Genomic DNA, 144179 nt, shown 5'->3' with positions numbered 1-144179 from the left:
GTGAATAACCCTTTGATTTTGGGATTTGATGACCTGCGGTTTCAAGACCTACGAGAAACCACCCTTGAAACCACCCCCTGAATAAGCTTCTGGTTAGAGAGGTTTTATGTGCGGTTTCATGTTCTGAGAAAAACCACACATAAAACCGCACCTGGCAGAGACTTTCCTGAGCCCCTGGTTAGCTAGGTTTTACATGCGGTTTTAGGTATTGGGCATAAAACCACCCATAACACCGCCCTGCCTTTGAGACCTTATACTTGAAAGGTTTATGGGATACCTTTTTGGGGGTCCTCCCCTTTACATATGTAACCCTTTCCTCACTCTTCCTTTAGGTTAAAATTTCCATCTTGTGGCATATTACTTATTCGCGACGACAACTTGTAACATCGGGGTGTAATATATTGGGAGTGGATTTGATTATTGTTTGACTTGTTATTATTAAAAGTACATGTACCATGTTAGTAGTATATTTTATTAAGCATGCTTGTGCATTTTTGCATACTTTTAAATATTGATTGATATAATAATATTGTGGTTGTTTTCTATCTTTTCTTGGGTTATGGTGTCGGTGAATGCCGGTGCCAGAACCCCGGATATATAAATGAAATACCTTTATTGAATGTCATATTGAACTATATGTGTCGTGCCATCCTGGTACACGGGTGCTAGATGGTATGGGACGTCGATGCACCCGGATTACCTCTCGGGACAATAGGACTTGCATGTAGTATACTTACAACTAGGACTTTGTACCCTTATGCTACGACCCTTGCCAACAAGGGTTTAGGTGTTGGATAACCAGAGCCCGGATTCTATGTTGTGAGAGAGAGCCAGTCATGGTAGTCATGGTTATCGAGGTCTGCCACTAGATGGTCTTGGAGGCTTTGACCGGCGTAGGCTCCCTAGTGACAATTGAGGATTTATTGTGGCGATAATTGAAGTGACCCACAGTGTTTTCCGAGTTGTCACAGTAGCATATACCTCTGACTTAGTTGTGTGTTAGGTGGAAAATTAATTAACATATGCATGCATCATGGACTATGTGACTTGCGTGTTTGTGCATCCCCATCCCCTCACTGGCTCAGTGGAGCTAACCCCCTCGTGTACACACTTTTTAGATTATGATGCAGATGGCGGGTATCTCGCGAGACTCGAGGTCCAATCCTCGGGTTATGATGACATTGGTACGAAGAAGCTGGAAGCTGTGTTAGAGGAACATGATGACGGGTGTCCTTATGATGATTGCGTCTACGGGCCGTGAGGATATTTAGGACTTGATTCCCTATTTGATTATTTTGGGGCTTAAAGTCCATTTATAAACATTTACTGTTATACCCTTTTGATACTTATTAGATGGTCATGGAAAATGTATTTAATTACAGTACTTTATCATTAGCCTTGAACATCTTATAACTATTTGATTTTATACGCTTCCGCAAAACTACTGATCTTTAGAATGTAATATTCCCTTTCCGTATTCTAATATTATATTACTTTAATATTAGTTATGACTGTGCGTTGGGACACTGTGTTAGTGATCCGGGCAGCTTAGTAGGATGACACGCTTCGTCTTAGTCATCCTTTATGACGTATTGTATTTCTTGTTTGGAATAGGGGCGTGACAGTGTGGTATCAGAGCGTGATGCTCTGCACCAGCCACAGTCTCGTGGACTCATGATTTATTCTACACAATTAGGGACTAATTTAAAAGCTTTCAACAAGAATAATTGGAATGTGTGTGAAACCTAGGGAGAAGACCAGTTCAGGGTGAAAGCAGATGACAATAGTGAATAATAGGGACAACAACAGTAGAAGGAAAAGACTTATATATATATATTCTTTAAGTGTAGCTATTGGTTACATTGTTCACAAACCCAAAAGGAAATTACAAAACTTCAGCTGAATTACCAACTACAAGTTCTTACAATTGGAAATAGCTAAAAAGTACTGAATAGTAAAGCTATATGACTGAAAGTTAAAGAGTTAGAACATGCTAGGAATGGGCAGGAAGTCTATAACTCCATCTCATCACCACTGCCAGACTCGTCATCGGTCTCTTCATCGTGAAGGTAGGAGTACAAGTCATGCATCTGTCTCTCGAGGTTTTCGATGCAGTTGTCTGACACATTGAGTCGAGCATTCACATCTGCGAAGCCCTGGGCCATGTTGGTACTCATCTGAGCTATGGCTGCAAGGATCCTATCTGTGTCTGACCCTCCAGGAGTAGTACCAGATGATGAAGCAATGTGCTCGGCCGGCTGGGGAGGAGGCTCCGGTACATGTGGCCCCGGCATGTAACCCTCTGCTAGGGGAATGGGTTCCCCGTCACTGTATGTGTTACTTAAGATTCGCATCCTAGCAATTGCATTCCGATCAAGTGGTGGGTCTTTAGTTATCTCCTGATCCTCACCACTCAAGTCAATCCCGAAGTGTTGGAAAATAGTAGTAAGCAGCCTTCCGTAGGGTAAGTCCAAATTCTTTTTAGGATTCTGCCCTACGTGAACCATGGTATGCATGATAATGTAGGGTAGGCAGAGTGGAGTACCCTTGTATAAATGATAGGCTACGTACCCTACAAAGACTGAGGGCATAGTGCGATGTCCTGCAATGGGTACAATGTTGTGCTGCACTATCTGACTCAACACCCTTGGAGACTTTCCAAATGAAGTCTCTGGCACGTTCGATTCAAATGCTCCATAGGTAAGTACCTTGTACAACTCCATGAACGCTTCTCGCTTAATGAAAGAGTTGGGGTTCCTTCCTGGTGAACTGTAGGTCTTTGCTCCCCATACAGCCACATTGAGGATGCCCGCTAGTTGTGCGGCAATAAAGTGTATGCGGACCCCCTTGACATTTGACATGACCTGAAAGTTTTGTGTGCCCGGGTTCTCGATGTCCCAGTTTACATAAAAATGGTGAATGAGTTTTGGGTAGAATGGTTCTGGGAGATTGAGGATGTTGGTCCACCCTAAAGCCTCAAATCTTTGCTCCACTTTAAAAGCTTTGAGGTCATCCACCACTACATCTCGACCTTCGACTATCTTCTTGACACTGAAATAGTCTTGGTAGAGTTGTTGGTCATCCTTTGAAACCATAATGGATCAAGGACCATCGGTGCAGCCACTGGTGCAGCCTCTGGTACATCCTGTTCAACTCGAGCCCGTCTTGTTCTTGGAGCCATTAGGTAGTTTTAACCTGCAACCAAGAGCCAAAATATGACAAATCAATATCTTGAATGCGAAGGTGAAGTAAGATAATCAATAAATATATATATATATATATATATATATATATATATATATATATATATATATATATATATATATATATTTATGAGGTTGAAGCCTAGCCATCGTTTTCCCTTTTCAAGGCAATTCAAGTCACAACAGGATTTTAGGCTAGAAAATTCTGTTTTTTTTTTTACAAAAATGGTAATGATAATGATCAAAGGTATTGGGGAAAAAGGAAATACATGGTCACCACGTGAATGCAATCTTAGATGAGAAAATATATATATATATATTCATGGCCATATTATGCTTAGAAAGTATTGGATATGCCAAACAGTAAATTCAAGCAATAATTGGATTTTTGATAATGAAATAGGCTATGAAGATCAAAGAGAAATTTTTCCAGATTGGGATTGGGAGTTGGAATCATGGGAAACCAAATAGAGATGTTGAGACAACCCAAAATAGAGCAAACAAAGGCCAACATACCAAAACCGATTTGAGCATGGCCAGAAGAGAGCAAGAAATTCGGTTAGGGTTTAGGTTTTTCCAAATCTAACCCAAATCCTTGGATTAGAAGCCTAAGTCCTGTGCAAGACCTTGTAGAGGTTGCATAGGGTGAGAAATTGGTTAGGTTTAGGCTACAAATAGCCCATTTAGCAAAAAGGGAACAAAAGCCCCAATATTCCAAAGCCAGAAATCGTGTTTGGGGTTTCCTATAAGAGAGAAATCGATGGGAGGGAAGAGAACCTTACTTGAGCACGATTGATGTTGTTGAAGAGTGAAGGGGAGTGCCAAAATCCACCAAGAGAGCAAGGAAGACGTAGGTGCGGTCACGCCGAAGGTTCTCCAGAGCCTAAGAACCACGGTTGAGAGAGGGAAGATGAGTTTTAAAAAAATCGTGGGTTTTAATTTTAAAGAAAAGGAGTCGACGGTTTTACCTGCGGTTTCACATTTGGGTAAAAACCATGCATAAAACCGCCCAACCCAGAAAGGGTTTTTGACCCTGTTTGGTTCAACCGACCTATTTTTGGGTGTTTATTACCTTTATTATTGTTTCCCTCACCCCTCTTGTGACCTATTTTGCCCTTGTAATTTGAACTTGTGATTGGCTTGCTTTTGCTCAATTATATTTGTGCATATAATTTTGGTGGTTGACTTTAATCAGGTGTCAATCATGGTTAATACCTGGTCATCTAGGAACCGTTCCCCTCCTGAGGTCGGGGAAGCTTCGAACATAGCCTTACCGGTAGCACCGCCAATCAATAACAGTTCGGACATTGCCGCGTTGTTGAGCAATATGTTGTAATCCATGCAATGTGAGCATAGAGAGGCGCAGCAAGAGCAGCACCAATTTATGAAAAATATGACTACTCAATTCCAAGACTTTGTCAGGGAAAGGCAGCCAGTGCCCCCTCCCATACAAGTCAATCCTCCCCCACCTGCCCCTGTGGGTACTGCCATACCTAGTGTTCCTCTGGCTCCTACTGTTGCCAAAATTCCTTTGACACAAGAGGTGCCAGCACCCACTCTACCTCCCACTCATGGGATTCCTCCAGTCCAAGTGGTACCACCGGCTTGGTCAGATGCCTCCAAGCTGTCGAAAAGGTTTTAGAAACACCGACCACCGACCTTCTACAGGATGGCTCATGATTCCTTATTCCCGGCAACGTTTGTAAGGGACCTTGAAAAGATCTTCTAAGTGTTACAGTGCAACGACACGGACAAGATCCGGTGTGCAACATACCAACTTCGGGGTGATGCCGATGCTTGGTGGCTCTCCTCTAAGGACAATTTCTGGGCAACTCATCCAGATGCGACCTGGGTTCAATTCAAGAAAGTCTTCTTCAAAAACTTCTTCCCTCAGAACTTCCGTGATAAGAAGGAGTCTGAGTTCATGAACTTCTTTCAAGGATCTAAATCGGTCCTTGAGTACCAGCAAGCTTTTGAAGAGCTATTTTACTTTGCCCTGATACACATGAAGCCCAAGGATGTGAAGCCTAGAAAGTTTAAGAAAGGGCTTAGGCCTGGTATTAGTACTTCTGTGGTGCTTCACAAGTACCCCACTTATGTTGAGATGGTCCAGGCCACCAAGGTGATTGAGGACCAACAGAAGGAGAACTACAGGGCAATTCAGGCCGATAAAAGGCCTATGACCTCTTATAAGCCTAGGGGATCTACAAAGTTCCAGAAGAGAGGATTCTACACTACCACTTCCCTAGTCCAATCTCCTAAGCCAGATGCTGTACAAGCACCCAAGACTACATCAACTCCTCCCTATGGACCCCAGACTTTCATATGCTTCAATTGCAAGGAAGCCGGGCATATAGTCAAGGACTATCCTCATCCTCGGATGATAGGTCCTCCGGGTACGACTACACAAAAGGCACCCCAAGCCAAGCGGTTGTGCGTTTTCTTCTTCCTATTCCGGCCAACAAATTTCAAGGTCGGGTGTATTCTGTGACCAATGAAGAGGCCCAGGCTGACCCCAGTGTTATTGTAGGTAATGCACTCAACTCTTATGATGTGCAACCTTTAGCTTTTGTTTCTATGATTTTTGGTTGTCTGTTGTTTGTCAGGTGTGATTCTTGTTTGCTCTCAGCCTGCCTATGCCTTGTTTGATTTGGGGGCATCGCATTTTTTTGTGTCCCCTTGTTTTGCCAAGAAGATACCTGTTGAACTAAAGCAGATGGCCCAGAAATTGATAGTCAGTACACCCATGGGTAGCAAGGTTGAACTTGACTCGATTTATGATCCTTGCCCTATATGTGTGTGTGGTCATGAACTAGAAGCAAGCTTAGTACTGCTGGACATGAAAGACTTCGACATGATCTTGGGTATGGATTGGCTATCGACTCATAGGGCCAGTCTAATATGTTCAGAGAGGAAGGTCTTGTTCAAACCAGCGGAAGGTGAAGAGTTTATGTTTATGGGTACTAGGCGGGAGAGACCCAAGAAAGCTATCATCTCTGCTCTCCAAGTACAGAAGCTAATGCCAGAAGGATGTCAGTGTTACCTGGCCTTTGTGGTAGACATTGAAGCTAAGGTTAGGCCTTTGGAAGAGCTGAGTGTGGTGAAAGATTTTCCAGATGTCTTTTCGGAAGATCTGACGCGGTTGCCACCAAATCGTGAGACAGAGTTCATGATAGATCTAATTCCCGGTGCAGCCCCAGTATCCAAGGCTCCTTACAGGATGGCCCCAGCTGAGTTGAAGGAGCTACAAGAACAGCTAAAGGACCTATTAAAGAAAGGCTTCATTAGACCCAGTGTATCTCCCTGGGGAGCTCCTGTGTTCTTTGTGAAGAAGAAGGACGGCAGTATGCGTATGTGCATCGACTACCGTGAGCTCAACAAACTGACAATCAAGAACCGGTATCCTTTGCCTAGGATCGACGACTTATTCGATCAACTACAAGATGCTAAAGTGTTCTTGAAGATTGACCTCCGATCGGGGTACCATCAGCTGAAGATCAAAGATAGTGATATCCGCATACAACATTTCAATCTAGCTATGGTCATTATGAGTTCTTGGTCATGTCCTTCGGGCTGACCAATGCCCCGGCCGCCTTCATGGAGTTGATGAACCAGGTGTTCCACGATGTTCTAAACAAGTATGTCATTGTCTTCATTGATGACATCTTGGTCTATTCCAAGAGCGAGGAGGAACATGCAAACCATCTCTACCTGGTGCTGCAACGCCTGAGAGAGAAGCAATTATACGCCAAATTCAGTAAGTATAAGTTTTGGCTACAACATGTGGCATTTCTGGGACACTTGGTTTCTGGCAAGGGTATTGAGGTTGACCCTGGCAAGGTGAAGTCGGTGGTTGACTGGGTGACACCTAAGAATGTGGAAGACATCCGTAGTTTTCTAGGTCTAGCCAGCTATTACAGGAGGTTCATCAAGAACTTCTCAAGGATCTCCGCTCCTATGACACAACTGACCCGAAAGGGAGTGAAGTTTGAATGGTCTGATAGCTGTGAGAAGAGCTTCCAGGAGCTCAAGCAGAGGCTGGTTTCCGTTCCAGTACTTACCATTCCTAATGGTACTGGAGGGATGGTAGTCTATAGTGATGCATCTAAAATGGGTTTGGGTTGTGTTCTGATGCAAGATGGGAAGGTCGTGGCTTATGCTTCTCAACAACTGAATGACTATGAGAAGAATTACCCGACCCATGATTTGGAGCTTGCAACTGTGGTTTTCACTCTAAAAATCTAGAGACATTACTTGTACGACGAGAAGAGCGAGATCTATAGTAATCACAAGAGCCTCAAATACTTCTTTACACAAAAGGAACTCAATATGAGGCAACAACGGTGGTTGGAGTTGTTGAAGGATTATGACTGTACCATCCATTACCACCCCGACAAAGCAAATGTGGTAGCAGATGCACTGAGCCAAAAATCTCAGACCTTATCACTGGCATCACTAGCAGTCAGCGAGGAACTAGTTGAGGAAGCTAGAAGAATGGACTTGGAACTACTGGTTGATGGTGTTACCTTATCCCTATCAACTTTATCAGTACAGTCAACACTGGTAGGTCGAATCCAGTCAGCCCAGGCTTCTGATGAAGAGTTTCAAAAGATTATTGAGGCTATCAAAGAGGACACGCAGTGAGAACTAGACTTCACTTTGACAGAGGGTGGTGACCTCATGTTTAGGCATCGGCTATGTGTTCCTAGTGATCCTCAGTTGAGGAAGGAAGTGTTATCTGAAGCCCATGACTCTCCTTATTCGATTCATCTAGGTAGTATGAAGATGTATAGAGACTTGAAGGAATATTACTGGTGGAGCGGAATGAAGAGAGATGTGGCTGAGATTATGGTAAAATGTCTCACATGTCAGCAGGTGAAGGCGGATAGACAGCGACCTCATGGCCTATTACAGTCATTGCCTATTTCGAAATGGATGTGGGAGCATGTCACTATGGACTTCGTCACTAGGCTACCCCGCACACCTCGAGGTATCGATACCATATGGGTTGTCGTTGACAGATTGACGAAGATGGCTCACTTCATCCCCATGAAGATCACCTATTTGATGGACAAGCTGGCTCACTTGTACATTGATAATGTAGTTCATCTACACGGAGTTCCAGTTAGCATCATCTCTGATCGGGATCCCCGATTCACATCTAAGTTCTGGGGTGGTTTTCAGAAGGTAATGGGTACACTGTTAAGTTTCAGTACAACTTTCCACCCTCAGACAGACGGACAGTCAGAGAGGACTATTCAGACCTTGGAAGATATGCTCCGAGCTTGTGCCATTGACATGCAAGGCAGCTGGGACGAGCACATCTCACTCGTTGAGTTTGCTTACAATAACAGTTACCAGGCTACTATTGGTATGGCACCATTCAAAGTTCAGTATGGAAAGAAGTGTCGGACGCCTTTATATTGGGACAAGGTGGGTGAACGACATATTCTTGGTCCCGAATTGATTCATGCGACATGCGAGAAAGTGGATTTGATTCGTGAGCGGATCAAAGTAGCTCAGTCCAAGCAGAAAGGTTATGCGGACCTAAGGCAGAAATACCTTGAGTTCACTGTCAGCGATAAAGTGTTTCTTAAGGTATCGCCCACCAAAGGGGTGATGCGTGTCAGTAAGAAGGGCAAGTTGAGTCCAAGGTTTATAGGGCCTTCCGAGATCCTTGCATGGATTGGACCAGTGGCGTATCAGTTGGCACTCCCTCCATCCTTGGAAGGTGTGCATGACGTCTTCCACGTGTCCATGTTGCGAAAGTACGTTCATGACCCAAGCCATGTTCTGTCACACTAACCGCCATAGCTCGCAGCCCACATGTCCTACAAAGAGCAGCCTGAAAAAATTCTAGACAGCAAAGTTGTTCATCTTCGCAATCGGCCTATCCACTATGTGAAGGTGAAGTGGTGCAATCATCTTGAAGACGAAGCATCTTGGGAAGTAGAGGTAGAGATGAGAGCGAAATACCCTTTCCTTGCTTTTTTACAAGGTACGAAAAATTTCGAGGACGAAATTTCTTATATGGTGGGGGGGATGTTATACCCGCACTCGGGAATATAATTAATTATTATTTCTTCCTCGTGACGTGTAGATACCGCGGGCATGTATGCTAGTGACCTGTTCTCCATGATGGTCAAACCCAGCTACAAAATCATTGACCATGGCACGGGTTTGCCTATGGAGGAAAGATTCCTCAATCGGTAGTGGGGGAAGTTTATCGATGGCAACTTTGTCGACTATCCTTTGAGTACCAGCCTGAGAAGCGAAGAGTTTAGGAGAGAGCATCCTGGACCGTCGCCTCAGTTGGACACATCGTTCAGTGATGAGCTTGGCATTGCTGTGGCGAAGTTATTCAGGGTCATGGGTGACAAACCATGACGAGGGAGAAGTAAGTTATAGTCCTTAATTTTATATAATTGCCCTTCCATTAGATGTACTCGAAGTACGGGTCAAGATTTGGACCGCCCAGGCTATAATATATTATGTTGGGAATATTTTGTTTGTGGGTCCCACCTACCTTAGGAAGCATGTGAAGGACTTGTGGTCCCATATCATGTGGACCCCATTCCTTATAATAGACCTTCTCTTCTATTTAGAACCGATGGGTCGACCCATTTAGCCCCCCAGACCCATTTGACTTATTGAACCTAAAAATGGGTTTTTATCCTATTGGTACCCAACCAAACGGGCCCTACAGCCTCACTTGCCTTAATTAGAGCTAAGGGCATTTATTTCTCATTACTACTCTCATCTAACCTAGAACGTGGAGGAGAGAAAAAGGAAGGAGAAAAAGAGGAAGAAGTGTGGAAGGGCTTGATTGGAGGCTTGAAGATCTCACTTCTTGGAGCCCTCAATGTGGAGCACCACTTCCTTGGGGTAGGTAAGCCATTAAAGCCTTCTCCCTTTTTCTATTTTGGGTTTGGGGTTTGGGAAATGGGAGAGACGCGATCTAGGGTTCATCTTGGAACCCAAAGATCGATTGGAACTTTTGGCTTTGGTTATTGTGGAGTTATTTCACTCCAAGGCTAGCCCTAAAGCTCACAATCCCATTCCAATTGAAAGACTTAGGGTTTCTACCCTATTAGGCCCTAAATTAGGTCATCTTTGTTTTCCCCTCTTGAATCCTTGGGCTTGGGATACATGGACCTAATGAGGTCTTAGGACCCTAATGGGCCAAGGAGGAAGCTCCCTTGGTGTTCCCTTGCCTTCAAACTACTTGGAAATGGAAATCTTGGTAAATAACCCTTTGATTTTGGGATTTGGTGACTTGCGATTTCAAGGCCTACGAGAAACCACCCTTGAAACCACCCCCTGAATAAGTCCTTGATTAGAGAGATTTTATGTGCAGTTTCATGCTCTGAGAAAAATCACACATAAAACCACACCTGGCAGAGACTTTCCTGAGCCCCTGGTTAGCTAGGTTTTACATGTGATTTTAGGTATTAGGCATAAAACTACCCATAAAACCGCCTTGCCTTTGAGACCTTATACTTGAAAGGTTTATGGGATACCTTTTTGGGGGTCCTCCTCTTTACATATTTAACCCTTTCCTCACTCTTCCTTTAGGTTAAAATTTCCATCTTGTCGCATATTACTTATTCGCGACGACAACTTGTAACATCGGAGTGTAATATATTGGGAGTGGATTTGATTATTATTTGACTTTTTATTATTAAAAGTACATGTACCATGTTAGTAGTATATTTTATTAAGCATGCTTGTGCATTTTTGCATACTTTTAAATATTGATTGATATAATAATATTGTGGTTGCTTTCTATCTTTTCTTGGGTTACGGTGTCGGTGAATGCCGGTGCCAGAATCCTGGATATATAAATAAAATACCTTTATTGAATGTCATATTGAACTGTATGTGTCGTGCCATCCTAGTACACGGGTGCTAGATGGTATGGGATGTTGATGCACCCAGATTACCTCTCGGAACGATAGGACTTGCATGTAGTATACTTATAGCTAGGACTTTGTACCCTTATGCTACGACCCTTGCCAACAGGGGTTTAGGTGTTGGATAACCAGAGCCCGGATTCTATGGTGTGAGAGAGAGCCAGTCATGGTAGTCATGGTTATCGAGGTCTGCCACTAGATGGTCTTGGAGGCTTTGACCGGCGTAGGCTCCCTAGTGACAATTGAGGATTTATTGTGACGATAATTGAAGTGACTCACAGTGTTTTCCGAGTTGTTACAATAGCATATACCTCTGACTTAGTTGTGTGTTAGGTGGAAAATTAATTAACATATACATGCATCATGGACTATGTGACTTGCATGTTTGTGCATCTCCATCCCCTCATGACTCAGTGGAGCTAACCCCCTCGTGTACACACTTTTTAGATTATGATGCAGATGGTGGGTATCTCGCGGGACTCGAGGTCCAATCCTCGGGTTATGATGACATTGGTACGGGGGAGCCAGAATCTGTGTTAGAGGAACATGGCGACGGGTGTCCTTGTGATGATTGCACCTACGGGCCGTGAGGATATTTTGGACTTGATCCCCTTTTTGATTATTTTGGGGCTTAAGGCCTATATATAAACATTTATTGTTATACCCTTTTGATAGTTATTAGGTGGTCATGGGAAATGTATTTAATTACAGTACTTTATCATTAACCTTGAACATCTTGTAACTATTTGATTTTATACGCTTCAGCAAAACTACTGATCTTTGGAATGTAATATTCCCTTTCCGTATTCTAATATTATATTGCTTCAATATTGGTTATGACTGTACGTTGGGTCACTGTGTCAGCGATCCAGGCTGCTTAGTAGGATTACACGCGTCGTCTTAGTCACCCCTTATGACGTATTGTATTCCTTGTCTGGAATAGGGGAGTGACAAAATCAATAAATGTACATGTATTCTAATTGAGATGGAATTTTCAACAAGAGACACTAATACTCTAGTTAATTTGAGAATCAAAGTATAATTAAGTACTTTAAATCAAGGATTGTATCACATAAATATTACATTAAACTATCTACAATACCATGCATGCAAGTCAGTTGCATGCTTTTTTGAGCACTAACCCAACATCCATTATTTGAAGTTCAATATTCATCAAGAAAAATGAATTGAAATTGTGTTCCAAATCAAATGATTGTTAATTAACTTAATTTTTTCTTCTTTTTGTGTTTATATTGCCTTTTTTTTTTATTGTATTTTTTAAATCAAACGTTTAAAAATCAATCTGTCCGTTTTCATTTTTTTGTCGTTTTCAAAATGTTTGACCCTTTTTTTTACCATTCCGTTTAAGTTTTAAGTCGTTTCAAACACGTTCGTATCGAATGTCATTTTTTTTTTTGTTCTCGTTTTAACTAACAAAGGTCTTGATTGACGACTTTGATTGGAATATTCCAGCATCAACAGTAACTAAAATTTTAAAAAAAAAAATCAGAAATTAAATTAAAAATAGGTTTGGTTATGACTTCTTGATCAATTTACAATCTATTTTTGTTTCTATTTAAGTTTATATATTAAAGAAACAGAATTATGCTTCTCTTATGAAATAGAAACACATTTCTGTTCCATAATTTATGTTTATGTTCTCAAATTTTGTTTTTGTTCCTATATTTCTGTTTCTGACTTATTTATGTCATATTTCTATTTCTATTTATGACAAGAATAGATTAGATGCTTGTGTTCCTATTTATGATTATGGATCTGTTTATGCCTATTTCAAAATCTATTTATGTCTATATTTTGATTTGTTTCTATGTCTATTATTTTCATTATTCTAGAGAGTTGTTTATGGCAGAAATAGATAGAAATAGGTGTTGTTTATGTATGTATGCATAATTTTGGAATACTTATGATGTATAAACGATAATTTATGTTAAATTTAAATTGATAGTGTCATCTTTGAATTATAAATGGGTCGAGGACATTAATGATCATGCAATTGGGAGAATGAAAGTATCCCTGCAGGTACACAATCTTCCTGATTGTATGGATTGTATTTTTGGATCTAGGCATAAATGTGTTACACATTCAATTTAAATGAAGTCCTTTAATGGGTTTAGGGCATTAACGATCATACAATTGAGTTGAATGGGAGTATCCACAGGTACACATTTTGTGTTGTTGGCCCTAGATATAATTGTATCACATATTCAATTTAATTGAAAGTCTAAGTTAAATCAAATTGTGATTAAATAACATAATAGGAGTTTATGATATTAAGGGATCATACAATTGAATTGAGTAGGAGTATCCACAGGTACACACACTTTTCTTAGTTGGATTGATTGTATTTGTTGGCCCTAGACATAATTATATGACACTTAAATTTTAAATTTTATATGATAGAGTTTAGGGCATTAATGATCACATGATTATGTTGGATGAGAGTATACGCAAGTACACATTCTTCTTGGTTGTGTGGATTGTATTTTTGGTCCTACACATAACTATATCACACGTATAATATAAATTTTAAACTTTAGAGTCTTATGATAATCATTATGTAATAGTTGGGAAAGAATGGAAATATCCGCAGGTATACATTCTTGATTGACTGTTGTTGCATCAAGAAGACGAGGTATAGGATCTTCTTGGATTAAGCCTGCACAAGAAGCAGTTTGCATAAGAGTGGTCGACATATTCTAGCTGTGGACACTCTGATACTTAAGTCAGTGCTCTTTCTAGCAACAAATAATAGAATTGAATGTAATTAGATGTCCCAGTCGTGTGTGTTACCTAGGTACTTCTAGATTGTGTTAGAGTGAATCAAGGCGGTGAAGGAGAGTCCCAGCTGGTGGGGAGTCTTAGGTGTAGTTCATGGATGCATAGAGCCGTTATCAGGCCATTTGGATAAGGGTCCCGTTTATTACGTTATCTTAAGCAAAGTTGTCGGTGCACGTTTAGGAGTCGTTAGGACGATTTTTCCTGGGATATGCGGGAGCGACTATGGGGTTGGTCATGTTTGTGGTCGGCTCAAACCATACCATTCTATCCAGACCGAATACTAGGGCTAAGGTTGTACTCGATATAGACATGGCTGGATCCTCTTGGTTGGTCTTATACCGAACCAACCCTGGGCACTATTCTGCTTACCGGCCCATAATGCTCGATCTTTCCTCGTTCTCGAGGTTGAGCCATTCTGCGGGGCTCGGCCTTCTTCTCTTTGGATCATTTCGAACTCGGCCTAGCATTTGCCTAGTGCTCAGACTCGATTCCTCATATACACTCGGAATGCCACGTGGTAGCCTTTGATTGGTCTGCCGATTTATGACTTATCAACTGTATTGATCTATATGTGATAGTCTAACGATCAAGTAGGATGAGAATATCCATAGGTATACGTCTTACTTGATCATTATGATGACTTGAATGTTTTGCCCTAATGTTGTCTTCCAACTTATGTTAAGTGAACCACTAGCATGTTACCATCTCGATCTCGCAAGATAGATTGTAATAATACAATAGGTTGCTTTTATGAAATTTAATATTCTATTGTTGTTGAAAATCAAATCACTATATTTAATAAACATGAATTATTATTTAGTAGGCTCATCTTTAGCAACATAAAACTTGACATGAAAATAAATGAGTTATTTCTTGCTCATATTATTGTTAACTCATTTCCTCAGAAATTTGGACAATTTGAGATCCCCTATAACATAAACAAATAAAAGTGGAACCTGAATAAATTTCTTGGAATATGTTTAAGAGGAATTGAGATTGAGGTAAGATGAAAGATACATGATTCAGTTTGTGTCACAGTAGAATAAACAAAAGAGAAAAGTTTGGGTGGACAAGAAAAGGAACACCTATGAAAATAGTGAATTCCCAACAAAAGACAATACATATGACAAAGGAAGTGCTTCTTCTATAAGAAGCAGGAATACTTCTTGGAAGACTGTCACTAAAAAATGAATTGGTTAGAAAAGAAGGGTAATAATTCTATCTTATATGTTTTCAAACCAATTCAATTGATGCCTCATATAATGAAAGGAAACAATAAGTGTTAGATCATGCATAAACCATGGAAATCAGACTAACAACAATTAGTATGTAAGTACATCAACCCATGAGTAGCACAACAATACAGTACTTAAGGGCCAAGAAAAGTCTTCTGTAGAATGTACCTTTAGGGTGGGGGAAGCCTTGAAGCTTAGATTTCAGTGGTATAATAAAACTATTGATTGTTATATAGGATTACAAAGATTCTCTCTGCAAGAAGCAAATTTCTAGGGGTAAAATCAAGATATGTTGTGATTCTTTAATATTCTTATTGGATGAATTGTCATTACTCAATAACTACAGACATGCTTTTATCAGAAAGAAAATAATCATTCTAAAACAGCAAGAATCTCCTCAATTCTAGTGTAGTTAGAATATTAACACCATGGTTTTTGTGTCATGAATTATAATAGAGTGGTAAATCATAACTACTCAATTCTGGTCAAGGTTGACCCATATGATCAGATACCCATTTAGGATTATAACTCAGCTTAACAATTCAATTCTTATTGATGGATCAAATCCACATCTGGGTTTAAAATTCAATCTCATTTTGCTTGAATTAATCACCTATTTACTCAACTAATCCCTCATTAATTCCTCAAACTAAGTTGCAAAGAGGTGTAATCTTATACTGACCCATATGCATATCACTGATATATACAAGATTACATGACAAAGAAGGGGAAGGAGAGAAGCACTACACAACCCAAGTCATGCCCAAATCACCAATCATCTATTCAAGGGAGTCATAACTCATAAGGTCACAAATGTATATCATTACATGCCATAAACACTTTGTGCCATTGGATTAGAACAAAAAAGCTTATCTCTATCTCTTATCTTAAATAGCATTTCAAGTGCTTAAAATATAAATAATAGGTTCATTTTCTAATGAGGCTTTAATTGTGAAATCCTTTTTATACATTCTATTTTTAAATTGGATGGAAAACCTGTCTGTTTTTTATATCCTCAAGATTGTTTAATTGACTAATGGGTCATGTTGTAGAGTTAAATTCATTTGATAGTTCATTTGATCAGTTAGAACCTTCATTAATTTAATATAATGAAGCACATTTAATTCAGTCATCTCTTCCTAGCTTCAACCTCTTATGAATACCGATGAGGGATGGGCAGAGGCTATCCCAAATAACCTCTATTTCTCAATTTGATGTTGTGGAAGGAGATTGTCTTGGTCCTCCATCCTCATTATTATGAACAAGATACTTTCTAGATGGGCTTGCCCCTTGCTTTTGATCATTATTACATGATTATTCTTATAAAAAAACTAACTTGTGACAATTTATTATTTCTCTTGTCATGAAAAAGTGAAACAGGATATTCTCAACATAGGATTTTTCAAAAGACAAAGAATGAACTTACCTCTTATAGATTCTTGACAAAAAAATTACAGCTCATGAATTGTTAGTTTACAGATTTTCTATGATGTGTGGTGGCTTGATGACTAATGTCGTCTAAGGTAGTTTGGTCATGTGCAATGGAGACATGGGATGCTCAGGAAGGAGGAATGATCTGATTCTGATTGAAGGAACTAAAAGAGCTAAGGGCAGGCCTAAAATAAATAGGTGAGATTGTGAAGAATGACATGCATAGTCTAAGTCTTGTGCCAAGTATAACCTTAGATAGAGCCTATTGGAGGGCAAAGATCCACGTTGTCGACATCATGTAACTAAGATTTTCCAGATTTCCTAAGCTATCCTCTTTCTATTAAACTTGGAGGAATTAACATAAACCTTTCCTCATATTACAGGATCTACTTTCACACTGTCTAAAATACAACAAATAGAATAATAAAGGAGATGAGATTGATCCACATACCTTTTCTCTCGTTTGATGTAGATCTACGAAGCTTTAACCAACTGAGCTACTTCAGATTCTCCCTTAGCCCTAAGCCTTCTGTCGTCTCCTTCCAAGTATTTTTTCTTCTGTAACTCTCATGAGTCAAATTACAAGATTACAATGGACAACGACAGGGATCCAGAGTTACTATAAATAAACCCCAGACCTAATCCATCCCCACAATGGACGATCTGTATTAAATTTCTTTTAAGTGATTAATATGGACCCAATAAATCAAACCATAATAATTGTGCCCAAAACCTAACAGTCTCCCAATTGGACCAAATTATTATAACTATCTCTTTATTGGTATATGCTATAATAAATCCCCATATTGTTCCATCACTTATAACATCTTTGATTATGACTAATAAACTGGTCACATTAAATATCAGCAGAAAATATGCCTCAATAAATGGTATACCATTATTTGCCTATCACGGATGCAACCAACTCATTAATACAAATCACCTTGGGATATAGGCAAGCTAATGAACACAATTTATGATCACATGCAGTGTTCTTTCCTTGCAGGTCCATTTCTGATTGGAGATCAGACTATCTTGAAAATCTCATAGATAATGAACTTTGATATTAATCATTACTTTGGCAAACCGTCCATAACTTTGGTAAACTGTCCATGATTTTGGTAAACCACCCATGACTTTGGTTAATACCAAACTTTGACATACCGCCCATGGCTAACCACCATAAACTTTGGCATGAATATTGCTTATAAACTTTGGTTAAATACCGCCATAAACCAAGACATGTCAAATAAATAATCAACTCATAATCATCAATAATAAATGAAGCAATACATAATGATTATGAAAACTGCTCGACATAACAGTCTCACATAAATCACCAAGAAAAAGTAAACAATAGTACAATAAAATAAATAAATCGTTCCCACTGAACAAGAGTAATAATCATAAGGTACTCCTACTAAAAGGATACATGGGTACAAAACTCCCACTAAACAACCACGTCAAAAGAGTCCAAAACACCCATACAGGACACATGTCCCCTGAAGACTCCCACAGCAAGAGCACCAGTGAGCGGATCAGCCACCAACCTTTCCATCAAAATATTCTCAACCTCAACCTTCTTGCTGCTAACCTTCTCCTTGACAAGAAGATATTTGATTTCTTGTTGTTCGTTGAAAAAGAAAACCACCGAGATGTTATCATACAACAATCTCAAAGACCTGGAGATCGAATTAACGATCCTCAACTCAGAAATGAAATTCCTTAATCACACAGCTTGCTTTGTTACTTTAAAAAGCGCCACAAACTCAGTCTACATGGTGGATGGAGCAAAGATAGATTACTTGACATTTCCAAGAAATAGTTCCACCACCCAACAAAATATACCTAGAAGTTAAGGGTGTTAAAACCAAACCGAAACTGTTAACTGAAACCGAATCGAACCATTTAAACCTAAAGTGACATGCCGTTTAGTTAAATCATCCAGTTATGGTTTTAGAAATGACACCATTTATTTAATCGGTTCGGTTCAGTTTAGACTGATTAATCCAATGGTTTCAAACTGTGTAATCCAATTAAAATCGATTATATCCAAACCGTCTTACCGTTTAAAAACCTCAGTTTCAGGAGAGATATTGATTCATACTGTTATATGTGCTTTTGGGTCTCTGTATTTTGAAGCTCTAACCATGGCTTCCGTTGTTCCTATTACATTCTTAATTTTTATATTCGTCTTCCTTAATGGTTATGTTCACTGCCAAAGGCCCCCATTTTCTATTAAAATGCAGCAGGTAACTAGTTTAAATTAAACTTAGTAAATGGTTTATGAAACCATCTAGAAACTGTCTAACCGAAACCGTGTAAAATCGTTTAATAACCATTTAACCAAAACTGTTCAAAAACTGTTTAATCGAAACCGTTTACCAAATGGTCCAAGTTTTGATTATGAAACCGTTTAGTTAAACGGTGTGGTTACGGTTTCTACCCTCAAGCAGTCAAAATCGAACTAAATCAAACTGTTTAACACCCTTACTAGAAGTGGATTTCCTACCATCAGTATTATCACTGAAGTAGAAACAGAATAGCCAACCACCTCAAGCTTCTCACTCTTGCTAAATATCAGCTTGAAGTCTTTGGTTCTCTGCAAGTAACGTATGACCTTCTTGGCAGCAGTCCAGCGTGCCAATCCAGCATCCGCTTGCAAACTCCCAAGTACACTGACTGTGGGTGCAAAGCTGTGCATACATCAAACTCTCAACTGTAGAAGCATAAGATTTGTCCTTCATAGAGTTCTTCTTAAGATCGTTCATCGGACATTGTTCTCTATTCAATCTATCCCCTTTACGGATGGGTACATCACTCCTAGAACACTGAGACATGTGGAATCTCTTCAAAACTCTATCAATATATGCACGCCAGGATGGACCAAGAAGCCTTTGTCGTTTATCATGGCCAATCTCGATACCAAATACATAAACACTTTCACCCATGTATTTTATCTCAAAGTTTTCTAAGAGAAAGCTCTTGGTCTTCACGAGCAATGCCATGTCATTACTTGCCAATAGGGTGATATCAACATACAACACTAGGAAGATAAACCTGCTCCCACTGACCTTCAAAAGGTGCAATTGCCTATGACAATCTCAACAAAAGTGAAGGATAACAATACCTGATCAAACTTTAAATACCATTGCCTGAAAGCTTGTTTCAACCCATAGAGAGATTTCTTCAATCTACACACCATGTGTTCCTTCCCCTCTTCTTCAAAACCTTCTGACTATCTCATATAGACTTTTTTTTCAATCATCTAATGCAATTCAAGGTCAACACAATGACCATGAAAATCCTGAATGAATCCTTTGAAGAACTTGGATAAAAATTTTCTTGTAGTCAATGCATTCTCTATGAGTGAAACCTTTCGCTACTAGTCTAGCCTTATAGCATTCTACCTTCCCTTGAGAGTCCGTCTTGACCTTGAAGATCTATTTTGATGCAACAGTTTTGCATTCCTAAGGAATTTTCAACCAACTTCCAAACACCATTGCTTTGCATGTATAATAATTTTTCCTTCATGACTTCAAGCCATTACCAGACTACCTATGGTTGGTTGTCTGAAGAAAGGTGACTGGGTCTTCCTCCTGTCCAATATCAAACTCGCACTCATTCAGATAACTGACTTAACCAGAATACAAAGTAGACTTGCGAGCTCTGGTAGATCTCCTCAATGGCTTAGTATCAGCAGCGGAATTAACCTAAACAAGTGCCACAGCCTCTGTATCTATAACAGTCTCCTTGGTCGGTAAAATAAGATCTGCATGAATGGTGTCATCAAAAGATACCTCAGGTGGTGTACCAACAAGCAAAATAGAGTCAATGGTTCTAAGATATAGAAGTTCTCGGTCTCTCCAGATGCTCCCACAAAACTCCCAACATACTCCTCATCAAAGCGTAGATTGCAAGGTACAAACATCTCTATCACCTTCAAAGTCAGCATCAGAGTTTTCAATGACCTTAAGCTTTTTCGCTTGAAAATGCAATTTTAAGTATTTAGTTTCTTTGATGTACTTCATAGTCCTCTTTACCGCTTCCCAATGAACAGATCCAAGATTACACTGGTATCTACTTACCAAATCAACTAGATAAGCCAAAAAACACAATCAATCACAACCGTTTAAGTTGGTCGGTAGTTTGCCAGTAGAGTGCGTACCGAGAAAGCTTAGGGCTAAGGGAGAATCTAAAGTAGCTTAGTTGGTTAAAGCTTCGTGGATCTACATCAAACGAGAGGAAAAGGTATGCAGATCAATCTCATCTCCTTTATTATTCCATTGGTCGTATTCTAGATAATGTGAAAGTAGATCCTATAATATGAGGAAAGGTTTATGTTAATTCCTCCAAGTCTAACAGTGATATTAGAGCTAGGTCTTCACATGCTAGGATCAACAATAGAATAAGCTTGAGATTCGATTTTAGGAAAACTCCTTGTTTTATTCAAGTTTTGATCGCATGCTTTCTTCTTTTATTCAAAGAATGAAATACCTCTACCTAATGTAAACTGAATTAATTTAAATTGGTTGGCCGAAGAGTTTTTGAAAATTAAAAAAAAAAAAAAAAAAAAGAAGAGGCAACCAAGGATACTGTTGCAGGATTGTTTTGATTTTTGGTCGACTGGAGAAGAGCATTCAATATATTAATAAACAGAGTTTATTAATGCTACATTTCCAAAATCAGGCACTACCATAATGCTTTTTCAAGTATCCAACACGTCCTATCAGTTTTTTGTCTTCTTTCTTTTTAATAATAACATAAGACCAAAAGGCTCTCAAATAAAAGAGGAAAGGACGTTTATGTCCCTTTCTTCAACCTCAACACATGACGAAATACAAACCTGCAAGGGTTTTTGCCTGCTTAAATCGCTGTTGTCAAGGGCTGAACCATGCGGCCACCGGTCATCATACCACCGACGAACGACGACAATTTTAGGGCCAGTCAATATCGCAGGTAATATGAACGCAAAATCCGATTTCATAAAATCTGATTTCAACCTTAAAACTCCAAAACAGTCATTAATAACAGATAAGAAGAGTGCTGCTAGAGACGGTTCGCATTTTCTGGGCATTGGGCAGCTGGCAGGAGTCTTCGGAGTTCGGCGGTCTTTCATCGGGTGATAGCATGTCCGACGGTGGCCTGGTACACGTCACCGCAGTTGCCGTTGGTTGCGGCTCGTTCCCTGCAAAAATGGTGAAAAGAAGAAACAATAGCATCGTTAAAGTGGGAAAGTGATTAGTGATAATGGGATGACGTGTTATGTTTTCTTTTCATTTTGAATCAATGGCATTATTGTAATTTTAATGTTTAGTTGAGGGTTTTTATTTTGAGATGTAAAGTAAGATTAAAGGAGTTATGTCGGTTTTGAGCGACCCAAAGATAAACCCAAATAATCCGAATCAAGTCGGTTCAATTGAACCAAATTGAATCAGGTCGGACAAACAAGTATAATTCAATTCAGCTATCGACCCAGTTGACCACCCTGATTCACAACGATGCCGAACTGAACCAAACTGGTTCAAGTAGTCGAGTTAACCAAAATACCCAACCCATGAAACGGATTTTTGACCCATCGGGTCATTCAGTGACCCGTCGAAATCAGTTGTTGGCGCCAGCATCTCCGGCCGTTGACCAACGATGGTCAAGTTAAAACAAATATATATATATATACAAAAATAGTTTGGAAAACATAATTATTTCCAAACACAGTTTGAACAAACAGAATTATTTCCAGAAACAGTTTGCAAAACAGAATTATTTCCAGAAACAGTTTGCAAAAACAGAATTATTTTCAGAAACAGTTTGCAAAACGTAATTAATTTCAGAAACAGTTTGGACACAGAATAAAGTCTAGAAACAGTTTGGAAACAAAATCATTGATACTGTTCTGGAACATAAATGATAATATCAAGCGTCATCTTTTAGGGACGCGTGAGAGGATTTTTTGAGATGCGGTTTTTTCTAGAATTTCTGGTTTTGCGTGTTCTATAATATGATACATGATTTGGCTAATTTTGGTTTAAAATAGATCATGGTTTTGATGATTATGTGTCATTTCTGCTGCTTTAATTGCTTATTAGGATTGTTTTGAATATTAATGAGCATGGAATAATTAGCTAGGCTGATATAACACGTAGTATAAAATACATAATTGAATGTATGCATGATTGATTATAAATCTTCCTTATAATGAATGTAAATTCCCCAATTTTGTTGCAATTTGTAAGGTTATACTGTATTATAGTAGAATGGGATTGAACCCACCAAAGTAGTAAGGTCCAATTAGACTATAACACATATAATCCAAGGATTAGAATATGGACAGCACAGTGGATGATTGATCACCCAAAGGTAATATCATCAAAGTTCAAATGGAATGCATATACAGTAGAAAAAACCCTAATCTTGAAGTGATTAGTCACCCAAAGGTGGTGGTCTCTTTTAAGGTTAGAGTTGTCTCGCGGTACCTGCACAATGGATGGTTGATCACCCAAAGGTGATGTCATCAAAGTAAATTGAATGGATACAAAATAGGGAAAACCTTAATTTTGAATTGACTAGTCACCCAGAGGTGGTGGTCTCTTTGAAGGTTAGAGTGGTCCTATAGTATTTTTTAAAGTAGGTGATTGATCATCCAAAGGTGATGCCATCAAAGTTTTGAGAGGACCATAACATTACATGACTAATAGGTTGGGGATGTGAACATGGTTGTAACTCTTGTTTGTTAGCTAGTTTATTTTGCTGTAACTAACATGGATTTTGACATTGGTTAAATGTCTCAGTTATGATTTTATGGTTAAAGAATTAGTGGTTATTTAAATAATTCAATCAGACAAGATGTTGTCCAGTACCGATATTTTAGATTTCCCTAAGCTTTCTTATGTCTATGAACTTAGATCTGTCTTAGGGAACCTAAAACTGTAGCCTTGATCCTTTAAGTACCTCTACCGAGAAGTCAAAGCATACTTCCTGGGCAACATCTAATAGCAAGGCATAGGCAATTATCAAGAGTGCACTACCATAGACAATTAAAGACAGTATAGAAATACCACCTACTACCAAAGAGTATCTAGAGGCTATTAGAGCTAAGTTAGATTTTTCTAAGAAAGCACAATCAGGAGAGCTCATGAGCACTCCTCAAAGTTTGATGGGAATGGTAGTGTTAGGAAGCACATTACTGGCATGATATCACTGGGAAACAAGATTTGAGGGCTAGATATTAAATCTGATAATGACTTCCTTGTTACTCTAGCATTAAACTCACTCCCAGAAGTCTTCAAGCCACTCTAGGTCACCTATATTGCATTAAAAGAGAAGTAGAACCTAGATGAGCTGATAACAGTAGTAACTTAAGAAGAGAAACTTTTATCCAATTTCTTCATGGGTTATGAACGTTGGTGTGAAACGCCAACAGTTTAGTGAGAAGTCTCATGTGCTGTGGCACATGCGGCTAGGTCACATTTCTAGAAAGATAATGGACAGACTAGTAGCAGAATGTGTATTAGATATCATTAATTTTGAGAATATGAGCACGTGTGTTGACTACATCAAGAGGAAGATGAAAGTGGTGATGCATGCTAGTCAACAACTTGGGCCTTTTACTGGATTCTTACAAGCACATGGGATAGCTTCATAGAATTCCATACCTAGGACACCACAACATAATGGAGTTGTTTTGTGAAACTATAGAGTCAATCCCATGACCTCTTGGGGGCATGCCTTCTATTGGCAAACTACCGACCAATTAAGCTACTTTAGATTCTCCCTTAGCCCTATGCCTTCTACCGTCTCCTCCCAAGCATTTTTCCCTTTGTAACTCTTGTGAGTCAATTTACAATATTATAATGGGCAACGGCAGAGACCCAAGGTTACTGTAAATAAACCTCAAACCTAATCCATTCCCCACAATGGACGATCTGTATTAAATCCCCTTTAAGTGATTAATATGGACCCAATAAATCAAGCCATAATAATTGGGCCCCAAACCCAACACTTTCTTCTTACTTCTATTTTCTATTTCTCACTTTTTTGATCTCATTTTTTCATTTTTATTCTTCATTCCTCTTACTTTCCTTTCCCTTTGTTAAGATCTCAATTCTTCCTACTTTGTTTTGAAAGGATCCATTTAGCCAACCTCATTTAATTGGGATAATACTGAGTTATTGTAAAATCCCAGTAAAAACTAGGAATTACTTTCCTTAATTTTTTTTTTTAATAACCAAAATTCTTGTGGGACTCTTCTAACTTGCCACAAATTCCTAAAGAAATTTGAAATCACATTTTTCTAGCAACAACAGTATGAAAAGGTGTGCCATTGAATGCACCAATAACGAGTAATATACTACAGATTAGAAGAGTTAAAAGACGATTGGGTAGACCAAAAATGAATTGAGAAAAAGTAATGGAAAAAGCATATGAATAGCTTTGGGTTGATAAGTACCAGAGCTCTAAGCTGAGTTGAATAGCAAAACAGAATCCATATTACTAACTCCATTTCCATTTGGTCAGAAAAAGGCTAGTTGAGTTGGTAGGGTGTAAAACTGTAAATGCCATGTTGGGGAGCCTGCAAAGAGTGAAGTACTACTTATTGGCTGATATTTTCTTAGTTATCAAAATTTGAAGCAATCCCTAGCAAAGTGCAGCGAATACAGTGTGTTTATGTTTTTTTGTGATATTTCATCCCAACTTTGTTAATTCAGTATCCATCATGCAACGAGTCCGGATCCTCTGGACATATGATGGACTTATGTTTAAGAGTATGACAATTGTATCAATGAAAACCTACTTTGACTGAAAAAATTATTTTATAGAAAAAAAAACGTTAACTGGTGTTGTGCCTGGGCGTGTACCTATGTCCAGAACAGTCCAACATGGAAAGACTAGCGTATCCCCCCAGAAAGGCCAAAAGGAACAGGGGTGTGCCAGTCTTTTTGCACTGGTCTGTGTTTAGGAACAGATACATGCCCAGGCACAACACCGGTTAGCGTTCTTTCTCCCTTTATTTTATTACTTTGTTTTGTCAAGTCAGCATTAAACCCATCACTGTACATCTTCCTCTTCCAGTCCTCTGCTTCAAAATGAAAGAAGAGTTTCGTTTTGTCTCTATCACTCTTGCTTCTTCTTCCTCCGCGTTGCTCGTCCCCTCGAAAACCTCAACCCCAAACCCATTTTAGTCTCAAATCTCAATCTCAATCTCCTCTTCATCCGAAGGATCTCTCAATCTATCTTGATGTTCTTCACATCAGAAAATCTTATAAATTTACTTAATTTTTTATTATTAAGTATTCGGATTTTTTTTCGGACGGATTTTAATCGGAGTATTCGGATTATTTTCCGGATATCTCTAAACGAATACGGATGCCCCTAAACGAATACGGATGCGAATTCGGATTCGGATTTCGGTTATCCATTTACATCCCTACGAATAGGTGGGTATAGAACCTCTGAAGAACTACTGGAGGTGATAACCTGGGCTCAACTTGGCATCCATGAGAAGCATGTTAGTCACGATTGTGGTATCATCCTTTAGTGCAATTATAGACAACTTAAAAACTACCTTTTAGAATCACATCACTTGGCACAATCTAGTTTGTTAGATTGAAATCTTTTAACTTAGTTTTTTTTTTATTTAAGAGAATCTTAGTTGACACCCTATTGCATGGAGCATAATTGCACAACATAAAAAGAGAAAAAAATTGAAGAGAGAGAAAGAGGATCTTCTTCCCTAAGCAAGGTTTTGACCATTGAAAGTGGTGCAATAAATGGAAATCATGACCTTATGTTGCATTCCGTTGAAGGAGCACACCATTTGTGTGTTCTAAGTAACTTATAAACCCTATTATATCATTATCTTAAGTGTTAATTAAGATCCTCACTATTTTAAATTTTTATAATAAATATTGTAACGTTGCGCTTCCGCCACTACCTTCATGAACATTCGTCGAGACTCGAGAGGAACATGCTAATTTTTTTTTTTTTTATGAAAAAAAAAGAAATTTATTAGATATCAAAACTATTTACAAAATTAGCTTTTGAGAGATTAATACCTTTTCCAACAATGGCTTTAAGAGCTAGATTTCTTAATAGCTCAGACACATGTTCGGTAGTACATAATGTAAATCGACCCTTATCATTAGCTCACTTCTTGAGATGCCAAGGACTCTGAAGACTACATTTCAGTCCTATTAAAATGTAGTCATTAATTTCACATAATTTAGATTATAAAAACAATGACCGAAAAACCAAAGGGAGAAGTTTGAGCTCAAGTTGGATGCTTAGCTCGGACCAACAGCAGTAATGACTTACTCCTCCGTCCCTCGGGACCAACAAGGGGTAGTACAGAAATATTCACCTGTTGTCCATTGACTACATCTTTTGGCCTGATCTCAAGCCCTGACTCACCCTCTATGGACGAACCTTGCGGAGGAACCCTTAGGAAGTTCCTTTCACAAGCATGCTGTATGAACCCCATGGCCATAAATATGCATGGTCTGCAGAGTGGTCCCCATCCAAACTTCAGTGTGTATGCCAAGGAAAATTCTATTGTAGGCCCATCAACTCCTTTGTTCTCTCCATCACACTGCCAAGGTAACAAACAACATTCCATCAGAGCTTGCTTTTACTAAAAGAAGACTGATAACAAGTTCTGGCCAGGCACTTATCAAGGTGCAACTAAAGAGCCAACATCACGTTCACGTACGCATACGAGAATGGCTCACAGTCGTTCAGATGGAATCCACTCTGTGGGACCTACATGGAGTGGATTCCATCTGAACGGTTGTGAGTTGTTCTCGTACGTTCACGTATGTGAACGTGAGCCCAACTCCAACTAATCTCAATATTGATAACAGAAAGTTTACTTCTCTTGCTGACCAGGAGAGACATTTCCTTATATTAATAAAAGGATACATCATTAACTATCAAAACAAAAACAAAAAAAAGGGGACAAGTCAAACTTTAAATGCCATTACCTGTTCAGTAACATGGATTTCAGAGAGAGACTTCTGAACAAGAAAAAATTGGCAAGATATGACCTAAAAATTTTTATTTTTTTTAAAGGAGGGCAATACCTCTTGAGAAGATATTATCATGGAATAACTAAAAAATAAGAGTATGACTTGCAAACCAAAACCATATACTGAAAGCAAGTTGAACCAGTAAACCGGAACCGATAAACCATTTAATAATCGGTTTGGTTCTGGTTTAAAAAAGTGAAACAGTTTATTTAACGGGGTGGTTCAGTTTTGAACAGGTTAAAACCGATTAGAACTGGTACACTATTGAACTGATTATAGTAAACCAACTAAAAAAACACCTACCATTCTATATATGCTCTAGTGTTTTATAATGTATTTGCACCATGTAAATTAATTTAAACTGTTTTTATTTCTTAAGTCACAGTTTGAGCCTAGATGTCGTGGTACAAGCCCAACAGCATCAGATTTCTTTATTGGGCTTAAAAAATATCTCCTTTCCCAATTGGGCCTAGAACTGTTAACTTGCACTGATAACAAAACTGCTAACTGGAACTGATAAGTGAATACTTGAACTGGCAACAAAACTGAAACTGGTAAAAAAACCGTTTACCCAGAACTGTTTATTAACTGGTTTCAAATCATTTAATAAACAGTTCGGTTCTGGTTTCGACCCTTCATACCTTGAACTGAACTGAAATCGAGCTGATTAACCAGAACCGGACCAATTAACACCGTTACTCAAAAAGATATAAAAGGTATGGTCTATTTTTCAGAAGCAATATTAAATCATTTATAGAATACTAACTGATGCACACTTCAAATTTCTTATCAGTTGTGCTTAGATAGGGTGTATTAGTGCACTCACCATGAGGCCCTTTTTTTTTGTGAATGAATTCATATAAAAATTGAATTGTTTCCAATTTGGAATATATATTCAGAAAATGAATATGACCTTGCAAACACAAATATGAGAAAAATAAATGATGCAGCTAAAAGTATCAAAATACCTCTTTGGAAGGGATGGCATTAGCTCTTCAACAACCTGAACAAAAATTGGGCAATCCATACCTTCCTTCAAGGAATCCAGCTTGGTGGCTGTACATGAAGACAAGAAATGTTGATAATTATATTATACATACAACAGGAACGAAGTACCCCTTCACATTGACACCTGCTAAATAATGACTTTTTTTTTTTTTCAAAAACATAGTTATAAAATTTGGTCAAACTGGATAGTTGATTCTATTCAAAGACTCCCCAAAACTGGATGAGGGTCAAAACTGCATATAAGTGGCAATTATTCATGGTTTTCCTTTATACTAGGGGAGAATCAGTATCAGAATTTCATTGAATGGATACTGAATCAGTATAAAATGATGACCATTAATTGGCTTTGGATGATTACTTTTGATTCTAAGGTTGGTGAGTGAGATGAGGAAGCTACCATCAAGCTCGCTAGTATCTGGCAATGGCTACTCCATATCAAATTTCTTGGAAGTATGCCCTGCAATTTCTTTTTCTCTCTGTTCGCTAAAAAGCATTTTTAATGAGGAATTGAATAGAAGTGCAGGGTAGACTACTTATTTTGGTCAATTGAAATGAATCAGTCGTTCCTGAAAAGAAGCATCACTCTGAATAGTTTTCTCACGTTCCTGTGTGCTTGGTAGGGGAAATTATGCAAAGCTTATACTGGCACTCTATATTAGATTCAACAACCATATTTCAATTACTATAGGTGTAAATGAATGGCTCTTAGGTGAAGGAATCCTTCACATTATACAGTAAACATAGCCAGTCTATGACTCAATCAAGGTTCTTCAGGTTGGCCTCCAATTTGATCTGAGATGGCCAAAGTTCATACAATTCAAGCAATTCATAGTCTCAGAGTCCAACATGGCATCAAAGATGACTCCAAATATTGATCTCAGACACATTGATATTATCCACAACATGCTTCCTCAATAATTCTTTTGAGTTCAATAAAGGTTTTATTCAATACCTTGAGAATGATCTGGATTCAAACCTTCTCTCTTCAGATACGCTCTCATTCTCCAATCCAATTCTTTGCCTTCTATCTGCATAAACTTTTCAAATAGGTGACCAATAAGTTGATGGGAAACCTTACTTGTCTCATCACAGTTTTCTTGGATAACAAGGTATTGGTTTCCACTGTTCTTTTGCATCTCATGGAGAAAGCTCGACTCTTGGCTAGAAAATAAAGAACCAGAGCCATGTTGATCCCCTGGATCAAGGTCAGTAAACTGCTTATGTCTAGATCCCTTGATAAAATTATCATTTAACTTTCCATTGGATGCTGAGGAGTGGGAAATACTACTTTCGATAGTTTTGTTACGTAAGGTGGAATCAGCCGATATTGATTCCCCGATACTCTCCACTTGGTCAATTGAACAATTTGAACAGGAACGACTAGCATGCATTTTATTGACTTCCGGCTGCATCTCCTTGTCATCATAACCATTATCATCATTTTCTTCTAAATCCTCCATATAAGCATCAACAAATTCTTGATCGAACTGGTGGTCAGGATGCAAATCCCACACGATCTGTCTCATCTGGCTGCTCACAGTCAGTACACATTCTATCTCTTTATCTTTTGCTTCCTTTGAGAAACACGTAGGCAGTGTAAGTTGATTACTTTGATAACCCCTGTTGATGATAGCAAGAGTTCTTTTCAATAGCTTGGGGATGGTATCCATCTCACTGCAATCAAATAGATACTCAGTTAATAGCCTCCTAATAGCTGTCCGTGAACGCCGATTCTGGAATTCTATTTCTGGGTCCAGCAAAAGTTGCAACTCTTGCAGGTTTGATGGCTTAACCTTATTGAGGAGCCAAATCGCATTTAGAATCTCACTTTGCAAGGCTTCTATCTCTGGTGAGAAACGGTAAAACTCAGTCAAGGGGAAATTATGATCCCTAGTTGTGAGCTTGAATGATAAGTCTGCAATCGCCATTGCTTTAGCTATTGACTGCGGCAGTTCGTCCCCTTCACCAAGTTCAGAAAGCATTATGTTACATGTGTTCCTCACTTGTTCAATCAAACGATCACGATTCCATCCAGATTTGGAAGGCCTTAATTGAGGGACTTCAATTTGGACACCTCTAAGCCTCCTATGCATTGCAGTCAAAGTCTGAAGTGGCATGTCTCCGAAGCCGTCTAGTACCTTGATAGCAGCAGCACGGCGATATTGGGACATTATACCCACATGTGTCATTGAATTCTCTCGGAAATTATGTGGATCCTTGAGAAGTTGAGACAGCTGCTTCAATAGAATCCTCCTATTATCATTATGGTTTTGGTCCCTGAATGTCCTCCGAAAATATTCTTTAATTTCCTCCCTCACCCTCCAAAAAGTTTTCTCAAATTTAAAAGTGGTTCCTGTAAGCATATTACTCAGACGGTAAAGCCCATTGTAGTTCATCTCATCAAGCTTGGAAAAAAGAACCTTCACAATGTCAGCAGCTTCTGTACTTGGGTCAAAGGATTCTGGGAAATTCGGAGCTACATGATACCCTCTTTCATCTCTAAATGCTTCAAAGCCTTTCTCAACACAGATCTTTAAAGCATGAGAGGAAACCTGAAAAAGCAGAAATTTAATTAATTTCAAGTGCAGAGAAAAGGTTAAACATTAAAATAGTTCCCATGCTGGGTTAGGGAGTCAGACTAATTGATTAAGGACCACATCTCAAAAGTATCAGATAAAACAGAACTCAGGTTTACATCAAAATCAGGTTCAGCCAGAAAATCTGGCTTGACCAAATGCTAAAACAGGCTTTGAAATTAATCTTGTTTTTCTATTTTATTTTTAGGTAAGTTCCCTTCACAGGGTTGACACTGGAAAGACACCTATCTGACAGTGACATAGTCCGCTTTTTAATATTAAAGGTTGTAGAGATAATTGAATTAGGGTAAGACTCTGTTGATCCTTAGATCACACAGGCCTTGTATTTATATTAAGTAGAGAATGAAAAGGATCCAAGTACAAATAGGAATCAACCTCAGTCCTAATCATATTAGGGATTCCTAGTACAACTAGGAATACCAAACTAGGATTCGGTTGAGGGAGATAAACAATAACAAAGGAGAAAAATAAAAGGGAATAAAGAGGAAACATCCTAATCTAACTAGGGGTACTTCCCCATCGGTTAGGAAGCAGTCCTAATTCTATTAGGACTGCTTACCCCAATCGATATGGGGATAAGTAACCTATTTCAACACTCCCCTCAAGTTGGAGCATATATATCATGCATGCCCAACTTGACTAATATAGGATGAAACAATTTGCTACTCAGTGCCTTAGTGAACACATCAGCTAGTTGATCAATAGACTTCACAAAGGGAACACAAATGAGGCCAGCTTCAAGCTTCTCCTTGATGAAATGTCGGTCAACCTCCACGTGTTTAGTACGATCATGCTGAACAGGGTTATGAGCAATGCTAATGGCTGCTTTATTGTCACAATAAAGCATCATAGGAAGATGGACAGATAATACCAATATCCCGCAATAATCCTCTAAGCCACGAAGTTCACAAATGCCTTGTGCCATCACACGAACTCGGATCAGCACTAGACCTTGCCACAACATTTTGCTTTTTGCTACGCCATGTGACAAGGTTCCCACCCACAAAGGAACAAGAGCGAGATAGATTTCGTCGGGGAACCAGCCCAATCGGCATCGATAGGCTTCAATCTTCAAGTGACCATTGAAAGATAGAAGAATTCCCTTTCCTGGAGCCGACTTCAAATACCTCAAAATACGACGGACCGCATCCGGATGAGAGGAATAGGGATCATGCATGAACTGACTCACCAAACTTACAAAGAATCGCAATGTCAAGACGTGTGTGAGAAAGGTAGATTAGTTTGCCCACTAAACACCGATAAGCACCCTTGTCAACAGGTTCACCCTCTTTCTCCCTAAGTTTTGTAGTAGCTTCCATAGGAGTATCCGAAGGATGACAACCAAGCAGCCCTGTCTCGCAATAGATCAAGGACATATTTCCTTTGGGAAAGAAAGATGCCCTTTGAAGATCGAGCAACTTCTATCCCTAGAAAATATTTTAGGGAACCAAGATCTTTGACCTCAAACTCACGGCCAAGAAGAATTTTCAAATCCCCGATTGAGCATCATCATTACCAGTGACCACAATATCATCCACATAGACTATGAGAAGAGTAACCTGTTACCAAGTCGTCCGATGAACAACGTGTGATCGCATTGCTTTGCTTGTAACTGCTTGAGATCATAGCCTTTGAAATCGCCAAACCAAGCCCTAGGTGACTACTTTAAACCATAAAGGGCACGCTTCAATTTACAAACCTTGCCCTTAGTCCTCATTAGAGAATCCTGGTGGAATGTCCATGTATACCTCCTCCTCAAGCTCTCCATGGAGGAAGGCATTTTTGACATCTAATTGCTAAGATCCCACCCAAGATTTGCGGCCGACAGGATAATAGCACCCTGACGGTGTTGAACTTTGCCACAGTGCAAAGGTCTCTTGATAATCAACTCCATAAGTCCGAGTAAACCCTTTGCAACCGGGCGTGCCTTATATCGATCAACGAACCATCACCCTTCTGCTTTAACTACAAAGACCCATTTACATCCAATTGGTTTTTTCCTGGAGGAAGATTCACAAGTTCCCATGTATTATTTTTATTCGTGCTCCCATTTCTTCCAACATCGTGCCTTCCACTTTCCATCTCAGAAGCTTCACGCCAATTTTTAGGAATCGAAAGAAGAGAGAGAAGATACAAAGGCACGAAAAGAAGGAGAAAGAGAACTATAAGAGACAACCCGAGATATAGGATGTAAAGTACAAGTCCTAGTACCTTTGCGATGAGCAATAGGTAGGTCGGAGGAGGAGGGATTACCAAGAGATGGAGGATTTGGATCCGGGCCGCAATTGAATGGGTATTGGTGCTAAAGTGGATCGCATCTCGCCTCTATTGGTTCTTCCCCTTGTGTAGGTGAGTATGTTGGAGTTGTCAATTCTCTTCGAAATTCACCAATAGTTCTCAGACCGAGTCAGCTCCCCTGAATAGGAACATTAACATCACTATTTTCTATGGTCTCCCCTCGTAAAGGATTCCCGGTGAGGTGAGGGAGGAACAATCGGAGAGAAGGTGGGGCAATGTCCAAAGGTATCGGGAGCCATGGGAGGTCAGGCAGCGATCAAAGGAAGTCAAGGCAGCAATCGTGGGAGGTTGGGCAGGACGTGGGAGGGAGAGGCAGCAGCCAAAGGGGGCTGGGCAGCAACTAGAGGAACCTCCGGTGGAGGAATCTCAAAAGCCACATCTTCACTTGTACTCTCCCCAAGAGGTGGTGAAGAATAATAAGAAAGCGTCTCATGAAAAACCACATCCATACTAACCAAGGTACGGCGGGAAGGGGGATGGTAACACTTATAACCTTTCGGGTGGGAGAATAACCCAAGAAAATACAACGGAGCCCCTAGGCTCAAGTTTGCCAGGGGAGCTAGTATTCCTAGCATAGCACACACCAAGACTTTGGGAGGCACAATAAAGGAGGAATGGCCCAATAAAATATCGAGGAGTATGCGGGAACCAAGAACCCGAGAAGGTAACCTATTGATAAGATAGGCGCGTGAGAGGATTGTATCCCCCAATATTGAGAGGGAACATTCCTCACAAACATCAAAGCCCTGGCCATTTCCGGGAGGTGACGATTTTTCTTTCTCGCCACGCCATTCGGGTAGGAGTATCAACACACTAGTCCGGTGAATAATGCTATGGTCACCAAATACTTCGAAATTGGGACTCAGTATACTCGGTTCCATTATCACTTCTCAATATTTGGAGAGTAGCCTGGCTGAGTTTGTATCATTTTATGAAAATGTTGAAAACAGGAGAAAACCTGATTTTTAGTGTGCAAAAGATAAACCCAAGTGTTCCTAGAATGGCAATCAATGAAAGACACAAACCAACGATGACGAAAATAGATGGTTTACGACTAGGGCCCCAAACATCGAGTGTACCAAATTAAAACAAGTAGAACTTCTTTTATTTGAAATAGGATAATTTGAACGTGTCTGTTTGGCCGAACACAGCCTCACAAAAAAGTCATCCTTAGTACTTAGGGTGACCAAACTAGGAAATAAATGAGCTAAAATGCCTAAAGGGGGTGACCTAACCGAGAGTGCCACTGTAGAGTTCGAAGAGACCAAGGAGTTCGATGCGGCGGAGATGGTAGTGGTGATGGAGAGAAGCGACCGTCATCAAGCGATCTGCCACCATGCACTTTACCCAATCCAATCGTCTTCCCGAGTCCAGATCTTGAAATACACAATGAGAAGGAAAAAAAGTGACTTTACGATTAAGATCACGAGTTATACTACTAATGGAAAGGAGGTTAGTAATAAAATTAGGTATGTGCAAAACAAAAATCAAGGGAAGAGAAGAAGTGCATTGTATGATTCTGCCCGGATATGGAGGAAAGGGAACCATCACCACTTTACCTTATCTTTCGAAGTGGGAGAATATCCATTAAAGCAGTTAGAGGAGGGGAGGGTGCAACATGGCAGCCCTACGGTTTTCCTCGTGAGGACACCAGGGCATAAGATTGTTCAAGTGTGGGAAAGGTTTATGGCCCAACACTTGAACACGAATCTGATCATATTCCACATTTAAGCCAGCCAAGAAGTCATAGACCCTAATCTTGTCCACATGCTTTTATAGAAGCAATGTCATCAATCGTAGTAGGGTGAAAATCGTAGAAGTGGTCCAACTGTACCACAAATCAAGCGGAGAGTAGCATAGTATTTCAAAATGAAAGGTCTCCCCTGAGTAGTGTGGAAGTACCTTTTGTCGAAGTTCATAAACTTTGGGCATCATTACCAAGCCCCGTAGGTTTCCTACAAGCAGCCCAAATCTGGCTCGGCAAGCAGATTCTTAAGAAGAAAATTATGTTGTAGTTCCTGGTCATAGAGCCTATGAGGTATGACATGAGAACACCATTGTTGGCAAGCCACTTAGTCCGAAAGCAGGGCCTTTATCATCGGGCTTTACACTAGTGCCATCAATATGGTCCGTGAGACCACGGCCAGCAATGGCAAAGGAGGCTGATCTCGGACCATGAAGGTAATTAGAGCCATCCAGTTTGATAGGGTTAGGTGAAAAACTCGTGATAATCTATCTTGTGGTTGCTATCATGATCCGAGGTAGGCTGTAGAGTTGGTAGAGTCACCCATACCCGGCAGCAGAGAATGCCAAAAATATCTTCAAGTGATATCCCAAATATGAGAACCAGCAGCCAATAAGAACCCTATATCGATATGGTCGGGGTTTTGAAAAAACCCTGAATTTGATGAAATCGATGAAGGATCCAAGGGCTGAAAAAACCTGCAGTGAATGGACTTGGTGCCGAGGATAAGGAGCACTTAAGAATGGGAGAAAAATCTTCTTGAAATCAGATTCCAAAAAACTGCGGTAGCTCTAAATCCGATAGAGGTAGGGTTTTAAAAACCCTAATTTTGCTAATATCGATCTCAAGGAGGTCCTCTTCAATAAAACTGAACTGTGGGAGCCCAAATTGCTGTCGAGTGGGTCCAAATAGGTGGAGAAGAAGCCTTCAAAAATCAGATACAGTAGTGAGCTCAAACTCCTAGATCGACAATTGTCGGGGTTTGGAAAAAACCCGATTTGGTAAATATCGATCTCAAGGAGGTCTTGAAACTATGATCAGATCTGAGATAGGAACATGAAGCAATAATAAGATATTCCTGCTGCAGTTTCTGGTCTTCAAAAAAAAGGAGATGATGCCTTGTATTAGAAGTAGAAGCAATCCTCAAAGAACTGAAGCTCCAATTTGCGCAAAGTGAAGTGCTGGTTCCTATCGAGCAGAATTATGTAGTAGCATCCATGAGGTAATGGGGGCAGCAACTGGATCGAAAGATCACCTCATCAGTGCTGCCCTATGTGACAATAGAGAACAAGGGAGAAGAGAAAGGAGAGACCGAGAGAGAAAGAGAGAGAAAAAAGAAAAAACTGAAATATCGGGAGATGGTCCCTAATTCGAGATTAGCTCGATACCATGTAGAGATAATTGAATTAGGGTAAGACTCTGTTGATCCTTAGATCACACAGCCTTGTATTTATATTAAGTAGAATGATAAGGATCCAAGTACAAATAGGAATCAACCTCACCCTAATCATATTAGGGATTCCTAGTACAACTAGGAATACCAAACTAGGATTCGCCGAGGGAGATAAACAATAAAAAGGAGAAAAATAAAAGAGAAAAATAAAAGGGAATAAAGAGAAAACATCCTAATCTAACTACGGGTACTTCCCTAACGGTTAGGAAGCAGTCCTAATTCTATTAGGACTGCTTACCCCAATCGGATAGGGGATAAGTAACCTATTTCAACAAAGGTTTTAGAGATTTTTTTCAGACCCATCCTCCAGAGTGTCAAAAAAGAGAGATGCTAAAGCAGAAATTATAAGATGGTCTAACTACCAATCCAAAAATTCTCCTTTTAGAACCTGTTAAAGTGTCTATATACAATGTATGCGTCTAGATACATTGTGCACGTATTACTCATAGTTGAGAAGAAGAGATTAGGGAGAATAGACCGGCTTGTTAGAAGAGACAGAGGCCCTTTATTATTTATAGATGGTATATCTGGTATTATTAGCTAGGGTTGAGTCACAATACGGTCAGCATCCTTAGCCTCTACATACATTGAACCTAGACATGTAACCCGTATCCTTAACTCCCCATCAAGTTGGTGCATAGATATCTTTCATGCCCAACTTGGATACAACAAGATGGAATGGCTTAGATGTCAGTCCTTTAGTAAATACATCAGTAAGTTGGTCCTCTGACATGACGAAAGAAATGCAGATCAAGCCTTCTTCAAGTTTTTCTTTGATGAGGTGTCTGTCAATTTCAATATGCTTGGTCCTATCGTGCTGAACTGGATTTTGGGCTATACTGATTGCAGTCTTATTGTCACAATAAAGACGCACAGGTTCCTCATGAGTTACTCCTAAATCAGGGACTAATACTTTGAGCCAGATGAGTTCAGACACCTTGTGCCATTGCTCTGTATTCGGCTTTTGCACTTGATCTGGACACTACAGATTGTTTCTTACTTCACCATGTAACCAAATTATCTTAAGGAATGTGCAATATCCTAAGTTTGAACGATAATCATCAACAGAGCCTGCCCAATCAGCATCAGTAAAGGATTCCAACTTTAGATTACTATTGTTGGAGAATAGGATGCCTTTTCCTAGAGCTGATTTTAAGTACCTCAAAATCCAATATACTGCCTCAAGATGAGCTGTCTTTGGGTCATGTTAGAACCGTAGGGGTATTTTGGACCCTTTTCTTGTGTTTTTTATGTTTCTATTATGTGGGCTTTAGTCCCACATTACTTATTTGTACTTCTATCCTCTATTCTCAATGATATAAATAAAGAGCTTGGGGTGATCATTAATCATCCAAGCCTTACTCTAATTCTAAATCTGTTAACATGGTATCAGGGCAGGTTTTGAATTAGGGTCCTCTACCTTCAATTTTCAGCTCCTCTCTCTCTCTCTCTCTCTCTCGATCTCCTCTTCTCTTCTCTCTTTTCTTCTTTTGTTTTCTATTCTTCAATAGGACAGCACTAATGAGGTGATCCATAGATCCAGCTGCTGCCCTTTCTCACCTCATTCCATGGTTAAATAAGTTTCGATATCAACAACACCTTGGCTGCGATATTTGAAGCTTCCCATATTTGATTGATTCCACCTCAATTGTAAGGAACCAATCTCCCTTATTGAAGATCAAGAACTGCAGCAGGTTCCTTTGTTGAAGTTTTCAGATCTGCCTTGAAGACCCCTTAGATCGATTTCTCCAAAAACAGGGTTTTTTTTCAAAACCCTGACAAATATCAATCTAGGGGCTGCTGTCCTATGTTGGGGCTGATATTTGGAGGGGTGCTCAGTCTCTTCTAGACCCACACTCGAGCCAAGAATTCAGCTCAATCCAGTGCTTTTTTTGCAGGTTTCTCTCCCTACATCGATCTCAACAAAATCAGAGTTTTTTTCAAAACCCTGAAAAAATCGATCTCAAGGTTTTAAGCCTCTGTTGGTGCTGATTTTTTTAAGGCTGTTTCTCCACTTATAAAGACATATCTGCCCTCTTTTGGAGCATCCTTTTGGTAGGTGATAACATTCGACTTGTCAATTCTCTTCTGAAATTCACTGATGGTCTTCTGGATTGGAGTCAACTCCCTCTAACTAGGAACATGACCATCATTATTTTCTACAAGGTCCCCTTGTAAAGGAATCCCTGTGGAAGAAGGGGCAGCAGCCAAAATAGGCTCCAAAGTAGGCTGGACAGCAGCCATAGGCTCCAAAGTAGGAGGAGCCTCAAGGGGAGGAAGCACAAACACATCTTCACTAGAACCAGAATTCTCCCCCTGAAGATGTGGAGATGGATAATAGGAAAGACGTTCGTGAAAAACAACATCCATACTGACTAGAGTACAACGGGAAGGGGGATGGTAATGCAAAGTTGATCTCGAACCAAGGCGAATCCAGTGAGAGATCAATTGCAGCCAGGATCTATTAATGGTGTGCAACAGCAGCAAATCTGAACCTTGTTTTTTTTACTTGATTCTGATCTTCAAGAGATCCTCACAGGCTCACAACACTTGTAATATGTTGAGATGGGCTACTTTACCCGATAGGGGTAATTTAGTCCTTATTGTTTTAGTTATTTTATATTTTACTTTTTACTTCTTTTCTGTTTTTTCCCTTCTATCCGATCTCTATTTGGGATTCCTAATTGTAGTGGGAATTCCTAATAGGAATAGGACTAGGGGGGCATTCATACTTTGATTGTAATTTGAGATTATTATAAATAAGGGGCTGGATGATCGATTTAGGTCATTCAAGCATTCAATTCCTAAGGCTGTTAACATGGTATCAGAGCCAACTTTGATCTAAGAGCAGCCTTTCTCAGTTTTTTCTGGTTTTCTGGTTTTTTGTTTCTATTTCTTCCCCCTCTCGGTTTCTGTTTTTTTCTTCTCCACCACTCTCGGCTTCTTTCTCTCCATCAGGGTAGCAACTATGAGGTGATCTAATGCAGATTTAGCTGCTGCCCTCAATGTCACCTCATTGAAGATCGAAGAACAGTTGGTGTAACCTAAATCTGCAGGTAGGTTTCCTCCATCCTTGGAGATCGAGCTATCCCTTCAACTGAAGTTTGATTTCTACTTTTGTGGAGATTGGTTCCTGCTCTTATTAGTCTACACCCTTCCCTGTTTGAAGACTGCAGCTCTGGATCAAAACCAATTCTGATTCAACCCTGCGATTTCTCTGCAATCAAGTTTTTTTCCTAAATTTTGACAAATGTAGGGCTTTTTATTGGCTCATCAGAAGGAGCTAATTTTTGGAGGATATCTTCCCTACTATTAGAGGGAAACTCGACCTAAGTTTCAGCCCATTCTAACGGTTGAAAATTCTGCAATCTCAAAACCCATCCTTTACACTCGATTCAGTTTTTTTGAAGATCTGAGTTTTTCCTGCCTGGCTGAATTATGGGTGACTCAGAGATGACTACTGCTACTTCTGGAGGAGATGGTCATACTAGGAATGACTTTCTTCCCTATGCTGCTGCCATTAAACTTGATAGTACGAATTATTTAATTTGGGCCAGATCATTATCCTTGAACGTAGCTGGTAGAGGACTCACTGGCCATCTTACTAGCACCACCAAACAGCCTACTGAAGATGGTGCTACCCACTAAATGGGCTGCCAATGATGCTCTGGTAGTGTCATTTGTTTTGAATTCTATGACCACTGATCTTTCCAGTCAATATCTCCTCCTTGACACTACTACTCAGATATGGACTGTTGTTAAGGGAACTTATGGTCGATCAAGAAGTGGTGCACAGGTTTATGAAATCAAAAAAATACTCCAAAATACTACTCAGAAAGAGATGTCAGTCACTAAATACTACGCTGCCCTCAAGTGTTTATGGCAGCAATTGGATCATTATGCTCGGTTTCAACCTACTACTACTGCTGACATTACTGCCTATCATTCTTATGCTGATCAGTTTCGGGTCTATGATTTCCTGGCTGGCCTCAATGATGATTATGACCCTATTCGGGTACAAGTCCTTGGTCGGGTTCCTTTTCCCACTTTAGAGGAGACTTTTTCTTATGTTCACAGTGAAGAGACACGAAGGGCTGCCATGATGATTACTCCCAAAGTTGAGAGATCAGCCTTACAGACTGTTGGCTCCACTCCTGTTACTTCTTCTGACAGTGTTGCTGCTACTACTACTACCAAAAAGTCTGTGAAGTGTGAGCATTGTCACAAACCATATCACACTAAGGCTCAGTGTTGGAAATTACATGGGAAGCCTGCTGATTTTAAGGCCAAACGTGGTCGTGCTAAGTCTAAAAACAAAGCCAATCACACTGAAAGTGTAGCTCCAACTCCCACTGCTGACATTGGTTTCTCCTAGGAAGAACTCCAGGCTCTACGTCGTATGTTGAACACATCCGCTGCCTCTACTACGTCTGCTGCCAATTCAGGTTCCTTCTTTGCCCATACAGGTATTTCCTTTGCTGGTCATTGTGCATTAGTAGTTTCCACTCCATAGATCATAGACTCCGGTGCTACTGATCACATGATAGGTTCTTCTAGCCTTTTTAATACATATTCTCTTACTTCTGGTAAGAATAAAGTCAAAATTGTTGATGGGTCCCTCTCCTCCATCTCAGGGAAAGGATCCATTGGTTGTTCTCCTTCCCTTACACTGTCGTCTGTGTTGCATATTCCAAAATTTACAACTAACCTTCTTTCCATTAGCAGTATCACCAAATCCCTAAATTGTAAAGTGACATTTTCTCCCACTCACTGTGTTTTTTAGGAACTAGACTCGGGGAGACAATTGGATCGGGTAAAATGCATGGCAGATTGTACCTGCTTGATGGAGATCCTACACCTACCCAAGCTTTACCTTCTGCATCTTTCTCTTCTGAATTACACAAATGGCACTCTAGGCTAGGCCATCCCCCTTTAGGTACTTTATCAACTTTATTTCCAGCATTAGTTAAAGACTTGTACTAAGGAAGAGTTCTTTTGTGAGCCTTGTGTCTTAGCTAAACAGACACGTTCAAATTATCCTATTTCTAATAAAAGATCATCTTCCGTATTTCATGTTGTTCATACTGATGTGTGGGGTCCTAGTAGGAAAGCCTCCCTTTCTGGACATCGGTGGCATGTCACTTTTATTGACTGCTATTCTAGGTTCACTTGGGTCTACCTTATGCACACAAAAAATGAAGTTTTTTCATGTTTTCAGCACTTTCATCAGTTGGTTAAGACCCAATTTAATGCCACTCTTCAAATCTTGAGGAGTGACAATGGGACAGAGTATATGGAAGGTCAGTTCCAAAAATACCTTGCTGCCCATGGAATCCTCCATTAGACCAACTATGTCGATACTCCAGCCCAAAATGGTGTGGCTGAGAGAAAAAACCGCCACCTCTTGGAGGTGGCTAAAGCTCTTTTGTTTGCTCGCAATGTCCCTTCCCTTTATTGCGGGGATGCTGTCCTTACTGCAGCCTTCTTAATTCTAAAGCCCCTATTGAGCTATTACTTGGCTCTTCTTCCTTTATAGTCCCATCTAAGGTATTTGGCTGCGTTTGTTATGCCAGGGATACAAGGTCCCTGGTAAACTTGAACCCCGTAGTCTCCGCTGCATTTTCTTGGGTTACTCGCTATACGTAAGGGTACAAATGTTATAACCCTCCATCCCGGACTTTTATCAGCATGGATGTTGCCTTTCATGAAAGTGATCCATATTATGTGTCCCCACCTCTTCGGGGAGTGTTAGTGAAGATGTGCGACTATGACTCTCCACCTCCACTTCACCTTACCACGAGTCGAACCGTTGCCTGCCCTAGTACTCCCCGAGTCAAGGAGAGGTTCCTAAACAAGGGAGACTATCTCTATTAGGGGGAACAATCTACCCGTCCACTCCTATCCGAGAGGACTATTAGTGAATTTCAGCGGAGGATTGATGACAGATCTTGTGAAGACCTATGCAAGAAAACATAAGCAGGTTCAATCAATGCTGTTCTCCAGTACCCATCCAATTGCCAAACCCGGATCCAGAACCTGCCTCTCCATCTGGTAATGTTCCTTCTCCTGAATTACCTATTGCTCTTCGCAAAGGTGTCAGGACTTGCACTCAGTATCCTATATCTCATGTTGTTTCTTATGATTCCCTTTCCCCATCCTTTCGTGATTTTGTTTCCTCTCTTTCTTCTGTTTGTATTCCTAACAATTGGCAGGAAACTCTATCAGATGGAAAGTGGAAGGCAGCTATGATGGAAGAAATGGAAGCTTTAAAGAAAAATAACACATGGGAGCTTGTGGTTCTTCCACCTGGGAAGAAAACTGTTGGATGTAAATGAGTGTTTGTGGTGAAACAAAAGGTGGATGGCACTGTGGATAGGTATAAGGCACGACTCGTGGCCAAGGGGTTCACTCAGACATACGGCATTGATTACCAGGAAACTTTTGCACCTGTTGCAAAGTTAAATACTGTTCGTGTATTATTATCTTGTGCAGTCAACCTTGGATGGGATTTGCAGCAGCTAGATGTAAAAAATGCCTTCCTAAATGGAGCACTGGAGGAGGAGGTGTATATGGACATTCCACCAGGGTTCTCTTGCGACAGAAACCAAGGAAAAGTGTGTAGGCTGAAGCGTGCACTATATGGGCTGAAGCAATCACCGCGAGCATGGTTTAGCCGGTTCCACAAGGCCATGATTTCTGTGGGCTATAAGCAGAGTAATGCTGATCACACACTCTTTTTAAAGAGAGTTGGTGAAAAACTCACTGTTCTTATAGTCTACGTTGATGACATAGTGGTTGCTGGCAATGATGGTGATGAGATCAAACGGTTGAAGACCTTCCTTGGACAAGAATTTGAGATTAAAGATCTAGGGAAACTACGGTATTTTCCTAGGATTGAAGTGGCCAGATCTGCTAAAGGCATTTTTCTCTCCCAAAGGAAGTATGTCCTAGACTTATTGGCTGAAATCGGGTTGTTAGGTTGCCATCCTTCAGACACTCCTATGGATCCTACTGTTCGACTCAAGGAAAAAGAGGGTGAGCCTGTTGATAAAGGCCGGTACCAAAGACTTGTAGGGAAGCTGATTTATCTCTCACACACTCGTCCTGACATTGCTATCACTATGAGTATTGTGAGCCAGTTTATGCATGATCCCTACTCTTCTCATATGGAGGCTGTATTCGTATCTTGCACTATTTGAAGTCAGCTCCTGGAAAAGGAATTCTTTTGTCTGCACATGGTCACCTACGGATAGAAGCATACACTGATGCGGGTTGGGCTGGTTTTTGCGGATCGCAAGTCTATTTCTGGGTATTGTTCCTTTGTAGGTGGAAATCTTGTCACATGGCATAGCAAGAAGCAAAATGTAGTTGCTTGTTTTAGTACCAAAGCTAAGTTTCGAGCTATGGCACAAGGTATTTGTGAGTTACTCTGGCTTAAAGGTTTGCTACAAGATCTTGGTGTTCCTATTCGTCTTCCTATGATGTTGTACTGCGACAATAAGGATGCGATCAGCATAGCACACAACCCAATATGGCATGATCATACCAAGCATGTTGAGGTGGATAGGCATTTCATCAAAGAAAAGTTAGAAGATGAGCTGATTTGTATTCCCTTTGTGACATCTGCTGATCAACTTGCTGATATCTTCACCAAGGGATTGTCTGGGAAATTGTTTCATCCCAATCTAGTCAAGTTGGGCATGATCGACATCTTTGCTCCAACTTGAGGGGGAGTGTTGAGATGGGCTACTTTACCCGATAGGGGTAATTTAGTCCTTATTGTTTTAGTTATTTTATATTTTACTTTTTACTTCTTTTCTGTTTTTTCCCTTCTATCCAATCTCTATTTGGGATTCCTAATTGTAGTGGGAATTCCTAATAGGAATAGGACTAGGGGGGCATTCATAATTTGATTGTAATTTGAGATTATTATAAATAAGGGGCCGGATGATCGATTTAGGTCATTCAAGCATTCAATTCCTAAAGCTGTTAACATAATAACTTCAAATGACAGCAACAATAAAGGAGATCGAACAGGGTAGGGAGGATAGGAAGATAAAAGAAGAAGATAGAAGAAGATAGAAGAAGGGCGGTAGGGAGAATGGACCTCTCACCCATAGCTATCTCAGCTGTTGCTGCATAGGATTTCTCCCATAACCGATGGCAACAAGGCCTGCAAATTCTTTTCTCCAAGTGTATTTTTTCATTATAATGTGATGCCTATTAATAGCTTAGGCAAGCTTACCATAAAATAAAAACTTTCCAAAATAGAAACTACTAAATCCTAACTAAAATAGAAGATAATTAAAATTAGAAACTACTAGGCTTTATAGTTTAGCCTTCTAAACAAGCAAGGAAACATAAATAGAAACAAACTGAAATTAGAAACTACCTAATATACTTTCTAAAACTGAAAAAGAAACTAAATTATGGCAGCTTTAGGATAGAATCTTTCTCCACTTGATGGACCCACAAAATCTTCAAAGAAATATCTCCACACAAGGAAAATATGGGCTGTGACACTGTTCACGTGAACAGTGCGTGAACAGTGTTTTGGCCTCTTTTCCTTGGCCCTTCTAGAAGACCTGCTGGGCTGGCTCGACCTGGTCTAGTTCTGGTCCATCTGGAGTTGGTTCGATGGGCCTTGGTTCTTCTTCTTCTGGTCAGCCGTGGGATCTACATCAGCTCTCCCCCTCCTAGAAAAAATTCGACCTCGAATTTTGAAGAGGGTAGGACTGATCTTTGTATTGTGCACGTCTGTCTTCAAACCATAATAGTACTCAGGCAGCTCCTTGATGTCTGGAATGAAGTCTTGTAATCGTGGCTCTCATTCTTCGAAGAATTCAGGGGGAAGAATGAATTCTACATGATCTGATTTATAACCAGTGATATCCTTGATTATCATCAGCAGAATTGTATTTCGTTGTGGGCTTGAACTCCTCCTTTTCAGACTCCTGTGCACTGGTGATCTCGATGAGTTCTTCTTGTTGGGGAACCATAATCACCTTGGCTGTCTCTTCAGTATCATAATCCAAGAGGTCATCATCAAGGGTTGTATTGACGGCCCAAAAACCATCGAGCTGAGGCTCACAAATCTGTACATTGGGGTTAGCTTCCATATCCGCAATGAATGAATTTATTGTCCTCATGGCTGGCCACAGTAGGCTCTGATACCAAGTAATGCAAAGTCGATCTCGAACCAAGAAGAATCCAGTGAGAGATCAACTGCAGCCAGGATCTATTAATGGTGTGCAACAGCAGCAAATCTGAACCTTGTTTTTTTTACTTGATTCTGATCTTCAACACTTGTAATAACTTCAAATGACAGCAACAATAAAGGAGATCGAACAGGGTAGGGAGGATAGGAAGATAAAAGAAGAAGATAGAAGAAGGGGGGTAGGGAGAATGGGCCTCTCACCCACAGCTATCTTAGCTGTTGCAGCATAGGATTTCTCCCATAACCGATGGCAATAAGGCCTGCAAATTCTTTTCTCCAAGTCTGTTTTTTCATTATAATGTGATGCCTATTAATAGCTTAGGCAAGCTTACAATAAAATAAAAACTTTCCAAAATAGAAACTACTAAATCCTAACTAAAATAGAAGGTAACTAAAATTAGAAACTACTAGGCTTTATAGTTCAGCCTTCTAAACAAGCAAGGAAACATAAATAGAAACAAACTGGAATTAGAAACTACCTAATATACTTTCTAAAACTGAAAATAGAAACTAAATTATGGCAGCTTTAGGATAGAATCTTTCTCCACTTGATGGGTCCACAAAATCTTCAAAGAAATATCCCCACACAAGGAAAATATGGGCTGTGACACTGTTTAAAACACTCTTTTCCTTGGCCCTTCTAGAAGGCCTATTGGGCTGGCTCGACCTGGTCCAGTTCTGCTCCATCTGGAGTTGGTTCGATGGGCCTTGGTTCTCCTTCTTCTTCTAGTCAGCCGTGGGATCTACATCAGAAGGTAACACTTATAACCTTTCTGGGTTGGAGAGTAACCCAAGAAAACACACCACAACCCACGAGGGTCAAGTTTACCATGAGATTTCGTGTCTCTGACATAACACACACAACCAAACACCTTGGGAGGAACCACAAAGGTGGAATTCCCATGTAAAAGTTCAGCCGGATTGCGGGAGTCAAGACCACGAGAGAAGGCAACCGATTAATGAGATAGCTTGCAGTGAGGATAGCATCCCCCCAATATTGGGAAGGGACATGGCGCGTAAACATCGACGCCCAGGTCACTTCCAACAAATGTCGGTTCTTCCTTTCAGCCACACCATTTTGGGCTGGGGTATCGACACAACTAGTCTGATGAATAATCCCATTATCAGCCAAATACTTCTGAAATTGGTGCTCCTTATACTCGGTGCCATTATCACTTCTCAAAACCTTGAGATTAGCCTGGAACTGAGTTTGGACCATTCTATGGAAATGCTGAAAACAGGAAAAAACTTGACTCTTAGTGTGCATAAAATAAACCCATGTATGCCTAAAATGACAATCAATAAAAGAAACAAACCAAAGATGACCAGAAAGGGAAGTTTTACGACTAGAGCCCCAAACATCCGAATGCACCAATTGAAAAAGTAAAGAACTCATTTTATTTGAAACCGAATAAGTAGAACATGTCTGTTTGGCCAGAACACAAGCCTCACAAAAAATAAAAAATCGGTCTTATCACATGATTTGACCAAAGTAGGAAATAAAGATGCTAATATTCCTAATGGAGGGTGAGTATTATCATCCCCCTTCCCGTCATACTCTGGTCAGTATGGATGTTGTTTTTCATGAACGTCTTTCCTATTATCCATCTCCACAACTTCAGGGGGAGAATTCTGGTTTTAGTGAAGATGTGTTTGTGCTTCCTCCCCTTCAGGCTCCTCCTACTTTGGGGCCTATGGCTGCTGTCCAGCCTACTTTAGAGCCTACTTTGGCTGCTGCCCCTTCTCCTTTGGCTGCTGTCCAGCCTACTTTGGAGCCTACTTTGGCTGTTGCCCCTTCTTCCACAAGGATTCCTTTACAAGGGGAGCTTGTAGAAAATAATGATGGTCATGTTCCTAGTCAGGGGGAGTTGACTACAATCCAAAAGGCCATCAGTGAATTTCATAAGAGAATTGACAACTCAAATGTTATCACCTACCAAAAGAGGGCAGCATCAATCCACTGTGGCACCCATACCTATCCAATTGCCGGCTCAGGATCCAGATCCTCGTCCTCCTCCTCTTGGTGAGACTTCTCCTTCCGAACTACCTATTGCTCTTCACAAAGGTACTAGGACTTATACCTTGCATCCCATTTCTCGCTTTGCTTCTTATAGTTCTCTTTCTCCGTCTTTTCGTGCATTTGTGTCTTCTCTTTCTTCTATTTCTGTTCCTAAAAATTGGCAAGAAGCTTATGTAGATGGAAAGTGGAAGGCGGCTATGTTGGAAGAAATGAAAGCCTTGAAAAAAAAATAATACTTGAGATCTTGTAGATCTTCCTCTAGGGAAAAAATCAATGGGATGTAAATGGGTGTTTGTGGTCAAACAAAAGGTTGATGGCACTGTGGATCGGTATAGGGCACGTCTGGTTGCAAGAGACTTCACTCAGACATATGGGATTGACTACCAAGAGACCTTTGCTCCTGTTGCAAAGTTGAATACAATTCAGGTTTTGCTATCTTGTGCAGTCAATCTTGTATGGGATCTACAACAGCTGGATGTGAAGAATGCCTTCCTAAATGGAAAACTTGGTGAGGAGGTGTACATGGATATTCTACCAGGGTTTTCTTGTGACAGTAATCAAGGTAAAGTGTGCAAGTTGAAGCAAGCACTTTACGGGTTGAAGCAGTCACCTAGAGAGCAGTCACCTAGAGCTTGGTTTGGTTGGTTTCATAAGGCCATGATTTCTGTGGGCTATAAATAGAGTAATGATGATCACACTCTCTTTATAAAGAGGGCTGGAAAAACCATCACTGTTCTTATAGTCTATGTGGATGACATTGTGGTTACTGGCAACGATGGTGATGAGATCAACCGGTTGAAGAAGTTTCTAAGGCAGGAGTTTGAGATTAAAGATCTAGGGAAGCTATGGTACTTTCTAGGGATTGAGGTTGCCAGTTCTTCTAAAGGCATCTTTCTCTCCCAAAGGAAGTATGTCCTAGACTTGTTGTCTGAAACTGGTTTGTTAGGGTGTCACCCTTCAGATACTCCTATGGAGGCTACTGTTTGTCTCAAAGAAAAGGAGGGTGAACCTGTTGATAAAGGCCGGTGCCAAAGACTAGTGGCGAAGCTGATTTATCTCTCACACACACGTCCAGTCATTGCTGTTTGAGTATTGTGAGTCAGTTTATGCATGACCCCTATTCTTCTCATATGGAGGCTATTCTTCGGATTCTTCACTACTTGAAGTCAGCTCCTGGAAAAGGCATTCTTCTGTCGCCTCATGGTCACCTACGGGTAAAGGCATATACCGATGCTGACTGGGCTGGTTCTGCTGATCGGAAATCTATCTCTGGGTATTGTTCTTTCGTACGGGGCAATCTTGTCACTTAGCGTAGCAAGAAGCAGAATGTGGTGGCTCGTTCTAGGGCTAAAGTAGAGTTTCGTGCTATGGCATAGGGCATTTGTGAGTTACTTTGGCTGAAAGGCTTGCTAGAAGAGCTTAGTGTTCCTGTTCATCTTCCTATGATGTTGTACTGTGACAACAAAGCTGTAATCAGCATTGCTCACAATCCAGTACAGCATGATCGCACCAAGCATGTTGAAGTAGACAGACATTTTATCAAGGAAAAGTTGGAAGACGGATTGATTTGTGTTCCCTTTGTGAAGTCTACTGATCAGATTGCTGATATTTTCACCAAGGGATTGTCTGGAAAATTGTTACATCCTAATCTAGTCAAGTTAGGCATGATCGACATATTTGCTCCAACTTGACGGGGAGTGTTAGAACCATAGGGGTATTTTGGACCCTTTTCTTGTGTTTTCTATGTTTCTATTATGTGGGCTTTAGTCCCCACATTGCTTATTTGTACTTCTGTCCTCTATTCTCAATGATATAAATAAAGAGCTTGGGGTGATCATTAATCATCCAAGCCTTACTCTAATTCTAAATCTGTTACCAGGTCATGTAAAAAACGACTTACAACTCTCATAGAATAGGCAACATCTGGTCAGGTATGGGAGGGATATATAAGTCCTCCTACAAGACGCTGATATTGTTCCTTGTCCACTAGATCACCTCCCTGACTGCTTAGCTGATGATTTACTTCAATAGGTGAATCTGTAGGCTTGGATCTAAGCATCCCTGTCTCTGCAAAAATGTCTAGGACATACTTTCTTTTGAAAAATTAAGATAACCTTGCTACATAGGGCTACCTCAATTCCAAGGAAGTATTTGAGAGGTCCTAAATCCTTGGTTTCAAATTCTACTGCTAATTGTGATGTAGGAAAATATGAAGAAAAGAAAAAGAGGCCAAAACACTGTTCACGTGAACAGTGTCACAGCCTCTTATTATTAGAAGATCCTGTGGGGCCCAAGATCAGATTGCATGGTGCTTCATGGGTGGGGATTTAGAAGTTTAGTTTAGTTTCTAATTTCAGATTTTGAAAGAAGGCTTAAGTTTCTATTTTTAATTAGACATAGTTTCTAATTTATAGTTTCTATTTTGCACCTTGCAACTTAGAGTTTCTATTTTAGTTTCATTACTTGTAACCCAAGTCTCAGCCTTATAAGAGACTTTCTAATTTTTAGTTTCTATTTTGGAGCTCAATCCTTGGGCCTTTATATATTGTAACCTGCCCATAGAGGCACCCCACGATTTTATGAATTAAAAAAGTTGCTTAGATTGCTTTGTGCAAGTTTTGATTATCCTACAGGTATTTATTGACTTCCTCTGCCCTACGCTTTCCACCAAACCCACATCTTAACCCCTTCGTCTCTCCTTCACAAACCATCTCCGAACATCTTGCCCCCACATCTTAACCCCTCCGTCTCTCTCCTTGGTTAAATCCATTCCAAGCCCCACTCACGACTCTCCTCTACCCCATTCCAAGCCCCACTCATGACACCCCTCTACCCACGACTCCCCTCCACATCTTAACCCCCTTCGTCTCTCTACCCCCTCTGCCCCATCTATTCCCAAATCCACTGAAGGGTTACCAAAAAAAAAAAAATTGTACAACGGTTGGATTTTTCATCCCTTCATCCTCCCATCATACCACGACTCACTCTAGGGTCAGTGAACAGAACAGCGGCAGTGTGATTGGCCATGGTTTTACAGGGCAGTAGGCTACACGCCGGCACCAGGGCAGTAGGCTCAGTATATCTGCGAGGGACATCTCTACCTCTATCCTTTTGAGATAAATCTTAAAACCTTCCATATTTTATTTATTTTTTTTGCATGTATCGTCCATATATCTGCTGATCCATCTATTTGATTTCCTTATGTTTGGATGAGTTATACTACTGCCAACTGCCTATTTCTATTTCCTGTTACCTAATTTGTTTATACCTACTACCCCCTTGTTCCCCTTTGTTTAAACTTCGGAATTTACTAATTATTATTGTTGGTAGATTGTGCTATACATTTTCCATTCTTTAATAGATTCCTATGAATTTTGCTTCTTGTTTAGAAATTACTGCTTCAGGGTAATATAATATTATATTTACAGTGTAGAAAGTTTGTCCAGGTTGGATTAGGACCTACAATATCCTCTCAAGGTAAAATAATTTTACTTTGCAGCCATTTACTGTTCACTTTGTTTGACCTGTTCATCTATAGCGATAGCATTTTTTTATGTCATTTTGTAAAACCTGCTCCTCATACGACATTAATCTGAATTACTTGTTTATTTTATCATCATTTTTTTGTGTAGTTTAAGCATGGAATTACCATCCTAGTGCATTGCTTTGCTTGGTTATGAACCATTCTTCTTCTTCTTCTTTTTTTTTTTTTTTTTTTGGCTAACTCGAGTATTACCTGGGACCCGGGGCAGCCCCTAGACTTTTATTAATGTCAAAATTTGGAAGAAAAATACAAGGGGGGGATGTACCGCCTTACCCCAACCCAAAGGAGCAAAACTCTCATTTAAACCTGATCCCAAAACCACACACCCACAAACAGAAAAAAAAAAAAAAACTACTTTCTAAAGACAGGCAAACCAGATCTATCTTCCCGAAGGATTCGCTGCAGATCCCCCGGCGGCTGGCTGCCATATTGGAGATTTATGGAGGAACCTATATCACAAGCTAGATTGGCTTGCCGCCTTATTACTTTCCCTGTAGGCAAATGAGATAAAAGGCCGTGTCGCACTAATAAGAGTCGTGGTCTCCTCGAACCAGTACCATCCCTTCCACACGCTGCACCTCTTCAGGTTAACCATTCTTATGGAAGATTCCGAGTCCAAGTTAACCACAATAGCCTAACTCTTGACACAGCTTCAAACCATCTCTCAAAGTTCTTAGCTCCGCGATCGAGTTTGTGCATTCACCACAGAAACTTGAGAAGGCCGCCAAAACAACACCCTCATTATCTCTAATAACTCCTCCACCCCCTCCTACACCTGGATTGCCTCTACAAGCAGCATCCACAATAAGCTTTACCGATGCGAACGGCGGACATCAATAAACAAGGAGAGGGCACTTCAGCATGGCAGGAGGAGCAGATAAGCCGAAACACTGCAGCTCTCTAGGAGACGCTCGTCGCCTAAACTTTGGAGGATATGGAATGCCTTTCACCTAGACTTTAATACTCTCAATAATAGAGCCCGCTGAACGCATGCTCTCCCCGTGCCTTCTATTGTTCCTTTCCTTCCATAGCTCCCAAACAATCAGAGATGGTAAAATCCCTGTAATATAGGCACTAAGACCGTTACAGCTTGCTGACCCATGCCAAAGAAAAAAACGACTTCTAACGTCGTATGAGAGCACCACCTCAATATCAAAGATCCTGGAAAAGTAGCTCCAAACTTTTTTTGCAGAACCTCCTGCTATCAAACAGTGATTTGTTGTGTCCCTCCTTGGTGTCCCACAGCAATTGCATTTGGAAGCCAGGGGAATACCAACAGACATCAAAGCCTCATCTGTGGGGATTTTTCCATTGAGGAGCTGCCAAGTAAAAAAAGATAACTTCGTGGGCAGCGATTGGTTCCATACCCATCTAGCATAAGGAACCTCTGGTGCCCCTCTCTGCACTTCATTCCAAGCTGATTTAGTTGAGAAAACCCCATCACTAGAGGGAGCCCAAACCAGAACATCTTCCTTCTCAGATAAAACAAAATTACCAGTAATAATGCAATGCCTTACTCCTGCTGAATCTATTTGAACCATTCTTCTTTACCTTTTGAGTGTGCCTCTTAATGCATTAGGTGTCCTCTCCTTTCTACTCCTTTGTATCTACTTTTTAAATATATAAATATATATATATATATATATATTTCCTATTGTGGTCCGTCAGGTCGGCAGCTGGCACTTTATTATATTCTGCCAATCACTTTTTTGCTTGGATCCTTTTGTTTTATGAGATCTATTCTCTTGATCTCATGTCTCTACATCCTTTTTTTACTAGGGCGTACCCCGTAAGCGATGCGCCGTACCGACGCTCGAGTACGGCGATAACTAGTCAAGAGCAAGTGAGAGGAAGTTGTTCAGCACAGAAACGTAAAATTAGACTAGCTTCCTAGAACATTGGATCCTTAACGGGTAAGAGCCTGAAGTTGGTAGATATTATGAGAAGACGAAGGATTAATATCGCATGTATCCAAGAGACAAGATGGAAGGGTAACAAAGCTAAGGTGTTGGATGACTTCAAACCGGTGTATTCGGGTAACCATAGTAATAGAAATGGAGTGGGCATAATAGTGGACAAAGATCTAAAGAATGATATAGTAGAGGTTAAAAGACTAAGAAACAGAATTTTATCCATCAAACTGGTATTGGAAAAAGAGGTTGTCAATATAGTTTGCGCCTATGCAACCCAAGTAGGTTTGGATGAAGGTAGTAAGTGCCAATCTTGGGAACTCATGGATGATTTAATACAGGGTTTTGGCCAGGATAAATCAATTGTTATTGGAGGTGACCTGAACAAGCATGTTGGGAGTGATCATAGAAGATATGAAGGTGTCCATGGCGGTTTCGGAGTTGGGGAGAGGAACGAGGAGGGGACCTATGTACCCTAAGATAAGGTGGTGGAGATTAAAAGGGAAGTCCCTAAGAACTTTTTCTGATAATATGGTCAAACAAGGAAAGTGGAACTTTGAGGGAGACACCAATGCGATGTGGAAAAAGATGATGACTTGTATTAAGAAGACTGCCAAAGAGGTGTTAAGGGAAGCGAAGGATAGTCGCCAGGCACCTAGGGAGACTTGGTCGTGGAACGATGAGATACAAGCAGCCATTAAGACCAAGAAATATTGTTTTAAGACATGAAAAAAAACTAAAGAAACAGAAAATAAAAAGAGATATAATGATGCCATAAACAAAGCTAGGAAGATTGTGGGGATGGCTAGGGGAAGAAGTATAAGAATCTTTATATCAACCTAAACACTAAAAAAGGAAAAAAGATATATACATATATATATATATAAGATAGCTAAGATGAGAGAAAAGAAAAGTAGAGATTTCGATCAGGTGAGGTGTATTAAGGATGATGATGGAAGGGTGGCGGTATCTTTTATACATGCCAATTGTTTCAGGGCTCTTAGAAGGGACCTTTGGTCGGACTTAGTGGCCATTGCGTTGTCAACAATGCCTTGGATGGTGATTGGAGATTTCAATGCAATTCTTCAATTGGGTTACACCAAGGATCAAATCTAAGCCCTTATTTGTTTGCACTCATCATGGATGATTTAACCAGGCACAATCCAAGATGAGATTCTTTGGTGTATGCTATCCGCTGATAATATTGTTTTGATAGATGAGACAGTGGAAGGGATTAATGCGAAGCTGGAATTATGGAGATCAAGCTTGGAATCAAGAGGTTTTAAGTTAAGCAGAACAAAGATAGAATACATGATGTGTAACTTCAGTCAAATCAGGAGAGGTGATGAAGTGGTGAAACTTGAGAAGCAAGAGCTACCACAAAGTGAATGCTTTCGATACCTGGGGTCAATCATTTACAAAGAGGGTGATATAGAGGATGAAGTTTCCAGAATTAAAGTAGGATGGACGAAGTGGAGAAGTGCATTGGGAGTGTTATGTGACAAACGCATGCCTGTTAAGCTTAAGGGGAAATTCTACAAGGCAGTAATAAGACCAGCTATGACACATGGGGTAGAATGTTGGGCAGTTAAGAAAAGTAAGATAGATAAGATGAATGTAGCGGAGATGAGGATGTTGAGGTGTATGTACGGAAAGACCAGGAGAAATAGAGTAAGGAACGATTGTATTAGAACTGATTTGGGAGTTGCACCAATCGAAGACAAGCTTTGTGAGAGCCGCTTGTAGTGGTATGGTCATGTCCAACGGAGACCCATGGATGCACCAATAAGGAAGATTGACCAGATTTAGCTTGACGGAGCTAAAAGAGGTAGGATTAGGCCTAAAATGACTATTAGAGAAGTCGTAAGAAAGGATATGCATGTGGTGGGGCACGATCCTAGTATGACCACGGATAGAATTGTGTTGAGGACAAGGACCCGTGACAAGGACCCGTGTAGCCGACCCTTTATAAGGGGATGTTCCTAGGATGCTGCTTTGACTACTGCTTCGACTTCTACCTTTACTTCTTTTCTTTTTTCATCCTTTTACTCCTTTTTACTCCTTTTTACTTCTTTTTATTTCTCTTACTTCCATTACTGTCATAGCCTCTATCGGATCCATGTAGCCAACCCCATTTAGTTGGGATCAAGGTTTAAAGTATCGGTATCGGTATCGGGTATCGTATCGGTCGGGCGATTTTAAGAGACGTATCATATCATATCGTATCAGAGATACGTATTGATCAGTGGAGAAAGGCATAAAAATTATCAATGTCCACATGGAAATACAATTTTGGACACAAAACAATATAAACAAGCAATAAATGTCATATATCATGCATATACGCTAAGAATTGTGAATAATGTATAACTAGACAAGTGCAGCACTTCTAAATTGTTATAAAAGATGAGATTTCTTACATACAGAGTCACTCTATTGCCATAAAGAATGTCGGGGTGGATCAAACTCATGTCTGTAAGGGTCTTCAAGAATAAGAGCAACTAGGATGATGTTGACCGAACATAAGCACAATACTAGCCCTTAAGGAAGCCATTTTCGGTTTTGGATGAAAAATGGTGGATTTGAATTCAAATCTTTGCAAATGTATACAAAGCATGCATCTAATAGTTAGTTGAACCTATTCTCCTTAAATTATAGCAAAAAAAAAAAAAAAAAAAGGAACTAAAATGCAAAATTTGAAGCAAAAGATCAAGTTTTTTGAAAAAAACCTACCTTTTCCCTTTCAAGTGGAGTATGTCTTATATTCCAAGGATTCGAGTGCGATGTGGATCCAACCCGACCCGACATATTTTGTGGCGCTACCCAAAGGGCAAAAAAGTTAAGATTTAGTTCGTGTTTAGTCTAAAATATGAAAAAAGGCATGTGTATCGATATGTATCAGTATGTATCAGTTCATATCGATCTGTATTGGTATGTATCGATTGATACATATCGATACATACCAATACATTTAAAAAATTAATAAAAATTTGAAAACAGTACGTATCGGCTGTATCGATACATATTAACCATATTGTATCGACATGTATCGGTCGATACATATGATACCGATACATTGTTTTTTCAAAAAATAGATATGTATCGGTATGTATCGATACACGATCGATACCGAGACGTATCGGCGATAGCGATATGACGTGATACTTTAAACCCTGGTTGGGATAAGGTTATGATTTTTAGTTTTTTTTTATGGGAAGCATTCTTATATTACTATTAGATAGAGAAAAACATATTTACATCATATAGGAAAGGGGGCATTACAGTCCTTTTAGATATAGAGAAAGAGGCAAGGGAACGTAGTCTACTAGTCCATATGTTATTCTTAGGTTTAAACGTACATTTATAAAGTTTGATGTTTTTCGCTAGTTCAAAAAAGTTTGGTATGAGATGCCATGGAATAGGTAAGTTTTGCTTGGTCGTAGCATTCAAAAGGTCATACGGTGTGGTTAGTGATCCAAATCTCCTTCGATTGAGTCCACCTTTGTAGCATGTGTCCATCCTGTAAGATTCGTAGTTCAGCTCGCATGTCATCGATTGAAGGTGCAAACCCTGAAGATGTTAGAACATTTTGGTTGTCTAGCAAAATGCAGTAAGCCCATCCTACTAGGCCTACATTTGGTTCAGAAAGACCTGCACAACACAAAATAGGTAAGTTCATTTTATGATTGCTGTTAGTTGTGTCAAATTTATGATCTATACGCATACTATTGTCAAGAGGGGGGCTGTGATTGTTGTTGTTGTATATCAGCTTGATGCAAAGATTTGTCGTTTTCACGTAATTTGGTGATGCATAACAAAAAGAATTGTAGGAAAAAAAAGAGCTGTAACTTCACCACTTTTTCGCCTAAATCTATTTTGATCCATGATTTGAGCACTGTTAATCCTTAAAAGTAATTGAAATGGTAAAGATTAGGGTTGTTTTTTATATTAGATGATTTCCCCCCACTCATATCAAAGAGGAAAAAAAAAGTTTCCAAGGCCTACGGTTGCTCTCAGTTTCGTATCTCACTCACGGTTTCTTTTTTACAGGTTTAAAGGAGACTTATCAAGTGTGTCTTACCCATAGTACTAAATCTCGTTTCGTTTCGGTGTTTCGGTCTGACCGAAATTTCCAAGATACCAAAATTTCATCGAAATATGGTGAAATTTCCGAAATATTCGAAATATTGCATTTTTTAATTCAATGTTGCATTTCGTTTCGACTCGACCGAGATACTCGAAATCTCGACCGAGATGAAACGAGTTTTAGTACTATGATCTTACCTGTATCGGACCACATCGGATTGTATTGGTCCCATATCGGACCATAGTTGGGCCCTATATCGGAAAGTATCAGTCCCGTTACGGACTGTATCGATCAGTATCGGTTGTTACAAATCTCTTTTGAAAATTAAGAATCATATCAGTACGTATCGTATCGATACCCATCGATATCGTTACGTATCGCCCAATACTTAAAACCCTGAATGTGATCAATATTTAGATTGGTTGGAACTTAGAAAAGTAGACTCTCTTTAGTCCTAATCTTATGCATGCAACAAACATGATCGATCCACTGAATTTGATAATTGTGATATTCACTTGCATCAATTTGTTGATCACTTCAACAAGACCAAACCCACCAGGCAAAATCAAGCTTCTTATGTGAGAGAGCATTGATATAGCCATAGTTGTCACGGCATCTAGGTGATCCAAGGCATTGGAGGGGCCTGGACGCAAGGCGCCTAGGTGCCCACCTAGGCGACCAAGGCGTCTGGATGCCAACTATGGATATAGTTGATTACACAAAAGGGTTAATCACCAATTAAATTAGATTTGAAGGATTGCTGTGTGTCAAATCAATCATCTTGTATGGAAGCATATTTTTTTATTATTTTGTAGGATAAGTTAGAATATTTTTTGGAAAAAAAGGGCTGCAAAAAAATCAAACAGAAAATACACATGGCATCATGACATCACTAATCCCAATAGTACACAAGGCCAAGCCACAACGACTCATCTAGCAAGGAAGAACTGTTCAAATCAGTTAGGGAGGAGGCATTACCTTCTACAGTTTCTAACCATGTTGTCCTTATCCTCTCTCATGGTAATATGCACTACGGCACCAAACGCTTTAAATTTGAGCATATGTGTATACATCATCCTGTGTTAGTGGATATGATAGCTGAACATTAGAGTGAGTTTAGGGTGTGAAAGAACGGATAGGGGAATATTGACAGAAATCAAAGTTTCACAAAGGAGAAGCTAAAAAGGTGTAATGAATTAGAATTTAGTACAATTGATATCAAGAAAGAGGAGCTGCTAAATGAAATTACAGAACAGGACATTTTCGGGGAAACAGTGGGTATGATAGAAGATAAAAGGCCCTGAAAGGATAGTAAATAAGTAATACGGTGAGCTTTGCATCATAAGGAGTTGGAAAAGGTGGGGTCATACCTGACGAAGTTTGTTGGAAACAAATATCCTGGGTAAAATGGCTGAAAGAGCATGACGACAAGTCTTTTGGTCATTTACACAACAAAATTCAAATTTCTCTAAGTAGATTGAATGTTGGGACCGATACCTGGAAAAAATCTGAAATTGCAGATCATGTTTTTAATTTCTATAAGCAGAACTTCATTGCACCATCATAAATCTCGGCCTGATTAACTGGAGTTTGATATCATTCTGGATGATTTCAGTAACTGACAGGAAAGGTCATTCACTGAAAACGAGGTTAGTAACTGACACAGAAGGCCATTCACTGAAGATGAGGTTAGTAACTGACAGGCAAGGCCATTCACTGAAGTAAGGTTAAAAGAGCTATTCAAGAAATGGAAGAGGCTGCAAGATGGATCTACTTAAAGCATATACTAGGGCATTGATGAAAGATATTTTTTAGGGAAACTATATGTATGGGACCATAATCCTATTTTTATTTATTCATCAAGATTATATTTTATTTCTGCAATCCCTAAGAAGACCAGGGCTGAAGAGCTTGAACATTTCAGACCAATTAGTTTGATAAGTTATGGCAGGATCCTTCCTGTTTTGTCAACAACAATGAGGATGATGTTTAATAGAGTTTTTTTCCCCCCCTTCTTCTTCTTCTTTTGGTTAACCCTTCCCCTTTGGTTAGAGTTAATTTAGTCACTTTCAATGTGGAGAAAGATTCTATCTTCAGCATAGCTGTATAGTCTCCTATACCTTCCTTAATCTTTCCCTATCTTTCATTTTTTAGTCTGGAAAGGATTCTTAGGGCTGGATTTCAGGGGTGGAGGAGTTGCAGTGTTTGGCCTCCTCTATATTCTCTTCTTATCTTCTCTTTGTCTAATACACTTCTTCTTTTGGTGCCAATCAAAAAATTAAATTTGTTGTGCCATTTCACTCTCAGCAATTGCAACAGTAACATACAGAGAAATCATTGAACAACTTACATCATCCTCCCTTAGCATTGATTCTGGCATCAACCTGTGCCAACATCACCACCAACCACTACATCAGTTACATGCAAGAAACTAATGGTATAAGCGTTTGCATTGGAACAACAGACATGACAAGGTCCAGTCACCAAGGTCATTGAAGATGGACAAATACTGATATTTATAAAAATGCTAGCCAAAGAAAAGTAAATCAATTTTACACTTGACATAGCTGAATGATATACTTTTTTTTGGTCGGAATGATATACTAATTTATTTGAATTACTAAAGCAACTAAGCAATTATATAAGGACTACATGTTGGAAGGAAGGGAAGGAAAAGAAGCAGCCATCAACCATACATGATCCATGTGACATACCAGCCAAAGAAGAGAAGCACAACTAGAAAGCTAGATTAAGAACAGGAATTATTTCAGTATTTTTATTCTTGTGGTTGTAAGTCTAGTCCACGGGTTAATAGAGAAGGATCTTTCTTGTGAATCATTTAGGTATAAGCATAGTTGTCAAGGCAACTATGCGATCCAAGACGTTGGAGGGGGGAGCCCAGTTGTCACCTAGGTTCCCTAAGTATGCAATATATGTAATATAGCAATGATAATTTTATCTAATTATACTTATATGCAACATAGAAGCCATATCAATGGAATATGATATAAGTATGCTAGTAATGACCTAATATGAGAAAATCAATATATAATAAACAAAGAACAGGATATAATATAAGCATATTTATCAAAAAAAAACAAAGCAATAAACATAAATCACAAACTCAAAGTGTCAAAAAATTAAAAGGTGTGTTGTCACAAGGCCACAAGGCGATGCTTAGGCATCCAAGACAGTTGCCTTTCTTGCATTAAATAAGGCGTGCTATCGCCTTGGACACAAGAAGGCGCCTGGACGCCTAGGTGGTGGCACCTGGGGGATGCCTTGACAACTATGGGTACAAGGGTTTACATGTTTACAAGAGTAAAACAGGACTCAAACAATTAGATTTTATTCCCAGAAGAAAAATAAATCCTATTTAACAATGGAAAAATGGAAACTAATTTTTTCCAGCATTGTTGATCTATGAAATCTAGAAATTTGGAGTTGTTTATAAGTTTCCCACAGGTGTTAATTTATGAAATCTAGAAATTTGTAGTTGTCTCCCATATAAAGCTATTTTGCCTCTAGATGCTTTATCTTGCTATAATAATAGGATCTACTGGCTACTTGATCAATTGGGAATTTTCCCATTCCAATCAATTTGAAGGTCAGCATCTAAGAGCTCCATGACATCTGTTCATTTGAAGGATACGGCCCCAATCGTATAATAAGTCTCATCATTGACAAGAAAGGAGTCCATTTCTGTCAAAAGGATTGCATAATCCAAAGTGGTACTTTTAGATCTTTGGAAATAGGAGATCGCTGTCAGCATGCGACACCAGAAAATAGACATAGGGGTAGAATGTCAAAAATAATTAAGAATTTAATGAAATACGGAATTTCAGATAAAAGGGTGATAAGTAGATCAACCCAAGGTGGAGCTTCATCTGCTTCCCAGTTTTGATTTTTCGATAAGGAATGCTTGGTATAACAGAATTAAACCAAAGCAACCAACAATCAACAAAGTATAATTAAAGAGAGGAAAAGAAGAAGACAGTAGAGAGCAGCAAGACAAGCTACCAATTGGAGAGAATGGACTCGACTCCAATTGGTACCAGCCCATGTTTATTTATAATAGGGATCGTTACAGAATTACAGAACTGTCCTTTGAAAAAAGGGCACCCACGAATAAGACTAAACAGAAAGGGTATGACAAGAATACCCTTGTGGTTCAATATTTATATAAAAATCTATGTAATTTTTACCACTCCCCCTCAAGTTGGAGCATAAATATCACCCATGCCTAGCTTGGAACACCCTCGAAGAAAAACATTTTTAAATAATGCCTTAGCTGAACAAGGCACCAAACTGTTGAGTAGACCTAAGGGTGTCAATTGATACAGTATTGGTTATTCGGTACGGTTTCGGTTCAGTACAGAAGACAGATAGTAGATTCCAAAGTCATACCATACCAAGAACATTAGTGTATTTCCAATACCAATACCGAACCAGCTTGGTACGGTTTTGCTATGGTTTCTATTCGGTTTGGATAAGGTTTCTTATTGAGTACAGGGTGGTGTTTATGACCAAATAGTTGCTATCCCATTGGGCCGAGGGTTTGTAAAGGTATGGGGTGAATGGCATCATGAATTTTCTCTTTCCACATTCTTGCTTAGGTTACATGTAGCAAAATCAACTACTCAGTAGCAAATGTAATTGTATAGAAGGTAACGTAATTTAATAGTTGAATTCAAATATATAAAGAAGAAAAACATTAAACTAAGGATTCGGCTCCGCTACTTCCGTAAGAGGTACTTCCATCCTACTTCCATGCGATCTGAGGGCACCACCTGTCCTGAAGAGAATCCAACAGTCGATGAGTGTAAAAATTCAAATTCAAGTGGAAAAGTTTTGTTTTTTGGTAAAAAATTAACGTGGAAAATTCAGTGGATATAGTTTGAACCACATTAAACCAAAAAACAAACCCAGACCCAAAACCAAACCCAACCCATTCATCAATTTGAAATCCCTAAATTCCCAAAACCTCGACCTTCTTCATCCCTCGCTCTCTTCTTCCACCAATCTGCCTGAACCACACCGGAAAGAAGTGACAGAAATTGGCATTGCCATTTTATGTTTACTTCTTCCATAATCATGGTCTTCTTGGCCGGGCCCCTCAAGCCTACCTCCACCCTCAGAGGATGCTGCTGCATCTTTCAATTCTGGGTAGTTGTTGAAGAGATTCCCATCTCGATGGACAAAGGCTTCCAACACCTATTTCATGTGATTATTCCAATTTTGTATGAGAACATGTTGAAACACATAAAAATTCCACTGGAAGCTCTTTGGAGAAGATGTAGAATCTGAGCCTTGCACAGAGATCAAGAAGGAAATGACCTCCACTAATGTGACAGTGGACATGGAGAGACATCTTTCCCTTAACTTTCTTCCACTTGGCAACCACTTCGTCCCTCTGTAACCTATTGTACCAACTCTGCATCTGCAAACAAAGTGATGTAGATCCCAGCCCCATGCATGGGCCGATATACAATTGAAGGAAGCAGCCAAGACCAGTCAGCTCAAGCCTAACCAGACCCTAACTTTGGGACAGAATTGGACGAAATTGGACCAGCCAATTTGTCTTCATCAAGCCATTCCCTTAGCAGCTTCTACCAGCTTATAAGCAGCTTCTCAGCAGCAGCTTGTAAGCAGTTTCTCATCAGCAGCTGTAAGCAGCTTCTCATCAGCAGCTTCTTAGCAGCAGCTTGTAAGCAACTTCTCATCAGCAGCTTGTAAGCAGATTCTCATCAGCAGCTTGTAAGCAGCTCCTCATCAGCAGCTTCTCATCAGCAAGTATCTACTACCATTTTGGTTAAGCCCTCACAATATATAGAGGCCTTATTGTAAGTTTTAAGAATGGAATGAATGAAAAAAACTGAAGCTTGCTTTTTGCAAACTATTGTCCTGAGAAAGGCTGAGAGATCAACTGAGAGAGTCGAGGGTGAGAGGCCCACAGCTGAGACAGCCCCCTATCCCCATTACCCTTCTATCCCTCCATCTTCTCTTTCTATCTTCTGTTTTAGTTTCTGATTTGTTCCCTTAATCTGAAGTTTATTGATTGAGATCAAGATCCTGCCTGGGGTTAGATCATTCGTGATTTAACCTCACATTAAATTGGTATCAGAGCTATGGCGGAGGGAAGCTCCAACCAAGCCTCGATAGATCTACCTCCCTTCGTTTTCAAGACCCGAGTTCGTCTACCCAATGGGAGCACAGCCATATTATGTGTTGATGAGAGGCGACGTGACAACATTATTTCACAATCCGTGGTGGATATGTTGTCTTAGACAGGAGAGATATGCATCATGCCTACAGGTCAAGTTTTTGTTGAATTTGAGTGTTCCTCATACTATGACGGTGCTTGGTGTCAACCGGTACCATCTCCAAAGAGCTTCATTGCAATAGGTTGTGATTGGTTGAACGAGCGACAAGGTTGGATTGAACCTAAAAACAACATGTGTGTCCTACCTGATCGGCACCATCTATACCATTGTTTTACTCTAAAAAGGTTACAACCAAAGGTGAAAACATCGACTATACAGCCACAGGGAACGCCGAACATATCAACTCAAAAGCAAGTGGCAGCGACTGTGATTGAAGTTTCACCAACGATTAATGCACCAACAGAAGATTCTACTAAGACGGTCTGTGTTTAAGAAATTCAAGACTATATAGCTAATAAAATTCAAGTAGACCAAGCTGCACCAGTGGTTGAGAAGCTCAGCCATCAAATTGATGTAGGGGTCAAGAACACAATGGTAGAAGACGATCCCGTGGACACATCCAAAGACGTTGAAGTGGCACACATGGAGTTTGTCATCCCCTTGAAGTACCTTGAAGAGCAACTTCCTTGCCTCAATGACTACATTCGTACATCCAAGGAATTACCCGAATTTTTCTACGGATTGAAGATGGATGTGCATCATACTAAAATCATCCTAACATTCTACAAAATTCGAGGACGAATTTTTTTCTAAGAGGGGAAGAGTTGATGTAGATCCCAGCCCCATGCATGGGCTGATATACAATCAAAGGAAGAAGCCAAAACCAGTCAGCTCAAGCCTAACAAGTCCCTAACTTTGGGACAAAATTGGACAAAATTGGACCAGCCAATTTGTCTTCATCAAGCCATTCCCTTAGCAGCTTCTGCCAGCTTGTAAGCAGCTTCTCATCAGCAGCTTCTTAGCAGCAGCTTGTAAGCAGCTCCTCATCAGCAGCTTCTCATCAGAAAGTATTTACTACCATTTTGGTTAAGCCCTCACTATATATAGAGGCCTTATTGTAAGTTTTAAGAATGGAATGAATGAAAAAAAATGAAGCTTGCTTTTTGCAAACTATTGTCCTGAGAAAGGCTGAGAGATCAACTGAGAGAGTTGAGGGTCAGAGGCCCACGGCTGAGACAGCCCCCTATCTCCATTACCCTTCTATCCCTCCATCTTCTCTTTCTATCTTCTGTTTTATTTGCTGATTTGTTCCCTTAATCTGAAGTTTATTGATTGAGATCAAGATCCTGCTTGGGGTTAGATCATTCCTGATTTAACCTTACATTACAAAGTCCCAATTTTTTTCCTCTCTTTTTCAGTTTATATCTATAAGGTATGACAGGTTAAATTCAAAAACAGCAACCCACCCCCTATTGTATAAACTATGGAAGATCCCCTGTTTCTCCTTAATTAAAAATAAAATAAAATAAGCAAGCAAATCTCCATGAAAGAATCGATGAACAAGAGAGCGAGGAATGAAGATGGTCGAGGTTTTGGGAATTTAGGGATTTCAAATCGATGGAAGGTCGAAGTTTTGGGAAAGTGAAATGGGTTGGGTTTCGTTTTGGGTCGGTCGGGGTTTGTTTTTTGGATTAATGTGGATCAAATTATATCCACTGAGTTTTCAACTTTAATTTGAATTTTTGCACCAGCGGGATTCTCTTCAGGACAGGTGGCGTTCTCAGATCGCATGGAAGTAGGACGGAAGTACCTCTTATGGAAGTAGAGGAGCGGAATCCTTAAACTAAAGGAGATTAGGAAGTAACGTAATTTAATACAGTTTGATTCATACCAAATGGTATCACACTTGATACCGAAACCGTACCATACCGAATAACATTCATTTTTTTATACCAAAACCATACCGATTCTTCTTCGATTCGGTTCGGCAAAGTTTTAGACGGTCGGTTTCGGTATCGTTATTCGGTTCCAAATTGACACCCTTAAGTAGAGTTGACAAACGGGGTGGAGATCATCCTCATCACAGCATCACAAACAAAATGGCAGTCAACTTTAATATGCTTAGTTCTCTCACTGGATTACTAGCAATATATATGGCAGTGATTTGAACATTAACTGAGTCAATAGAAGACTTTGAATAACCCATTAAATATATGGGTCGATGTTCTCTGTGGGGGAGCGTGGCCCCTGCGCGTCCGCGAGTTGGCATCATGGGGGGCAAGATTTTCACCTTTCATGGAGGGTGGGGCGGCCATTTCGCCCTTGCTGCTGATATCTTACTTTCCTACTGATTATTGAGTATATTGCTTGTGGTTTGCTTTGGAAATGTTCATTTCTCATTTGCAATTCGATTTGTGACATCTGTACCTGGTTCTTGTTAACTCTATTTCTGTCCACTTGTTTATATATTTTTAGAAGAAAATTTCTCTATAGGGGAGTGTACCTCCCATGCCCAGACACAGAGAGGGGCAAAATGATATATATATAAACAAGTGGACAGCAATAGAGTTAACAAGAACCAAGTACAGATGTCACAAATCCAATTACAAATGAGAAACCACTTGCATGGACAATGAGAAGGTGAAGGCCATAGAGGAATTGGATCCCTCATCAAAGGTATATGAGTTAAGATCTTTTCTTGGCCTGGTAAACTACTATCGTAGGGTCATCCAAGCCTTTTCGGGTCGGGCTGCACTTTCCCTCTCTGGAACACACTGACCTGTTTTGATGTTCCTTGGTGAAACCAAGTCTGCTTCTATAAATCTTTCCTCTCTGTGTCGCAGACTATTTTGATCACTATATCAGTGAAAGAAGGCCGACGACTACTTATTATCAATGAAGTAACATAGTTGCGTGGAGATGTCTCTCCAACACAACACATTACCGCGGAAATATCTCTCCCTTCATTCTCTTGTCTTCTTCTTCCTCTCTTCCTCGTCTTCTTCTCCTTCTCCTTCAACTTCTTCTCCTTCTCTTACTTGTATTCCTAACCTAAAATCCAACTAAAATATGGGTAGAAAATAGGAAAATGGGATTTACTTCCTTAGTTTAATTAGAGTCCCATTTTGAGTTTGTTTTCTTTATTATTTCACTTTCTTAGTCAATTTAGGTTATCTTATTAGTTAAGGATAGGGTTAGACCTTCCCTTTTTACTGTCCAAGTCTATTTTTTAGTCTTCTATGTAAGTTTGTAAGGGAGGCCAGCATGGTACACGAATTTGACTAATGAAATATTGGCTTTAGCCTTTGTTAAAAATCCTGAGATAGGTTGGGTGAGATGCCCCGGGTGAGCTGAGATAGCCATCCCATTCCCCAACCCCCTCCATTGATCTCCAATCAAGCTCCATTCAAGTTTCAATTCTGCCATAGCCGATCTCTTGAAGAAACATATTCAGTTACTGGAATTTCTCTGCAAGGTTCAAGATATTTTCAAACAACAAGTCTGAAATTGAAATTCTACAATTATTCTTCTTCCCTTGTAGAAGGTATCATGCAAGGTGATTTTCGCGAGAATTCTGCCCAGCCAAATCTAATCGCTAGAACCTACTGAAATTTTGATCGAATCTTCCTCAAACCCTAAGAGAGACTCGATCCAAATTTCATTACCATCCACCCAGCCGATTGTCTGAAATTATCCTTTTACCACTCAATCCTATTTCTACTAGGATTCCTCAATAACTTCAGATATAGTCATCTGATTTAACTATGACTCTCAGCATATCTTCTCTCCCATATAATCCACACTCTCCTAACTTAACCCTAACATCTAACCCTAGGTGCCATCAAACCTTAACCCTAATTTCACAATTTCACATATTTTGACATAGTCAATTTCTCTAATCCTTAGCAGATCCAGGTTATTGGTTCTAGTTGGCCTCATACCAATCTAGAATTACATTAATAACAGTAATAGAAACTTAAGGAAAGGGGTGATGTACGGGGTTTAGGACCACAGGACTTTCTGTTTTTCTGCCTGTAGTTTTCTTTGCTTGCTTTCTTTCCCGTATAGTAGCCATCTCAGAGCCTATGACCAATGCCTCTTTTCTGAAAGAACCAAGCTGATAATCAGATTTTTAGAAATGCAGTAGTCCATAAGTGCGTGAACCATATCTGAATGCAGGAAGAGTTTAGCAAAGAGGTCATTACTCGCTAAGTTTTTCAGGTGATTAGCCAGCTAAGGTTCTCAGACCGATATCATTTTAATTTTTCCAAGCTGCACACAACTAAAACCCATCCTCCCACTTGAGCAGGGCACAAAAATTAATGAATATAAGTTTCAAACATTCAGTAAGTGTGCATAAGGCCCTCAGACCATATAATGAATATTTTTATCATGGAACTGTAGTCCATAATATTCAAAAATTACAAAAATACTGAGGAGAAGTCATCAAGTGGGAAATGCAGCAATGATTTTCTCTCAAATCTCACAACTCACAAGCCTTTTCTCTCTTCCAACTTTCTTTACACAATGTCATAATGGTAAGACTGTTCATAGGTTCCATTCTCAGTAGAACATTTTAAAACAGTTCATATACTATTAAATGTTTCTGCTTTAAACTGAAAAAGAAGTGATAACTCAAGCTTCAGAAAACAAACTTCCTGATCTAAAACCGAATAGCATAATCAGTAAGGTATGCTATTCTATCTTCAATAAATGAAGGATACAAGTAAAAAAATGGAAGAATATGCCTTCAATAAATGAAGATAAAGTAAAAAATGGAAGAATACGCAGGGAGCTCCACCACTTACAACTTTTTCAAAAACTTGGGCCTTTTCAACTGCTTTTGTCCTGAGTTCAAAATTGTAGGGATTCCCATCAACCAGCTGCATGGAATTCATCCAAAAATTTACCCTCCATGAGAACAAACAAAGTTTCAAGTTTAACAAGAAATAGAAAATAATGAAAGCACTGCGAAATCAACAACAGTTATTAACTAAAAGAAACATTGACTAGAAACGCATATTCCTCATTCCAGACAATGCAATCAATGGTTCACCTATTTGGTTGCACATAGCCCAAAATCATTCTATTGAGTAACCCCACAATCCAACTCTTCCTATTTTTAAAAGGTCAATAAAGTAATTTTAGATAACCTAGGAATTCTCCGCAGTTTGTTTCTTAGGCAATATCACCTTATTTATGTGAAGATCTTGTCCTGGAAATACGAAGTAACCCATGAAAGAGATTTTCTGAATGACTATCAGAATAATGATTTTATTACAAAAGGGAAAAAATAGGCAAATAGTATGACTTCATAGGAGGGAGAGAAAACCAAAGAACAAAGCCTCCACCAAGAAGTAACCCATTAGAGAAAGACAAAGCGCAGAAATAAAATACAGCTCATGAGGGTTTCTCCCACAACAAATTATAAGATGCATCATATCCTGCTTAACCAGCTCATCTTCCATAGCATTGGTTGGCCTTGTCATCCAGTGAAATGGGGAGTTCAACATCAAAGCCAGGAGACCACGCAGAGGTGACGGTGTATGCATGTAGGAAGACGAACGCAGACTAGCAGACCATGGTTAAGGTCCTAGACCAGAACCAGGCCCACAACAGTGGCCACGGTTCTGGTTCTGGTCCTTAACTAAGCCAGCCTCCAGGCCAAACTGTGGAGAGCAGTTGTGAGTATCGCATCGTCTAGTGTGGGCCCCATGTGGACACATGGCGTGGGAAAGATGAGCAGCTGCCAAGATCTTTTAGAGTTTCTAATTATTTAGTTGCCATTTCCATCAGTTGATATTTCGATGTATTAGCTACTTGGTGAATAAGTTAGGCTAAGTAGGAGTTTCTTTTCATGTACTTGCTATTACCAACATATTAGTTTCTTTTTCCATTTTTTTTTATTTTCTTGGCAGCCAAGCTACTCCCCACTCATGAGGGAGTTATTCTTCCATGTATTGTTCCAAAGCTTATTATAAATAAAGTGGTAGTACTACAAGAACCCACAATTTTGGTTGTTGCTATTTCTTGCTCTATGAGAGCGGTGAACTGTGGTGATACAGTCACAACCTAGGTGGTGAGGCCTTGGAGGGAGAAGGTAGTGAAGCCCAACCGCGGGCCATAGTTGGCGAAACCTATTGTTCATGTCTTCTTCTTCTTCTTCTTCTTCTTCTCTGCCTATTCTCTTTTGTGCTTTGTTGCTGTAGAAAACCGACCTGGTATACGTGGACAAGCTACTCTGCAAGAACAAAGGGAATAAGAGAGGACCGGAGCGGACTCCAGGGGGAACTCTCCGATGCTTAAGTCAGTTCTCCAAACAACAACACGAATTAGCACAGCAAATTGCGCAAGAGAATGAAAGATTGATCGATCCTCTTAACTAGGTGCTTACCCTTGTATTTATAGGATGGATTCGAGAGGCAATCCTGAGAGTTGGTTCTGGGAGTCCAATATTGGCAGAGAACCTATGGATGGAAGGAAGATGTACCCTTGTGGGAGTCTAATATGGAACGAGATCATCATTGAGAGTCCCAAAGGGAAAGTCCCGATATGGCATGATACCTCAGCACACCCGAAGGAAAGCCCCGATATAATAGGGCAGCCTAGCATACTTTGCGATCTGTGGGTTATCTTGGCCACGTGTCGCCTACCCATTGGTAGGTGGTATTTATATGTATCATGTTTTCTCTGTCATTCACTGTTCCAGCAATATTCCAGCAGCTAGAACTCTCATTGTGGTCCACTTCTAGGTGATCTCTAATCTTTCCTTTTATGTTTATTTAATTTCTAACACTGTTATGTAAGTTTTCTTAGGTTCTGTTAGTTTTTTCCAGCACTCTTTTATATCTATGACTTACCATTGGACAGCAACATAGTCTAATAATCAATCAACAGATTCTGAGAATCTGACCATCAACTTGGACTGAAATTAAACTATGTTACTCTCCTCCATTCCTACTCCATTTGATCTAAACATGGTGCTCATAGGATGGCTGGATCAAGAGTTATATCAGTTTTCCTGACTTGCTAATTTGCTGTTTCTTTGACTTTCTATTTTCGGTCCATGCAAGTTTCTATCCATCCCCAACCATTAACTCTCCTTGATATTTTTACCACTTAATCACCCCCACAGGCCCTCTAGAATATATTAATTTCATCATCATTGAGTTTATAGTTTGCAATTTACTTCGAGTATCTGCTGTGTTTTAGGTTCACTACAATTCTGTTTCTGTAGGTTTGTTAGTGTTGCTTTGTTTCAGCCTAGCATACCTCATCAATTGGTATCAGAGACATGGCCGGCTGTGATCGACAGCCCTCCCAGCCCCTTAGTGATGATGACAAGTTGAATCTTCTCATAGAGATGATGACACAACTTACTCAACGTGTCACTATCATGAAGCAGCAGCTTATGGAGCCTAATATTGCTAGTCCTAGACCTCGAGATGATGCACATGTGTACCCTATAGCAATTAATTTCACAAGGACACATCGAGAACCTCAAAGGATAGTAGTAGTACAGCCACAAACTACTTTTGAGGATCATGTGCATGCCTACTTTGAGGTGGGCACTCCTAATCAACGTATCATGGATGATTACCACAAAGTGAAGTTGGACTTGAAAGAATACAATGGCCGACATGATCCTCAGGTATTCTACGAGGTCACACATAAGCCCCGATAATGCTGTGGCAGTCGGGGCTCCAGAAGTGGAGGGGGAGAGTCAGGAGACCAGGCAGAACTACCCACAAGGGAATGGTACTGAGGTTGACCTTGTGGAGTTGCAAAAGGGGATCCCACTAATGGAGGAAAATAGCCAGGGGGCGCCATCAAGAGCACGGAGTTTGATTTCTTTAGAGGCAAATTTGAAAATGAACACACCGTTTTCCAGGAGGTAAGTATCCATCAAACCTATTGATTTCCATTGTTTGTCAATGAAGCTTTCACAATGTTGAAAAAGGGTATGGAACAAAGAAAATGACCCACTTGGTGTAACACCCCGAAAGCAGGTCATGAATATATTGTAATTTAATATACTAAAGTATATTTATATGTACTATGGTAGGCATTATATAATTATAAGATGTATTGACATGATACTTTGGATTGATATTTTAGGACTTGAGAGACCTAGGTGCTACGATAAACAAATTGAATCTGCGAATCATTGTAACAAACAAGGTGAGGAAACATAATAGTATTTATATATGATGTATATTGAAATGTCTGAGCATGGTCATGTGTTTTATGATGTGTAATTGTTGAGTTGTGTAACCCGATAAGGGTATTTTGGGTGTTTTCTTTCTTTGCTTATTGCCCCGATATAAGCATGTTGGCTATACAGGGGCAGTATTGTAATCCTGCTCATTAGTAAAAGATATAAATGAAAGGGCTGTGAGTGAAGAATCACTAACTCAAGCCATTCTCCCATTTTTGGTTCAGCTAACATGGTATCAGAGCCAACCCTATTCTGATCCAAGCTTCCACAGCCTCCATCTCTTCTCTTCTCTTCTCTTCTCCTTCTTCTACCTTCGATCTCCTCTCTCCTTCTCTTGGTTTCTCTTCTTCAACTTAGGACAGCACTAATGAGGTGATCTTTCGATCTAGTTGCTGCCCTCAATCTTACCTCCTTTCTTTCCTATGCTTTGAAGATTTCCTTCACTGCGGTATTGAAGATTTCCAGATTTTTGAAGATTTAGCCCTTCTTCTCTTATAGGCTCTTTTTCCCTCTATTGGAACTTCACCTGCAACTCCTTTACAGCATCTATCCATCCTTAAAACCTTTCTGATTAGCCCCTTATCCCACTCGATCACCTTCTTTCAGGGTTTTCTAAAACCCTGAAATTTATCGATATTTGGGTTTGGGCCTTTTTGTCTGCTGCTGGTTCCTTTAGAGGTGATCTCTTTGCATTAGAGATCCTCTCCCTTCAATCTTAATCAGCAGCCATCACTTGCTTCCATTCTTCCTTGAAGATCCTACCCCAATCGACCTTCTTTTTCAGCCTTTTTTTTCTGTTTTCTCAAAACCTTAACTCCAATCGACTTTTCTTGATTAGAGCTGCTGGATTTCCTGTTGCTGCTGATTCTTTCGGAGTTGCTTACTACCATCAAGAGCCATCTTCGACCTTAATTTCAGCCTCAGATTCTGTGTCTTTTCAAGAGTGCCTACCAGGTGTTTGATAGATTGCCTCTTCTAGCTCTCCTTCTCAGACTGCCTTTTAAGGCCTCTAGTTTCTCTTGGCTGATTGCATAGGGTCTTCCTTCCTTGATTGGGCTGCTTCAATGCCAGACTCAGATGCATCTTCTGCACCCTCTGTGCAAGAGGGACAGCCTCGGACAGATCTTTTTCCACTTTCAGCTCCTATCAAGCTAGATGGCTCCAACTATCTTAAGTGGTCTCGGACCACCTAATTGACCATTGCTGGTCGAGGACTGACTGGTCACATACTTGGGACTATTCTCATGCCATCTACAGCTGGACCTCCGCAAGAAAAGTGGCTGTCCAATGATGCCATGGTTATGTCTTAATTGTTGGCATCGATACAACCAGATCTGTCTGACAATTTCATGCTTCTGGAGACAGCCCATCAGATCTGGAGTGCCGCCAAGGAGACTTATGGGCGTGTTGGGAATTGACGTAGGTCCAAGCACTAGGAGCAAGAAAAAGCCTTGACTTGGCTGCTGAGTTTTGTTTTTTTCGTTGGAGCCTTCTTATACTTAGTTTTTTTCCAACACTTTAATTAAGGGCAAATTAGTCTTTTAGCCTTCAATTACTTTAGTTGCTTTATTTACTTCCCCTCCACGATTTCCATTAGTAGGCTAGCTTTGTTTTGTAATCAGATTTGGACTACAGGTCTGAATGTTCTATTAGTAATTAGGAATCAGATTAGGATTACAAGTCCTAGTCTGAGTAGGATTTGATTTCAGTTTGAGTAATAAATAAGCAAATCGTGGGAGGCTCCCCCACAGTTCAATTATTAAATTTTTGCTTCTAGCTTGCTGCCATTGCTGTTGATTGCTCTCAGACTATTACATCCTTGTGGATCTCAAGGTGGATAGGGTGCGTGGACTCCTGCGACTCCTTGCATCGTGAAGATCGGGAGGTTTTCTCACAATTTCTCAAGCTGCTGTTTTTTGGGATCTCTTCGAACCAGTAGGCTATTTTAATTTCTGTTTATTCCCTTCTATTTCTCATCCTCGAACCTAAACCTACCTTCCCCATCGATCCCATTCAGATCATCAAACCAGCATTCTTATTCCCTCCATTAAACCTGCAACTCTTCCATCAAACCCTTAGCTTGATTTTCAAGCAACCCAATTCCAGCCATCAGATCCTCCCCAAACTTCCATCGAGTCCTTCATTCATCCCCTCCTACACTCGACCCAAGTTACAGTCCCTAATTCCTACCCTAACCCCCCCCCCATCACCATATTCCGTTAAAAACCAAAACCCAAACCCGATAGTTAATTCTGCCCTAAAATTGCAGAATTTTCAAACTTCTCCAAACCCTATTATTTTTATCTCTTAATAACCCCTACACCTGCCATCAAAACCCTATAAACCTCAACATCAACACTTAACTCAAACCCTAGTTTTGCCCTAAATTACTAAACCCTACCCCAATCGGCCAGCCTTGTTGGTGATCCTATTACACTGGTTCCTAGTGGGAAATATTCCTACCTGAACTACATTAGGAATGCTGCCCAAGTGTATGAGATTTGCAAGAGGGCTCATTATCTCACTCAGAAGGAGTTGTCTGTTTCTGCATACTATGCTGCCCTCAAAAGCTTATGGCAGCAATTGGATCATTACTCCACTTATCAGCCCTCTACACCTACTGATGTTGTTGCCTACCGTAAACACCTCAACAGTGACCGTGTGTACGATTTCCTAGCTGGTCTGAATGTGGAGTATGACCCTATTCGGATGCAAGTGTTGAACCAGTCTCCCTTTCCTACACTGGAGCAGGCCTTTGCAATGATTCATACTGAGGAGACTCGTCGGACTGCAATGCTACATGCTCCTCCGGTTACTAGGTCTGCCCTACAGATTACTTCCAGCCCTGCTCCTATTGCCACTACCATAGTTATCAAGGCGTCTGTTGCCATGGCGTCTAGACTCCTTGGACGCCTTGGGCACCATGGCGGTGTCGCCTTGATAACTATGGCCACTACTGACAGTAGTAATGCTGCCTCCAGAGAACCTATCAAGTGTGAGCACTGCCACAGGCCCTCTCACACCAAGGCCCAGTGTTGGAAGTTACATGGGAAACCTGCTGATTTTGAGGTGAAACGAGGCCGGGGAAAGCCCAAACCGAAGGCAAATCTGACTGAAGCTGTTGCTCCTTCTGCTACATTCCCCTCTGCTGACACTGGTTTTACTCAGGATGAGCTACTAGCCCTCCGTCGCATACTCCAGCCATCTTCCGCTGCACCTTCTATTGCACCTGCGCCTGCTGCCCCATCTGGTTCTTACTTTGTCTCAGGTATTCCGGTTGGTAGTCAATGTGCATCGGTTGTCTCCAGTCCTTGGATAATCGACTCCGGTGCCACTGATCACATGACTGGTCCTTCTCACGTATTTCATCATTATTTCCCTTGTTCTAGAAAAGATATTGTTCGAGCAGCCAATGGTTCTCTTTCTCCCATTCATGGAAAGGGTTCCATTCACTGCTCTCCTACCATTACCCTAAATTCTGTTTTGCATGTTCCTTCATTTCCTACTAATCTTCTTTCCATTAGTAGTTTAACCCGAGATTTGAACTGCAAAATAACTTTCTTTCCCTCTCATTGTGTCATACAGGATCTGGTGAAAGGCCACACGATTGGGGGTGGTAAGGTATATGGTGGTCTCTACATCCTCGATACAGGTCCGCCTACTCCACCATTAGCTTCTTCTTCGGCTTATCAGTTACATTCAGCAACCTCTTTGGATCTCCATCTATGGCATTGTCAGCTTGGTCACCCTCCTCTTCGAACTTTAGCTTTCTTGTTTCCTCAGTTAGTTCAAAGTTGTAAAAAGAATGAGTTTTTATGTGAAGCCTGTGTCTTGGCTAAGCAGACTCGTTCTACTTACTCTTCAGTTAATAAAAGTACTTTTCCTTTTGCTTTAGTTTATATTGATGTGTAGGGCCCTGCCCGTTGTGTTTCCATTTCTGGCCATAGATGGTTTGTTTCCTTCATTGATTGCTTTACTCAGACCACTTGGGTGTTTATTATGCAACACAAAAGTGAGGTTTTTCGATGTTTCCAGCTCTTCCATCATATGGTCCAGACCCAATTCAATGCCACATTAAAAATTCTACGAAGTGAAAATGGCAAAGAATACATGGAAGGTCAGTTCCAATCCTATCTAGCTGAGAATGGCATCCTCCATTTGACCAGCTATGTAAACACCCCTGCCCAAAATGGAGTCGCCGAATGAAAAAATCGGCACCTTGTAAAAGTGGCTCGGGTCATTATGTTTGCACGACAGGTTCCTCCTCAATATTGGAGTGATGCTATTCTCACCGCTGCCTACCTCATCAACCATATGCATACCCTTGTCTTTGATGGTCGTACTCCTGTTGACCTCCTTCAAGGTTCTTCTTCTTTTGTGGTTCCCCCAAAAAATTTTGGTTGTGTATGCTATGCTCGCAATCATCATCTTCATGGTAAGCTTGATCCTCGGAGCATTCGATGTATTTTTTTGAGCTACTCTCCTACCCAGAAAGGATACAAATGTTATCATCCACCTTTTGACGTACATTTGTTACCATGGATGTTGTCTTCCATGAATCCCTGGCATACTACTCTCAGCCACCTCTTCAGGGGGAGCATGACATTTTTTTTTCATGGTCTAATGTGAGATCAATTAAAAATTAAGTGCACCGCTATGCTAGTGCGATCACGCTGCATGAATATCGTGGGTCATAAGGGATGAGCGGGTCATCACGTAAAACAAGGAGGAAAAGAAGCCATAATCACTAAGCAATTAAAAAGATAATTTCCTGGGGCTAAACCCGCTTGCAATACGAGAGACAAGGGTCCTAAACACGCACGGTTCTTCCAACCTCGGTGTTCCTCAGACATCAATCTCCTATGCAAATATACGGCCATGGAAATCACAAGATAAAAGCAAAGAAATAAACAAGAAATAAACCAACTCGTGTGTGTGCTAACCGAACTCTGATCGATGAAACGACCTTCGCAGAGACTAAAGGGGTAACCTCGCCGATCTATCACTACAGATAGTCTTCGGTTTGGTGCGCATAAGTCTTACAAAGAACAGAAAAAGAAATACTAAAAACTTCAATATATGTGCATATCCTTACAAGTAGTTGGCAATAAGTCTCGCGCTTTCACTCATGCAGATCCAAGATAGATGGACGATCCTCGTAGATCCTCGATACTATCTAGAGATCATTAACAAATGCTATACCTGTTTGGTCGTGCGCTACTAAAGAAAAGAAAAAGAGCGTACTAAAGCTCGATACCAATTTACATAAGAAGGGGGCGATCTTTAGAAAACTAGAGATCGAAGGGAAAGAAGGGGCGAGAGGCGAAACTCGAAAGTCAAGTGAGCTAGTTCTTTCTCAAGAAATGAGCTGCCTTATATAGAAGGAGAGGTCGGCTACGATTCCAAAATTTTATTTCAATTCGGAATAGTAATCGGCGACGTGTGCCGACGTAGGGCGGCGGGTACTATTCAAGACGTTTACGGGTCCAAGATCACATCTCGATTAAAATTAAAGATTTTCCTTCGTCTCCGTGACAAACAACATCTCCAACAGCTTCTAGAATTTTGAACTATGGACGTAATTACATAAAAGACCTTTCAACAAAAGAAAAACGCTTTTATTAAAATTGAAAAAGATGTTGACTTTTCGGACTCCATCCGACACACGATAGTCCTTGACATACTGCATCGAGATTACCCAATCTCGCCCGTCTGCTTATTTCCCTCTCTTCTTGGTGATCTCTTGATCTTAGAGACAGATGCTAGCAATGAACATCGGGATGTGTCCTCAAAGCACGACCCTTAAAAACCCTTCTCGATGAACAAATTTGCGGATATAACTCGCAAATTTACCCCGCTCAACAAAATTATAATATCTATGAAAAAGAAATTCTCGCCATTGTAAATGCTATTCAACGGTTTAGAATTTATCTTTTACCCGAGAAGTTTCTTATTAGAACTCGATAATCAAGCGGTTCGTGATTTTCTTAAAACCAAAATCAAAGAAACTAATTCTCGCCGTGAACTGGGCCAATCTTATTAACCAATATCGCATGAAATTGTACATGTTAAAGGCACCGACAATTTTCTCGCTGATTATCTTAAGCAGCCACGACAATCACGAATCCTCGTGCATCCCCTCGATAAGGGTAAAGGTAAAGCTCACGCCGACACCACATCGCAAGAGCAAAAAGAAAGCCTCTTCTCTCGCTTACTCCCTATCCCCCCCGTGGTGGTATTCTCATTAGAGAACCCTGTGTAACAGCGGTAGTACCTACCCAATGGACTCCCCGTTACACTCGAGTTCCCCGCCACAACAAATGAATTCTCTCCTTCCCTTCTCACCATTTAGTCCCTATTTCTTCCCTGAAATAGTCAAGAACAGACACCAGATCCTTTTTATTCATGTGGAATATACCCCACCTACCTACTCCTGCATTGTACAACAACAATCACCGCCAATATTCCGCTTCACAATTTGGTCACTGTCTCCAACACCACCGATTTCTTTCATCACGATGGCATACCTACCAAGCGGTACCATCGCTGAACACTTTCAGGAAGACGCAGTTGCGGCCGTAAAGCCGTTTGCAGATCGCTTCTTACCGCCTTCTCCAAGGGTCTTGGATCTTTCTATGCCAAGCAGCCTTAGCCTTCACTATCAGACTCGACTCAATTGACACACCGATTGGGACGATGTTACTTCCCCGAGAAAGTACACCTTTCTTCGATTGGAGATTGTATCAAGATCATTTAAAAGATGCTCTCTTCTATAAAGCATACAAAATCGCTTATATTTAAAAGCTAAAGAAATCCTTCCCGAAATATTTCCAATGATTCAACGTCATTATGCGATCATGCCCAATACCGGCCGCTTATCAAGATTTTATGCTGGAATTTCCCAAAATATAATACTTGATCAAAACAATCAAGACCGCCTTATCTTCTACCCTGGCCCGAACCCTGGAGTATTGCTCGCCGTGAATGGGGACTAGTAGGCCAACCGGTCTTCTCTAGCGAGCACATCTGCCCTCGACCAATATGCCCACGATGATCGAACCAGATCGCCCCGCGCCGCTATGGAGATTCTCCGGGGGACTTGAATTCACCATTGCACGCTCCTGGGCGGAACGCGAACGCTTCTTCCAGCCTATCGGCCCGGCATCTCCGCCGCCTCCGCTACCCTACCGAACCTTCCCTTACGTGAAGCCAAGCTCGATATTGCTAATTTGCGGTATGCGGAAAGCCCGACAGGGGGGGTTGGGGGGGGGGGGGGTTGGTTTTTAACGGTCCTCGATACGGTATCTTGCTCGACGGGGAAGACGACTCGCACCCGGTGCGATGGATTACGAAATCCCCGTGAGTTGCGGCGATACATTCCAACCGACGACCAGCTCCGGACACTTTCCCCCTCGACATCCTGGCACTCTCCTCGGCCGATGTGCCGGCCGTGAAACCATGGCCGCAGCCGACGCCGCCATGAACTTGCCGCCAGCCGGGGGGGGGGGGCCCAATCCTCTCTTTGCGGTCGCGGCTAAGATGACATCAATCTCGACGATCGGATCAACGTCATCCATGGTGGCATCCGCAGTCCCACATGAACAAAGCCGCCGCCTCGCTCCACCCCGACGCTCATCCGACCTACGAGGTCCCACATGAACAGCTGCCGCGCCCACGCCCCTCGACAATCATCCTGCGGACTACATGAGCATGCTTTCCAATAGTACCCGCGCCTACGTCAAGACACGTCGCGTTACATATTCCGGAATTGAAATAAAATTTTGGAATCAGAAATGACCTCTCCTTCTATATAAGGCAGCTCATTTCTTCAGAGAAAGCGGCACTGCTCCGCCACTCTCGAGTTTCGCCTCTCGCCCCTTCTTTCCCTTCGATCTCTAGGTTTCTAAAGATCGCCCCCTTCTTATGTAAATTGTGGTAGATCGCCCCCTTCTTATGTAAATTGGTATCGAGCTTTAGTACGCTCTTTTCTTTTCTTTAGAATCGCACTGACCAAACAGTATAGCATTTGTTAATGATCTCTAGATAGTATCGAGGATCTACCAGTATTTGAAGATGTACCTGATCTTTTACCAACTTCTACTCAGGGGGAGCCTTCTTCTACCCTTCCGGCTCCTATTCAGGATAAGCCAACTTCAGCCTCTCGGTCTCGTCCTATTCAGGGAGAGCGCAAACCTGTGAGTCAAATTATTGTTGATCAAACCTACACCAGGAAGCACAAAAAGTAGGTTGAGACTACCACTACTGTACCACCTCTTCAACCGTCAGCACCTGATCCAGATCCAAATCCAGATTCCACTGCATTACCTGGTAAGGATCCCTCTCTTGATTTACCTATTGTTGTCCATAAAGGCATTAGATCTTGCACCCAACATCCCATCACCAATTTTGTTTCCTATGATGCTTTGTCTCCTTCCTATCGTGCATTTGTATCCTCTCTTTCCTCTGTTTCTATTCCTCATAAATGACAGGAGGCAATGGAAGATCCAAAGTAGAATGCAGCCATGTTGGAAGAAATGATGACCTTATCCAAGAATGAGACATGGGAGCTGATGGCTCTTCCTTCGAAGAGAAAACAGTGGGCTGCAAATGGGTGTTTGTTGTCAAGCAAAAGCCTGATGGAACGGTGGACAGAAATAAGGCTAGACTGGTAGCCAAGGGATTTACCCAGGCCCATGGGATTGATTATCAGGAAACATTTGCCCCAGTGGCAAAGTTGAACACCGTTCGGGTATTGTTATCATATGTTGTTAATCTTGACTGGGATTTGCAGCAATTGGATGTTAAAAATGCTTTCCTTCATGTAGAGTTGGAGGAGGAAGTCTATATAGAGATCCCTCCAGGTTTTTCTTGTGACAAGACTCATGAGAAGGTTTGCAGACTGAAGAGGGAGTTATATGGGCTGAAGCAATCTCCTCAGGCTTGGTTTGGCAGGTTCTATAAGGCAATGATCTCTGTGGGTACAAACAGAGCAATGTTGACCTCATCTTGTTCATCAAGCGGAATGGAGATAAGGTCACTCTTCTCATAGTCTATGTCGACGACATAGTGGTGACCGGAAATGATGCAGATGAAGTCTCTCACCTAAAGACTTTCTTAGGACGAGAATTTGAAATAAAGGATCTAGGACAGTTCAGGTATTTTCTTGGGATTGAAGTTACTTGTTCTCCCAAAGGCATCTTTCTCTCCCATTTGAAATAAGGGATCTAGGACAGCTCAGGTATTTTCTTGGGATTGAAGTTGCTCGTTCTCCCAAAGGCATCTTTCTCTCCCAAAGGAAATATGTTCTAGATTTACTTTTAGAGACTGGTTTGTTAGGATGTCACCCATGTGACACTCCTTTGGAGGCTACTACTCGTCTACAAGAGAAGGATGGTGATCCTGTTGATAAGGGGCATTATCGAAGGTTGGTGGGAAAACTAATCTCTCTCTCCCACACCAGACCAGACATTGCATTTGTTGTTAGTTTGGTCAGTCAGTTCATGCATGATCCCTACTCCACCCATATGGCTACTATTCTTCATATTCTCCACTAATTAAAATCAACTCCAAGGAAAGGGATTCTCCTGTCTCCACATGATCACCTTTGCATTGAGGCGTACACAGATGCTGACTGGGGTGGTAACCCAGACACAAAATCCACTTCAGGTTATTGTACCTTTGTAGAAGGTAACCTTGTCACAAGGCGAAGTAAGAAGCAAAATATGATGGCTAGGTCTAGCGTTGAAGCGGAATTCCGTACCATGGCCTAGGGCATATGTGAACTATTGTGGCTTCAGAGTTTACTTCAGGATATTGGTTGTTCTGTTCATCATCCTATGATGTTGTACTATGACAACAAAGCAGCAATCAGTATTGCTCACAATCCAGTGCAACACGACCATACCAAGCATGTGGAGATCGACAAACACTTCATCAAGAAGAAGTTAGAAAGTGGGCAGATTTGTATACCCTTTGTGAAATCCGACAATCAACTTGCAAATGTATTCACTAGAGGGTTAAGTGGAAACTGGAAAGTTATTTCACCCTAGTCTAGTCAAGTTGGGCATGTGTGATATTTATGCACTAACTTGAGGGGGAGTGTTGAGTTATGTAACCTGATAAAGGGTATTTTGGGTGTTTTCTTTCTTAGTTTATTGCCCTGATATAAGCATGTTGGCTATACAGGGGCAGTATTGTAATTCTGCTCATTAGTAAAAGATATAAATGAAAGGGCTGTGAATGAAGAATCACTAACTCAAGCCATTCTCCCATTTTCGGTTCAACCAACAGTAATATAATGGATTAGCATGATATGGATTATTGAATGTTTGACTTGTATGCATGATTAATGAATGTGAGAGAATTGTATGTGTTGCTATATGAGATATATTGAAATATTTGACATGAAACATTTAAAAAATGATATGATTATGAGGTGAATGATATGATGTTAAGTATATGTAAGGTGTTATATGACAAGTTGTATGAGTATATGTTTGCATACAAGAAATGTGAGCATGTGAATGAGAAATGTAAATATATGTACTAGATATATGAATAAAAGTACAAGTTATGTGAACAAGTGTACGAGATATGTGAATGAAGTCAATGAGATTGATAATAGCAGTACTATGAGAACAGGACCCTGTGAATACAGTCCCTTTCCAGTAGGGGGTTTTGTATTGGATGAGGTTTTTTATAAGTTAAGGACTCAGTAAAATCCTATAAGTGGACAAGCTAAGGACTCGATAAAATTATATATGTGATACGAGAGCGAGCTAAGGACTCGGTAAAATCCTGTATGTGAACGAGCTAAGGACTTTGTAAAATCCTGTACGTGATACGAGATTACGAGTACGAGCCGTGTCATTCTTCTCCCCGGCTGCAGTACTGGGATAAAGAGTTGAGGATACGGGCTAGGCTAACCTCAACTATTTATGTGTATAATCAATATTTCACAAAATTGACTAAGACCTAACCTAACAGTAAAATATTGTATGCATATTTGTACACTGTTAATGAAGCACATAAGCACCTGGTTGTATTGTAATATGTTTTCCTCACTAAACTATTAGCTCATTTTTGTAATAAATCTTCTTTTTCAGATGATGAGTTTAGAGGAGAGGTGTGCACAACTCCAAACTCTAGGCTGTGAGTGCACGTGGTTCACTAACCTTAGAGACAGGTCATGAAAACTTATGATGTTTGGATAAACAATGTGATAATACAAACTTTTGATGTAATATAACTTTTGATAACTATGTTGAACTTTAGTATTTGTTACCAGTAGATGTATATACAATGTGTAAACCTTAAATCCAGCTCTAAGTGTTGTTGTCTTCCTTTGTGTATGTATGGGAGTTGGGTGATTCTGAACAATGCCCGTGAGGGCAGTACCTTATACCCTATCCGGGTTTGGGGTCGTTACACTAGGCATGATTTCCATTTATAGATTTTTGGAGATGGTAACTTAGAGGGACAGATAGCGAATTAGAAGGAACCATCGATGGAGGGGTTTGACAAAATGGAGAGGGAGACCAGAGCGGGAAGAGGGGGGAAGGATGGGAAAAAAGGGAGGTCCAAGATTTAGGACCAGCGGAGGGAGAAGAGTAGGAGGAGATTGGTAGAGATGGTGGGGAAGGTGGTGGGGGAGGGGACAAAGGAAACCATCAGTCATGCTGGAAAGAATTTCCTTTCACTACATGTCATAGTCATTTCGGGCTGAAAATTTGACGAGAGGGTAATGCAACCGGGTTCCACCAAAATTCCATAAATCTTAATATGGTAAAACATTGCTAAAATCCAAAAGTGCGGTAAAATATCCATTTGTTTTGATATATAAAAAATATGTTTTTCATCTAGAATGATTTTGACAACATTCACGCACATCAAATAAAGTTTGACCGGAACATAACTCATTCAATATAAATCAGATTTAAGCAATCTTGGATTTGTTGGAAAGTTGGTTTTGCATTCTACCTAATACAAAAAGTCTCATGTAAAAATAAAATCATTTGACCAGTCAAACTTCTTAGAGAACAAAAAAATCATTTGACCAATCAAACTTCTTAAAAAACAAAAACATTTCTTAAAATCGAGAGCAGTTTGATTACTTACAGAAAAGATCATATTTCTAAGAACGATAATGACCAATTCCAAGAACAGTCAATGCAGAACTGAAGCATTACATCCGCAAGAAGAAGAAGAACAAGAAGTTGTCCAAGTAGTAGTAGTAGTAGTAGTAGTATTTCCATACTTAGCTTATTTTTAATGTTTTGTGTTTTAATTTGAACTGGTCCAAACTGGTTTGAACCAGTGGTTCAATTTAAGTGAAGTTAGAATTCTTTTTTTTATTCTCTAGGACTTCAATTTAAGTTGTCTAGTCGACCCCACCTCTCTCCACGAATTTTAAAGAGGAGTTGCTTTGTAATTAGCTTCAGCCTAGGATTCCTACCCCTAGGCTGAATATGAAAAAGCCCTTTGTCCAATATAAATGAAGAACAACCATGGGGCTCCTCTATACCTCACTATTTTAAAAATTCTGCTCTTGCAAGCTGCGGCCTGCAACTTTCTCTTCTTCAAGAAGACTTTTGTCTTGTGTTTAATTAAGACTGGTGGGATTGGTGTCTGATCCAATCAACACCTTGCAGTGTGAAGCCCAAGCGGTTCTTTTGAAACTCTCCTTCAAGTTCTAGTTAAAGATTCAATTTTTATTCAAGTCTCCCAACCAAACAAGCTACTGCCAAAGGAATTCTGCAACAACAGTGAGTTTGATTCATCCCTACCCTAACCTTTCTTCTTCTAATCCTCTAAGCCACCAAACCCTAACATCCCCTCCATCTCTGAACATCATTCCCATAAACCTAATTCTGCCCAGACCAAACCAGCCATATTTGGATCGAATTTTCCTCTCACCCTAAGGAGAACTCGATCCAAACCCCTACCCTAATTTCCCATTCTAAACCCTAGATTCCACCATTATTCCCTTTTCAAAAACCCAAAACCCTAACCTTTAATTGCTGCAATTCCTTCCAGCTCTCCAACCATTAAAACTTAACAAGAGCTTCACTGATAGACTCCCCTACATCAACTTGACCTAACCCGACCATCAAACCCTAACCCTAATTTGACCAAAATACCTACTTTTGACCTACCCGAATGACCCATTCAAGAACAGATCCTGGTTATTAGCTTCTAGTTGATCTTCTACCAATCTAGAAGACTAGAACTACATTAACTGGCAGAGCCATGGATGAACATGGTCAGCCATTCCAGCCTGCAGCACCTGATCATATGGCAAAGGTTCTTGAGATGTTACAACAGATGAATGAAAGAATGCAACGACTTGAAGAACGCCACGCTACTCCAGTCAGGGATAGCAACATACCAATGGAAGAGGACAGGTATCAATTACAGTCCCAAGTTCACAGACTCCATAGAAGGCACAGGGAAGACAGGAACAGAGAATACAGAGAAGACAAGGAAAGAAGTAGAGAAGACAAAGACTACAGGGAACATCAGAGAACTCCAGAGGCTCGACTTAGTTTTGAAGATCATATGAGATCTTATTTTAATATTGATAATGGTGTTCCTCGTCGAAATTATGGCGACACACAAAAGGTCAATTAAAGGAAGGAATACAATGCCAAACATGATCCACGGGTATTTTATGATTGGTTAGGTACACTTGATGATTATTTTGATTGGTATGATCTGCCTAAGGATAGACAGATGAGACTAACACGAACTAAACTAGTGGGTTCCGCCGGTGAATGTTGGAGAACTACTAAAAGGGATATGGAGTATGAAGGCACTACACCTAACACTTGGGCTTATATGAAGGAAGATTTGAGTAGGAAATATCTGCCAAGGCACTTCAAGGCACAGTTACAGGACAAACTGAACACCCTTCGTAAAGGGAATATGTCTGTGCAGTAGTTAGATTCACTCTCATCTCGTACTGGTATTAGTGAAATTCAGGTATTATCTCGATTTCGGTTGGGATATATGCATGATATCAATAGGGCTGTTGGTGTTGCCCCGATATGTTCAATGTCAGAGATTGTTTTGAGAAGGCACTTAAGGCTGAAGAATTATTGGCATGTACTGGTAAACGGTTTGGTACTCCTGCTGTTGACAACAAGAAAAATTTTCCAGCATCCAAACCTTTTACTACTTGTTCCTCTACTGCTGGTCCTACACGTTCTGCAGCTCCTCCATGGGTTGATAACAAGGGTAAGGCACCTATAATTAGCACCATAGTTCGAAAACTCGTTTCGTTTCGGTGTTTCGGGCTGACCGAAATATCTGAAATTTTGGATATTTCAGTCGAAATTTTGCATTTTTCTTTTATGTTTCGGTAGGTCATTTCGGTGGGTTTTAAGCCAAGTTAAGACCTGAAACTTCATGGAAACCCTATTTTAGGCTATATAAACACATTTAAATGGTCGAATTGCAAAAATAGTCACCCAAAGTGGTGTTTTGGATTTGCACCATTGATTGGCAATGTACGGTCGAATCCTAATGTATAACTTAGTTAATTACACAGACACGTTGTTTAAGACTTGTACTAGAAGACATAATAAATTAATGATTAATAAGCAATTTAAACAAGTAAATTGACTTGGAAGTTGGAAACATAAAGTGAATGACTCATAAGTCATAACTTAAGTCATAATACTAAGTACAATAAGTAAATAACAAGTTAAGAAGATGATATCAATATGACAATATCCTCAATAGTCCAATACAAGTCAAGTAGTCATCTAGTGACTCAAATGTTTACAAATATTCTAATAATAATTACTCCGACATCCAAGATCGACCCCACTCATGGTCCGATGGAGCCACGTCATAGTATGGAAGAAGAAACGACCGAGACTAACAAGGAGAAAAAAACTCAAAAAAAACCAGAGCTTGTTAAGTCTCGGTCGAAATTTCGACCGAGACTAACAAGTTTTGGTATTTATAAAGCTACTTTTGAAAAAGGAATCTCGATATCTCGCGAGATTTTGATTTTGTCTCGAGATATCGTGAGATGGTTGAAATTTCGACCGAGTTTTTGCATTTTTTTTATTCAAGCTTGTGTTTCGTTTCGGTCAGGTCGAGATACTCAAAATATTCGAGATCTCGACCGATATTTCGCGAGATTTAGTACTATGATTAGCACTAATAGAGTCTGATGTTTCCACTACCAAGACATTGGGCACTATGCCAAGGACTGCCCTCACCGTAGGAAAGCTGTTGTTGTTGCTGAAAAGGAAGACACAGCTGAAGATGATGATGGATTGCATCCTTATCCCAAGGATGATGGAGATTATGAGGCTGGATATTATAATGTGCTAGATGATGATGATACCTATGAGGTTCATGTGGTTATTAGAGTTTTGGTGGCTAACACCAAAGGAGAAGACTGGCGACGCACTTGCATCTTCTATAGTCGCATGTGTCAGGAGATCACAACACCCAGGTAATTGTTGATAGTGGCAATTGTGTGAATTTTGTTTCTGAATTTTTTGTGAAGAGGGCTGGATTGAAGACTAAGAAACATTCACAACCCTATAAAGTATCACTACTGAATGGCAATAAGTTGGAGGTAAACCAGCGCTGCTCCGTACCTTTGCAACTTCATCTCTACTCAGAGGATTTCTGGTGTGATGTTATTCTCATGAGGCTGACTGATATAATGATGTTATGGTTGGTGGAGGGAAGACCCAATGTCTGTTCCAACACAAGGGGCAGCATAGAGTGTTCCATCCTCTTAACTGACCTGCTGAAATGCGCCAATGACAATCCTTGTGCACAAATCAAGGGTACAGGTCATGAGAGGAAGTTACTGCCTTACTGGCTGTTCCACAGAAGGAATTTGAGAAAACCAGCCAAGATTAAGGTCTGATTTTGGCACTGGTTACTAGAGAAACCACTACACAGCCGGAAGTCCAGCTCATACAGCCTATTAAGGAGCTGCTGTCTGATTTTTTTGATGTGGTACCGGAGGAGTTACCTAATGAGCTACCTCCCTTGAGAGACATTCAGCATGCCATTGACTTGTACCCGGCTCTGTGCTACCTAATCTGCCCGCATATCATCTTAGCCCCACAGAGCATACTGAGCTCAAGAAGCAAGTTGAAGAGCTACTACAAAAGGGTTTCATTCATGAGAGCCCAAGTCCTTGCGCTGTTCTAGCTTTACTGACTCCAAAGAAAGATGGTTCTTGGCGTATGTGTGTGGACAGCAAAGCAATCAACAAGATTACTATCAAGCACAAGTTCCCATCCCACGGCTTGATGACATGTTAGACATGTTGTCCGGTTCTATGATCTTTTCTAAGTTGGATCTTCGGAGTAGTTACCATCAGATTCGTATCCGACCTGGAGACGAATGGAAGACTGCCTTCAAGACCAAGGATGGACTGTTTGAGTGGAAAGTTATGCCCTTCGGTCTGACGAATGCCCCCAGCACTTTCATGAGAATTATGACACAGGTACTTCATCCTTTCATTAATTCATTTTTTGTTGTTTACTTTGATGATATTTTGGTTTGTAGTAAGCATCCAGATGAACATATTGACCACTTGAAGCAAGTCTTGAGAGTGCTCCGTCAAGAGAAGTTATATATCAATCTCAAGAAATGTTTTTTCATGCTGCCCAAGATGATATTCCTTGGTTTTATTTCCTCATCACGAGGGATTGAAGTTGATCCGGATAAGGTCAAGTGTATTGTTGAATGGCCTAAACCGAAGACTTTCACTGAAGTCTGTAGCTTCCATGGTTTGGCTTCTTTCTACAGATGGTTTATTCGGAATTTCAGTGTGATCATGGCACCCATTACCGAATGTACCAAGCAGAATAAAGGAAAGTATGAATGGACAACTGCAGCAACAAAGGCTTTTAATCTGATCAAGAAGAAGATGACAGAGGTTCTAATGTTACACTTACCAGACTTTGACCGTATATTTGAGGTGGCAACTAATGCTTCACATCTTGTTCTGGGAGGTGTACTGACTACTGATGCAGGGTGGGCACTCTATTGCTTTCTCTAATGAGAAACTCAACGAAGATAAGCGGCGCTGCTCGACCTATGATCTTGAACTCTATGTTGTTGTCCAAGTGATACACCACTGGAGACACTATCTTATTGATAAAGAGTTCATCCATTACACTGATCACGAGACACTCAAGCACTTTTATTCACAAAAGTCAATCAGCAATCGACATGCAAAGTGGTTACTTATTTACAGGAGTTTGTCTTTACTTTGAAGTACAAGTCTGGAAAGGAGAACACAGTGGCTGATGCACTAAGCAGGAAAGTACTGACTTTGAGCATATTTTCAGCACATGCACTTAGTATCGAGCAGATCCATGATGAGTATGCTAGTGATAAGGATTTTAGTGTCCTTTATGCTGAGTTGCAACAGGGTGGGCAGCACCCTACATATACTATTCATGATGGGCATTTGTTCTTAGGAACAAGGCTATGTATACCAAATTCTTCCCTAGGCCATTATATTATTAGGGAGTTACATGGAGGAAGCTTGGGAGGACATTTTGGGAAGGACAAAACCATTTTCCAGGTTACATACCGCACATTGCCAAGGATGTGGAGCATGTAATCAAGAGGCACCAGGATTGTCAGCTAGCAAAGGAAGACAAGCAAAACACAGGTCTCTATTCACCATTCCTGCTTCCTCCTGCACCGTGGGTTGACATCAGCATGGATTTTGTTCTTGGGCTGCCACCTACAAGGCGGTGTGACTCTATTATGGCTGTGGTAGACCGTTTCACGAAGATGACTAACTTTATTCCGTGTAGCAAAACACTTGATGCTTCTCATATGGCAAAGTTGTTCTTCAAGGAAATAGTGTGTATCCATGGACTACCAAGCACTATTGTTTCTGACAGAGATGTGAAGTTCATGAGTTACTTCTAGAAGACTTTGTGGTTGAAGACTAACACCAAGCTACTATTTTCTACTGCTTTCTACCCACAGACTGATGAGCAAACGGAAGTAGTGAACAGAAGTCTAGGAAATTTATTGAGGTTTTTGGTTAGAGACTCGAGAAAACATTTGAGTTTCAGATTAGGGAAACAAAGGAGAAGGAAGGAAGATGTTAGAGAAGAAGGAGACAAGAGAGGGAAGAAGAGAGAGACCCTATGGCTTGGTTTCTTGAACAGATTGTGGCGACATCGATGCGCCTTTCACAAAAGGTCTTTAGGACCTTGAGTCAAACCGTCCATTCTACCAATACATATCCATGGGGGGTAGCTCAAATTCGCCTAGCGGATCAGCTACAACTGCTTCCCTGTAACCTGATGGGAGGTTTGAGTCTAATAGGGGGGGGGGGGGGTTTTTTTGGGGTGTGTTATACATAACTTCCCAGAGAAGACTAATCTAGTACGGTGCATCCAGTGCCTTGGGAGCTATTGGCCCTACTCCCCTGGGTGGGTTGGTAAAGATAGTTTCCCCCTGGCTTTCCCGATCCTAGAGAAGAACCCAATCTTCCTAGTTTTTTTGCTCATAGATGGTGGCAGCCCCTTCCTCTCTACAACAACTCCGATATAAGCCTTTCCTCTTCCTGCTTCAGGACCCAAGCCTTTTTAAACCTCGTTATACCTTCTCTCCAAATCCTGATCAATACTCAACTAACAAGGGTGTGGGGTGGTGGGTTGGGGGGGGGAGGCTGCTCTGCTAAGGCAACCCTTTGTTTGACAAGCTTTGAAAACACTTAGGTTGATTTGAGGTGTTTTTTCACGCTCTCGTATAAGGTCTTTGGAAAATGACAAAAACTTATTGTTTGTGTTGAGACCCTTTGCCCCTTCTTCTCCAACGGGCGTGCCCCCTTCCTGGGGGGGGGGTTGGGAGGGGGGGGGGGGGGGGGGGGGGGGGGGGGGGGGGGGGGGGGGGGGGGGGGGGGGGGGGGGGGGGGGGGGGAGGGGGGGACGGGGGGGGGGGGGGGGGGGGGGGGGGGGGGGGGTTTGGGGGGGTGGGGGGGGGGGGGGGGGGGGGGGGGGGGGGGGGGGGGGGAAAAAAAAAAGAGGGGTGAAGGTGTTTTTTTTGCTTTTGGTGTTTTTTTTTTGGCTTGGTTAGGGTAAGAGATGGAGGGATTTGAATGAGAAGCTGCCGGTTGGATTGTTTGTCGTTTTTACATTAAAATAACAAAAGATTATTGCTAGGAGTTGAAACTTTGTTAAAAAATGGAGATTGGGATTAAAAAGATGCCTGCTAATTTAAAGGGGGGGGGGGGGGGAATTTTTTTGGGGAGTGTTCTTGGGGAGTAGGTGTAAAATAATGTGACAAAAAGCTAAGGTCCGTTATGATATAGATAGGGGAAGTTAAGGTAAGGGAAGATGAAGATGGGGAAGAGGAGGAGGTTACATGGGATGCATCTTTGGGGACAGAGTGTATATAGAAGGAAATATAGTAGATAAGGTGGAGATAGGAATGTATAGGAAGCCCTCGACTTATTGGGGGGGGGGGGGGGGGGGGGGGGGGGGGGGGGGGGGGGGGGGGGGGGGGGGGGGGGGGGGGGGAGGGGGGGGGGGGAGGGGGGATTAGTGGGGGGGTTGCGGGGTTGGAAAAAAAGGGGGGGGGGGTGGGGTGGTGGGAAGAAAAAGAAGAAAAAAGAAAAAGGGAAAAAAAAAAAAAAGGGTGTTTAAGGGTATATTCTTATTGGGGGGGAGAGAGAGAAAAAACAAAATAAAAAAGAAGCCCTCCTTATTTTTGGGGGGGGAAAATTTTTGGATTATAGTCTTATATCGTTATAAAAAAAGGAAGTGGGGAGGGGGGTAAAAAATAGCTAAATTGGGGAAGGGGGGGGAGGGGAAAAAAAAAGAGGAGGGGAGAAGGGGGAGGGGGGGGGGGAGGGAGGTGGGGGTGGGGGCTGATAAACTATAAAACCCTTTACCTTTCTAACTTTTACATCTTTAAACCCGGTTAATAGGATTAAAGAGAAGAAAAGAATAGAGAAGAGCAACCAAATACGACTCTCAAACCAACCCGCTCCGATACCAAGTTGAGTTTCGATTAGGAAACAATGGAGAAGGAAGGAAGATGTCGAGAAGAAGGAGACAAGAGAGGGAAGAAGAGAGAGTTACGGTTGAAAGTTGTGTGTGTTAGAGAGATTTCTCCAACTCACCTATATTGCTCAAATAGAATTACTAAAAAGTATTACAATCACCTCCCTAGGGAGGTAAAAGGTAAAAATACATAATAAGGGAACTAGTTAGAAGTCTAGTTCTGAACTACCCCGACACATATTTACTATCAACTCTAACAAAAACATGGCCCTCCATTCTTGAGATTGTTGGGTTCGCCTACAATAGCTCGTGAACAAGACAACAAAACGTACCCCTTTAGAGATTTTACTGGAGTTCAGCCAAGGCATCCCATTCACCTTGTTCCTCTACCCCCTCAAGTAAGGGTCAGCATAGCAGCCGATGAGTTTTTGTGATTGACTTAGTACCAGGTACGGCACCCATCTCAAAAGCCCCGTATCGTTTACCTCCATCTGAAATGAAGGAATTGAAAAGTCAATAGGAAGAGTTGTTTGAAAAGGGTCATGTACGACCTAGTATGTCACCTTGGGGAGCTCCAATCTTCTTTGTAAAGAAGAAGGATCATACCTTGCACATGTGCATTGACTACAGGGAATTGAACAAGGTTAATATCAAGAACAAGTATCCTCTGCCCCGTATTGAGGACTTGTTTGATCAATTAAAGGGAGCAAAGGTATTGTCGAAAATTTATCTCCGTTCGGGATACCACCAATTGAAGATAAAGGAGGAGGATGTTCCCAAGACAACTTTTAGGACTCGTTATGGGCATTATGAATTCTTAGTTATGCCATTGAAGTTAACCAATACACTGGCAGCTTTCATGGACCTAATGAATAGAATTTTTCACAAGTATCTTGATGAGTTTGTCATCGTTTTTATTGATGGCATTCTGATTTACTCCAAGAGTGAGGAGCAGCATGAGGTACATTTGAAGATCGTGCTCCAGACTTTGAGGGAAAAGAAACTTTTTGCTAAACTCAAGAAATGTGAATTTTGGTTGGATAAGGTTGTACTTTTGGGACATGAAGTCTCAGAGGAAGGTATATCTGTAGATTCTAGTAAAGTCCAAGCAATGTTAGATTGGGCTAGACCGACAAGCGTGACTGAAGGACTTACTTTGGGATATGATGCAACACGGCTGCTCAATACCCTAATCAATTAACTATTAAAAACAATCAATTCCTAGCTTTCATCTCATAACATAAGGAAGAAAGAGCTCTTGCTCTACAGACCCAATCCTCATAGCCTTCTTAGCTTGGATACTACTTATTAAGCACAACATTTCATGTGAGTGATATCAGGCTATGGATCATAGACAGTGTCAACTCAACAACTTCACAAATTAGGCCAAAAAAACCATAAACAATAACATCATCAATGATTATGATTCTAGTGCCAGAATACACTGGAAAACACTTCTTGGGCTATAGTTGAGGCATAAGGTGCACACTTCCTCCTTTTTTCTTTTGGCAAACCTCATGTGATCCACGTATCATATAAGACAGGAATTCACCTCAACGTTGCACACGCAATTGTATCCTAAAATAATTCACAAAATCTAGTCTAAAAGATTCTCCATAAATAGATCTAATTCCTCTCCCTCTTTTTTTTCTTTTTTCAGTTTTGGGGAGGAGGAAAGAGAAAGAATAAAAAAGGCATTCAACCTCATCAAAATTTGGGTTTAGACTCGATAGAGGGAGAATGGAAATAAAAATGTGGGTCTAGGGTAACAAAACAAAATTATACAAGCAAGATATTTAAATGGGTATTGGGATTCAAAAAATTGTATAGTTAGAAATTGTTAGGTTACTTATTATTTTTTTTTTTCATTTTAATTCCTTTATTCTTCACTTCGGAAAGAAAATTAAAGAGTTTAGTTAATCTAAAATCCAAAGGAAAGGAGGTTCATGGCTAAGGGTAAAGATGTCAGAGGCATGGTTATTTTGGAATGTACCAATTGTGCCCGAAATGATGTTAATAAAGATAAAGACCGGTGGGGATTTCCAGATATATTACTCAAAAGGATTGATAAAATACACCTAATCGATTGGAATTGAGAAAATTGTGTCCTTATTTTCTCAAACATACGATTCATGGCGAGATAAAGAAATAGATCGAACGGAACAAGGTGTGTGCCGCCCTTTCAAGGGAAGAAGAAAAAAATTATAATTTAATTCCATACAAATTACCTATCTAACAAATTTTAACAGCTCAAAATGAAACATAGTCCATCCCTTTAAACCCCTTCCCCCCCCCCCCCCCAAAAAAATAATAATAATAAAAAATTGTTATTTGTCGGCTATTATTAACTTCGAAGCAACTGGACTTAATCTCAAATGTCAAAAGGGTGGAAAAATATGACCAACAGTGAACACTCACCAAAGCATCCTCAAATCCTCTCTCTAAAATAGTGTTCAAGAGTCAAAATTCAAAGCAAATTTCATCCTTCTATTTCAGGGAAATTCTGATTTTGCAAAATTCAACTACCTCAAGCATTGCCAACACACCAATGATAAAATAGATTATGAACTCTAAAGCCTCGAAACACTGCAACTTGCGGAGGAAAACTTTTATGAACTAAATGAACAAACCGACACGGATAATGGAAGCAACACATTTACCGAAAACAATCTAAAAAAATAAAAAGAGATTGAAACAAGCAACAGAGAGAATAATAGAAGTAGAATCGACCTTCGTTTCAAATTACGCTGCTCCTCTTCGTGCTGGATGCGAGACATTATTGACTTGAAATCCTCTGTAGAAAATTCTGTCTCCATTTTTTTATTTTTCGTTTCTGATGACGGGTCTGAAGCAACTGGAGATGGAAGAGTAGAGATGAAGAACTAACCAAGGATACGTTGTCTCCAACAAGGAATGAGTTTTAGAACTCCGCCAGACACTGAGTCGTGCCGTCTCGGATATAAAATACGTGACTGCTTCAGCTCAACTCATCCATCTACTCTTACCGTATAGATAAAAAAATTTGAGCAAATTTGAGCAAATTAAATGCATCCCTGGTGTTTGAAACAATAATCGAACATCCCTCATAGTTTCACCTTTTACGTCCAAACCCCTGATGGTTGACGATGTTAGTGAGGTGTTAGTTTTGAAAGGTAAAAGACAGTTTTACCCTTTTTATATCAGTGACTATAATGAAATACCATTTTACCCTTGTTAATTTTCTCCTCCAAACCTAAAATCCCTAAATTAATTTTGGGAAATTATCAGGGCCACCCCCTGACGTTTGCCTATATTTTAAAGCACACCCACTAACTACCATAATATCAACCGTTCCCTTTTAACAGTGATAACCTCTAAAATGTGTTTAATTTACTAAATCACCCTTTACACTTAATACATAAAAAACCCAACCCACTCGTTGTACCCTATTCAGGGACACGTGGAAACCCATAAACTTCTCTTCCCTCTCTTCCATTTTTTTTATTTTAATTTTTTATCAATAGAAGTGGGACCCATTTACTGTTCTTCTTCATCTTCCTTCTTCGTCGTTGATAATTGGATTGAACAATCGGTTTGGCAACTATCAGGTGTTTCTTGTTCTCTTTAGAAACCATGATCGATGATTGTATGTCCTTGACTTCCTGTAGTTCTACTCGCGATCAGGAAGCTGATGTCGAAGAGGGCGATCAGCTTGTGCGCCAAAGGAGACATTCTGATCTCGAAGGGGATGACTTGGCTGCATGATCTTCTACTACTTGAAGGTGCCATTAAGCAGTTGGGGCTGTTCGGCAGGCCCAGGAGACGATCACCACGATTCTCAATGGGGGCGAGGTGGGGATGCAGATGGAGATGAAAGCAAATTGGAAACCATGATCGATGATTTCCAAATTCCAATATAGATTCTCAGATGCTTGAAGCCCTTATTTTGTGCGCAAGAAATTAACACATCGAGACGATCGTCTGCCTCAGGCCCCCAATGAGAGGAGGGAATTATAGGATTGTGACTTTGGGTTCTCTGTCCTAAGCCATACGATAGACGTGATGAATCTTCCTTGCAGGTTCAAGCCACAGACGTCATAAGATATTCGATTAAATATCAATTTTAGTGACATTGGCTACCACAGGATTGGTCTTACAACGAAAGTTTTTGATGCGTTGACGTCCATAACTCACGGAAAGGGATCTCCCATTGGTTCATGTACATTGCTTCCGGCCATTGGCATTGTTTACCTTTCTACAATTCTTTATGGCAGGGAAAAGAAGAAGAAGAAGAAGAAGAAGAGAAACAATAATAGAGAAAAAATTAATCTCCGCTCAGAAAGTTCCGCATCAAACGGAAGAAGAGATACACATCAAAGTATAATCTTTTTCCTGCATTACTATCATCAAATGGAAGAAGTGGGTTCATCATTTGAAGTGATAGCAGGTAAAGGGGCAGCCAGGACTTACACTTTTCTTGCACTCCAAGCCATGTCCAGAGGCACTTCAGCAGCTTAAGAGACGCCATTATTGTTCAAATACATGTGGCAAAAAGATAACTTGACCATAATGTACTTGAAATCCATAGGCTTCCACATCCGAACTCGGGCATTTATAAACTAATTTGAAAACTGAAACCACCATGAATGAAGAACACCATATTTCCATACCATTAAAAGAAGAAGAATCGGAGTGAGGAAGATGGTGGTCGGTTGACGCCGGGCTGTTTTATTGCTGGAGTAGGTCTCTTCTTCAGAAGACCGGTAAGTTGTACTGGATTCTCCAAGGGTGTTGGTGAGGGACCTTTATTGCCCCCAGTACTACTGGGGGTGTTGTGCGCATCGTACGACGCAATACCACCCATATGTGCATGGTGGGGCCCACTGTGCACACATGGGCAGTGTTGCATCGCAAGATGCGCACAGCACCCCCAATAGTACGGGGGGCGATAATTTTCCATTGATGAGTGTGAGGAAGAAGAAGGGCTTGTGGGTATTTTAATTGAAAGGGTAGATTAGGTAGTTTGCCCACTAAGAAGGGCAGAATTGTCATTTAAAAATTATTTAATGTTGACATCACCACTTAACAACTCTTAGGGGACGGTTGATATTATGGTAGTTAGTGGGTGTGCTTTAAAATATAGGCAAACGTTAGGGGGTGGGTTGATAATTTCCCATTAATTTTTAGGGTTTTGCTACACCATCTCCGGCGAAGGTCTCAATTCTTTCCGGCGGACCTCTCCTTGCCCAGCCACTTCATACCTAGACTGCTGCCGAGAACTTATCAAGAATGTCGGGAATGGTTGCTCCAAGCTGGGTGTCACTCATCGTTCTGAACCCAACCAAGAGATCATTTTGTCCGATGTCTAGCGTGTACAAGACCTTGGAGAAGTCCCTGGGTCTCGATAGATCATTCTATCTAGTAATCATCGCCGGCAGAATTTGATTCATTTGAATACTACTTTGGAAGTCTTGGAAGAAATTTCAAAGATGATTGTGAGTTTAAGTTAAATCCATTAAAATAAAGTTCAGAAAAATAAATCAAGAGTGAAAGTGGGAGGTTTTCAAGAGGGATTTTGGGGAGATCGAAGAAGAGAAAGAGAGGGTTTTTAAATTATGGGTTCTAATCTCATTTTCTAAGAATTAGACCAGATTACTGCTTAATTCCTGGTCTGAAATCTGATTTCATTAACTTATAAAATCTGCCATCAAATTCTGCAATCCTTGATTTCTGATCTAGAGTCCTAATCACAACAGGATTCCTTCATATTTTCAGAATCTGATCAAATTACTGAGTTCCTTCCCAGTAACAAGCCAAAAGCAAAGAAAGAGATTTTTCAAGAGAAAAATACAAAAACCCACCCAAAGTTTCCTGTGGAAATCGCCGATCTCTGTGAAGGGATATATGGAACAGACGGTGGAAGATCTTACACATGGAAGATATTGGACACAGAAGATGGAGCGACGTACAACATGAATGGGGAGGGAAGAAGGTCTTTGGTTCAGTGGGTTTGGAACCCTATCGTTTGCAGAATCTGGTTTTGAGGTCAGTGAGGAGAACAGAGTCTGAGAAACCAGAGCAATTGAAGATGGAGACAATCCTGTCATTTGCTTAATTTTTAGGGGCCTAATGGTCCTTTTGCTTATGTTATGTCATTTTTTAGTTTGGGTTTGAGTTTTGTAACATAAGGGTAACATGGTAAAAATACATTAACGAAGGGTAATATGGTTTTTTTCAAATATTTAAATACAGCTTAACTTAACCATAAGGGTTTATTTGTAAGCCTCCCAATCATCCAGGGAGATGCACATAAAAGGTGAAACTATGGGGGTGTTCTATTATTGTTTCAAACAGCAGGGGTGCATGCAATTTGCTCTTTGTTTTTGGGAGTGGGGCCTGGGGGGTTGGGTTTAAGACCGTATGGATATAAAATAAGCGAGCACTTCAGCTCAACTAGGGGTGTCAATTTTGGACCAAAACCGACCCACTAAATAGTTTATTGGTCCAGATCTAGTCGTAGTGATAGGTTATTGGTCTGAATCTGGTCTGGTCGTAGGAATCGTTGGAACCCAAAGAAATGCATAGCCCATATGGACCAGTTTTTCTACTTTAAAATGTTAAAAGGTGATCCTTGCTATTTTCACATACAGTTAAAGTAACTATTATTATATAGATGTTGTCCAGGTGCTATATTAGAACAGGACCTAGGACTAAGCAAGACATATGGCCCCTCAATTCCGGCCCCTCTCATATGTGTTGCACGTAGAGGACACATAACAGTAGTTCATGAATTGCTTTTGAAAGATTTTAGCCTGCTTGAGATTTCTCGTTCCAATGGGAAAAATGCTTTACATTTGGTTGCTCGACAAGGGCATGCTGAAATTGTAAAAGCATTACTATACAAGGATCCACAGTTAGTACGGAGGACTGACAACAAAGGGTAGACAGCTTTGCACATGGCTATAAAAGGGGTAAACTGTGAGGTGGTAAAACTGCTTCTTAAAGCGGATGCAAATAAAGACTACATGGACGTATGATGAAGCTCCCGTTTTCCTAGAGAAACTCTTGTTGTCCTTGTTTTGGGCTCTACATTAAAATAACGTTTGGACCCGATAAGGAACCGGAACTGGACCACCCATTAGTTAATAATCTTGGATCTCATATTTGGAATCAGTGAGCTTACTGGTCGAGATCTGGTCTTGACACCTTAGAGCCGGAACCGCTAGAGAACTTGACCGATAGCCCAAAACTAGAATAATTGACACCCCTAAGCTCAACTCATCCATCTCCTTTTAGGATTTGGCTCCTCTACGGCTCGGGGGAGTGCCGTAAGATGTCTGGCACGACATGAGTTTGCGCCAGGTGTGCATGAATCCAATGGATATGGTTGGTTAATAACATATGACACATCCTAGGTTGCGATGTATAGGATCAACTATGCTTTTTAAAATTCCAGACCTTCCCAAGTCGATTCATAGCAACTTCCGCTCTCTCTTATCGAACGATTTCTCTCATCCTTGCTGCTCCCTCTACCCTCTTTGATGCAAGACTCACATGCTCTTGCTACCCTCTCTTTGTGTCACGCCCGAAATGCCTAGACCTAATAGGGCCCATGACATTGGATCTGGCTAGGGTTCAAGTTGAACTTAACATAAATATAAAACATAATATGCATGGATCATAAAATATTCATTAGAGTCTAAAACTCATCTACCATGAAAGGTAGTCATTCATAAGATCCATGAACATAATAACTATCATAGTTCAGTGGAAACATTCATGGATTAGGGGCATAAAAACTTAAAGTCATTAAAACATTTGAACATTCAAAATCCCCATAGACCCATCCTTTGGGTAGTAACACTGTTGGCATATAACTTGTATACTTATAGTCATCCATATAATATCCTTAAAGGTCATTTAAAACATCAGTCTAAACATCCTTAATAATAACCTTATCTAAACTATAAGAATAGAAAGGTCCTCTTCTTCAATCAAATTGATCCTGCTTGATCAATATTTATTTACCTTTACCTCTTACTACTTGATCTGTAAAAAACATTCAATAATACAGGGATGAGATTTACAACTTAGTGAGCAAGATAAACAATTATGCATATCTATACATATACATAATCATTAATCAATCGTAGAGAAACATACATTATGCAACATTGCAACCAAAATTTTATTCATTCATATGTCACTCATTCTCTTAGCCTTAGTCTTAACTCCTCTTTGGATTTGTATTTCTTTATGTCGGGCAATGTCTTGGCTAAAGCCTCAACGCCTCTCAAAGCAATTGTGTCAAGTCATGTCTTAGCTTTGGCTTCAATGCCTCTCAAAGCAACTAAGCTGGGTCATATCTTAGCCTTAGCCTCAACGCTTTTCAAAATACCTTTACATACCATACCGAGCCGTCTATTGAAATTAGGCTCTTTATACCTTTCATTCCTTCATTATTGAACATTCGTTGTGTACAATTTATACAATTTCATAAACCATTCATATCATCATAAGCATATACATGATACATAAGGAATATATTCATAGTTGCATACACAATATGAATACTGTTAGGTAATCATAGGATCATCTCCATGATTGCCCATAGGAAACCAATCAAAAGGAATTATGGTTTGGTACAAAAAATTTATCAAACACATCTCTTTCTTGTCCCATGAGAATTTGGGATAAACAAGAAGAGAAAAAAACATCTCTTTCCATCCCATACTTGAATGAGAGGCGGAAAGAGATCGATTCGGGTATTTTTTTGCATCCCATGTATAATAAATAATTAGAACCTTAATGCATAATAATAAAACACCAAGAGTAGCTAACCCAGGGAGCCTCAAGTGTTGTTCCTCCTCCAGATAATGGTTTTTCTCCCAACAAGCACTTCAAGAAAGCCCTTCTTGAATCTTCTTAATGCAACCGAAGATCCCCAAGCCAAACAAGAAGCTTCTCCAATGAAAAGATCCAATCTTTTCAAAAACCAAGGTTTTCCAAAATCCTAAAACCTCACAACTCAAAGAAAGCAATAAAGGAGAGAGGAGAGAGAAATTTTGGATTTAAGGGGGAAGAGAGTGAGAATCGGCCAAGCATGCTTGGCCGACTCCTCTCCTCTATGTATATATAGGTGGGGCTCTTTAGTCCTTGTGAAAGTTTGACTCTCTCTCTCTCCTAAAGTTGGACTTGAAAATCAATGGATTTTTTTATGGGCTTCTAATTAGTGAAGAAGCAGAATAATTAATTGCATACATCCATTAAAATTAAATAAATCAATTATTAATTAGCAAATTCCAAAATTACCCTTGCATAATAACAACTTATTACACAACAACCCTCCACTAATCAACATCATCATTATGAAATCTAGGGCATGTATATCAACACTGACAAATTAACCACATTCCATAGTACAAGTCCATATCAGAGTGTCTGTGCACGTGATCGGAATCCGCAACACGTGATTAAATACTTTAATCAAAACATAAATATAATATGTCATGTTATGTGAAAATAAGTTTTTCAAAATCATTTCTAAAACGGTACAGTATCTTGATTCTCAATCGATCATCCATAGACAATCTCTCCTTGATGTTCTCCAATCGAGCAATGGAGACCATGCTAAGTGATTCTTTTGCTCACAAAATGTTCGTGCATTCCAAAACACCAGCTTCGGTTCTCTTGAACCTTAGTTATTGATCACCCAAAGAATGCGTTCACATTTTGCAGTGACAAGGCCCTCTCAGGTACTGGGTCTTGGTGACACATGTTTATCTTAAACCTTCATCTAACAATACTACAAGGGAATCGACACAAGTAGATTCTTTGCCAATACGCATCAATATGTGTACTTGCATTCGTACCCTGACATCAACATGTCTAAGATACCCAATGCGACGACCATATGATAAGGGTGTCCAGCTCGAACCCTAGTCGTAACTATCATTTTAAGTGTAAACTTATAGACACACATTGCTCAAAAAGTTTATATAAGTACAGAAAATATGGATAATTTCCCTCGGCCATGCCGCAACCCATTTCCAAAGCCTAATATAATAGTTATATAATTCAAAGCAGTGAGTACGGCGACTATGGTACCAGAACTCCCAGTGGCCACACCGTAACCCATTTCCAAAGCCTAGTTTAAATGCATATGACCTAATTAATGGAATGGCGATCACGGGCCCGACAATCCTTCGGCTCCTGGATCACATGTCCCATGCAACCATCACAACCATCATAACATATACGTTTCAATCACTAAAATAAATTCTAAACATCAAGACAAACATTTAAATTACAACAAGCATGGCAACTTTACATACATAAACTAGCAAGCATAGTGAAGGTTAATAAATAATAAACATGACATACATAATTAAACTAAGAGAAAATTACTTGGACACCCCCTAGACTATGGCCCGTTTGCTTACTATCCCCAACTTTTCAAACAATTATTTGACACCCCATGAAACCTGACGGTATTAGTCTGCTGTTAGTGTTTAAATGAAAATGTCCATTTTACCCTTATCACCTATTCAATAGAAAATAGTAAAATTACCAAATTACCCTTCTTCTTCTTCCTCCTGTAAACAACCCAGGAAAGCTCAGATTGGGGAAACCTCATAATATAACGCTCATGAACCTTAAATTGCATAGACCCGCAAGATTGATAAATCAATAAACTGAGGGAAGAAGACCAAAGTCTTCAACCTCACGACTCTATCATGAACAGTGGCGGAAATAAGAATTGTTTAGAAGGAAGGAACCCCTCATACGAACCCAATCAACAGGGGATTTTAGAACTCGATGCCCAAATCTAGCGCCTCTAAAGAGTTAATGGTTTAATCTATTGAGTATTGATGCTACCTCTATTGGAATTACGAATTCCAGGGTTTCATTCTTACGCACAGACTTCAGTTCTTTATTGGTTCTAAGTTTTTTTGATCAACAGGGGATTTTAGAACTCGATGCCCAAATCTAGCGCCTCTAAAGAGTTAATGGTTTAATCTATTGAGTATTGATGCTACCTCTATTGGAATTACGAATTCTAGGGTTTCATTCTTACGCACAGACTTCAGTTCCTTATTGGTTTTAAGTTTTTTCGATGAAGAAATTAATTTGGAGATTAGTAAATCAGCAAATATTTGGATCCTTTTAGTTTGAGAAGTGGTTTATCCCGTTATGGGAATGGTGGGTGCTTTGCTTGATTAAGAATAGGTTGGAATGGTGAGTGTTGGGGATGAAGATGTTGATGTTGTTCTCAGCAATGTGGAGGGGGATGATTGGGTCCCCGTAGGCCTCGAGTCTCCGTCTCAAGAAGACATATATGTGCAGAGATTCAAGGAGATTCTTACAGAGCTTGAACGTGAGAGAAAAGCTAGGGAGACTGCAGAGAGTGCCAAATTCGAGCTTGAGGTGTCCTTTAATCGCTTGAAGGTGCTTGCTCATGAAGCGATAAAGAAGCGTGATGAGAACACGAGGTTGAGGGATGAGGCATTACGGGAAAAAGGAAAAAGCGTTGAGAACGAATGACAAGTTATCAGTGGAATTAGCAGAGGCTCTGAGGCTGAAAGATGAACTTTCCAAACAGAAGGAGGATAGTACTAGGCAGCTTGATGAAGCTGTGAAAGCAAGGGACATGTCGCGGGCGGAAATTGAAACCACTGCCCAGATGGTTGTGACTGGAATCGAGAAGATCTCTGGGAAGTTCAGTAATTTCAAGAATTTCTCTGGTTCTAGGCTCCCTAGATCTCAGAAGTACAACGGATTACTAGCTGTGGCTTATGGAGTTATTAAGAGAACAAATGAAATTGCCGAGGAACTCATAGGGCAGATTGACATGGCAATTAAGTCCAACAATTAAGCTCGTGAACAGATGGAACAAAGAAATTATGAAATAGCCATTGAAGTTTTTCAGCTTGAAGCCATGGCTTCTTTAGATGTGACTTTTTCTTTTTCTTTCTTCTTTCTTCTTCTGTTTCTACTAAAGTTTCTTCGGCTGATGGTTCCAATGGTTTTCTCAATGAAGCTTTGCATTGGCCTTTCCGGCTTGACAGTGAAGAGGAAACGTAGGTCAAAGAAGCACCGATTCGACCTTTCGGGCTTAATCTTTGAGGATGCCCTAATGGTTTTTGAAACAATAGCCATGGCTGCTGGTTTTTTTTTTGGTTGCAGGAAGAAGAAGAAGGGGGTAAAGGGGGGTAAATCTATCACTTTAGTATCCTTTAAGGGTAGTTTAGGCATTACAAAAAATTTAACCGATGACATCATCACTAAACTAACAGGCATGACCTACTTAAAAGAAATGGTAAAATGCAGGGGGTGTTCACATAATTGTTTGAAAAGTTGGAGATAGTAAGCAAACCAACCATAGTCTAGGGGGTGTCCAAGTAATTTTCTCTTAAACTAAACATACATAATTTGATAATGCATGAATGTACATACGCAAGTCCATGTTGTAAACACTCCGTAAATTAAGTCCAAGATCCAACCCACTCACCTAGTCGTCACAACTCGGTGATTCGATCCAAATCTTAATTCCCGCATACCCGTACGACCTCCCTGTAGGTTGTAGTTACTCTAAAAGTCATGTTTTAGTGTATGTTAGATGAGCACTAAACCCATAAAGTCCCTTTCTTAAACTGCCCCTTGACAGTAGTTGAATTACCTATGCGGTAGTTCATGCGGTCGATTAATCAACTGTGCGGTTGATGGAGGTAGAACCTCACCTGAGCAGGGCCTGTGTTGTGCGGCAGATCTGTGCGGCTGATGGAATAAGTACCTCAATCGAGCAGGATCCGATGTCGTGTGGTAGCTCTATTCTGCAGCTGAGATCTACTGCACGAGCCTAGAATGCTGTGTTTTCAGCTAAGGCACGGGCTTTATCTTGGTTTAAGCTCATATTCCCACACCCAATGGGACACATTCTACCCTATGGTTGCCTCCAATTCATGGAGTGTTGACCCAATCAAGGTCCAAGCCTTAAAATCCCCATTTTGGGTTCTTTCTTCCTAATAGTGGTTGGGCATTCAATGGGACTGATGTTGGAGTGGTAAATGGAGTTAATGCACTCCATTAAAAGCCCCTTAGGTTGGCCTCGCCATTGGTCCTATGTAATTACCCCAAAACCCAAATATAAACCCAAGCCCTAGCTTAGTAGATGAGAAAAGAGAGAGTGTAGGAGCTCACTGAGATTGCAAGATGTGAGGTGGATGCTCCAAGCTTCCCTCCTTCTTCCTCCTCCTTCTCCTCTTCTCCACGATTTTCACTCCATTAAAAGCCCCTTAGTTTGGCCTCACCATTGGTTCTATGTAATTACTCCAAAATCCAAATAGAAACCCAAACCCTAGCTTAATAGATGAGAGAAGAGAGAAAGAGAGTGTAGGAGCTCACCAAGGTTGCAAGATGTGAGGTGGATGCTCCAAGCTCCCCTCCTTCTTCTCCTCTCTTCCAAATGAGAGATGTGAAGTTCTCACATCTATTTATAGACAAGAGTCCAACTAACACCTGTTTGGCTAGCCACCTTAAGCTACCTCATTAAATCATTTTAATCTTACTTTTAACGCATATGGGCCCACAGTCTAGGCTTCACCATGGTTGGGCTGACGTGGGCACACATTACCCTTCATGGGACCATATGGTGATGGGTCTCACTCAAGGCCACGTGGGGCCCACAACCATTTAACCTATTTTCTTAGCCCAAGTAGTCTAGTTAATTCATCTTAGCTTCGAATGAATCGGGACTTTTTTCGGTGCACTCATACATGCTCATGGACATTAATGCCAAGAGGTTTATATGTTCAAATGCCATTAGTTACCATGCATGGTCAGGTTGAACAAGCCATGGTTAGCTACTTACCACTAGTCTTTTGGAAGTGGATTTGGGTATCTTATTCGGCTCTCTTTGCACCACTGGCACACGCATAGAGGGTAATCAACAAATCTTCCACAATTGACGAATCTTCTCTTCTCCTTATCAATAAATCTACCTTCACCAGATTCTCCCATCATCCAGTTAATGATTATATGTGTCGGCTTGATTGTTCTAGACCATAAGTCTCCGACGTACACAGTTGTCGAGCCTATACACAATGTTCAAATTAGACCTGGTTTGGACACGGGTGTAACATCTAGCTTATTCCCCTCCCTTGGCCGAGCTCTTCTCTCTCTCTCTCTCTCTCTCTTCTCTCTTCTTCTTTTTGCTCACTTGTTCTTTGAGAGATTGGGTTTAGTGAAACCCTAGATTTTTTAAGTTTCTTGAAGAGATCTTGAATTGACTTGAAGAATCTTCGTTGCACCAAGAAAGGTTTCAGAACGTTCATCTTTGTGTGCTCGTTGGAAGATGAACCACTATCTGGAGGAGGAGCAACACTTGAGGCTCTTTAGGTTAGCAAATCTAAACCACTCTTTTGTGGTTAATTTTGTATGGTTCGATATTCATGGGATGCAAAAGAAACCCAAATCGATCTCTTTCCACTGCGAATTCGGGTGTGGGATGTTTCCCTCTCTTCCATGTGATGGTTGAGGAGATGATTTTCTTTTCTTATCTTTTCCCTAATTCTCATGGGATTAGATTAATTAAGATGACCTAATTCTCATGGGATTAGATTAATTAAGATGACCCTACTGACCTAGCATGTAGCCAGTTTGCCGAACCACATAAACATTTTATTGTGGTTGTGTGTGCATTAAAATAGAAATGTATGTGTGTGTACAGGTTTGGTGTGCTTCTCCTAGTAGGTCTGGACAATTTTGGTTGTAGTGCGGGAGAACATATGAACTGTACTTGGTAAAATTGGGATTGTCCCAATCAGTGGTGATTACATGTGGTTGTTGCAAGCACAGTCATATCATCTCAATTTGGGCTAAAGTAGCATAGTGAAAGTGGTTGCCGATTTCTTAAGGACATCAAGTAGAGAAGCCTTCTTCTGGCTACATAAGAAATGGATCCGTCTCTTCATGAAAACCATAATAGTGGTGTTCAGTCCTAACACGACCCATCACTTTAAGAAGCAGCTTTCTCGCATCATGAAAATCCCCCTTGGCAACACCCCTAAGAAGTACCTTGGCTTACCATCTTAGTTTGGCCTCTCCAAAGCTGATCTCTTCAAGGAGATTTTTGGAAAAAACAAAGCTCAAATTGATTGGGTGGAAGCAAAGCCTTCTATCTCAAGCAGGGAAAGAAATCATGTTGAAATCTGTCGCTCTCTCCATGAATAGCTATGCAGCATCTCATTTTCGATTACCTGCATCCCATCACAATGACATCCATAAAGCTGTGACTCATTTCTATTGGGGAAATAAGGAGGAAAAGAACAATATTTGCTGGATATCATGGGATAGAATGCACAGATCTAAGGAGAAGGGAGGCATTGGTTTCAAAGACCCAGCTCTTCAGAACAAAGCCTTATTGGGGAAATTGGCATGGAGACTGTGGAAATACCCAAAATCACATTGGGCTAAGCATATGAAAGAGATTTATTTCCCTAGCTCCAACTTCTTACAAGCTTCTCTCGGCTCTAGCCCATCATGGGGGTGGCGTAGAGTTCTGGAAGGTCGAAAGGTCCTCTCTTCAGGGCTTTGCTGGATTGTAGGAACATGAGATCAAATTCGAATCTGGGAGGACAATTGGCTTCCCTCCAACCCTGTCTTAAACTCCTATATTCCTTCCACCATGAGCAGCAAAGTGTCTTAGTTTCTGAGCTCATCGATCAGCAGAACCGTGTCTGAAAAAGGGACTTGATCGACTCTTGGTTTCAGCCTGACGATGCCTCTGCAATCAAGAAGTTAACTCTGAGTCTATTCCCTCGGCCAGACGAGCTTGTTTGGGGTGCAGTGAAAAATGGAATCTACACTGTCAAGATGGGATACCACCACTTGTGCAACATTGTGGACATTGAGAAGTCAGCACTTCCAACCTCCTCTGATCATGGCAATCAGCCTCTTATTCCTCCAGCCATTTGGAAAAATGTTTGGAATTGTCATACCACGCCAAGGATTAGGAATTTTCTCTGGCGCTCTTGCTCAAATGGGATAGCTTCGGTAGACAATCTGGCAAGGAGAAATATCCCAATTGATTAGACATGCCCCCGTTGAGAAGATGTGGAAACAGCGGATCACATAATTCTTGACTGCCTTTTCGCAAGAGCAATTTGGTTCTCGTTTGTCTTTCATCCCCCCTTCTATGACTCCACAACTGCCTAATGTTATGCAGAGCTGAGGGGCGTGCCCGTCATCGGACAAGAGTTTAACAAAGGAGGTGGGAGGTCTTTGTTCATTCATTTGTTGGTCCATATGGAAAGCGTGCAATGATCTTCTTTTCAACAATAAGAATTGGAGCCCCATGGATGTTTGGAGACATGCTGAAGCTGGATTTGAGGAATTCTGTAGTGCTAAGACTCTACATACTACTTGTCAGCACCAGACGAGCCGAGATCCGGGGTCACCAAGGCCCACTGGCTGGAGCCCCCCTCCTGCCCAAGTGTTTAAGCTCAACACTGATGCGGCGAAGGCAAAGGAGGCTACTGGCATCAGCTTCGTAGTCAAGGATTCCAGGGGTTAACCTATGTTTGCAGTCTCAGACCCAATTTTTTTCTCATCGGTCCTTCAAGGGGAAGCACTAGCCCCCCGTGCCGATCTTCTCCAATGCATTTCGAATGGCTTTGAATCTCTCTTGGTGGAGTTCAATAACTAGGACCTGATCTCATATCTCACTGGCAGCAATCAATCTCCTCCTCTTGATGTCAGCTATTTAGTTCAAGACATCCTCCAACTCTCCTCCTCTTGTTTATCTTGTAATTTTGCTCATGTTCCAAGGGAGATTAACAACATCGTTGACTCCTTGGCAAGGAGGGCCTTGTCCATCGTGTGTAGGACATATGCTCACCCTCTCTACAATTTCGACCTTTGTAACTCGGATGCCTTACATTTTTTACGCTCTAATATATAGTCTTCTTCTTATAGAAAAAAATAAAATAAAATGAAAACCATGATAGTCTCAAAGAACTCGTAACCAAGCAACCAAAGGTTGAGTGTCGAGGATTTGAGGTGCATTAGATCCTCGGAAGCAGGAGGGGTTGCGATTGCAACAACATCTGGATAAACCCATAGATCAATTCTATGTTTCCAGTGAGAATAAAAACTTTTTGGCCTTTTCCTAAAATTCTCAAGATTTATCGTAATTGTAGAGAGGGTGAGCATATGTTGCGTAAAGGGCGATGATGGTTGCAAATGGGTGCGGGGTGGAGGGGTAAGAGCAGCTGGACCATGGTTTGAGGTATCGGATCAGATCGGCCGATATTGGCTGGGTCCGATACTGATCCCGATACCGATCCAATCCAATTGTACGGACATGGGTAAAAATGTAAAAAAATTAGTTTTTTTTATAAGAAAACAGGGACAAAAGTGTCATATTTGCCTGAGTTTGGGCTATCCCGATCCATATTGGTTGATCCGATCCCAAACCAATCCGATCCAGCCGATATTGAGATCACGAACCATGAGCTGGACTGGAGGGATAAAATAGAAAATGTATCTAATTTGTGGAAAAAAATAGTTCACAAGGTATCCCAAGTGTCACTTTTGAAACATAAGGTTTCCCAATTATCATTTTCTTAAACGTTGAGTACCTAACCAAAACCGTTCTTCAATTGTCTTTGCCTTCCATTGGGATAGCTAGACACTTTTTATTGGATTATGGACAAGTACAGCAAGCTGCTTCTTTAATTGGATTCGGTGAATTGTATTTGGTTGACATGGGAAGGGATGATCGCTTGAGGAGGATGGTCCATTGGAACATCTATCGTCTAATCCCCTTGTTTGGTCTGAGGAGGTTGCGTTTCTGTTATTTCTCGTCAACTGCGGAACCCGAGCACCATCAAGCTCCGGATTTTCGCCGATGGAACAAGAACATCTCCCATTTAATTCGAATCGGTAGGCTGGATGAAGCAAAAAGAGTTTTTGATATGTTGGGGCATCGAAACTCAGTTACGTGGAATTCCATGATCAGTGGCTATGTGCAACGCCGAGAGATTGCAAAGGCTCGGAAGCTCTTCGACGAAATGCCATGTAGAGACATAGTGTCTTGGAATTTGATGATATCAGGCTACATTTCATGCGGCAGTGGCAGGTTAATCATGGAAGCGCGGTCTTTGTTCAATAGAATGCGTGAGAGAGATTCTGTCTCTTGGAACACGATGATTAGTGGCCTCGCAAGAAATGGAATGATGGCAGATGCGTTGGATCTTTTTCATAGAATGCCTGAGCAGAATGTTATCTCATGGAATGCAATGATCACTGGTTTTCTGCAGAATGGTGATGTTTCACGTGCGATTGATATGTTTGAGAGAATGCCTAGACGTGACTCGGCTTCTCTTAGTGCACTTGTATCCGGTCTTATTCGAAATGGTGAATTGGATGAAGCTGCAAGAATTCTGCTGAAAACAGGGGAAATGACTGATGGCAGTGAAGATTTAGTGCATGCTTATAACACTCTGATTGCTGGTTATGGTCAGAGCAGAAGGGTTGAAGAAGCTCAATACTTGTTTGATCAAATGCCTTCCTATCATGATCAGAAACAAATCAATGGAAGGTTTGAAAGAAATGTGGTTTCATGGAACACCATGATCATGTGCTTTGTGAAAGTGGGAGATCTTGTTTCAGCCCAGAGGATGTTTGACAAAATGGATGAACGGGATGCTGTCTCATGGAACACTATGATCAGCGGTTATGTTCATGCATCAGATATGGAAGCGGCCTCCAATCTTTTTGGTAAAATGCCTGTTCCTGACACTCGGTCATGGAATTTGATGATATCTGGGTATGCCCAGAAAGGTGATTTAGAACTTTCTCGTGATTTCTTTGACAGGATGCCCCAAAAAAGCCTCGTTTCATGGAACTCAATGATAGCAGGGTATGAACAGAATGGTAACCATGATGAAGCAGTTGTTCTCTTTTCTCAAATGGTAACTGAAGGGGAGATGCCCGACCGACATACTTTATCTTCAGTTCTGAGTGCTTGTGCTGGGCTTACGGCTTTGTACCAAGGAATGCAGATCCATCAGTGGGTCATAAAAACAGTGGTTCCAGATACACCCATAACTAATTCCCTTGTGACTATGTATTCAAGATGTGGAGCAATTACAGAAGCAAAAAGCATCTTTAATGATACGAAATTGCAACGAGATGTAGTCTCATGGAATGCAATGATTGGAGGGTATGCATATCATGGTTTTGCAGGGGAAGCTCTTATGCTATTCGAGGAGATGAAGAGAAAGAAAGTGCAACCCACACATATTACATTTATTTCAGTTTTGAATGCATGTGCTCATGCAGGGTTAGTGGATGAAGGACGAAAACATTTTAATTCTATGATTGAAGACTTTGGGATTGAACCAAGAGTTGAACATTTCGCGTCCCTTGTTGATGTGGTGGGTAGGCATGGGCAGCTGAAAGAGGCCATGGATCTGATTAATGCTATGCAAGTCAAGCCAGATAGGGCTGTGTGGGGTGCCTTGTTGGGTGCTTGCAGGATGCATAACAATGTGGAATTGGCCCAGGTTGCAGCGGAAGCTTTGATGAAGCTCGAGCCGGAAAGTTCAGCCCCGTATGTGTTGCTATACAATATGCATGCTGATGCAGGGAGATGGGATGATGCAACAGATGTGAGGATGGTGATGGAAAGGAATGGTATCCGGAAACAAACTGCATACAGCTGGATAGAGTTGCACAACAAGGTTCATATGTTTGTTGCAGCAGATAGAACACATCCTCTTTCTGATGAGATACATGCATTGATTGAGAGTTATAATCTGATAATCAGAGATCTTGGTTTGGATATCTTCTATTACTTTGAGTTTGACTAGGAATATTCCTCAGAGGAGCTGGTACAATGGGAAACTTTTCTTCCCAGGAGTCTCATCTGTTGCTCTTTTCATTCTTCATAAAAAAGTAGTCCAAGAACTATTACTATTTATTCAACTCATTGGCCACTGAAACTTGATATCTTCTAACAAGTTTGTTGGGATGGCAGTCCTGGAAGGGAAGTTCTGTTGCAATGATGACAGGTTCTGCAAATTTTCTCAAGGAAGAGAGAGGGAGAGTCCAACAACAAAGGCAATGGAGAAGGCGGTGGGGTGGTAACATTAAAAAGTGAGAACCAAAATTGTTAGTAGGGGCAGCAGCATTCTCTCTCTCTCCTCAGTTGAATTAGAATGCTCCTTTCTACCCCTATTGTCGGAAACCTCCTTACATCTCACAGCGACTGAATCTGTAATACCCGTACCCAAAATTGAGGGTTAATTTGGACTTTTCACTCTTTTGCAGCAAATTCTGTGCCGACAGCGGACTAAAGATCTTGAATTGTATGCGTTTACACTTGATTCGAGGTGAGATGTTGTGAATATTAGTTAATGTGTTAGTACTTAAGTTTTATGTTGGAACATGATTCAATACTATGTCAGTGTAGCTAATTATAAGTTAAAAAGTATATTTTTATTTATTTTGTGGACTTACTGAACAAGAGAACATCTAGACTAGTGGTTGAGACTTTAATTGATGAAACGTCTAAGTTTCAAGTCTTATAGGATGTAAGGGGGGATTTTATATCGAACTCTTTTTACTTTGGAATCGAATTGATTTTGTGGGCCCCACTTCATGACCAACTTCAAATTTGGAAGAATGCGTACAAGGGAGGAGGAGATGCCTCTTCTGGTTAGAATCTTGAAGTTGAGATAAGTTAGGGGGTGGATCCTTGTCAAGCAAGGAAGTCAAACTAGAATTACGAAGTGGAGAAATAATGAGTAGAGAGGATATAGGACTGCCCACCTCCCCACGTGTTAGTAAGTCAAAATAAGAAAGAAAAGAAAGAGATAATACAAAGGGAGAAGAGAAATTGTGGGGGAGATTTCGAGTTTTTTTTTTTAATCAAGAGATTGAGATCCCAGGCTAGAACTGGAAATCGTGGAGCAAGAAAAGAAGAGAAAAAAAAAAGAAGAAAAGCAAAAGAGAAAGAGAGGGACTGCATTGATCTTGTGCTTGTGTTGTAAATGGGATGTCTGCATTCTTATTTTTTTTTAAGTTCAAGTTTTGATTTGAAGAAGGAGATCATTGCTGCATCTGTGTCGATTTTATCTAGGAGAAACAACATTATTATCTCATTCTTTTGATTTAAAGAGGATGAAAGGAGAGATTATACTATGGTTTTTGGAGATTCGGTTTAAGAATATCGATTCTGGTATGTTGGTTTATAATTTTATTTCAAGTTCTATTTTCCTTTTTGAGTTTGATGGTAGAGAATCGTTATACCGCGACTGATATGCAAGATCATGCTGTTGAGTTGATTCTGTCACGGAAAGATTTGACATCTGTTGCGAAGACCATAACTCACTCAATATAGGTCGGAATGGAGTGCTTCCAACTTCATTACACAATAGACACCCAAATCTATGATTTATGCAGGAATAACCATCTCCAAATTCCGCCTCTAAGTGGGCCAAAAGTTGAGTCGAAGTTGAGTAGGGAATTCTGGAAATTTCAAATTCCAGTTTTATTGTGGGAACCGGAAGTTTCGGTTGACCTCAGAGTTGTGACTTCGAGGTTTTCAAAAAGGGGAAGGGGGTTCGATCAGGGATTTAGTCGACCCTTACCTAAGGATAAAGTATGAGTCTCTAATCTAAGAAATTTAAGGTTTGAATGTAGTGAGTAATGGACCATTATTATGAAGTATAGGTGTTTTTGTGGACACGCTAAGCATACCAGAGAAGTACACGTTGATTGATTCAGACTGTGAGTGAGACTACACGATCCCTTTATTTATTATTTTGTATAAAACCTTTATGATTTACTGTTTTATGAGAAACTCATGATTTGAATACTATAAATGATGTTTTAAAGCGTGTTTTATTATGTTGCTTTGCATGATGGTTTTGCTTTATGATTTGATTTACTGTTTTCAAAGCATGATGATTTATTTGAGATGTGATGGTTTTATAAGTATGATGAGACCCAATCATAGTTGTCAAGGCGGCGCCTTGGTCGACTTGGTCGCCTAGGCGGGCGCCTTGGACGCCTTGTTCGCCTAGTCGCTGTCGCCTTAAACTTTGGCCCTCTCCACCGCCTTGGGTCGCCTAACCGCCGTGACAACTATGGACCCAATGTTTTATGACGTGGATGGATCATTGTTGTTGTTGGACTGCAACCCTTCCAATAGGGGGTTATATGTTGGGATGGAATGAGGAGCACAGGAGTGAGGCAAGACCATACGGTAAGGACATGACCTCCCTATGTGGGATAAGCGCCATTCCGGGTTTGTGAGCCTAGAGCTTGACGCTCTCATTGCCATTTTTGTGGGTATGAGTACTGAGGGGTGAGGCAAGAATCTTACGTCAAGGAACGTGTTTTTCCCGCCATAGGAACATGGTATCCGTTTTGTGAGCCAAGAGTAATGTAAGACTGGAATACCAATCCCAAAAAACCCACAAAAATTCCAAACAGGAACAGAACCAGAATTAGAAACATAGGGTTTGACTTTGACTCTCCCACTCCAGTCGTTGCTTTTCTTTCTGTTACTTCGAAAGTAGCTGCTTATGATCAAACCAGCCAAGTGATGGTCACCACACTTGGATCGAGTGTACACAATAGTAGGGGGAAGCTTGTCTCCAAAGTTGGTTCAATTCTGATGGTCTGATGTAGAGATATCAAAGGATACCAAAATAGAAGGTTTGGAGAAACCTTCCAAAACAAGAGGTGGCGGTAGTTGCGGCAGCAGTAGGTAGCATGGTGATGATTAGTGGTCAACAATGGTTAGTGTGGTGCGACATGCATTAGCACATGTTCAGTCAATCATGCTGAACCAAGATGCCAAAGCCTTAATGGTGGTATCGGCGGATTCTAAAAAATCCCAGAGTGGATTGAGCTCTGATACCAAGTTGAGAAGAGAGAATAGGAGAGAATAGATTAGCTTGTCTAATAGACAGAGGCCACCTCTTTATTTATAATCATAGATCATTACAAATCTGGAAATAAATCCTAACATGTGCAACATGTGCATAATGAATCTAGATACTCTAATGTATCTGGGTTTGGTTCACAGGGTCATCTGTTAACAGTATACGACGCGGCAACGAGTGGAAGACAGCCTTTAAGATCAATGACGGACTATACGAGTAGAAAGTCAAGCCTTTTGGTCTCATGAACTCTCCGAGCACATTTATAAGGATAATGACTTAGGTTCTTTGCCCATTTATTGGCAAGTTTCTTGTCATTTATTTTGATGATATACTCATCTACAGCCGTGGTCAAGATGAGCGCATTGAACACTTAATGAGAGTGTTACGAGAGGAGAAACTCTACATCAACCTTAAGAAGTGTTCCTTCATGCTAACTAAGGTAGTCTTCCTTAGGTTTATTGTTTCTTCAAAAGGAGTTGAAGCTGATCCTGAAAAGGTAGAAAGTGTGGTAGATTGGCCTATACCACAAACCTTGACTGAAGTTTGAACTTTCCATGGCCTTGCTTCGTTCTACCGTGATTCGTCAAGAATTTTAGTGCTATCATGGCACCCATAACTGAATGCATGAAAGGAGCAAGGGGCAATTCCAATGGACACCAGCAGCTACTAAAGCATTCAACTTGATCAAAAAAAAGATGGTATAAGCTCCCGTACTTCGTCTCCCAAACTTTGATCTTATGTTTGAAGTGGCAACAGATGCATCCCATATAGGGATTAGAGGAGTTTTGATGCAACAAGGGCATCCTATTGCCTTTTACAGTGAAAAGCTTAATGATGCCAAGAGAAGATATTCTACCTATGACATGGAGTTATATGCTGTGATTCAGTTCTTGAAACATTGGCGGCATTACCTTATTGGTAAGTCATCATCTATTCGGACCACAAAGTTCTCAAGTATTTATACTCTCAGAGGTCCATTAGCAACCATCATGACAAGTGGATTGCATACCTCCAAGAGTTCATTTTTGCCTTGAAATATAAGATTGGAAAGGAGAACCAAGTAGCTGATGCTTTAAGTCGGAAGATGATAATGGTCAATGCATTTGCAGCCTACAACACCGGGATGGAACACATCAAAGATGAATATCGTTTAGATGCTGATTTTTCTAAAAATTTTCAGAATTTGCAGCAAGGTGGTTCTGATGCTAAATATTCTTTAGGTGGCTATCTTTTCTTTTGACCGTTCCCTTTGCATTCCTAACACATCATTGAGGCAAAACTTAGTTCGAGAGCTCCATGGTGGCGGCATGGGAGGGCATTTTGGCAAAGACAAAACTTATTCTTTAGTTTCTGATTGTACTATTGGCCACATATGTTACGTGATGTTCAACACATAATTCAGCAATACCGAGTTTGTCAACATGCCAAAGGAGACAAGCAAAACACATGTCTCTACTCTCCATTGCCTGTCCCATATACACATTGGCAGCACATCAGCATGGATTTTGTCCTTGGATTACCACCGACGCGTGAGCGCTATGACTCTATATTTGTGGTGGTTGATAGATTTTAAAAAATGGCACACTTTATACTATGTCGAAAGACGTTTGACGCTAGCCATATAGCAAAGCTGGTCTTCAAGGAGGTTGTTTCTATTCACTGGTCTTCAAGGAGGTTGTTTCTATTCATGGATTGCTAGAATCCATAGTCTCTGATTGAGATTTAAAATTATGAGCTATTTTTGGAAGACACTATGGATGAAGACGAATACGAAGTTGAAGTTCTCAACGGCATTCCACCCTCAAACGGACGGGCAAACAGAAGCCTAGGGAATTTTCTCAAATGTCTTGTTCGTGACCGTGAGAAGACATGACCCTTTATTTTAGACATCGCAGAATTTGCATATAACAGCTCCGTCAACCGTACCACAGGACTTACACCGTTTGAGATTGTTCTTGGCCTTCAACCTAGACTACCTATGGTTTGGTGCCATTACCTCCTCAAGCACGTGTTAGCATTGAAGCAGATGAATTTTTGAGGCAGATTACCGAGATTCACGTTGAAGTTAGGTGTCGTATTGCTATGAGTAATAAAGGATACCAAGTTTCCGCAAACCCACTTTGACGCCATGTTGAGTTTCAGCCGGGTGATATGGTGATGGTTCGAGTTGCTTCTGAACGTTTCCCTCCGGGTGCCAACCACAAGCTACTTTCACGGAAGATGGGACCTTTTAAAGTGCTGAAACCACATTGGTCCTAATGCTTATATGTTGGAGCTGCCACTGGAAATGAAGATTAGCAATGTCTTCAACGTGGCTAATCTCATCATCTACCTTGGCCATCATTCAAATGAAGGTGACACAACACATGCACTTCGGCTTCCTCAATTTGCTACCCCTATTGAAGATGTGATTGAAGAAGTCCTTGATGATAAATTTACCATGATGCGGGATGGTAATGGATATTATTCTTTTCTCGTCAAATGGAAGGGACAACCTATCAAGGATAGTTCGTGGATACATGCCGATGACTTCAAGCACTTTGACCCTGATTTGTATGAGCGCTATATGTCATTACTCCATTCGTCAAAAACGAATGATTTTAAGAGGGGGGGGGAGTTGATGTAGACAGACTCTATGGCCGCAAGCATCACAAGGGGGCTGGGCTATCTCATAAACTGGTGGACCAACCCATAGCATGGTTTAAAGTAGCGTTACGTATCGTATCAACCGATACGTATCGGTATCGGTTGGTACCGATACATCTCTTTTTTTTATATAAAAAATGGACCGTCTCGGATTGTATTGAAATGTATTGACCGATATGGGCCGATACGATACAATACGACCGATACATATCGATATCATTGATATGTCCGGTACTCCGGTAAAGGGTCCTATGGGTGGTTTAATATGTATTGATATGTTAGAATTATGTAATAAGGGTAGTTTGGGTACTAGTCTAGTATCTTATATGTCTTGTCTTGTATTTTTCTTGTTTTACCTTTTGCCTCCTTAGGGAGGTGGTTGTAATTACTATTTTCATATTAGTGAATCAAATAGGGGAGAGGAAATAACTCTTTCCATTATTGGGTTGCCATCGCTTTCTCTCTCCTTCTCTTCTTACTTCCTATCTTCTCCTCTTATCTCTTGGATTAATCTTGCACCATTTCCAACTTGGTATCAGCGCATTCTCTGATTCTGGTTTGAGAGTCATTCTACTAGCTCACCATCTTCTCTCCCTCTCTTTGGAACCCTAGGTTACAAAGGGGTTCCAAGGAAGGGGTTGCTATGTGAAAACTTTGAAAGAATCATACCATATGTCTTGATGAAGACTATGGAAGCACCAACATAGATATTCAGGTGAAGATTTGACTATTTGAATCTCAAATCAGCAAAGGAATGTTCAGACTGGGTTATCGCCAGCTCCTGAGTTTATAGCTTGTCTCTTCTTCATCCTACATTTGTTCAAGCTCAATCTTGGTTCATTGAAGTCACCCTAGGCTCCTCTTTCAAGCCCCCAAAAGCCTGGTTGCAAAAGAAGACAGCCTAAGACCTGCAACTCATGTTTATGCTGCTGCTACAGTACCGCCAGCTCCTCCCTTATTTTTTCGATTCTCCCTTATTCCACCATATTTTGCAGTGGGGGCAGGCTTGCTAGAATCACCTAGAGGCACACTTTAAAGTCCTTAGGGACTCGGTTGGTGATATGGAATGGTTGTAGAACATAGCTTACTTCTTTACAGCTTCACAGGTACCGCCAGCTTCTGGTTTACTTCTCTGTTTCATCTTTACAGCCTTGTGGTGTGTTGAATAATTGTTGTTGGTTGAAGGAGTACCTTATTTGAGTGTTATTGATTATTATGGAATGAAGCTAAGGTGAACATGGTGCATTTGATTCAGCTATTTTCAAGAAACTGTTGTTTGTTTACTTGCTGGTGTTGGATTTGATTGCTGATTTGTTTCTGTATTTGGGTTGAGTGTGATCTCCCCCTGTGACTGTTTGGTGTTAATGAGGAAAGTGGTTTGAGCTCCTCCAGTTGTGGTGTTGAATTTCTTTGAGCTGTTTGCCTTGTTTGGCTGCTGGACTGTGTTCCTTTTCTTTTTTTTTTTTGGGTTGAGAAAATACTCACCCATTTGACTTTGGGTATTACTCCCACCTTGTAAGTGTGTTCTTTGAAGAAGTTAATCGACAGAGGTTGTTTGGAGAAGTCCTCCTTGATAAGAACTGTCTTTGAATGGGTAGAGTGTGTACTCACCATTGGATTTGGGTATCATTTCCTTTTTTTGTATATTCCTACATTATGTCAGCTCTTGGAGGAAGAGGCCAGGGTCCACCCTAAGGAAATGACAGAGATAGGTTCCACAGTGACCATTGTGGGAAGTCTGGACACACGAGAGAGAGATGTTGGGTACTTTATGGCTGTCCCCCTGGTATGCACGACAACAAGAGAGAGGGAGCCAAAGCATGCTCCTTAATGACTGAGGTTGCATGTATGAGATCTCCATATGGACTACAGACAGACCCCACATCCCTCACTCAGGATGATATTGCAGCATTTCGCAGGGTTTTGTCATATCTGGATAGCCCTACTTCTACACCTGCAGTGCCAGATTCTTCAGCTTTCACTTTACATGCCTCTACATCTGGCCCTTCCACTACCTCTACGTGGGTCATTGACTCTGGAGTCACTGACCATAAGACCGGCATAACTCAGTGTTATGACTCCTACTCTATCTGTTTTGGTAAGGAAAAGGTTAGAGTCGTTGATGGTTCCCTTTCCTTTATTTCTGGTAAAGGTAGTGTTCGTGTCACTTCTTCTATCTTCCTTGACTCTGTTCTTCATGTTCCTCGGTTTCATACTAACCTCTTATCTATGAGCCACCTAACCAAATCCTTGAATTGTTCTGTTACTTTTTTTTCCATCTCATTGTGTTTTTTAAGATTTGGTGACAAAGAGGGTAATTGGAAGAGGACGTGAGGAAAAGGGACTCTACCTTCTTGATCAAGGAACATCCCCTCTACCTACTGCTCAGTCCTACGCATGTGGGCGTAATGACAACAGTACTATTAACTTTGTGATGTTGTGGCATCAACGTTTGAGCCACCTTTCTTTTAGTGTTATGAGGACAAAATTGCCCCACTTATTTTCTTCCATTCCTCCTTCTCATGTGTTTCAGTGTGAACCCTGTTTGTTTGCCAAACATTGTCGTTCTCCTTATCCTTATCAGGGTAATAGATCCATTGTTCCTTTCCATATTGTGCACTCTAATGTTTGGGGGCCTTCCCTCCACTACTTCTTTGTTTGGTTATCATTATTTTGTTTCCTTTGTTGATGACTATTCCCGGTTAACTTGGATTTTTTTGATGAAACAAAAAATTGAGGTTTATGATGCCTTAAAAATTTTTTATCAGCTCATTTATACCCAGTTTCGTACTCGCATTGAAATTGTTCGTTCTGATAAAAGGGGGGGGGGGGAGTATATGTATGGGGGCTTTAACAGTTTTTTACTGATCATGGCATTATCCATCAAGTTGCTTGTGTTGACACCCCTCAACAGAATGGGGTGATTGAAAGGAAAAATTGCCATTTGTTGGAAGTCACTAGGAGTCTCCTATTTGACATGCATGTTCCTAAGACCTTTTGGTTTGAAGCTCGTGTTACCGCTGCCTTTTTAATCAATCGCATGCCCACTAAACTTCTTGGCTCCAAATCCCCTTTAGACTTATTATCTCCTCAGACTTCTGCTTTCTCTCTTCCTCCCAAGGTGTTTGGGTGTGTTTGCTATGTCATGTCAATAAATGTGCTCGGACTAAGCTTGACCCCAATGCACTCAAATGTAATGTCCTTGGATACTCCTCCTCTACCAAGGGGTATGAGTGCTGTCATCCCTATTCCTGAAGGCGACTTCTCTCCAAAGATATTACCTTCTTTGAATCTATACCTTTCTTCACTCCTTCTCAACATCCTCTTCAGGGGGAGAATAATGGAAATGAAGAGGCTGTTTCTATCCCTTTCCTCCCACCTTTGCCTAACTAATCCATTTTTGTTTGATATTGGGAAACACAGAGAAGGCGTTGTTGTTGATACTGATGCTCATTCAGGTGTTGATGCTAGCAACGAAAATGATTTAGGTGTTGCTGCTAGCAATGAAAATGAGGTTGTTGTGTACAAAAGAGGTGAATGCTTGAAGGGAAAGGGAAAGAAGACCTGCCATGAGTCCCCTTTGGATCCATATCCTGAGATACATCCTCCCCAGTCAGGTAACATTCCTTCTCTTCCTTCTGATTTAGACCTTTCTATTGCTGTTAGAAAAGGAAAGAGAGCTTGCACTAATCCTGTAGCCCAGTTTGTCTCCTATGATGCTCTCTCTCCTACATGTGTTGCCTTCATTGCTGCCCTCTTCTATTTCCATTCCAAAAAATGTCACTGAGGCCATGTCTGACCCAAAGTGGAAGCAAGCCATGTCTGAGGAAATGATGGCCCTTTAGAAGAATTATATTGGGAAACTAGTTGATCTTCCCAAGGGGAGGGTTCCAGTTGGATGCAGATGGGTCTACACAGTCAAGTACCGATCAATGGTACAGTTGAGAGATACAAGGCCCGATTTGTGGCTAAAGGCTACAGTTAGGTGTATGGGATTGATTATCAGGAGACATTTGCTCCTGTGGCGAAGCACAACTCAATAAGAGTTCTTTTATCTTTGGCGGCTAATAAAGGTTGGCCATGGTGATCTAGAAGAGGAAGTGTACATGCAGACTCCACCTGGCTTCAAGTGTCCCTCAGCTGAAGGGTAAGTGTGCCTGCTCAAGAAGGCACTATATGGTCTCAAACAGTCCTCGAAGGCTTGGTTTGAGAGGATTGGCCATTTTGAAGAATGGGTTCCCAGAGCCAAGTTGACCACACTTTATTTACCTGGTGAGGTAATGGTACCATCACAGCCCGTATTGTCTATGTTGGTGATATTGTAGTGACTGGAGATGGCAAGGCTGAGATAGCTAGGCTGAAGACCTACTTGGCTCAACAGTTTGAGATTAAAGATTTAGGTCCCTTAAAGTACTTCTTGGGGATTAACGTGTCAAGGTCTAAGAAGGGAATCAATATATGTCAAAGGAAGTTTGTCCTAGACTTGTTGAAAGAGACAGGGATGTTGGGTTGCAAACCAGCAAACTCTTCTATTGATCAGAATCATAAGCTAGGAGAAGACTGTGGACCTCCCCTTGTTGATGCAGGGAAATACTAGAGGCTTGTAGGGAAGTTAATTTATTTGTCTTTGACTCGCCCAGATATCACCTATGCAGTTGGGGTGATGAGTCAGTTTATGCATACCCCCAAGAGTGGGAACTTGGATGCTGTTTACCGGATCCTTAGATACTTGAAGTCCTCTCTAGGAAAAGGTCTCGTATATGCCTAGTACAACCATTTGAGAATTGAAGGCTACACTGATGTTGATTGGGCTGGTTCAGCTTTTGACAAACGATCTACATCTGGCTATTGTACTTTTGTGGGTGGTAATATGGTCACATGGAGGAGTAAAAAACAACCAGTTGTGGCTCGGTCAAGTGCAGAGGCAGAATTTAGAGCTATGGCTCATGGAGTTTGTGAACTCCTATGGTTGAGATGGTTGGTCCAAGAGTTGCGATTTAATACTGAGGCACCTATGAGACTCTATTGTGATAACAAGGCTGCCATTAGCATAGCACATTAACCCTGTGCAACATGACAGAACAAAGCACATTGAAGTGGACCGACATTTCATCAAGGAGAAGATTGACTCTGGCTACATTTGAACTCCTTTTGTTAAGACATGTGATCATTTGGTTGACATCTTTACCAAGGGGCTCATCCCTCATCAGTTTAGTACCATATTATGTAAGTTGGGAATGTATGACATTTATTCTCCAGCTTGAGGGGGAGTGTTAGAGTTATGTAATAAGGGTAGTTTGGGTACTAGTCTAGTATCTTATTTGTCTTGTGTTGTATTTTTCTTGTTTTATCTTTTACCTCCTTTGGGAGGTGGTTGTAATTACTATTTTCATATTAGTGAATCAAATAGGGGAGAGAAAATAACTCTCTCCATTATTCGGTTGCCATCTCTTTCTCTCTTCTTCTCTTCTCTCCTTCTCTTCTTACTTCCTATCTTCTCCTCTTATCTCTTGGGTTAATCTTACACCATTTCCAACTATGTATCCCGATACGGCTCCATACATACCGATACCATCAATACATTCCATAAAAAACCCTTTTCACTCACAGACTCAATACAACTCCTATGCTAACGGAAAAATGAAGGAAAACTCTCAACTAAGAGTCTAAAATCTTGCATTTAATCTTGGTTTTCATACTTTTGGACTGACAAACGAATCAAGGAGTGCTACAACATCATCCTTTGCATCATCCAATACTCTTCATGGCTATAGACGATTACAACATGTAAGAAACCTCTTCTCTTATAACAATTTCAATTTAATGCACTTGTTTGGTTATACATTATTCTCCATTTTAGTGTTTATGCATGATACTTGTTATATATTGCTTATTTATATTGTTTTTTGTTCCCAAAGTGTATTTCCATGTGTATCTTGACCATTTCTATGCATATTTGTAGTGTTCTATACGTATCTCCGATATGATGCTTGATACCGATACTTTAAACCATGGGCCGTAGGACCAACCAGCCTAGCTGGGCCAGCCCACATGGGCTGGGAGTTTTTGGGTCTCTCAAACACAAATCAATGGGGACAATTTTGTCTTTCTTTTTGTTTTTTTTTTTTCCTTCATGTTTTCTATCTGGCCGATGGAGGTGTTTAAAGAATGGGGCCTACAAGCTCATATTGATTGGCTAATGCTCTTGAAGACTCTAGAAGACTGAAGACTTGAATTAGTTTCTTATTTCAAGTTATTTCTAATTTCTGTTTTCTTGAGGGGCAAGACATTGCTGCGTATTTATGTATGAGCTCTTAGGAGCCTCCCCATGATTTATTGATGAATGAAAAGCTTGCTTTTAGCAATTTAATATTTTGAGAGAGGATGAGAGGCTGAGAGAGTGACCCCTATACCCCATCTTGTTAGAGTTGTTAGAATATCTTGTATAGGGGTAGTTCTGTCATTGTCTAGTTATAAGACATGACTAAGTTGTATTTTTATTTTATTGTCTTATTTCTCCTTACCTCCCTAGGGAGGCTTGTGTAATTTGGAAGACTTAATGAATGAAGCTAATATGTGTGTTGAGAATCACTCTCAACACACATAATCGATTCTCCCATTCTCTTCTCTTCTTCTTATCTCTTCTCTCCTCCTTCTTCTTCTTCTTCTTCTGCTGTAAACTTCTTCTCTTACCAGTTCGATCTACCTTTGAGTTTCAACTTGGTATCGAGCCAACATCTCTGGTTTGAGAGTCAGAGCTCAGTCCTCATCTTCTCCTCTCTTTGGAACCCTATAAATGTAAAGGGGTTCCATTGGAGGCTGTATATGTGAAACCTATACTCCTTACAGTCTTGGGAGTGGTATTCCCTAAGTTGGAGAGAGTTTGAAAGCTGCTGAAGGTGACTTGAAGCTATGGAGGAAGGCGGCGAATTACCGCCGCTTGTGAAGCTTCTTCTTGGTTCTCCTTCTCTTCTCCACATCTTGGCATGAGACCTATTGGAGTTGCATCGCCTAGGGGTGTTGTTTGAACCCCAAAGCTCTTGTTTGTTGAAAAAGAAATGCTGCCTTCTTTGCTAGATGTTTTGAAGACTTGAAACCAGGCTCTGTTTTCCGCCGACTAGGAATGTCTCGGTTTCGATTCTGCCCTTAGCAGCTTGGATGACCTTGGAACTTGTCCCATTTGTGTCGTATGGGAGTGCTTTTTGAAGCCCTAGACACGCACTTGAAGGTGGAGAGTCCGAGGTATTCTTGTTTTTTCTCTTGCTACAGTATCGGCTACTCTGTTTTTGTCTTCTCCGAGGTCTGCTGTATTGGATGGCTGAATGTGATAGTATTACATCTTGATACACTTATTGGGTGTTATGGACTAAAGGTTCTTGGCTACTAGCGAGAATTTGGTTTGAGTTATACAAGTTTTGCTCTTCGTATGCTTGCTGTTTTTTAGGCTTGCCTCGGCCTTGTGGTTTGGTTGATTTGGGATTTTTTTGTATTGGTCTGTCTCCTTGTTTTGGGTTGAGTATACTCCCCACTTGAAACAATTTATATTGATTGTTGAAGTATTTGCCTATTATGTCCAGTTGCGGACATGATTAAGTCGATGGACGATTACAGCCCGGCAGCCCAGTGGTGGTTTCCCGACCATGGCTTCCTTTGATAACCCACACCGGATCTCGGTTGTGAAGTTGGACAATACCAACTATTTGGATTGGTCCCGTTCAGTGAAGTTGTCCCTACGTAGTAGGGGAAGTTGGGAGTACATTCTTGGGTCTATCACGGCTCCTGCTACTGCGATGCGAGGCTATCTCAAGTGGGAGGCGAAAACTCCTTTGTCGTGACTTGGCTGATCTTTTCCATGAAACTGAGATAGGTCGGAGATTTATGAGTAAGGAGACTGCTAAAGATATTTGGGACGGTGTATCCAGAATTTTTGATAGAGTTGGAGATTCCACGAAAGTGTATCAAATTCTCCAAAAATCATTCATATGAAACGAGGGTGATAGGAGTATATCCGAGTACTACTGACTCTGTTATTAGCTTGTGGGAGGAGTATGATCATTATACCAATCTCCGGTTGTCCAATGCTGAGGATCGAGGCAAAAGTCTACGGAGGGCGAAAAAGGAAAGGATCCTTATTTTGCTTGGTGGTGCTTAACTCGAATATGAACCCCTTCGCTGCAAATCTTAGGGAGGTCTCCATTTCCATCTCTGGATGATGTGTGCGATTATTTGCAAAGTGAGGAAACCGGAGGACCACTATGGATATTGTACCATCAATAGAGAGTGCGCTCTTGTTTCCGAGTTCCCAAAAAGCCGGAAAAGTGGGGGAAAGGCCGTGAGAGATACAAATGTGACCATTGTGGCAAGCTTGGACATACCAGGACCGGTCTTGGGATCTTCGGGCAGCCCCCAGGATGCGTGGTAGTTCATCTCATGCCCGTGGAGGCGGCGAGGGGAGCTAAGGCTCGTGCAGCGACATCCGAGTCCGAGCCACTGGACCGCGACTGCTCCACGATTCCCTCTCACGGGAAGATATTGCAGCCTACGTCGGTTGATGTCTCACCTTGGAGGGTCGGCTCGGTTCTAGCTACGGAGGGTTGACTATCCCGCCTCGCTCTGCCGGTCTCATCTGCTACCCCTACGCATCCACTTGGATCATTGACTGCGGAGCCTCCGATCACATGAGTGGTATGTCCCAGTACTATGATTCCTATTCCATTTGTTAAGCGACAAGGTAAGGGTTCTTGATGGTTCCCTTTCTCTGTCTCTCGGTAAGGGTAATGTGCGGGTTACTCCTTCTATTTCCCTTGAGTCGTCCTTCGTGTTCACGACTTTGCTACTAACCTATTATCGGTGAGTCACCTAACCAAATCCTTACATTGTTGTGTCACTTTCTTTCCTTCTTATTGTGTCTTTCGGATTTGGAGACAAAGAGGGTTATTAGCGTGGGGGCGAGAAAGGAGGACTCTATCTTCTTGAGCCACGATCGCTGCTCACTCTCTCTTGCGACTTATGTTTGTGGTCGGCATGACCGGAGTGCTTGGAGTCATTATGCTTTGGCATCAACGTTTGGGTCATCCCTTTTTGTTGTTATGAGGAGACACTTACCCCACTTGTTTACTTCCTTTCCTGCATCTTATGTTTTTCGGTGTGAATCTTGTATTTTTGCTAAACATTGTCGCACATCTTATCCTTATCGTGGTAATAGATCTCTGCACCTTTTTCCCTTGTTCATCTTGATGTTTGGGGGCCTTCTCCTACTACTTCCTTATCGGTTTTCGTTATTTTGTTTCATTTGTGGATGACTATTCTCGGTCTACTTGGACTGTTTTGTTAAAACAAAAGAGTGATGTTTGTGATGCTTTTAAGGAGTTTTATCACTTTATCGATACTCAATTTGGTACTCACATCAAAATTGTTAGATCGATAAGGGGGTGAGTACATGTATGGGGGCTCCAACATTTCTTTTACGATAAGGGCATCATCCATCAACGGCTTGTGTTGACACCTCACAGAAAATGGGGTGGCTGAGCAAAAACCGCCATTTCTTGGAAATCACCAGAGTCTTCTCTTTGGTATGCACGTGCCAAGACCTTCAGTGCGATGCCCTTCTTACCTGCCTTTCTTATTAACCGGATGCCAAGTCACTCGGCTCCAAATCCCCACTGCTCTTCTTTCTCTTCAATCCTCAGTTTTTCCTTATCTCCACGCGTCTTTGGTTGTGTTTGTTATGTACATGTCAACAAATCAGCCCGCACAAGCTTGATCCCAAAGCTCTCAAGTGCATCTTCTTAGGCTACTCGATTCCACTAAAGGGTATAAGTGCTACCATCCTTCTTCCCGAAGGCGATTTCTCTCCAAAGATGTCACCTTCTTTGAGTCTATTCCTTTTTTTCTTCTTCCCCTCGCCATTACATTCGGGGGAGAGTATTAGCATGAAGAATGCGGATGTCATTCCCTTCCTATCCCCTTTGCCTACCTCCACTTCCCCATTTCTATTTGATATTGGAAAGTACAAAGAAGTGGATGTTGTGGATGATGTTGATGTTGATGGTATTGGTGATGGTGATGCTAGCGAGAAAAGGAATCTGAGGGATAAGATTGAAAGAAGATGGTGTATTCACAAGAGGTGAATGCTTGTTGAAGGAAAAAGGAAGCAACCATGGTACAGCGACCTGCCCAAAACCCCTCTTTGGATCCACATCCTCGGCCTCATCCTCTTGATCGGGTAATCCCTCTCCTTCGAATTAGATCTTCCCATTCTTGTTAGAAAGGGGAAGAGAACATGTACTAATCCCATAGCCCGTTTGTTTCCTATGACTCCATTTCTCCTACGGTGTTGCTTTTTCCACTGCCCTTGAGTCTTCTTCTATTCCCAAAAATGTCACAGGCCTTATCCAATCCAAAATGGATGCAAGCAATGGCGAGGAAATGGTGGCTCTAGAGAAGAACAATACTTGGACACTTGTTGATCTTCCGGGGGAGAACTCCAGTTGGATGTAGATGGGTTTATACAATCAAGTATAGATCCGATGGTACGGTGGAAAGGTACAAAGCTCGGTTGGTTGCAAAAGGGTATAGTCGGTGTATGGCATTGACTACCAGGAGACTTTTGCCCCTGTAGCCAAGCATAACTCCATCGGGGTTCTTCTTTGATTAGAGCCAATAAAGATTGGCTTGTGTACCAATTAGATGTGAAGAATGCATTTCTTCATGGAGATTTAGCGAAGTTGTGTACATGCAGCCTCCACTGGTTTTAAGTGTCCCTCATGAAGGGAAAGTGTGTTTGTTGAAGAAAGCTCTTTATGGCCTAAAGCGGTCTCCTAAGGCCTGGTTTGAGAGATTTAGACAAGCCATTACGAAGAATGGGTATTCCCAGTCACGCTGACCACACCTTGTTTATCGGGAGAGGTAATGGTACGATTACAGCTCTCATTGTCTATGTTGATGACATTGTGGTGATGGGAATGATGTTCTTGAGATAGATAGATTGAAGTCTTATCGGCTAAACAGATTTGAGATCAAAGACCTTGGAATCTTAAAATACTTCTTGGGTATTGAGGTATCTAGATCGAGGAAAGGGATCAACATTTGCTAAAGGAAATTTGTCTTGGATCTTACGAAAGAGACAGGGGATGATGGGGTGCAAACCAGCCACTTCCCCATTGATCCGAATCATAAACTTGGTGATGAATGTGGTTCTTCTCTTATAGATGCAAGCAAGTACCGGAGGTTAGTTGGGAAACTAATCTATCTCTCCCTAACTCGACCGGACATATCTTATGCGGTTGGAGTGGTGAGTCAATTCATGCATGCTCCCGGGGTGGACATCCGGATGCGATATCGCATCATCAAATACTTGAAATCCTGTCCGGAAAGGGCCTTCTATTTGCCAGGCATGACCATTTGCGATTGAAGGCTACAGATGCTTGATTGGTTGGTTCGATCTCGACGAGAGATCTACTTGGTATTGTACCTTCTTGGGTGGTAATCTAGTTACCTGGAGGAGCAAGAAACAACCGATTGTTGCTCGATCTAGTCTTGAGGCCGAGTTTAGGGCCATGGCCCATGGAGTATGTGAGCTTATATGGCTAAAACGACTTCTTCACGATTTGAGCTTTGGCCGAAGGGCCAATGAGACTTTATTGTGACAACAAAGCTGCCATAAGCATTGCCCATAATCCGGTTCAACATGATCGAACCAAGCATATTGAGGTCGATCGTCACTTCATTAAAGAAAAGTTGGATTAGGTGCATTTGTACTCCCTTTGTGAAAACAGGTGATCAAGTAGCGGATATCTTCACCAAGGGTCTCTCTTCTAGTCTATTTAGTACTCTATTGTACAAGCTGGGAATGTATGACATTTATTCTCCAGCTTGAGGGGGAGTGTTAGAGTTGTTAGAATATCTTGTATAGGGGTAGTTCTGTCATTGTCTAGTTATAAGACATGACTAAGTTGTATTTTTATTTTATTGTCTTATTTCTCCTTACCTCCCTAGGGAGGCTTGTGTAATTTGGAAGACTTAATGAATGAAGCTAATATGTGTGTTGAGAATCACTCTCAACACACATAATCGATTCTCCCATTCTCTTCTCTTCTTCTTATCTCTTCTCTCCTCCTTCTTCTTCTTCTTCTTGCTGTAAACTTCTTCTCTTACCAGATTCGATCTACCTTTGAGTTTCAACTCATCTATCTATCCCTTTTATCTTCTTCTTCAACCTCCATTCGATCTCTTCTGCTGTTGCTACTGTGTGACTCCAATCAACTGCTGCTGCAACCCTTTGTGAAGGCCTGATTCGACTCTTCCATCAAGCACTGCTGCTGTTGCACACCACCAATAGAAGACTGCTACTCACCTGCAATCCAAGTTTTCCTGCCCAGATCTGCTGCAACTTCAGACTTCCATAACCCTGCAACCAGCCATTGAAATTGGCTGATTTTTGGAGCACAAATCCCCCTCAACATCCCCTTCACTCGATCCAAGCTTGGAGAGATTCTGCTGGCTGGTTTAGTCTCTACTCACTAAGTTTCTAAATCTGAGTTTACTTTCTATTATGGTGTCCTATTGATATCTCCACCTTCAGCCATCAGTTGGAGCTGAGATTATTAGGGTATCATCCTACCTATTAGACCTCTATTTGGTGAGAATACCAAGCCCATATAAGTTGGGTAACTGTTGATTTGGATTTATCAAATTTTCTGGTGTTAAACCTCTGTTTCCAGACCTGCGGCTGCAATGCCTTGGCTTCTGTTGAGTGTGGGTATTCTTTGGGGTTAGGTTACCTATAATCTAGCCTTACATTAGTATAGAAGTGGTTGATTAACAAGAAATTCAAATCCAGACTTGATGACAATACTGTCTAAATCATCCTTGAGTAGCTGAAGGCTTTCTGTTACTGGTCCCAGCCCTCCAGAACATTGACTGTATGGAATCGATCTGGTCTACACTACTACTAGAAGGAGAATGGTAGCACATGGGTAAGCTTGAAAGAACAGTTTTAGTCAGAATAGATTAAGGAAGTTAAACTTTCCAAGTGTTTAATCTATTTATTGGTCAATCTTTTGTAGTTGATAGCTGGAAGAAATAGTGGGCAATGCTTTTAGTGTTTTTTGTCTTTTTTTGGGTGACCCTACTGTTGAAGCTGTTTACTTATTAGGAATTAGGATGTAGATCTAATTAAGAAGCACAGCCTGGTCTGGGCCAATTGAGGCAGCCTACTTTGCTGACATCTGATTAGGCATGACTTTACCTCAGCAAATCCCAAACCATATAGCCCTGACTGCATTTTGTAGAATGTTGTCCACGTCTTCATCTAATGGTAGTCCTCAGCTGGTTTATGGCACACCTTGAGGTTTGTGGTGCTTCACCTGAAATTGAAATTTCTCTGTCTGATATTTATCACGTTGGTTCTTCTGTGCTCTTAATATGATGTTTCTGATCGTTTATATCAATGAGTTGTCCCAGTTAGGCTACTATTGCTCAAGTCCATTGTATTTGGTAAAATACTCGAGGAATGGAGAAAGAAACTTTTATTAATGAAGCAATCTTTGGAAACAACTACTGCTGTGTTGAATATTTGCTTGTTGCACACCTTGATGTTTGTGGAATGGTGACATCAAAGACTACCTCTGCATTAATTAAATGTTACATATGTCCATTTATTTTGTCAAATGTGTGAAAGTAGCAAATGCTTCCAGAGATAATTTTGTTGAAACTTTAGGTTGCACTATTATTATGATTGCTGAATTTGCAAATTCACAGTTTTTACTTTTGGGCTTTCTACACATGGGGCATGTCTTTGTACAATGCATGATTGTTTTACTGATATCTAATTACAATTGCCCTATTCTGTCTTCTGATTTTGTTATTGCAATCTCTAATTGGTTCCCTCATGCTATAATGCAGGTGCATTAGTTTCTTGTCAAAGTGAATGATCTCCTACATTGTAAGACAATGGACAAACCCATGGATGAAAGGGATAAAAATGCTGTGAGATCTTTTTGAAGCAGATAGTTCACAGTGCTCATTCTATAGATACTGGAAAAGGACACAGTTTGGCATGCCTTATATTGACTTACTTGAGTTTAAACAAGGGATCTTTAACGCGGTTCACGAGGTGCACCTGCTGGCACCAGAACCGGCGGAAGTTCCCCACGCCGATCCCGAAGCCGAACTACAGCAGCGTGAGGTAATGGGATCGCTTCACACCTCGCAGTGTTTACACCTCTCACCTATCAAAGTTCTGTTCAAAAACCTCATACGAGAACTTGTATAAAGAAGGATTTCCCGCGGCGCAGCAGTTCTTTCATACCAACTTAGCTGCCCGATGCTGCTATTGGCATAACAACCGGTACACCATAGGTTGGCCCAACCCAGTCCTGTTGTACTAGGGTTAAGTCATGGCCTCTCTAAACTTTTCACAAACGGTCACTCACTGTCAAGGGGAGCCATTTTTTTGGGTGGCAAGTTTTGCCCATCATTCAGAGTCAACAACAGCTCGGGTATCTTGATGGGAGCATTCCGAGTCTACCATAGATGATTGAAGCAGTTTGGTTTTAATATCCGAAGTATCGACTAGAAAAGAAGATACTACAAAGATTTGACTTAACATGTCCAAATTAGCAGATTCCTACTCACCAAATTGACACGGATAAAGGTCTCAGGCAGCAGCAGTTGTTGACATTCATTCCAGGTCATCAAAAATATTGCATTCTATGAAGTATGTTTAAGAACTTCTTTAACACCCCACATGCATATCATGATTATTTTATTGATATTTAGATGGAATTAAATATTTTTATACTTCTGTGAATATTTTATTAATATTTGTATTATGGTGGGAATGCTCTACTGTTATTTGGTATTATTTATACGATGTTATATTATTTTAATGAGTCTTTAATGTAGGAGGGGTTTACGTAAGAACCACTCTACAGTAGAATCGATAAACCCACAAATCCAAAATAGAAATAAAAGGCAGAATTAGAAAGTATATGAAATCAACCAAACCAGCCAAAGGAATTCTCCCAGCTTTGGATCGAATGATGCTTGTATAGGGTAGAAACACTGCTGAAAGTTTCAATTGATTCTGATGGTTGAACTGGAAGATATGACAGCAACTCCCAAAATAGAAAGCAATTTCTGCAGGCCAAACTAGCCACCAGTTTGGGCTCAAACTTGGATCGAGTGTAGGATCCATGGAGAGAGGGTTCTGCCGCAAATTTGGTGAAATTCTGATAGGTAGAAGTGAAGTTATGGGGGTGGAATGAAAATAGAAGGTTTGTGGAATTTGAGAGTTTCTGGCTGTGGAATGAGGGGGAATTGAAAATCGAGTGGAGGGAATGGTAGGGGGAAAGCTGAGTTTCAAAACCCAGCAGGGTTGGAGAAGATTTGGGGGTGTTATGGAATTAGAAGGTGCAGCCAAAAGAGTTGCAGATATGCAGCAACAGCCCCAATCGAAGGCACACCCAGTAGCAACAAGCACAATGAGGAAGGATGTCTCCAGCCTTGAGTAATGATCTCCAGAAACAGCAGCAGCAGCCTGGAACAACAGCAGCAACACTTGATTGGTTTTCTGGGCATAGGAAGGATCAAAGGAACCTTGGCTCGATGGAGAAGGTGATAATGGAGGGGTTGGGATGGATGGATGGATTTGGCTCTCCCAGCCAGGCTCCTTCAGCCCTTCAAGTCACACACAATTTGAGAAACAATCATAAATGCAGCAAGCAAACTTTCATTCAACTTAATAAAATCGTGGGGAGGCTTCTAAAACCTTTACAATAAATAGAGGGCCATACTTACACCTCAAGTAACAAAGAAATAGAAACTTTACAAGATTTTGAAGCTAAAGAGAAGCTAGCGAAATGGAGATAGAAGGAGCAAATGGAGAGAAGAGAGAGCCTTGGGGAGCGGAGCTTGCTTTCTTTGAAGAGAAGTGCTCTCTTAAATAGAGGGAGGTCGAGGTCGAATTCCAAATTTTGTTTTAAAATCCGCACAGTAACTGCTGACGTAAGCAATGACGTAGGGCGGCTGGCGCTGTTCATCACTGTTCATGATGATGTCATGGATGATGTCAGTCGTCACTGAGGCTGATGTCAGAGGCGTGAGCTGGAGAGAGGTTCTCTGCAGCGGCTTGTTCGGCGGCTTCATGTGCAGCCATTTCTTCAAGCGATTCTATGACTTCAGCAAGGAGAGTGGCTGGAACGTCTAACAGAGGAGAGAGTGTCTGTAGGTTCTCAACAAGGAGGAAGGACTCTGCAACAATTTCCATTGGGATTTCGTAATCCATGAGGAATTGGGTGATGAAGGTTCGTCGTCCGTCAGAGACCAAGTAACGGTATCTAGAGCAACCGTTATCATAGGAGAGGGCTAATGCTTCTTTGTGTAGAGCAATCAGCGACTGCTTATAGAGCTGATCGGCATGGATGTAACGATTGGCAATGGCCAAAGCTTCGTCTTCATCGGTAATGAGCTCTGGTTCTTGTACTGTGTAACAGGCAGCAGGTTGGAGGTGCCAAATCTGATATGGTTGGAAGAAGCATTCTCTGTGTCGCCATCCCAAAGTACTGGTGATGGTGAACTGAAGTCCACCTGAGAATCTCCAATTGGCAGTAGCATGAACGACCATTGTTCTGATCATCATGGGCAATTGGTCGAGGACGGCGGTGTTGTCATTAGAGAAGACTAATTGACCAACGAGTCCCCATTCAACAGCAGCAATACTCCAGGGTTCGTGTCCGGGGTAAAAGATAAGAAGGTGCCGTTGATACAGTGTTCTCATAATATTTTTAGGATATTCCAGCATAAAGCTTTTGTAGCGCTGGTATTGTTCTTCATCACAATGACGTTGTATCATTGGGAAAATTTCTCTGGGAAGGATTTCTTTAGCCTTCAAATATAAACATATTCGTTTAATTTTTTCGAAGAGAGCATCTTTTAAATGATCTTCGATGCAATCAGAAAGCTGAAGAAAGCTGTGTACTTTCTCAGGGGAAGTGACATCGTCCCAATCAATTTGTTTAATTGAGTCAAGCACAACAGTTTGAAGGGTGAGCTGTTTTTTGTAAAAGGCTCCAAGGGATTTTGAAAAGGTGGTAAGAGCAATCCGAAATGGTTTTTTCTGTCCGGTTAATTGTGTCTTCCACAAGGTGTTAATCTGATGATACCATTTGGTAGGTATACCATCATGATGAAAGAAATCAGTAGTGTGTGTCACTGACTGACCAAAAGAGGATGGAGCAATTGCCGCTGGTAGTTGTTGGACTACCTGGGAGTAGCTGGCAGGGGTCATGTTCCATAAATAATAAGGATCATGACTGTCCTGATTTTGACTATTTCCGGGGAAGAAATAGGGACTAAAAGGTTGGTAGGGAGAAGGGGTGAATTCCGCTGTGGTGGCTGGAATCCGGGTATAGCCAAGGGCAGACCATTGGGTAGGAGCTGCTGCTGCTATTTGGGGTTCTCGTATGAGAATACCGCCACGAGGGGTAGGGAGTAAGGCTGGGGTGGCCTTTTTGCCCTTGCGATGTGGTGTCGCAGGTGCTTTACCTTTACCTTTGTCTGGAGGTCGTCGAGGATTCATTGTCTGCTAAGATAATCAGCAAGAAAATTGTCAGTACCTTTAATGTGGACAATTTCATATTGGTATTGATTAATTGTGTTGGCCCAATTAATCCTTCGTGAGTTTGTTTCCTTAGTTTTGGTTTTTAAAAAATCACCTACAGCTTGATTATCTGTACGAATAAGGAATTTCTCAAGAAGTAGGTAAATCCGAAACCGTTGGATTGCATTGACAATGGCTAGGATTTCCTTTTCATAAATAAGATAATTAATTTGAGCTGAGCTAAGGTTGCTTAATAGACAACCACAAAATATCTAAGAGAATAATTCTAAAACAGAAACTAAACTAAACTCTTAATTCCCCACACATAGACAAAATTGGCCCTTCTAAAAAGTCTTCACATGATCTGGTCTTGGGCCCCACAGGATCTTCTAATAATATTCCACCAAGGCAAAATAAGGGGTTGTGACACTGTTCACGTGAATTGTAACGTGAACAGTGTTTTGGCTTCTTTTTCTTCATGTTTTGTTTTACATCAGTCTTAGTGCTGATGGACCAGTGAATTGAAAGGAAAATAAGAAGAAACAGAGAAGTTGAGTCAAAGATGAGGGATCCATGACTATGTACTATAATACAGTGTATGTATGTTGTGTGATAGAAACATGGGTATGAATTGTATGATGTGATGTGTTTATTGATTGATACTTATATAAACTGTTTTAAATGATTGTTATGAATGTACTTGAATGCTTGAAGATGCAAGATATGTAATGGCGAGTATGTAATGCTGCAATGTCAAGTAAGCTAGAATGTGTGTTGACCTCTTAGTATATGACATGTATGATTTATGACTTTTATGAGAATGAAATGTTATATGATGTTAAGTGAAAGTAAGAAAGGAATATGGAAAGGAAGAGAATGAAAGAAATTAAGGTAAATTAACATAAGAAAAGGAAATTGATCCTTCTAAACAGTTCGATCTGGTTTTGGCAGCATCAAGTGGAAAGAACATATGATCCCCCCCCGGGGAAAAAAAAAAAAAAAAAAAAAGGACACAAAAGCATATGAGAGACAGAATTTGTGCTTTCAGTATAATATAGGGTGTAAATAGAGAACACTAAAGGAAAAATTCGTAACTGTAAGGAGCAAATTAAACACAAACAAATATTAAAAACTCCATGCCAGAGCACCACACATAAACTTGCAGAGAATCCGAGAAAAGGTTGGCCCTGGCACTTTATAAAAACAGAAGTCATATTAAAATAGCTCACTCTCAACAAAAGCATATGATAATAGGAAAGAACATAAAGATTTGATGAAATATCCACAGAAACAAAGCAAGAGAGAGAGAGAGAGAGCGGTTGAATTTATAAGAGAAACATCAATTCATAGCTGAAGTTATGCATTAAGGTCCAAGATATATACCGAAACCAATGGTTTCCTACCTTCAAAGATGCTCAAAATAGAACACTAAAAGAATCACATACTATATCTAATAGATCAATGAAAACCTCAACAAAGAATCTCTTGGAAGACTCAACATTGAACGCATCTGTATTTTTTTTTTATCGAAAGGTGTATCCATTTTTCTATCAAGGGTTTCAGAAATAAAAACCAGTAATCACAAGAGAGAGATGTGAGAGGACTGAGGAAGAGAGAAGACTGCCAAGGAGAAGAGCAGCCGATAGATCCAGCAGCCTCCCTCCATTGTGTATATATTATATAACAAACCAATTACAAGAAACCAAGGACTAGAAGTCTCCTTAGTCTTTGCGCAAATAGAAGTCTTACTAGGAAAGAAACTCTTGACACTAAGATGTAGTAGATATACCACGATAATGACACTCCCCCCATGGTGGTTGACTACAAGTAAATCAAACAGAATTTAAACAGAACACTACTGACATGGGATTAACACTAGTAACCCCCCCCCCTGGAATGAACCTTAACAATGGGTAAGCACAAAATTGTTCTTACCAATATTTTTGCTTCATTTCTCAATTATTTTTTGAAATTGACTTGTCAAAATCAAATACTAACCACCCCCCCCTCAAAAAAATAAAAAAAAAATAAATTTGTCCCAGTCAATTTTTTCTTCATGCAGAATTAAGTACAGTAAAAAGTATCACAGTAAACTATACACTACCCCTAAGCCTATTCATGAAGACAATCAAATAACTTATGAGCACACACATAGAAACGGTTTCAAATTCAGTCTGTTATTTGTATGTTATGAGGCTATAAAGTTGAAAAACTAGATCAGTATACCCCTTGAAGGAAGAATTTCTGAATCTTCAATTTTAATTTTCGTTTTAATTTTTTATGTGGTGCTTATTGAGTTTGAGACCTCTCTTTCCTTATTGGATTCTGATCCCTGCATCTGTATCATAAAGTTGGTCAAAAGGGAGGAAAAATGATGAAGGATCTTAGATACGTGAAGGACGAAAAGGTAAAATCAAACTAGGACCATATTGAAGCATTCTATGAAAGTAGTTGTCGTTCCAGCTCAACTTTAACACAAGAGATTCACTCCTCTAGCAAGCAAATCAAATTTTTAGTGCAAGATCATGAATGTTTGTTCATCTTTAATGTTTTCTACAATTTCACAATGAGTTGCTTTCTGGTTTGTAACCTGATTACACTGCCTTCTGAAAGTGAAATTGCTTGTAAAGCAAGGGAAGATTATCCTGCAGGGCATTTTATTTCTAAAGGAGAAATAATCCCTAGCAATGTGCTTCGTCTCTTAGATTGTTTTCCTTGTAAAGCAAGGGAAGATACTCTGTGAACCCTTCCGAGATTCCCCTGTAATCTATCTATTTTGGATAGAGAGATTAATTTTCAGGTTTCTCTGAGCTTCTATTCCTTCCTCATATTTTTTTTTGGAGGGGTTATTGCACAAAAATTACAAAGCAATATAAAAAAAAAAGATTAGAGTTTTTTCCCAAAAATCTTGAACCCAAGAAATCACATACAACAAACAGAGAAAAAGAGACCATAAAGGCTGAGAAATGACTTACAATAGAAATGGAGAAGAAAGACTTACTGGCCAAATAGAAACAGAGAAGAGAGAGCCTCAAATATAATGTTTCCGCTACTGCAATCACCGCTGCAATTGTTCGGAGACGGAGAAGAAGAAGAGGAACAGAGCTTGTCCGCCGTTGCAATTAACCGTGAACGGAGACGGAGAATAGGAAGAGGGCAGGGGATATTGAGCCTTATAGGAACTCTTGTCTCACCGGCCGCCGTTGAACTGAAATGGGAACGGAGACGAAGAAGGTGAATGGCGAAGCCGGAAGCTAGGGTTCGAAGACCAGAGCACGATTGCAGTAAAAGTCACTTGTAACTCCAGATATTCAAATCCACGATTGCAGTAGGTAAAAATCGCTTGTGAAGCACCTGAAAGTCGATTCTGAAGCACCTGAAAATCAATTCTGAAGCAGACAAAGCAGGTACATGCTGTGAGAATGCACGCAGATGGTTTGTGTAATGAAGAGGTCAGAGAGAGAAATTTTGAGAGAGGAGATCAGAGAGACAATTTAAGATGAAGATGAGAGCGGTTGATTGCGAAGAAAAGTTGTAGGTCAAGAACCTAGTTGCAGAGGTCGAGTGCGAAGAGAGTGGAGGAATGAGGAGTTGTGCTTAGGGTTTTGCAGAGATGGAGAAACATCGATGGATTTCGCAGAGGTGGGGAACTTTGAGGGGTTTCGCAGAGATGGGGAACTTCAAGGGGTTTCACGAAGAATGGCGCGGGAGGAATAAACATTAGGCGGGGTATTCTTGGGTTAATCAACGATGGTTCCCAAAAAATCGCTGTTATATATACTTTAAATGACGTTTAATGCACTAACATATATAGGCGGTTCTCAAATACCGCTGTTAAATATACTTTGTAAGTTCGGGAACGGCAATTGAACGGGAACGGATACGTTCAACAATTAAACGGACTAGACGGTAATAATACTTTTCAAAAATCCGACGTAATAAAATGCATACGACAATAATATGATACGTGTTTAATACGACCGTGCTATAAGCAAAAATATGGGCATATATTCACTATGTAATAGACATACACCACCTAATAAACAAAATAATAGCATATAGACAATGATTTTATCAAAAAGAAACCTCACAGCTAAAATAAACACTATATAATATACCCTATTACATCTCATAAGATTATCATTTAACAAATCAAAATATCAATAAAAGTATCTCATCCGACATAAGAAAAAAAAAATAAGACACAATGTGTTCTAGAACTCATCTCTAAGATGAGCTCACATCAATGAACTCATCTCTAAGATGAACTAGCATCACCAATGGAAGTTCATTTGCCTCTATAATCACCGATTTACCCAGCTGCAATTAACCAACCACCTGAACTGAAATAAGAACCGATAATAGGAAGGGGCAAGAGTATTCAGCCTCAAAGGAAGTCTCGCCGGCCACCTAAACTGAAATGAGAACGGAGATGAAGAAGATGAATGGAATGGGGGCAGTCGGTGGCTAGGGTTCAAAGAGAAGAAGACCAAAATCGTATAATGAGAGGGTTTTGTTTTGCGTTTTTTCTTCTTTAAGTTGAGTTTTTTTTTTTAACAAAACTAAACTTAAGTTAAAAAGTAGGAAAAATTTCACGAACACCCCTTGTAAGTATACAATATATCACGGACACCCCAAACCTTGTCAAAATATCACAAACACCCCTTATTTATAATTTTATTTCAACTTAGTCCACTCTGTTAGTTCAGTGCAGTTAAGTTGCTGTTAATTCTTTAATAATGACGAAATTACTCTTACCACAGGGTGAACTTCCCATAATACCCTAAGGGTAAAACTCCAAATACAAACCATTCTCTTCATCGTCTTCCTTGGTCTGAAGGCGGAAGAAGCAGGAACAGGGAAGGAGACTGCTCTGCAAGGCACCATTTTTGCTTCGATTTCGCGGAAGGGAGTGTATGAGAAAAGGAGACGTAGAGAGAAGAGATATCATTTTTCAGAGCATTCGAAGCTCGGTTTCTAGGGTTCTGTTCATTTTCCAGCCACTTCGGATGGTTTTGATCTGAGTCTTGTAACTGAGGATCTCGATATTCAAGTTACTTTGGTGGATTTTCGATCTCTGCAGGTAGGAAGTAGGGTTCTTAGAGTTGCGAGCATTCTACTTCTATTTTTGCAGTCTCAAAAATTTCAAGTTGATTTGTTTTTATCTTCAGAGCTTTTCCACAAGTTTTGGTTGATCCTGTCTGGAACTTCTTTTTTTGGTTCTTCTTTGAACTTTAAAAAGTGCTGCTCAAATAGAGTTCATACAAATTTTCTACAAATCTATGCATATTCCAGTAATTCTATTTGTTGCATTTCCACTCTAAGCTTTTTGGTTGAAAGTTCCTTTTCTGAAGCTGATTTCCAAATCGTTTTTTGTAACTTGTAATAGATAAATTCAGATTCTACTTCACAATTCCCCAGTATATTTCCAATCACAATCTCTCTCTCTCTCTCTCTCTCTATATATATATATATATATATATATATATATATTACTAGATAAAATCTAAACCGAGAACTCTAGCTTCAATGGTATATATTGTTAATCTATAAAGTTCTTGTGCTTTTTTTGCTTCAAAAGAATCTTTAAGTTGTATATAATTGCATTCGTTCTTTGGATAAATAATTGCTCCATCGTTTCAGCTATTTGATGTTTATGGCATCGATCTTGATGTACAATGAGGTAGCTCGGTACAAGAAATAGGAATAACTTTTAGGATCCTTAATTTGATTTTAGAAGAATGAAAGAAAGAATGAACATTTCTGGGTTTCATTTACTGAAATACTACAAAAAGAATATTCTTCATGTCCATCAAAATATGCATATTTTACTTAATATTTATAAAAATATATTTCTAAATAGTAAACAAAAATATTGATTTATCCATAATCAAATTGTTCACCTAAAAAAAATAAAAAAGAAGATGACTGTACTTGGTAGAATAGGGAAGATGATGGAATTAGAGTTTTTTATTTAATAACTAAGGGGGTAAAATAGATATTTCAACTTTGGGTGCTAACTGTGTTTAACGTCAGGGGGAAGGTTGATATTTTGACAGGTTTGGAGTGTCTGTGATATATTGTATATTTATAGGGGGTGTCCATGAAATTTTCCTAAAAAGTATTAAACGCGTTTAATTCGTGTTTAATGCGTGTATAATACGGGTGCATTTGAAAAACAAGTATTTTACCATATATATGGAAATATACGGTAAAATATGTTTTTTTTAATTAAACTTTCGGATACGCGTATAATACGCGAACTTACTGACTAAGATAGTAGCGCTTTCATAAAATCGACTATACAAACAAATCCACTTGTGATATGAATGGGAGCAATGTAGAAACCACTACAGGATATGGAAAACCATGTTGAAAACATTGTGTGACTTACAAAAGAATTCTGGATTAGGTTGGAATGTGATAGAGATGAGATTTGATGCACCCCAACATGTTTGAGCCGAGTTTATGTTACAATTGTCTAATTACTTTTCATATGAATAATTCCAATAAAACATTAGATTTTTCCCCATTTGTATATTAAAATTCATTCTCGTTTTTTCTTATTTTTGCTCGTAGAAAAAGAAGCAAAAATATTAGAGAGAGCATTGAGTACTTCCCATTTACTTAGAAGTTGCAGTTTGGTTTGGCAACAAAATTGCAAATGGGGGCGAATCCGTACACCCAGTTGAAGCTATTGTCGAAGAAGTTGATGAAATCGATAACTTGGTCCTTAGTGATAATGGCGAGTACCAAAATGAAGCAAATACTCCTAACACTCTAGTTGAAAGTACCAGTTGTAGTCGTGGCAGACCTTGTTCAACTGTTACAAGTAGGCCAGAGAAGAGAAAGAAGCAGGGAGCTAATAAAATTACAAGTCCTGTAAAAGCTATCGCTACAACAATCACGATTATGGTGCAGAATGAGTTGCAAGTTGCTTTTGGGGACACTTTGTGATGCAATTCTAGGCATTGGCTTCAACAAGAAATCCCTTGCGAAACATTTTTTAATGGAAAAGAAAAACTTAGCCATCATCCTCTTACGAGCAAGTGAGGAAGATATGTCGAAATTATTGGACTTGTATATGTCTGGAACTGGGGGCATTAATGAAGGCTGATGCTGGGGTGTTTTAGTTTTTATCATGTATTGAACAATGTTGGGGTTTTTAAGACGTGTTTGGTTAGCAAAAACAATTACCATTTGATGGTTTCAGAACTTGTTGGTTATTGTAATATTTTGGTTAACTTTAGACTTATATATATATATATATATATATATATATATTAATGTTTTTGTAGATTGCAAATTTGACTGATCTAAGTGAACATGTATTGTTACATATTGATGTATTCGTAATTTGATTTAATTGTGTTTTTTTTTATATGATGCTTTTGGTTTCTTAAACTATAGCCCTTTCATACTAAACTCTTAATCTGTGTTAATTTAAAATTTTGAATAGATGGATAACAATGTGGTAATGTGTGAAATTTGTGGTCTAAATGCAAAATAATGACATCAAATACTTGAGCATAATCCAGGGAGAATGTTCTACAAGTGTCAATTACACAATGAGGTTTTTTTTTTTTTTTTTTTTGTGGATAGATCACTTCAGAATGTGTGATTGTGGAGAAGGACAATACAAGGTTCGTAGCTGTACTAGTGGATCAACAATAGGGCGTGATTTTTTATGTTGCCCACATTTTACCACAGTATGAATCCACATATCTTTTATTTTTTATTTTTTTTATAGATCCAGTTTGTATTGATAAATTATTTCTTTATAATTGTTTTAGAATCAACAATATCTTATTGTTTGTTTTCAGGCGAAAAATCGGGGTAGTGGGATGTTTAAAATATTAGAAGAGAGAGAACATTCGTCTCACAACAACAAATCTATGAATACTGAAGAAGTTCAACCCACAACTACACAATCACCATTTGCAGACACAAAATACATATAAGGTTATCTCAGGGGAACAATCAATGCTTCTCAAGTACAGACAAGGATATTGGAGCAACATACAAAGGCGTTGGAGGACGTCTTTGATGCTGTCATAAATCTTGACCTTAACAAGTGATGATGTCTGGGGGGAGAGAAGAGAATGTCACAGTAGTATTAGACTTTTTAAATTATATTTAATTAATGTAATGGATGACAAGGATATTTATTGGATAGGAATTCTATTAATTGCCATTTTAATTCAAGTTTAAACATCAGGTACATGCAAATTTCTTCATAATTGTTTCATATTCTAGCCATATAGTAGCCAATGTGTTGACAAAATCTGTCTGAACCAAACAGTTTTTCATACAGATTCAAGATGAATCCAATTGACAGACTCATGGTAACCAAATAATTTTTCATACAGATTCAAGTTGAATCCAACTGACTTGACTCAGGGTAACCAAACAGTTTTTCAGGAAGATTCAACTAACAAATTCGTATGGACCAAACAATTAATTTGTCAGGACAACGAATCTACTAGTGTACCACCAATGGATTTCTCACCAATATCAATGCAAGCACCACTTGGTCTAGCGAACCAAACACATCTTAAGGTTTCTTCCATTGTGAGAGATGCGGTTCATGGGACTCTGGTCCCTCTCTATCCTTTGCTCTTGTAAAGATTTGGGTTGACTTGCAGAGCATTCCCAGACGTTGCAGAGGAACTAGAGATCTTATCCAGTGAACTGCTTGCCCCTCTTGGAGGTTCCCTATTTCCTCTACTTGGAACTTGGTGCATTCCACAATGCCTTTGGTTCTTTGAGCCAAGGTGATATGGTTTACACATTGTATCCCTAGGAACAATTTCATCTCTTGGAGAGCTCTCACCCACACTCTCCCAACCCAACTTTTCCTTCAGCATTGATTCATCAATATCCCTAATTATTGTCTTTGCTACAATGCGCAAGAAGATTTTAATCATTCTACCATTTATTTAGGAAGATCTGGGATGGTGTTCTCACCAAGGGTTGGTTCTCCTAGGCAGATTTTGTCTTTTGATCAGGAATGGTGGTGGCTCTTATCCTATTTTAGAGGGAATTATGGTTGTGGTGTTACTGTCCGATTAGATTTTTGTGTAGTGATTTATCATATTTGGTGGGAGTGTAACAAGG

The 144179-nt window shown here is 40.5% G+C and overlaps 2 protein-coding genes across 3 annotated transcripts; one reads left to right on the top strand and one right to left on the bottom strand.

The window, feature by feature from the left end:
* Nucleotides 1-27030: 27030 nt before the first annotated feature.
* On the bottom strand, nucleotides 27031-94810 carry LOC122644077. The gene is made up of 6 exons (XM_043837681.1): nucleotides 94608-94810; nucleotides 68453-68527; nucleotides 59831-59864; nucleotides 29563-31162; nucleotides 28571-28658; nucleotides 27031-27166 (listed from the first exon to the last, which is right to left on the bottom strand). Exons 1-6 carry the CDS (start codon nucleotides 94691-94693, stop codon nucleotides 27127-27129), a joined length of 1923 nt encoding a protein of 640 aa, XP_043693616.1. The 5' UTR covers nucleotides 94694-94810; the 3' UTR covers nucleotides 27031-27126.
* Nucleotides 94811-109625: 14815 nt separating this feature from the next.
* On the top strand, nucleotides 109626-112017 carry LOC122643983 (pentatricopeptide repeat-containing protein At1g62260, mitochondrial). 2 transcript variants are annotated; one of them, XM_043837574.1, is made up of 2 exons: nucleotides 109626-111734; nucleotides 111771-112017. In XM_043837574.1, the coding sequence occupies exon 1, from the start codon at nucleotides 109649-109651 to the stop codon at nucleotides 111728-111730; it is 2082 nt and encodes a 693-aa protein (XP_043693509.1). In that variant the 5' UTR covers nucleotides 109626-109648; the 3' UTR covers nucleotides 111731-111734; nucleotides 111771-112017. The 2 variants fall into 2 exon arrangements, with proteins under 2 accessions (XP_043693509.1, XP_043693508.1); XM_043837573.1 differs by having other exon boundaries at nucleotides 109626-111738; nucleotides 111775-112017.
* The last annotated feature ends 32162 nt before the right edge of the window (nucleotides 112018-144179 follow it).

Source organism: Telopea speciosissima, chromosome 10, assembly GCF_018873765.1.
Source record: "Telopea speciosissima isolate NSW1024214 ecotype Mountain lineage chromosome 10, Tspe_v1, whole genome shotgun sequence".
In the NCBI taxonomy this organism is placed as follows: domain Eukaryota; kingdom Viridiplantae; phylum Streptophyta; class Magnoliopsida; order Proteales; family Proteaceae; genus Telopea; species Telopea speciosissima.
The sequence above is the reverse complement of the archived record's forward strand: the minus strand, read 5'-3'. Positions and strand labels throughout refer to the sequence as shown.

Coding starts and splice junctions, on each gene's coding strand:
- LOC122643983 (XM_043837574.1), top strand. CDS start 109,649: ATGGTCCATTGGAACATCTATCGTCTAATCCCCTTGTTTGGTCTGAGG.
- LOC122644077 (XM_043837681.1), bottom strand. CDS start 94,693: ATGGAGACAGAATTTTCTACAGAGGATTTCAAGTCAATAATGTCTCGC. Junction 68,528..94,607: donor CAGCGTAATTTGAAACGAAG/GTCGATTCTACT, acceptor AATTCCATGCAG/CTGGTTGATGGGAATCCCTA. Junction 59,865..68,452: donor CCCAAGTTTTTGAAAAAGTT/GTAAGTGGTGGA, acceptor ATGTTGGCACAG/GTTGATGCCAGAATCAATGC.